Source organism: Monodelphis domestica, chromosome 7, assembly GCF_027887165.1.
Source record: "Monodelphis domestica isolate mMonDom1 chromosome 7, mMonDom1.pri, whole genome shotgun sequence".
Lineage (NCBI taxonomy): Eukaryota > Metazoa > Chordata > Mammalia > Didelphimorphia > Didelphidae > Monodelphis > Monodelphis domestica.
In genome coordinates this window covers 288,934,347-289,078,525 of record NC_077233.1, presented here as the reverse complement: position 1 = coordinate 289,078,525, position 144,179 = coordinate 288,934,347, and the positions used below count along the sequence as shown (strand labels likewise).

Below are 144,179 nucleotides of genomic sequence, written 5' to 3'. Positions count from 1 at the left end.
AGCTTTACAAGCAAAGAATCCCCCAGTCGAGGTGGCGATAGCTTTCCAGGACACTTGGCAGAGAATGTTTCCTTGTAGGGGTGACCTTAGGATTCTCCTGCCTTCTTCTCCAGAGCGTCACCATGGCCAGAGGTGATTTTTGTTCCTTGACGAGGCCTGGACAGCCAAGGCTGAGAAAAGTTTTTATCTTCTCCAGAGCCACAATGAGAGGACTGATCATCTACTCAAAAGAATCTTGTTCTCAGCATGAATGTGGAAAAGGCCCTTTTATTTCACCCTCGGAAGAATGGGCACTCACAAGCCCACTTGCAGCCAGCAAGCAAGTATGAAGAAAGGGAGCAAGCAGGATCCCTTGTATCGTAGTCCCTAACATGAGTTCAGTTCCTGCTCTTGTTCACCATTGGTGAGTTACAATCTATAGTCAGGAGAGCCAGCTGATCAGAACACGAAATCTATAATGCCTCATTAGCCCAATCATTCTCATGAGTTTTATCCAATCCAAGCGAAAGCAACTTCACCTGTTAACTTCTTCAAGCTCTAACCTGTCATGTGTTCCTCAGTGGATGTGGGGAAATGGAGCTTAAGCTAGGAACATGAAGCTTAACTCATTTTTTTACTCCATTATATAGGCTTATGAGAAGAGTCCCCCATCTTGTCAAGACCTGTTCCTCACGCATAATGCACCCCAAGGGAGAAATAGAAAGTAGCATGTGCCAGGATGCCAAACTATTTCCATCACCTTGACTACCATCTCTCTTCATACCCTTAGAGTCCAGATCCCTAACAGACTAGGGTCCAGGAGCCTTGGGAAGGCAGGGCCCTGCCCCTGAGCAAACAACCACTGTGGAGAAGAGGACAACCTTCTTTGACAACCAAGAATCACTGGCATATATGTCCAAAAGCCTAGGAATGGGGGCATTCACAAGGTCTAGACCCAGAACCTCCGGAAGTTACCTCTGTGAAGATGTAAGACCATGGAATTTAATTTTGTTGCTAAAATCTCAGTTGTGTTGTCACCTCCATTGGAATGTTAATTTCTTGCCTAGCAGGACCTGTATTATTTGTGCTTAATAAAAGCTTTCTCATTCATTGTTTGTTTGCTTCCTTCTTTCCCTATATCATGAGTTTCCAAAGTTTCTTGGTTGAAATCTGTTGACCCACCTTCTTGGATGCTTGAGTTTGGAATCGAATTTTGTACTATATGATTTGGTTTAAATGCTTTGCCATCCCTCCCTCCCCTACCCCTGAAAAATTTCCCAGATTGGCGTTGGAGTATTTCCTAATTATTGATGTCTAGGGTCTATGAAAATGTCTGGTTCATAGCTATATGATAAATGTTTTATTATTCATCATTATTCTATACTGTTTATGTTGCAATTCTATATTCAGAGTAAAAATTTATTTTCTTTTCTGGAATCAACTATTTGTCAAAGTTGAATAATAAGGGCTCACTGAAGTGTAATAATTAAAATGGGTTTGACAAATATAAGATTTTTAAAAATTGTTGTGGTTGCCATTATAAAAATTAAACTATGAGTATATTAGTAGCTTTATTACAGCAGGGTAGAGATAGTAGTCAAGGGGGTAATGTAGGAAGGAGATAAGGAAATATTGCCTAGCTAAACATCCCAAGTCCAGATCTGAGTGCCTCACCAAAGAGAGTATCCCACCAAAGACAGGTGAAGGGCCAAAAGGCCAGCATCTCCTCAACCAAGTGAGTCACCACGCAGAAGAATCCCTCTTCAGCAAGAGCCACCAATACACCAACACAGAAGTCCTCCCTCAGGAGCCACCAAGGCATGAATCAGGTTGGTTTTTATGAGCAGTTTTCTCCACCTCACTTCTTGTCTCTTCTTTTTTTCACTGTGGGCTGGTCTAAAACATCTCAGGAACCAATCACAGCCTTTCAGTTTGCCTGGCACTTCCCCCTTTTAGGGTGTGGACTTTCTTTGTTAGTGACTTACTAAGTGTTAAGTTGGAGTACTTTAAGTTCTTGATTGATTAACTTAAAATAGACAAAGGAAATAAAAATCCCTTTCACAGGTCAAGAAGGAAGTGATTCTTGACCAGCAGGTTGGGATTCAGAGCTGTTCTTTATTAGGCACGTATACAATCACACATAATACCTTTCCCATGAGTGCTGTTCTAGAGAGAGGAAGAACTGAAGGCAGAATGTTGCTGATTCTCTGAAAGTCAGAGTTGGTACAGCATTTACTATTTTTCAACTGGGCAAGCACAGAACTCCCCAGGGACACAGTCCTCAAAGCCATGGGTCCATATTTAATGATAAAAATGTTCAATCTCCCTTTAGAATATAAGTTCCTTAAAACCCAGAGCCCAAAACAATGCACATTCCCACGGTACTTAATACAAGTTTGAATTTTATTTTTTGAGCTATTGAACTCTCTTGAACCCTTTTAAGACAAGTCACCTAATACAATTTCATTATGTGCTTAGCACTGTGCAAAGTACTTTAGGGATATATAAATGAAGGGTGAGTCCCTGCTCTTAAAAGGCTTGTAAGCTTTGGGGAAAATAATATATGCCCATATAGGCTAATCAGAGAATAATATGAGAAAAAAAGAGGCAAGGGCTCTAGAGGGTTGGTCTTGGAATCAGGAAGATCTGGGTTCAAGTCTTACCTCTGATTCACGGTAATTTTGTAACATGAGCATATCATTTAAATTTTCATTTGCTCTAAGCAACGCCCTGAGACTATAAATTATAGAGAAGTTCCTGATCTCTTATCAGTGGGTAAAGTTTCCACACCCATAATTCTCTATGCTAAGGAAAACAAAACAAACCAACAAAAAAGCAAACAACCAAATATATCATATAATGAAGTACTGAATTATGTGCTACATATACTAAAATATAGTCGTTTAGGAAAGAGAGGTCAGGGCAAACTGGATTCACTATGGAGGGAATAAATATTAAATGGAGCCAGGAAAATGATCCACTAATTTCTAGTTCATTTGAAGCCGGGTTATCTATCAAACCCATTTTAAAGAAAGATGAGAGTATTAAAGATAACCATCTGGGTGGGTAGCAGAAAGATCTAATGAGTGCTTCCTGCAGATAAGCATCCCAGTTTATCTGCATAAGCTCTCCCTTTTCTGTCCTCTCTTTAACCTAATGGCCCACAGACCAGGCCTCCTTAAAGTCGCTGCCCATTTTTCACTGTCACGGTCTAAAACAGGTCAGAAAGGTCAGGAAAATGGTCCCAAAGAACGGCCCTCCGATTTTGCAATTCTTCTTTTAGGGGGCAAAAGCCCTTATGAGCCATCTCCCCTACTTGCTGTGGGGAAATTTCCTGGAGTATTTGCAGAGAATTGCAGAAAGGAAAGCAGACGTTATTCTGATTGTTTTGAAGTGTAGCCTGAGAGTAGGAGACACTTGAAGGAAAGCCCAGTACCTGGAGTTTAGCTGAAATATACGTTGGGGACAGTCCAGGCTGTAACTCTGAGACGCAGTGGATGAAGAAAGGAATACAAAGCAGCCTGTGGAGCACAACTGGAATCCGAGAGGCGGGTATCACGCATTGCTGAAAGTGTCCCCACATCCAAATGACCTTAACCGAATAGGGTGAGAACAGGAGTCCCCGCTTCATTCCACAAGGATTTCCGGAGCACTCCCTTGGACTGAGGAATTTCTGTAGAGAACAAGGGACGTATCTACGTAACACCGAACAGTCCTTTTGGTATATGCTGTTGGCCAACATCTTCCTCCCAACTGACTTCGTTACTGCTCTGCTCCTGTGACACCAGCTCGGAACAACTGGAAACGTTCCTAAGCACAATTTAAAAACTCCTCCTCATCGTCAAGTTTACCACTGCTAGCCTGGAAATAACACCCACCTATCAAGTGGTCGGTATTCGATTCTTTATGCAGCGCCACAACTTTTTCAGGGTATACACCCTGGACTCTGGGGGTGCTATCTCTGGGAGGACCGCTGCGCTAGATGAAGACTCTGAGGAGCCATTAAAGGTGGGGAGCTTAAATACCTTTCTAGGTGAACCCTGGGGGCTGAGGATGAGCGGGACAGTGGATGGACTTTTCAATGGTAAGAAAGGAAAACTAGGGGATCCAGACTGGAATAACAGAGGGGCGGATGCTTTGCAATGGACACAAAAGGCAAAGACCCAGCCCAGGGCTGGGCCACCTCCTAATGGATTTTTAGCCTAGGGGAAGAAACCATTGGGACAAAAGATACTTAATCTGATGGGATTAGCTATTCCCACCCAAACTACCAGGAGGTCCCTCTGAGACCTGTAACAAGGTCAAACCTGGGGGTTCTAGATCCCAGGAGGCCACAGACTTGGGGTTTCTGGATTCCATGCTGACACCACCAAGTAATGACATTCTTTGGGTGTGTTTGGCAGCTAATGACACCATCTCCATAGGCCTAGGGGATTGCAATGAGGACAAGCGCAGAGAGTGCTCCTCCTGACATAATTATAGCTTTGCCCAGGTGTTGTGATTGTAGCCTCTTTCATTTGGGCCACGTTTCAGTCACGTGGTGCTTAAGAGCCAGCCCTTTATCTCAGTCCACAGCTCCTGAATCTTCCCGATCACCACGAATGAAGCCTGACATCATAAGGAAGCAAAGATGTTTACTTAAAAGAGAAAAAAAGCAAATGGCAGCCCATGTCTCGTGTAGACAGAGCCGTGGGCAGATCAAGACCACAGCAGCCATCCAGCAAGTCCTGTCTGGTGTATCAGAGAACCCTTTTCTCAGCTGGGCCTCTGGGTGGGGACAAAGAGGGGGAGGCCGAGTTAGCCCAGACAGGAGAGCCTTTGAAACAGAAAGGGGTTGACATGGGACTGAGTGTCCCTTCTCTGAAAGGAGGGATCATCCACAACGCTGCTCTCTCTCCAGCTTCCCTTCCTACACGGTTCTTCCTTGAAGTTGTTCCTTGATACTGACGAAATGTTCCTTTTCAGAAAGCTACATGTGCTTATTTGGAATTGGAAGTGGGCCAAAGGAAGCGTTCGGAGCTATTTGCTGTCTACACTGAATGTAAGATAGACAAGGACACATGGAAAACCAATGGAATTGTGCATGGGCTGTGGGGAGGGGAAAGAAAGGACATGAATCATGTAACTATGGAAGAATATTCTGAATTAATTAATTTGATTAAATTTTTAAAAGCAACCCCTAAATGGGGTCATGAAGAGTTGGACACAACTGAAAATAACAAAACAATAAAACTGCATCATATTAGGGGCAGCTGGGTGGCTCAGTGGGTTGAGAGTCAGGCCTAGACATGGGAGGTCCTAGGTTCAAATCTGGCCTCAGACACTTCCTGGCTGTGTGACCCTGGGCAAGTCACTTAACCCCCATTGCCTAGCCCTGACCACTCTTGTCCTTTAGAACTAATAGACCGAACTGACTCCAAGACAGAAGGTAAGGGTTTAAAAACAAACACACTTCCACCTATTAAAAAAGAAGAATTTAAGATAGAGAGCCCAGTTTCCATCCGTTCGTTAGAGAGGGTCTTTATTTGGAGGCTTATGCTATTTAATATTCTGAATTAATAGTAATAACCATTTCTTGAGCTTTCTAAGCTGGCAAAGAAAAGGATCCATGTAGATCTGGGCCATCGCCCCCTGGATAACGTTGTAATTCTCTGAAGTCAGTAGAAGTGCCTAGAGTTAAGCAAGCACTCTTTTTTGCCCCAGAGAATGGAGGAGGCATAGGCAGAAATGGCAGAGATTTGAGGGAGGTCACTCCCGGGCAGCAGTGCAAAGCCAGGGAATAGAGAAAGCTTTGGGCATATGAAATACTCCTTTCAGAAGGAGCAAGTACTCGGCCCCCAGCTTTGCAATCCGTGACCGACTGTGTAGGTTCCAGTAGAGAACTGGAGTTTGGTAACGTGCCAACATTCACACCGCCCATTTCCTGGAACTGATCACTTCCTAAACCTCCAAAGCCCGATGCACTTTCGAGGTCGCCCATCTCTGCTTACCCAGCACCGACTGAGCTCCAGGAAACTGCGTTAGACTTGGGAGTCGGACCGGTGCTGAGGCTTCAAAGGGTTTCACTGTTGCTTCCTTTTAGGAAGTGGGAGAGAAAATGATGACTGTCATTCCTGGAGGCGTTAGCGCTGTCAGGAGCCAGATGAAGCCCAGCAGAGGGAAGTACTTCCCGTCACTAGCACAAGCTAAACACGACTCCTACTTCCTTCTCCTTTTACTGCTTGGGAACAAGCGCCCTGGTCTCCAGCCTACACCTCGCCCCCTGGAAGACTGCTGCCCTCGTGAATGCACACGATCCTAGGCCTCCAGAACCTACGCGTCCTATTGGGGGTGTGTAAACACCGTTTATGACCCTTGTCCGCCCCTCCCCCAATGCTGCCCTCGCTTCTGAATGCTATTTCACGCGGAAACATACCTTTCTTTTCCTACGTGATAGCGATGGTAGACTAGAGCTGCGGGTTTGATCTGTACTTCTTGCCGGCATTCCGGCTATAAGAGAAGGGGTTCTCTCTGATGAGCATTTAGAAGCATTCAGGAGGTTTAAAGGAAAACCCAAACAGCACTCACTTCAATTCAATTCATTTCAATAAAATGGTATATTATAAAATATTTTCTGATTTATCAAGAATGTTTTTAACGATTATGTTACTCAGGTAACATGAACAAGTCTTCAGCTCTCTTCTATTGAAGCTGCCTCCATGATTCCATCGGACCCAAGAATGGGGCTATTGCTTTGGCTGTCTTTGCAAGGCGCTCAGGAAATGTTTGGGTCACCATGTTGAAGCATGAGGCCAAACTGGACAAATTTCAAGCGAGGTCTTGGAAAAGCCCTTCCTCAACGCCCCAAACTCACGCTTTTGCTTATCCTTTTGAGATTAGCTGTCCCCTCAAATGACTTGGGTCTATAGGTCTGTCTTAAAGCTGAATTATCAAACACACAGCCAGTATGCAGCTTACAAACCTCATGGGTGCTCCCAGAGCCACTTGAAAATCTACTTGGGAAATAATTTTAAAATAAATAAAAATACACTAAAACACATTAAAAAACGAAGTCAATAGGAGGCCGGAGGGATCTTGATCTAAATTTAACATGACTCTTTTGAATCATTTCTTGAAATTGATTCATGTTCTTTTGAATTCAGATGAAGGACAGTAAATCTTTCTCTAGTCCTCACTGTAACAATATATGAATATTGGGGGCAGCTGGGTAGCTCAGTGGATTGAGAGCCAGGCCTAGGGATGGGAGGTCCTGGGTTCAAATGTGGCCTCAGACACTTCCCAGGTGTGTGACCCTGGGCAAGTCACTTGACCCCCATTGCCTAGCCCTCACCACTCTTCTGCCTTGGAGCCAATACACAGTATTGACTCCTAGATGGAAGGTATGGGTTTAAAAAAACAAACAAACAATATATGAATATCTTCAAGTCTTTTTAAATTCAGCAAGTTGGGTTTTATTTTGTAATCAGTTTCCCACTTTCTGTTTGATGGTTGATTCTATCCAATAACACCTTTAATCAATGCTAGAAATAGTAAAAATACTTTTCCCTTCATAAATCTTATCATATTATCCATTAAAATGTTCAAATGCAATATGTACTTGGGAGCGTGTTTTACTTAAAACAATCAGATCTGAGTTTTCTCTGTATTCCAGACATCCCTCTTTCCTCTTCAGACTAGACTCAAACCAGACTCTTTTTCTCAATTTCAGTCTGTCTCAACTTCTTTGGCTCTTTCTGCCCCCAACACAGAACCCTGGGGAGGATCACCTAGAACATATATTTGGCCTCCTCAAAGTAGCACAGCTATTTATATTCTTCTCGAAAAAAGAAATACTTAACTCACAAGATTTTTCACTTTGAATTGGCAAAGATTTAAAAATAAAGCAGTCATTTAGAACCACTTTACAAGTAGCAGTTCCAGTGTAAGAAGGATTTCATGGGATTACAGAAGAGGCATTTCCTCTTTCATCCTGGCTTTGCACTGTCTCCCTCAGTGTCTATGTCTTCTGGTAAACCACATCAGGAGTTGAACTCATCCCCGTTAGTGGTTTTCCTTTTCTAAAGGAGCCTAGTAGTAGCTGTAGGGAAACTTCCTATAGTAAGCCAGGACTGAGGCACAGAACTCCTAATCCTTTGAACTGATGAGATTGACTCCAAAGTTAGAAATATCCATCCCAGCATCGTCGTTTGGGTACATATTCACAGGGGGGAAATACAAAATGGATGCCTGCCCCAAACTTATTCCTACACTTTTACTAAGTGCTCATCCAATTTTTGCTTGAAGGCCTTGAGTGAAGGAGACCTCATCATCACCCCTTGATGCAACCATTCCATATTAGAATATTTCTAATTGTCAGTCAAGTCTTCATTATGGCTTCATCAAACTTTGCCTGTCTGTAATTTCAAGGTATTGTTCCTAGTTCTCTAATGTGGGACCAAGCCGAACGAATCTGATCCCTCTTTTAAGGGACATACTTAAGTGTTGCTATCTTCTGCCCCCCAAAAGTTTCATTAACACCCACAATTCCCTAAAGGTATCATCTCTGAGGCCCTTCATTAGTGTCTTCCTGGTGACATCGGAACTACCTAATCCAAGATGTTGGCAGACGACCTCCTAATAACCAATGGGGTGGGAGAAAGATCTCATCGCTGAGTTCCTTGGTAGGTAATTGCTGCCAAATATTACCACAATGCAGAAATTGTAGATAAAAGCCCAGGTTTTATGATTCTCTTAAGCATAAATTCAGGCTTTAGAGAAAATCTGCCCCTTCGTTAGGGAGGCTACCAAGTCCTCTGAAGACAAATGAAATCAGTGATAAAGAAATCGTCTCTTACGCATTCCAATCTTTTCCATTCCTCTTGGGCCAGAAAAGCTGAGGAGAAGCTAGATCCATAGTCCCAACTTCCTTTGATGTCATAAAAGTGGAGCCCACTTAAACAGTCATCTCTCTAAGGAAATAAGCCTCACCAAACCAACTCTAGACTCTAGCTAAGTCAGGTTAGAGACTAACCTGCATTCAGAGGATTCAAAGATAGACTGATGGAGAAGGAAGATGAAGTGTCACCAAGCAGGCGGGGAGAGTTGGAATTCTTCCTCTGGCTTCTTATCTCGGGGATATTTAAGGCTCTCAGTAAAAGTTCACATCTCCTATTTTGGCAGGGTTTTGGTGACATGAAATGAATATTGGCCAGAAAGGAGAGACTTTTAGTAGATCAGAATTTGCAGGAGAAAAGACCGAGTCCCAAATAATTGAATGAAATGAAAAAGTCCTCTAACAGTATCTTTCTAGTCCCCTCATATGACTCTTCAACAGGTAATCTCTCCTCCATCTTGACTGGACTAATTGCTAGGTCTATTTCTACCACCATTGCATCTGGTCAGGTGAGGTTCTGTTCATCTCGGGACAAAAAAATCAGGTAAAAATGAAAAATAAAGAATAAAACAGAATTCAGAATGCGCTTCTCAATCAAGTAAACATGACCTCATTTTTAGGGGATAGATTGCATGGGATATGCATCTGCATAAACTCAAATTAAGCTAGCCACTTGTCCTAGATTATGTGCTTCAACGGTGGATTGAGGACAGTACAAGATGGAATATAGTTCTGTGGGACAAGCTCCCTCTTCCAAGTTGAGGTGACTTGTTGATGTATCAGAACCTTCCTCATTCACAGGTGTTGTCACCACTACTCATGAGAGGTTGCAGGTTGCCTATGGAAATGTATTTCTACCTCATCTGACTGGCCTCCCCCATCTCCAGCTGCTATCAGCTCTGGAACTTGAGATGGGAGGGGGTGCAAGAGGTGAGAGGAAACCCTTGAATTGCCCCCCTGCATGTTTTTTTTTGACATGACAAGACTTAGGCCTCCATATGAAACCCCTTTTTGGCACAAAGTGAGGTGCCAAGACAAGGCACTGATCCTGGCTTTGGGACCATGCTCTGGAATGGCCAGGAGGTCAGCTGCATCAATATGATTTTTTTTAGCCCTCCCCAGAGACCTTCTTGCACTCTGGAGGTTGCCTTGGCTGTAGAACTGTCCCCTTACACAGGACTATAATAGTGTCCCTCTGGTGAGATTTACCAGTTCTTCTAGATCAGGGGTCCCCAAACTACGGTCCACAGGCCACACGGGGCCCCCTGAAGCCATTTATCTAGCCCCCACTGCACTTCTGGAAGGGGCCCCTTTTTCATTGGTGGTCAGTGAGAGGAGCACAGGCTGCAGAAGCATCACTCATGTACAGTAGTACTTCTGGTGACATAATTGTTTGTTTAGTGCCTTGTTCTAAGAGTAACTGAAGGAGAACAAGGTGTGGCTCAAAGGATTCTGTGGCTGCACAATGGACGATGGCAGCATGGTGAGTGGTGATCTGGGGGAGGGGATTCTGCACTGTGTATACTGCTGCCCAGTATAGTGGTGGTGGTGATGGACCTGTGCAAGGTGTGAGAGAATCCCTAAGCATTTGTTCATAGTTTTTTTTTTTTTATAGTCCGGCCCTCCGACGGTCTGAGGGACAGTGAACTGGCCCCCTGTGTAAAAAGTGTGGGGACCCCTGCTCTAAATAGTGGGGAAAAACAACTGGGCCAAAGACATCACAGATCACTCTCACAATAGAATTAGGTGGGTAGCCCATCAATGCCATATTTTTGCCCAAAGTGTTTCTTTCCTTTCTATGCCAAATAATATGGATAAGGTGACATCATCATCATCATCATCATCATCATCATCATCTAAAGTAATAGTAATAGGACTCGTACCTTGCTTTAAGGTTTGCAAAGCACTTTATATGTTTTCTCTTATTTAATCCTCACAATAGCCCTGGGAGATAGATATTATTGTCATCTCTATTTTATTGGTGAGGAAACAGGATGAGAAGGGTTGAAAGACGTGTCCAGGGTCACATAGTCAAATAAGTACTGAGGAAGGATTCTAGTCTTCCATATTCCACCACCTACAATAAAGAACTCAAACACTGTCTATAATGCTTTATTTTGTACATTTAATACAAAGTGATTATTATTTTAATATCGAGTAAGAGAGTGAATGTATCTAAGGTTTCAGAAAATGAGACACTATGAAATAGAAAGACAGTATCAGCATTCATTCTTTGGTTTATCTTTACTGCCAACACAACAAATAATATTAAACGATAACAATTTAAACTTTATTGCAAGATTCAACAAAAATTATCTTGCAAATTATCTATTTCATGAAAACAAGTCTGATTATCAGGGCCTTCGGTGAAGGGCCATTTTTCACACAAAACACGCCGAAAGAGTTCCAATCTATGATAAAGATTTTATTTGCTGTTTTATTCTTTGATACTCGCTGTTGCAAAAAAGGGCAACATTTTCAGTTTTTCTTAGATTGTGTATCATTGGGGAATGATGGTGGCCTATTCTATTTACTCAAACTTTTAGGTCTAAGTTAAAAAATGGTGAAAACACTTTGAAAATGAAACTGAATATTTGTGGCATTTTGAGGGACTTGAGACAACACTGGAGTGAGGTAAGCCTTCAAGGTATAAACTTTTTTTCTGAACATATTTAGAGATTTCCAATAACCTAGAGTCTGGGTGGGGGAATTCACTCTTTATCTGCCAATGATCTCAGATTGTAACTCCATTGGTCTTGTTTAGAGTCATTTCTAATCCTTCTTTTAGAAAGGTGAATAGTATAAGCTACTTATTCTGACTCGACTAATAAATCAATATCCTTTACAATGGTTTTTAGATTTTGCAAGGACTTTTTAATTAAATAGTTTACATAGGCAAAACCCCATTAATCAAAACACCCCCTTCCTATCTCCATCCCTTCCCTTGGCCCCACCTTTTTCCTCCTCTTACTCCAAACCCCACTCCCCATGCCTAGGGCAGCTCTGGCTGGGCCCCAACGTGACTTGTGATTCTTCACTTCCATACCTTTGTTCACACCATGACTAGAATTACTCCCCCTCTTCAGCTGCTGCTCGATTGCTTCAGATCCTTTCCAGGATATGTGTTTGTTGAATTAAATGGTCTCTGATTCCTCTGGAGTTGGCAATGATGGCTGTTTTCTTGACCCTTAGAGATCATTTTGGCTACAACATTCATGTTTTGGTTACTCTCTGCATGTGCAGTAAGGAGTAGGAGAAAGATATAAGCAAGGCTTGATGTCAGAACTTTGGCTCAAATTGTGCTTGGAATCTTCTAGTTTGGGGCCAGCAGACTCATCTCTTAGGCTCCCTGAGCTTCTTCAGCTTTTTGTTCCTCTTTAAAAAGAGGACGACAATCATTTGTATTTGTGTGGTTGTTGTGAGGATCAAAGTAGGTCCTTTACTGAAAGCCCTTTGAAACTTTCAAGCATGATCATATAAATATGATGGCGGTTATTTGTCTAGTAAACAAAAGTCCATTAGGGAAGAGAATCCGTCTAATCTCAAATGTCTCTCTCCATAGAAATTGTCCTGCACTCTGCTCTTAGAGTTTGCTTAATAAATGTTAATGGAACTGAAGCCAATAAACTCTACTTGCCATATGTCCAAACTGCTTGAGAGGGACTTTTTTTTTCCAAAAACTTACTATAGAGCTAATAAGCGAGATTATTCTAAGCCAGAATTTGTCAAAGATGTACATAGGGGTGATTAAACTCTAGAATCACTCCTGAAATTAAATGAGGGTTCTCAAAGTACCAAACATTATTGCGTCTGCAACTCTTATGATAATGACTTCAACACATTTTATATAATCATCCTTACCCTTAAAAGTATCATTTTTATGTTTAGAACAATAATTCAAAGTAAATGCCACACCTTTTTTTTTTCCAATTTAGAACCCCATGACAATCAATCTCTACTCTGTCCAGCCTGTGACAAAAAAAAAAACAACAACAAAAAACGGCCGTACTCCTGGCCAAGGCCAGTACCCCTACATGAGTACTTGACCATTTATTTAATTATTTTGTATTTATTTACTTTAAATGTGGAAATTGTTTCATTCGTTATATTTATATTCTCAGTATCTGGCATAAGACTTGTTCTTGACATATAGTAGGCACTTAATGTCTGCTCAATGATTGGTGGTCATTTCTGGATCAGATTTAGCCATAAGAAAAATTAAAATTAATCTTCTCCCTAACCTGCAACATATTCTATTCAGGTTAGGGGGAAATATCTATGTTCTATTTCCTAAACCCTGAAGATGCTGCCTATCTACATCTTATTTTAAACATTTTCAGTCATATCCTTGGAGAAAAATTGGATTCATTGATCATCTTTCTAAAGAAATTTGTTTTTGAAAGGAAAATCTAAGCCTCAATATTTTCAATATTCAATTCAATATTTTTTAATGTAACCCCCTATGCATATTTCCTTTGTCATTATGTTTTAGATAGTTTTCTCTTAATTTATCAATGGTCTTGTCAATAGATCAAGTACATACATGTACTTACAGGATATCAGAATATTAGCTTATATTTATAAAGAGCTTGTGATTTCATTGGGTGTTATTATAGCCTTTTTCTTGTTCTTCCCCTCCCCCCCCCTTACCTTCCATCATAGAATCAATACTGTGTATTGGTTCTAAGGCAGAAGAGTGGTAAAGTCTAGGCAATGGGGATCAAGTGACTTGCCCAGGGTCACACAGCTGGGACGTGTCTGAGGCCAGAGTTGAACTCAGGACCTCCTGTTTCTAGGCCTGACTCTCAATCCACTGAGCCACCCAGCTGCCCCTGAAATGCACTTTAAAGATATCTTTTGTTTTAGAGAATTCTTGTTTTTAAATACAATTTTCTTTCTTTTTTTTTAATGAACAAAATCAATTTTCTTTCCCTTTCACCTTGAAAAAAAAAAAGCAAAGGGGGCAGCTGGATTGCTCAGTGGATTGAGAGCCAGGCCTAGAGTGGAGAGAGTCTGGATTCAAATCTAGTCTTAGACACTTCCTGGCTGTGTGACCCTGGGCAAGTCACTTAACCCTCAATGCCTAGCCCTTAGCACGCCTCTGCCTTGGAACCAATACACAGAATTGATTCTAAGACGGAAGGTGAGGGTTTAAGAAAAATGCAAACATTTGTTAAAATATATGTGGTCAAAACAAGCAGATTCCCAAACTGGCCATGACAAAGAGAATAGATGGCATTCTGCACCCTGCATCTACCATGCTCTGTCAGGAGGCTGCTAACATGCTTCTCCAGTGCCACACTCACACTCCCTTTGCCCCCTGTGTGTAGATCATGGGCTCTGGCTGCCAAACAGGCTGAGGAAGATTTCTAATTGATCTGTGTCGGTAGGGAAAAGGGCAGGGCCTGAGGAGCGTCTCTCCTAGCGTGGGACTGCATCTGAAAGATGCTTCCTGCACCTGTGGCTGTTGCTGTACTGAAAATAAGCCCAAACCTTCAGTGTAGACACTCTCTGCCCTCTGCTGTATTCAGGCACTTTCCTGGTCTGACGGAGGACTTAGCTTGCATCATCTCTTTCCTAAAACAGTTTATTTAACTCATTTGATTTTTTTTTTTACTTATCTCATGATCCTGTTTGCCTTTGCACTTAGCACCACATGCTTAAATCATCTTAGGCTTGTTCCAGTACAATCTTCTGCCAGTATCAGTGAGAAAGAGGCAATGAATCAAAGGGCTCTTCTCCCGAGGCTGATAAGATTTATATTGCTCTGATCTAGATTGGTCCTCGGCCAGGGTAGAATTTCCCTGCAGAGAGAGACCAATTCCACTGGTTCCACTTTGGAGGACCTGCTTTTAATTCATTGATTGCACACTTAAAGACTCCAGAGCTTTTAATCTTGGGAGAGGGAGTCCCAGACAAATAGGACGACAGAGAGCGAATATCTTGGTTTTCAGCTGTGGATAATTTGGGGGGAAATGACCATGAAAAGTCTCTCAAAATGTAGGACTTCCTGACAAGAATATATGATTTCTGGATGACATTACTGGCTAGAGGACAATTTTCCCATTCACTAAAGCAGATCCAATATGAAGACCAATTGTCAATTTCAGTTGTTTGCGGGAAAACGATGACCCTTCCTATGGAGATGTTTCAGTAAGGTACCAAATGTAAAAGACGGAGATTATAAAGCATCCCTAAAGCTCGGATCCATCTATATGGAGAGAGATATATGTGTGTGTGTCTATGTACGTCTAACAGATTTCAAAGGGTTTGTAATCAATTACTTCTCATCCTGCCTCTTGAATTGTGCCTATATTTAATCTGATGATTTCCAACTGTAGGGCAATTCTCTAGAAGTTTGATATTTCCTCAATAGTTAATAAAATTTAACATATCTCTCAATTAACTAGGATGAAATATTAATTAATTAGGGAAACCTGCATTCCTAATATTGGGATTTTTTTTACTTAGTTCTCCAAATATACTACAGATACCGATAAAGAATGTTATAGAAAAGACATTTTTTTTGGTTGTCAATTAAAGTCTTTTGAAAATTATCTTCTTCCTATGGAATGAAAGGGTATTATTTTATTTTTGATGTATGAGGAATTTTGAGAATTCAATGGAGAAGACAGAGAGGAAGAAGGTGAGGATAAAGCTTTGTTAGAATTATAAATTTTGTGTAAAAAAGAAAAATTATAATGAAAAATTTATGAAGAATCTGTGAGAATCTGGCAAGTAGACTGTTCCTTATGAAGACTACAGAGAGGACAAAGGGGGAAAAAAACTAAATTTATTTCCAGACAGATTGAATTTAAGTTTTCATCTTGAGGAGAAATAAGATTCTTGAGAGATTCTGGAGAAGTCATCTACTCTTAGAGTAAGGGAATTATAGTCAGATAATGATTTTCTTTATAACCAAAATATTGTAAATAGGTATGCTTTTTGTTTTATTCTAATTTATTTGTAAATAAGATTGCATTTGAATACATTTTATTGGAAAAAGAGATTTCTGTCTTCAGATCATTAAATAAGTAATATTTAATGGCCTGGGAGTAAAGCTCTGGTTGATTAAGTAATTGAGAAAGAAATTCTAATTTCATTTATTAATTAGAAATAAAGTTTCTAAATATATTTCTGGATCACTCTAGGTCTCAGGATGATAAAATTAAGAAAGAAAAAAGGCAAGTAACAAGGTTAGCATGACCTCATCAGTCTTACTACAGTAGTTACCTATTTAGCAGTAGTGAAAAACACTCCTGCAAAATATCAGATTGAGAAATGGAGGAATAGTTGACACCTCTGTGTTGCTAGGTAATATGGGTTTGGGGGATCTGACTGTGGTCACATTTAAGTTAACCCGTCTCCTGTCTGCCATTTGATTCTTTGCTATGCATTTAATTTTATCTTCTTGCACCCAAAGTGATCTAGAAGTAAGGGTAATTTGTTTATCATTAATAAATCGGCAATCTGTTTCTCATTAGGTAATTGATTAGTTCAAATTATCACTCCAGTTTATTTAGAAAATTTAAGAATACTTCCAAGCATCAAGCAAATTTTCCCATTCCTGGTGCTTCTAGTATTTTATACTATTTTATACTAATGAACTAAAGAAGCCTCCTTTTCTAATAGTAATTACTTTTTTCCTATATTTACTAAAATATTAAATTTACTAAAAATATATAATTTGTTAACCAATGAAATAAAAAAATACACCTAAAATTAAATATTACACTATTTTGACTATGACCAGTGTGAGCCCTTCAGTCACTTCATAACCTCCAAATGAGATGTCCTTTTCTCTCTGCATGATGTTTTCCCCAATACCACAGTTAAATAGTACCATAAAGAATTTTCTATTCTTCTCCTTCCAATTGTGAAGATTATCTTTGGCTATCTCCTGATTGTAACAATGAAGGTACTCAGCTCTTCTTTTATTGGGAAGATTGAATTGCAATCCCCAGTCTATTTTTAGATTTTAATCCCCAAAAATGTTAACTCAGTATTTGAAGTAGATCGACCCATTTTAATCTACAAAAAAGTAACTAACTACTAAAGGTGTAATATAACCAAACAAGGTATAATCTAACCAAAGAAGGTGTGAACTAAAGAGTGGGCAGTCCTGGAGAGGAGCATCTGCTGTGATTGGTAGATGTGAAATTTAGGGGAGGTGACACAAGAGAACCACAAGATCACAAGGACCACAGAGGACAGAGATAGATAGCAGAACTCTGACTTGGAGTTGGACTGGAAGATCAGTCTTTTGAGCTTGGAGTAAATAAGAGTCACTCAGAGAATTGACTAGAAGACAGACACTCTGACTTAACTAGCTCCTGCAACAGACCTCAGACTGCTTTCCTTTTATTTATTTTAAATTTAAATTAATTTATTTGGACAATTTAGAACATTATTCCTTAGTTACAAGAATTATATTGTTTCCCTCCCTCCCCCCAACCTTCCCACAGCCAACATGCAATTTCATTGGGTATTACTTGTGTCCTTGATCAAAACCTATTGTTGATGTTTGCAGGAGGATGTTCATTTAGAGTCTACATCCCCAATGATATCCCCCTCAACCCATGTGATCAAGCAGTTGTTTTTCTTCAGTGTTTCGACTCCCACAGTGTTTCCTCTGGATGTGGATAGTGTTCTTTCTCATAGATCTCTTTGGGTTGTTCAGGATCATTGCATTGCTGCTAGTAGAGAAGTCCATTGCATTTGATTGTACCACAGTGTATCAGTCTCTGTGTACAATGTTTTCCTGGTTCTGCTCCTTTCGCTCTGCATCAATTCCTGGAGGTTGTTCCAGTCTCCATGGAATTCCTCCACTTTATTATTCCTTTGAGCACAATAGTATTCCATCACCAACATATACCACAATTTGTTCAGCCATTCTCCAATTGAAGGGCAGCCCCTCATTTTTCAATTTTTTGCCACCACAAAGAGTGCAGCTACGAATATTCTTATACAGGTCTTTTTCCTTATTATCTCTTTGGGGCTACAAACTCAGCAGTGCTATGGCTAGACCAAAGGGAAGACAGTCTTTTAATGTCCTTTGGGCACAGTTCCAAATTGCCCTCCAGAATGGTTGGATCAATCCACAACTCCACCAGCAATGCATTAATGTTCCAACTTTGCCATATCCCCTCCCGCATTCATTGCTTTCCTTTGCTATCATGTTAGCCAATCTGCTAGGTGTGAGGTGATACCTCAGAGTTGTTTTGATTTGCATCTCTCTGATTATAAGAGGTTTAGAGCATTTTTTCATGGGTTTATTGATAGTTTTAATTTCTTTATCTGAAAATTGTCTATTCATGTCCCTTGCCCATTTATCAATTGGAGAATGGCTTAATTTTTAGTACAATTGGTTTAGCTCTTTATAAATTTGAGTAATTAGACATTTTTCAGAGTTTTTTGTTATGAAGATTGTCTCCCAATTGGTTGCTTCCCTTCTAATTTTGGTTGTATTGGTTTTGTTTGTATAAAACCTTTTTAATTTGATGTCATCAATATTATTGATTTTACATTTTATGATTTTTTCTAGCTCTTGCTTGGTTTTAAAGTCCTTTCCCAAAGATCTGACATGTATACTATTCTGTGTTCACCTAATTTGCTTATAGTTTCCTTCTTTATATTCACGTCATTCACCCATTCTGAGTTTATCTTGGTGTAGGGTGTGAGATGTTGATCTAAACCTAATCTCTCTCATACTGTCTTCTAATTTTCCCAGTAGTTTTTTTCAAATAGTGGATTTTGGTCCCCAAAGCTGGGATCTTTGGGCTTATCGTAGACTGTCTTGCTGAGGTCATTTACCCCAAGTCTATTCCACTGGTCCTCCTTTCTGTCTCTTAGCCAGTACCAAATTGTTTTGATGACCACTGCTTTGTAATATAGTTTGAGATCTGGGACTGAAAGTCCTCCTTCCTTTGCATTTTTTTCATGATTTCCCTGGATTTCTTTGGTCTTTTGTTCTTCCAAATGAACTTTGTTATGGTTTTTTCTAATTCAGTAAAAAAGTTTTTTGGTAGTTCAATGGGTATGGCACTAAATAAGTAAATTAATTTGGGTAAGATTGTCATTTTTATTATGTTAGCTCATCCCACCCATGAGCAATCAATGTTTTTCCAATTGTTTAGATCTAGTTTTAATTGTGTGGAGAATGTTTTGTAGTTGTGTTCATATAGTTCCCATATTTGTCTTGGCAGATAGATTTATGAGTATTTTATATTGTCTCAGGCGATTTTAAATGGAATTTCTCTTTCTAATTCTTGCTGCTGAGCTGTGTTGGAGATATATATAGAAATGCTGATGACTTGTGTGGGTTTACTTTGTATCCTGCAACTTTGCTAAAGTTGTTGATTATTTTGACTAGCTTTTTGGTTGATTCGCTAGGATTCTTTAAGTAGACTCCTTTTAGGGTGGAAATGTCCTAACTTTGCCTACCTTCTGTGCTATGCCCTAATGTGGAACTCCTTCACTTGTTTGATTTTGGTTTTCTTGTTTTGAGGCACTCTGTCTTGATTGGTGGAGAGGAGAAGAAGAGCTCTGCTTCTATTTGGTAGCCATCTTGACCTGGAAATTGGGAAAAATAAAATCTAAAGAAATGAAAATCCATAAATATTTGGGGCTTATGTGGTACATCTGCTTGAGACCTAAGAAGAGAGAATAAGGGTCAGAATTTGTTAACATCATCCATAAAAGTTGTTCTAGAGCTCCTTTAATGAATTTAGTCAACCTATGCTCTTATTATAATATACATATTATATAACATATAATTAAGTGGTATTATATGTTTGTAAATACACTACTATGTATTCTATCTCTCTAGAAACAGCGGCCATTTATTTTATGCAAGGAAATTTGTCAGGAGTTGTGAATACAAAGACAAAAATGAAATTATCTCTTCCCCTCAAGAAACCTTCATCGTATGAAGGGGGATAATCCATATGCACAAATGTGTAAATTAATTGTAATTTGAAGAAAGAGAGCAGTAAGGAATGGAAGGATTTGGGAAGACTTTGCCGAGGAGGTGGAAACTAATCTGAACGTAGAAGATAAGGATTCTGAGGGGAAGGGAGGAGGCTGCTCATACTAGGCATGGGGAGTCATGGGAGGTGGGAGGGGACATCCTGAGAGAAGGAAAGGAATCAGGAAATAGAATGCTGACATTGAGAAAAAAGTTTGATATGTCTAGAATATAGAATAATGTTTAATAAATCTAGAAAAAATAGTTAAGGCTAGATTTAGGAGGGCATTAATGAATTTGTATTTTATTCTAAGAGAAAAAAACAGATGGCTTTCGAGCAGGTATCATAAGATAATAAATAATAAGTTTAGATCTGGAAAGGAGACTGGGGGCCATCCAAGGAAATGAGCTCTGCTTTAGGAAGGGTATTTTGACAGTGTTTTTGACAGTAGATGGGGAAATGAGAAAGAGGGAGAAGAGATAAAGAGTTCAGGTAAGACATGAATGTGCCATTTGTGGGGGGTTAACATTTGGGGAACAACAATGCAGTAATATCAAAGAGTAGTAGAAAGTCACTATAGCAACTTCTTCATTTTAATAAGCACAGTTTTCTGGCTTACTATAGTTGGAGACTGGAATTGGGTAAATCTTTGAGATAAAATTGTCTTTGAAGAGGAGAATGTTTAATATACTTTGTGTTCCAACGTTCTTCACACAACAATTCTATTTGATTCTCTAAGAATTCTTTGGGATCTCGAGTTCTGGCTGTTTAGCCACTTTTCTGGACAAATGTTACAGGCATGACGGAGTTCACAGTGAAGTTAAGCTGTTATCTTAGTTTTGTCTGGTCTTTCATTCATTCCCAAATAATCTCCATTTCAAGTATCAAATCAGGAAACAAAGCCAAGAGAAAGGCATTTTCCCCTCATCCATAACTCCAGAGGGTAGCCTTTTCTGTCTTATAAAGGCAAAGGGGACAAAATCAAACTACTTCCTGCTAAAAGTTTCTGAGGATGGCAACACCACTGAATCCAATGCATACCAAATCTAAAAACTCATGTCTTCGGATTTTTTGAAATAAATTGATTTATGTTGGTTGATACAATAAAAAGGAAAACTGTATTTTAAAAATATTTAATAGAATTTATTCACAAGTGTTTCAACCCCTCCCCATACATACCACAGAAGGGACTGTCCAGGAGACAGACATGTTCATGCAAATTAAGTCTTTCATATTTCCACCTTTCAGTTCACGCTTTGTAGGTAACATTCATAATTTATTCGATTGGTTAATTTTCCCTGAAACTGCTTTACTTTCAAGATGTTTAGATTGGGCATAATCCCTTTAGACTTGTCAATATTTGGTCTCTAATACGTAGTTAAACATAGTGTATAGACAGACTTAAACAAGAATTCGAGTACACTGAAAGACCTGTTGACTAAAAAGACCACCATAAAAATCTTTCCGGTGACATTTTGAGATTGCAGTTAGAATCAGGAAATGTAGATGAAGTGTGCAAAAGTAAATAAGGACTGAGTTAAAAAAATAGAGGAAGTCATATCTAAAAAATGCTTCCACATTCTTTTAGGGTGTGATTGCTTATTACCTTACTTGAACTGGTTTACACATCTTTCTGAATTTCAGAATAGAAACAAGACCATTTTGATCAACAAAATATACACTATAAAAGTTGCTTCTTTACAAATCAATTCTTAGCAATTTCTTGGAGTCAAAAAACATCACCATTAGTTAGCAGTGATGCTCTGCCTACTCTGCGGTGGCATAAGTGATGTTCCCAGAGACATGTCTATGCTCAAAAAGGAATTGAGTCAGTTTGCTAGTGATGAAGGAGTACTAAAGTGATGGCATGGGTGTCTGTGAAATGCTAAAAGACCAAGAGGAAGCCTTCAAATATTTGGGTAGATGCACTGCAGAAGATTTGTAGGACCGGAACGCAATTCCCACAGGATGGAAATGTGAGTGGATTACAGTTTGCACTGGTGGAGAGAAAATCGACATTCATAACATTCATCCATGTTTACTACTGAAGTCCCAAGTACCAGATTCCTTTGGGCCAGATGGCTGCCTGAATTGGGGCAGGTTACTCAGTTTCCTCACACTTACTACAGCATAGAAACCCCTGAAATTCACAGGAGATACAGCATCTTTGACAGCCCTGGGCAGTAGCCACTGCAGTGCAGCAGTGACTGAATGCCTTGCCGTAACTAGTCTGCGCATGGATGTGGCTTGGATCAAGACCCCCATCTAAGGGCTAAGTGGCTTGCCTGGTCTCACATGGCAAATATCAGAGCTGTGATTTACATTCAGATTGCCTGACTCCAAGCCAAGCATTCTCTCCACTGTTCCAAACCGTTTCTGATGTGGCCAATGGGATAACTGATGAAGGAAAGTACTAGAAGAGGCAGAAGGGGAGGGCATCAAGTGCACAGATGGAGGGCTTCCATTTGAAAGAAGGCACGAAGTCCCCTTCTCTGAGACAGGAGGGAAGTAAGACTAATAATGTGGAGAAGTTTTGAGATAGGAGAAGAGGCTCAGGTAAAAGAAATTATTCTGGCTGGTATCAGTCTCTTCAGTACTACGAAAAGCAAGTCCAGATCTCATGATCCGCTATGAGAAATTCCTTTTCTGTTGCTGTTTTTAATGACTCTCACCAGCCAGGCTTAGCATAGAGGCTAGAGAATAGAGTGACAGCAAAGAATAACCAAAGGCTGAGGATTGGCATGATAGATATATGTTGAAACACCAAGAGATACGGGATTCTAGTGAGCTGCAGAAGGCAACAAGGAGGACTCCAAGCCGGAATCACTGAATGACAGAAATTTGCAGATTGAAAGGGGTCATGCTGGCTATCCAGAGCACTCCATCTACAAAAGGAATTCCCGCATAACGTCCTGAGATCATCCCATGATCATCTAGCCGAACCTTCAAGGAGGACCTCTTTGAGCAGCCCATTCAGTTTTGGCAAAGTGTGAATTATTAGAAAAATTTTTCTGACATCAAGCCTAAATTTTTCTCTGTCACTTCTATCTGTTCTGGATTTGGCCCTCTGAGGCCAAGAAGTCTCTTCCCTTCCACTAACATGACAGTCTTTCAAGAGTTTAAAGATAGTTATCGGGGGCAGCTGGGTAGCTCAGTGGATTAAGAGCCAGTCCTAGAGACGGGAGGTCCTAGGTTCAAATCTGACCTCAGCCACTTCCTAGCTGTGTGACCCTGGGCAAGTCACTTGACCCCCATGGCCTAGCCCTGACCACTCTTCTGCCTTGGAGCCAATACACAGTATTGACTCCAAGACGGAAGGTCAGGGTTTAATAAAAAAAAAAAAAAGATAGTTATCGTGGCCTCCTGTGTCTTTTCTTCTCTAACCAAACATACCCAGTTCCCTCAATGAATCATTTACAAAAAGTATTATGATATTGACTCAAAAATTCCATTATTAGCTGACTGAACCAAGTAGAATCAGAGCAAGTGGCCCCATGTGGAGAGTTTCTCTGCATTTATACAATCTCAAATATTATTGCCCTTTAATAACTATAATGATTTATTATGCTTATGTTATACAGAGAAAATACGGGTCCTTGGTAAAAGCCCTTGACATTCTCATTTATCTTTTTGGCATTATATTACAATCTGGGTAGCCTCTGATTCAATAGGCAAACTGAACAACTGAGGTACAAAAGGCTAGATTCAATATTAGGAAATGTGCCTTTCTGTGAAAGATAGTGGCTACGTCTGTTTTCTTCTCATGGTGATTGTTCACTTTTTTCACTACTATCTGCCTCTTTGTGACTCCCGGTAGAGTAGAAAACTGGAGTAGTTTCCTTCTTTAGCTTACTTTATAGAGGAGGAACCTGAAGAAAGCAGGGTTCAGTGACAAGCCCAGAGTCATACTCCTGGTAAGTGTCTGAGGCCAGATTCGAATGGAGGAAGATGAGTCTTCATGACTTCAGGGCTGGCTCTATCCGCTGCTCCACCTCACTGGTGATATATGTGCATAAGTTCTCAAAAGGTGGCTTTCTGAGCAAAAAAAAAAAATATCTGTTCAAAAACACTCAAGTAAAGAAATATATAGGTTAGAAAAAAATTGTCAACAAAAGTGTGATATTTACTAAAATAGCCTATCAGAAGAGGACTAAGTAAAAGGGCCAAGTGTAACACTGTATAATTAAAGGTAATTCATTTCCCCAAGATTTCTAAACTGTGATTTGATCATTCTCAAGAGATGGGAAGCCAAGTGAGATCTAATTGTGTCTTATTTCACTTGTTTAAAAAAAATAGATAACTTTTTTTACCATGGCTTTTTCTGTAAATATTGCATCTTAGCCAATCTGACTTTTCAATCTGTTTTTCTTTTAATTGTGGAAAATATATATAAAATCGAGTCAATAGTAACTAATAAGGTTTCCATTTTCATATATCGAATAAACTATAGTACATACTAATCGTCCGTAAGAAAAAAGTATCTGTCATTATCTTATCCTAATTCACGTAGTATTTTCAGCAGGACACACCCTTCAAGAGACCTAGAAAAATAATGTAAGAAATATTGCTTTTATCAAAATTTGCTCAATATTCATGTATCTCAAAAAAAAATCAGCACATAATGATTATAACTGGATGGAGACAATTTTAAATGAATGTACCATATGGTTGGAAATATAGTCATCTTTAACTGATCAATGACAGTGTAAGGGAACAGTGTTATAAATAAAGCAAAAGACTTATCTTGGGCTGTAAATGTCTATTATGATGGCGGGGATTATGAATAATATTAACCAATAAAATAGGGAGACGTTGTGGAGGAGAAAAATGGGTTTACATAAAACTTTGCTAGGACATACCAAAGGCATTTATGATGACAACAAACTGAAAATGGAAACGATCTGTCAGAAGACATCAGTGGCAGTGGAGTCCTACAATCTGATTAACATTTAGTGACAAATGACACTAAAATTATGAAAACAGGAAGAGCAGTTGGAGTAGACCAGAGTTTCAGAGAGGGAATTATGCTTGCGTGACAAAGTTTTGAAGGCATTTAGAGATATGTTTTCTTTTTCTTTCTTTCTTTTTTTTTAAAGAAAAAACCCTTGCCTTCTCTCTTAGAATCAATAGTGTTTATTGGTTCCAAAATGGAAGAGTGATAAGGGTCAGGCAAAGGGGGTTAAGTGACTTGCCCAGGGACATAGAGCTATGGGTAATTAGAATCTGTTACCCTAAAAACTACAATCCCAGGAAAACTATGATTCCCAGCAAAACCACGACTCTCAGCACCCTACTCGCTTCCTGTTGTTACATGCTGAGGGAGACAGGCTATAAATTTGGTGTAGTTCCCTGTCTCACTCCTCTTTCCTTCCAGTTAGGGCTTTGGTGGAGCAGATTTTTGAGCAGTTAGAAAAACTTAGTCATGTGGTTCTGTTTTGTCAAATAATAAACTTGATAAAATTAACACGTGAAGTATTGCACATTAATTTAAATCTAACAGTGAGGACATGTCTGAGGCCAGATTTGAACCCAGGAGCTCCTTTCTCTCAGCCTTGCTCACCATCCACTGAATCACCCAGTTGCCCACAAGATCTGTTTTCAATATATTAGAAAAAAGCAAAGATATAAAAAAGCGGAAACCAATCATGAACATCATTGCTATCAAAATAAGGGCTATCGTGAGAGTAACAATAATCTCAAATGTCTAAGCCTGCTTTCTTACCTATAAAAAGTCTTTATAAGAATAATTGATCCCTGCTTTGACAGCAGCCTGGATGAAAACGTAAGGTAGCAACAGGGAGCCTTTTGTAAATTCTAGTCTAGAGTACAGTTGCCTGGAAATGACGAAGAAAATATTCCATTCTGTTTATTAAGTGACTTTAGAAAACCTGTTGATCAAGCAGGACACAAAGGCCACCCTAAAGGCTTTCCTATGCATAGGCTAAGAGAAAATCTGTGTGAGTAGTGAGATCTTCTAGACGGCCTTGTTTCATTTATATGAGAATTAATAGGAAAAATAAAGTAAATGATAAAAAGTCCAGACTATGACAGGTAGTTAGCTTGTAGAACTCAGCAGCAAACTACGTACAGCCGGTTTATAAGCTGTTCTCATAACTGAACAAGAGGAAGAATACTCCACATTGCGTATAATCCTTTTGAAGACTCTCAGGAGGATGTGGACAAGAATCACACAGTATGACAAGGCAGATGAGTGGAGATTTGCAATGCTGGAGGAAGTACCCACACTGATTTGATTAGAAATCAATTGAAGTACCCAAGTATTTATTATTCTGGTGATGCTCCGTGATTGCAAAACATGGAAAATGACAATTTCCGAGGAATGAAAATGATCACCCAAAGGGCGATGTAGAATGGTAGGTTGTAAATAGACTGCAGAATATTATCAACAACATTTTTGTTGCACAAAGATATCATCAGAGAGATATTTGATTAGAAAAGAGGGCCAGAAGGTCATGTAGTGTGAGCAACCTATAATAGGTGCATGATAACCTTGTGCTTCATCGCTACCCATGCAACCTTTGGACACTCTGAGGAAAGTCCCTAGCAGGTTGGGTGGACTCTTGATTTAGGTTTCCAAAAGAATATGAAAAAACAGAATAAGAAGGCAATGAATAGATGGCGATCTATATGGTTAGAGAGATTATCCACATCAAAGAGGTCCAGAAGTGCTGAGAACTTCACTGTTTTTTTCTTATTCTTTTTTTGTTTCTTTATATACCTTTGTTTAAAATAGCTTTGAAATTTTATATCACTTACATTTCCTCTTGTACTCCTCCCCTTTCTAGAGTCATCCTTTATAAAAAAAATTTTTTTAAGGAAGAATATAAAAATTTTAGCAAAACTAGTCAACATATCAAAAAAATTTATATTATATGTAATATTTTACAGTCATGGACCTGATTAGAGAGAAGTTGCTTCTTCTACCTCTTTGGGGTCAAGCTTGTTTGCAATATTCAGCTTTCTTTTTAATTGCTCTTTCCATTTATTTTGTTATTGTGGTCCTGCTTATTTTATTTTTTCTCAGATCACATTAAGTCTTTGCTAACTTCTCTGTATTCAATGTGTCCATTTTTTTATAGTATAGTAATATTCTAAATACCAAATTTATTTATCCATTCCCTAATTTATAAGCATCTAGTTTGTTACGATGAAAAGCTATTATATATGTGTGTGTATGCATGTGCATGTGTGTATAGATGTATGTTTACATGTATAAAGAGTTTTTCTTTTTTGTCATTAGCCTCCTTAGGGGCAACTGCATAGTAGTGGGAACTCTTAGTCAAAGTGTATGGACTTTTTTTCATAATTTCATATTTTAATATGGTTGCATCAATTTACAGCTCCATTAACAAAGCATTAGTATAATAATTAGAAAAATGCAAATTAAAATAACTCATGGTCATCAGATTGACTAACATAACAGAAAAGGAAAATAAACACTGGAGGAGATATGGAAAAATAGGTACACTAATGTACTATTGGTAAAGTTGTGAATTGGTCTAGCCATTCCATAGAACAAATTGGAACTATGTACCCAAAAGAAATCAAAGAAAAGAGGAAAGGGCCCATATGTAGGAAACGATTTTTAGCAACTCTTTTTGAGGTTTCAAAGAATTGAACATTGAGGAAAGGTCCATTGTTTGGGAAAGGCTGAACACATTGTGATATGTGATTTTGATGATGTGATCTAAAAATGATTAAGAGCATGGCTTCAGAAATTCTGGGAAGACATGAGCTAATCAAAGGGAAGTGAGCAATAACAGACCACTGTTCAGAGTAACGGTAATTTTGTAACAATAAATATCTCTGATCAAAACAATGATCCATGACAATTCCAAAGAACTCATGATAAAAAATGTGATCCATTTGGCAAGAGAGAACTGATGAAATCTGAGTGCAAATGGAGGCAAACATTTTTACATTTTTTTCCTCTTTATTTTGGAAACATGGCTTATGTGCAAGTAGGTTTTATATGACTTCTAGAACAGGAATTGCATTTCTTGACTTCTCAATGGATAGAGGAAGGAATAGAAGAAGGGAGAAAATTTGGAACTGAAAACAAAAACAAGAAAATGAATGACAGTCAAGAAAACCTGCAGTGCATTAGTGTGCCTGTCGTCTACTATCCCCTTCAGCATTGATTATTCCCAACTTGCATCCTTTTTTACAGTTTGCTGGATTGGAGGTAAAAGCTCTCCTTTGTTTTGATTTACCTTTTTCTTATCTTTCATGAGTAGTTAATAGTTTGTGATTCTCATTTTGATCATTGTTTTGGAGAATAGCTTTTGATCTTACATATGTAATACAGATATGTCCACATTGGTCGAAACGTGCGGATGTGACTAATGGGTGGCATGGATCACTATGAACTCGGGCTTGGCTCACCATTGTGAAGAGGAGAACAAAATGGCAGTATTTGTCCTGCTTAGCGCACTAACTGAGGGGGAAGAGGACATCGAGTCTGGGCACTTTATTTCAATGTCTGAGACAAGTAGCAACCTTCAATTAAATGAAATGTCTTCCATATCTCAAATTTCCAATGGGTAGAGAATCAAAGATAAAGGATAACTCTGATCACCTTTGAGATCCCCAAGTTAGCTCTTTCTTACCAGTTTCTGGGTATACAAAAGACACATAAAGAATATCAAGAAAACCCATTCATCTAATAAGCAGAACTTGGAGAAGTGATGCAGATTAGTGAAGGAATCCTTCAGCTAGGAGTGGGGTAATTCCAGCTTGAGCAGGGCAGAAAGAAAGCGTAATGTCCCATGGAAGAAGTTTATTACCCTGGAAGGAAATATCTTGGAATTGGAGGAATAAAACCTCTGCCTCTTTATTCTGCCTTGACCAGAGGCCAACTTTGTAAACTTTGGAATGTCAGAGAATTTGTACTTTATAATCCATGTCGTAACACGTTCCAGGGAAAACTATTCCTGGAAGCATCGCTAACATTGGGAGTCAAAGACAGACTATATGCACTTAGGAAGGGCAGCTTCAGTACTCTCTGTGAAGCCCAGAAAACAATTCTACATTGTGCTCATCAAGAAAATCCTGGGAACTCCAGGAAGGAGAGGAGTCGTGTGAGTCATCTGCTTTATTCCATGTGGAGGACACTTGCGGTACACCACTTGTGGCAAAGTGCAGCACCCCTTCAGCTTAACTCTAGAACCAGCCTGATTTTGACCTTTAAGGGGAGAAGTAGCAGCTGCTTTGGGGGAATTCAGTCTGCTACTGAGAGTGGAGCCAGGGAGAAGAGCTCCAGAACATGTACTACACATGCAATTCAACTCTCCATTTTATGTGTTGTAATTGGCTCTTCGTTTAAGAATTCATCACTTACCCATAGATGTCAGGTGAATGACTTGTTCCTCTCTGAATTTCTGATGACATAGTTCAGAGTTCAAGTCCTGAGTGCATTTGGAATTTCTTACAGAATTCCAGGGAACTGCTTCCCAGTTTTCCCATCAATTCTTATCAAACACAGAGTTCTTTCCAAGATCATTTGTGTTTAGGTTTGCAGAACACGGGGTTAGAAAGTTCAGTTTTTTCGTACCGTTTCATGTCTAATCTATTCCTTTCATTGACTTCTATAACCAAATGCCAAAATCGTTTTCATGATTGCTGCTTTATGATGTGACTTGAGATCTAGAAAGGTTCTTCTCCTTTCATTCTTACTATTTTTTCCACTATTTTCCTGGCATATTTTTGGTTTGCTTTGCTTCTCTGAATGAATTTGGCTATTATTTTATCTAGTTCTGTAGAAGAACCTTTTGGTAATCTTATTGATATAGCATTCCGTTTGTAAATTAGCTTGGTGATGTTGTCATTTTGTCATGTTGGGATGGATACTGACCTTCCTTTTGGATATTTATGTTGGCCTCTATTTCTTTTATGGGCATTTTGCAAGGTTGGCTCCTCCATACTGTGTGCATTTTAGAGTTACTTGGAACGAGATCTCCCTTCCTCCCATTTATTGCCTCCTGGATTCTGTCATCACTGTATGAAAATGCTATTGTTTTGGGGGGATTTGTTTTGAGAACATCTGCAACTTTACGGAAACTATTGCCTTAAGATGTTTACTAATTTCCTAAAGATTTCATCAGCAAAAATGGGTATAGCTTTGGTGGTTATTTGCCTGACTTTGTGCATTTCTTCTTTTCTTTTGCCTTATTGAGTTTGGTACTGTTTCTAGAATAATATCAAATAACAGGGAAGAAAAGGAGCATCCTTGATTTATGTCTGTAATTAATGGAAAATCTAGTGTATCACCATTACATTTCAGGAATGCTTTTGTTTTAGAGAATTTTTTATATCTAAAAGCAATCACTTTGAAGTGAGCATACTCTCCTCTTTGGAATCTACTGGCTCTTCTTGGTCTATTGCACTCATTCATGCAATGAAATACATTGACAACATGATGTTTAACCATGGAGTGAGGGAAGGGCAAACAACGTCTATTATATGATTTTTACAAACAGTTTGCTTATTTGATCCTCTCAGCAATTCTGAAAGATATTATCCCCATTTTACAGTTGAGAAAACTAAGGCAAACAGAGATTAAGCTGACTTATCCCGGCTTCTGTAGCTAGTGTTGGAGACTGAATTAAACTCGGGTCTCCCTGACTTCAGACCCAGAGGTCTATCTACTGTGCCACCAACTGCCCCTGTTTTTTCTCAAAAGCAGACTTCAAAGAAGAGACAGACAGGGACAGAGATGGAGTCAGAGCTAGACAAAGACAGAACTCCAGAGCCACAGAGACAGATAGAGAGGGAGCAGAGAGATTAGTTCTGGGAAGGTGGGTACACTCTTCCTTAGGAGAGGAAGGAGAAAGTGGAAGAAAGAAGTAAAGAATCACTGCTTTTATGCACTCAGAATCCTCAGAATTCCTTTGGGGGTTATTCAGTTATGCAGACCTAGTTTGGGACTTCAGATTTTTCAGTCTTCATGACTCTTGGTTTCCTTAGGCTGCAGCAAGACTGCTGGGTTCTCCCCCTTACCTGTATCCCCTTTGCTTCCTTGTACTTATTTAAAAAATGTTCCAATGTACTCTTCAGAGACTTTACTTAGGTTAATGTTTTAGTCAAAGCATCCTTTGCAGGCAGGGCTAAGACAGTGATATTCTTCAAAGAATAGTAGTAGTCTCTCGGTAACTGAGAATGACGATTGTCTTTGTGAGTTTTATTAGTGTGCACAAAGACACTTGTGCGTGAAGGAGATTTAAGTGGAAAAGTCAGTACCCAGAGACAGTCCCACTCTCTCGGCGTTGGAAGCCTGGGTCCAGTGGCATGAAGAGTCGTTACACCTGGAGACTTCCTCGGCTGCATTGGATGGCCGTGTTGTCTTTTGTGCTCCAACACGCCCTAAGCACTCCACAGTGCTTTTCTGCATCGCCCTCTCAGCCGTTGAACCTTCTTATTGGTTTCGTCCATCTGTTCCGCCAAAGCAGTCTTCACATGCTGGGTGAGCAAAGCCCTGGTTCACCAGGGGTCGACAACCCGATGGCTACCCTCACAAGGTTTGGCCGGCCTGTTGAAGCCATTGTCCAAGGTGTGGCCGCTGCCACATGCTAGCAGCTACTGGGAGCCACCAGTGAGAGCTGGGTGTCAGGTGGGGGTCAGAGGCTGGAGAGCTGCCCTAGGAGGGCACGACAAGCCCTCCATACCAGAGATACTACTCCTCCTTGAACACCCTGTACACCCCATTCCTCAAAGAATAAAACATAGTATATAGCTAAGGATATTTTGTTTGTTCTTCAAGGGAGTGATTTAGTTTCATCAAAGGCATAAGACTACGGCAAAACAGTGTTTCCTAGTGGGAAGGGGGACAAGATCTAAGAGCATTTAGTCTAATCCACACAATCTAGGGGCAACTAGGTGGAGCTGTGGCTAGAATGTCTAGCCTGAAGTCAGGAAAATATATCTTCCTGAGTTCAAATTTGGCCTCAGATGCTTAGCTGTGTGTCCCTGGTCAAGTCACTTAACTCTGCTTCCATTTTTCATCTGTAAAATAAACTGGAGAAGGAAATGGCAAAATTCTTTAATATCTCTGCCAGGAAGACACCAAATGGGATCATGAAGAGTCAGACATGACTGAAAAGTGACTGAACAACAACAAAACACAACCTATGAACTCCCAGAGGGAGACAGAGCTGGATATGTATAGAAGAATTGTGATCCTCTGGACTTCCTCACTACATATTTTATATCTATCTGCTCAGAAGGTAAAGTTCATAACCACTAGGATGAGCCTGGGATTTGCCCAGGATCTGATTATTCCTCTTGAATGGCATCTGGTTGATGGTTAGCAGCCCAATCTCTTGCTTAAACTTAGGACAATTTACGTGAATCTTGAATCCAGCTTCTGTTTCCAGAGGAGTGTCTGGGTAAGCTAATTGTGCATGGCCTTGGAACCTCTACTGTTCTTTGATGGTGGAGAATATGGAAAGGACCCAACCAATGTCTATTGGGAAGGGGAAGCTGTGCCTTGCCCATGGCTCCTTATTTGTTGAGGTGATTTTGTTTTTCTTCTTTTGTCTTCCCTGACCAAATAGGGCAATGGTATGTGGGATAGGGAAGATAAGAAAAAGAAATCTATATTCTTGCTGGCTGACTGGTTATGCGTATCAACTAGTTCCTTGTTCATGTGGTTTGTGATTATTTGAAAATATTGTAAATGTTTTAGAAAGCTATAAATGTCAGCTATAGACTAAACACAGAAATATTTCCTTCTGATATCTACATTTAGAAGAAACATTTTATCAGGAAAGTGTATATGTCCTCTTGCTCGTTTTTTTCCAACCTCCTCGCTGCTTGAAAAAAGTGATTAGCATTTAAGGTCTTATACTGTGTTTGTTATGGTTGGCGTCCGGACTCCGGCATGGTACCAAGGAGTCTGTATATCTTGTTTTTTCTCTAATCTACATTTCATATTTCTATCTGGCCAGAAGGGCTGTGGACAAAAAAGAAATGCTAAATAAATCCAGTGATAAAAAGTTTTACTGAACTTTATATCCCCATGAAGAAAAGAACTTTATTTTTGCCGGACTCCATCTTTTCTAACTTTTCAGAGGTAAATTATGAGGTAAATGCCTCCATTTTCTTATTAGAGACCCTCCTAAAAGAGGCCCAATCATTTTTCTAGCCAAGCTGGACATGTTCATGTTCCCTTCCTAGAAGTTTATTTTTCCTGAAGTTGTTCCCTGCTGAGAGTGAAGGTGTCAAGAACTTGACAATTTTCTGACAATCTTCCAGCCCTTTTTTATGTTCTAGTATAGGCAGCTCTTGTTGAGTGTGGTTGGTTTAGTGACTTTGGAGTGCAGAGTTGATTAGTGTTTCATTAGGTACAAGAAAAGCACTTGTAAGCGGGTTGCCCAACAGGTAGCTCTCGTTGGGATGCCCACATTTGAAACTAGAATCTCTGGTTAAGTCCGAGCACTCAGTACGTGATAGGAAGCACTTGATACAGAGGGTGACCAGAAGACATGAGGAGGTATCCATGGGAATGTCTGAAGGGTTAAATTCTGTGTGTCCCCAATTTGACCGGAGTTCCCCCAATGGCAGCAAACTATCTTAGTGGCTGAGTCTCTTTTGATAGGAACCTGGAGACCAGAAGCATGATAGGGAAGGGCAGGAAACTAGAGAAGTGTTCGGCAGCAGGCAAGAACCTATAGGAAGGCCAACAGTTATTCTCAGGAAATGCTAATTCAAGACTTTTGGCCTTGTGGAAGCTTAACAGAAAGCACTGAGGACATAGCTGTGGGAATCATTCAGGGGCAAGAGCCCAGTTCTTTCGGGGGCAGCCTTCCAGTTCTGAGAGAACGACTCACGGAGTGGAGCACTGGGTCCGTGTGGCTCCCACAAAAAAGTGTATGCCAGGTGCAGGGCACTCTGGACCCACATTCACCCAAAAACATAATTCATAAGATCTTGCATCCAGTGTTTATGGTTGCCAGTCAGAAGACAATTGGAAGCAAAACCTCTTAATAAGAGAGCATAGTATGAAAGATAACACAATGTTTTTCCTTCTCTCTGGGGCACATTTTCCCATTAATATACACAGTATTGCTGTGAAGAGTGGAACACATAAAGGTTATGTATGTCAAAAGGGGAATACACACAAGGAATATGTGCCCAAATCACCAATGTGGAGGGAAAACTCAGACCTCTACTGCCCTTTGGTGATGTTATGAGGACTCCTACTCCCCACTGATGCCGTATAATGAGCAATTACTTCTGGGAGTGCTCTCTGCTAGGTATATCGACTCAATTGGGCATCCCTTTGGGCAGGTCTCGACGTCTCAGTGTTATTATTTTGGACCTGTGGTTGCCACTGGTTGTCTACGAGGTACAACTCAGTGGATTGGGAGCTTCTCCCTACTTGTAGCTTTTGACTCAGCTGTAGTCCTCAGATGAGGTGTTATCTCTTTCTTATAGAAGGGAGAGTGGGCTTTGCTATTGCTTTTTTACCTTGCAGCCCAGAAGCTGCTTATTTTGTTTGTTACAGCTCTTTTTATAGCTTTAACTATATTTACATTCCTCATTTGGGGAATGGCTGAACAAATGATGGACTATGAATGTCATATAGTGCCACAAGAAGAGCATCGTTTCAAAGAAATCTGGGAAGACTTGTCTAAGCTGAAGCAGAGTGAAGTGAGCAGAACCAGAACCATGGATACAGCATTAGGAGGACAAGTAACTTTGAAAGACATAAAAGGATTTGTGCAACAATCAGCCACAATTCCAAGGGACCACTGATGAAGTCAGCTACCTTCTGATGGAGAAGTAATGGATTCAAGGTGCAGAATGAGGTATATATTGTTTGGATGTGGCCAATTTGAGGATTTGTTTCGCTTCACTATGCATAGTTGATACAAGGCTTTGTTTTTCTCTTTTTTCCTCCAGGGAAAAGATGAGGAGAAAATAGATTTTTGTTCATTGAAAATCCTTTTAAAAGGAAAGTTCTAAGACACCAAGTCTCTGTACTAAATAAAAAGCAAACCCTCAGTGGCCTTTCTCCTCTAAGTAGGGAGCTCTCTGTTTCTCTGAACCTGTTCTGGGACTGGATGTTTCCTACCTAAAAGAAGATCGCTCATTCTCAGCACCTGACTCTCCGGAACATCATCACAATGCTTTCGTGATCACTTAGATTTTCCACCTACATTTTCTGCTTACTAAGTCCAGGGTTTCTACTAGAGGGCAGACTCTGATTTAGGGGTGGAAATTCCTTGTGGCTCCTAGATTAGCTCCCACTTGCGGACCGGCTCACAGATTACAATTTGGAAGCTGCCTTTACAGCAAACAAAAGGTTCCCTGGGTTTGAGGATCCCACCCAAGTTTCTTAATCGTTAAACTCTTTTAATTTTCAATGCAAATAAATGAAGAAAGAAGTTCAGGAAACTGAATGAAGCTCAGCCAGAAAGTTCATTGTTTTCCTCTTGCCTGAATAATTCACATCTGTATTCTGTATAACTGTCCAGTGACTATTCCCATTCTTTGATCCAATCCTACGTCCTCAAAGACAAGAGCAGAGACTCAAGCATGAGCGGAATTACAAGAACTAGATGCAGCTACCCAACTTTAAGGGTACAAGTATAGGAAAGGACCAGCAAGCAGTAAACTTGACCTGATAGTGAGCAATTTGACAAAAGCTTTGGACAGAGGGGCGTCTTTGCCTCATCCCTCTCTCCCTCAAATGTATTGCTTCCAGATCCTGAGAGAATATATCTATGGGTAAAATTTAAATTTCCATACATGAGAATCCGAGACACAGAGGGGGAGATAGCACAATGAATACCAGTCCTGGAGTCAGAAAGACCTGGGTTTGAATCTTACTTCAGACACTTCCTAGCTGTGATCCTGGACAAGTCACTTGACCTTGATTGCTTAGCCTTTGTAGCTTTTCTGTAATAGAACCAATACTAAGACAAAAGGTAAGGGTTAATAAAAGACAGATTAGTGTTGTGGGGACGTGAGGTGACCCCCCTGGGTTCCGGAAGGGTACCCTTTGCAAGAATGCAAGACTGAAACTTAGTTTAAAAATAAAGAGAGAAATTTATTGATTTAGATGGTAATGTTGAATCTGGCCAGGAGGACAGACTAGATGGAAGTCTGTCTCCCAGGTGACATTAATTCTGGGGTCTTTATACAGTAAAGATGTGACTGTGGAGTGGCAGGCACTGAGTCATGGGGGGGAAGGGGGGAATTGTCATTTGACCAGGGTCTGCCTGAAGACATAAAGGGTGACCCTCACTGTTTAGGGACTTGACAAATAGATGTCTTAGATACAACCTGATGGTATCACAGCATCCCCTGAAGGTGTATCTCTCTGTCCATCTCAAATCTAAAGGACTATCCAAAGAGGAGAATCCTCTTAGGGTCTTATAGGAGTTATCAGATGTTATGGGTTAGGAGCCACAAGGATAGAAGGGAGCAAAGGAATTTCCCTGTTTGCCTGAAACACCTCTCTAATTTGGGGGGGGGGGGTACAATGCCCATACTGCTAGGAGAGGGAGCCGTGAAAATTATTATAAGACCTGTATATTAGAAAGAGAAACCTATTAAGAACAAAGATGCGGATTCTGACTCTTCTCTAGGCCTCAGTTTCTCCGTTCCAAACTAAGGATTCTAATTAAATGGCCCCCAAGGCTCCCTTTAGCTGGCTTTTACTTTAGCTTTTTGTGGCAGAAGGACTTGAGTGGCAGGAAAAAGGAATTGTAAAGGTGATTTAGGTGGCGTTTGGAATTTTATTAGGAAAAAACCAGAGAATGAAGTTGGGGGTGGCGTGGAAATTTGGGAGACTTGCTTGAGATGCTAAAAGAGGAAGACCAAACCTAACAAGGATTCAAGAAGTGGGGGAGATTCTTGAAACCAGGGATATGCTGGTAAGTATTTGTCAAGTAGCTTTCTAAAAAGGACATACGTACAACACACTTTCAGATGAATCTACATTATTAATGGTTCTCTTTTTCTGTTACTTCCTGAAGCCTAGTCAATCAACAAATCAAGCCCTGGCTTACAGCTTACATCTGTATCTGTGCCATAGATGCTCCTGCTGAAAATTAAAGCACCGGCTCTCTCAAGTCATTTTGATTTGTCTCAGCATGCTACTTCTTGAGAAACAGTATGGTATTGCGTACTGGACTTGGAGTCAGGAAAAGACGAGTTCAACTCCCACCTCTGCTGTGTCACCTAGGCTAGTTATTTAGCTTCAATGTGCTTCTGTTTCCTTATCTGAAAAATAAAGGTGGGATTCAATTGCCTCCAAGATCCCTTCCAACTCCAAATCTTTGATCTTGCAACCTAAGGAAGAGAAGTGGCAGGACAAAAGTCAGGACAACTGGCCATGCACGATCTTGGTATCTTCAATGTCGGACCAAGTTCTCAGTTGTCCACAACATGGGTCATGAGAACAACTGTTCTCGTCTACCCATTCTGCCAGGAAGTCTTCATGAGTTTAGGGCAGATAACCCTCTAACTCGCTGATGAGTTTGAGTCCCATCGATTATCCTCACTATTGTCTAGCTTGTCTGCTAAGATGATTTTACAGGGATCTAATGGCTGTGCACGCTAGAGCTTTTTGGAACCAGAGGTAAGAGTTGGTTGAAAGGTGGACTCTAAGAGTGGAGGAATAGCCCAGGAAAAGGCAAAAATGCTCTGCCTTCTAGAAAAGAGTGTCACTGTTCTTGAGGTTCTTAAGGAGAATGGAACATTCCTTTCTAAAAAGAAAGGCTTCCCTGTGAAAACAAAGATTTGAATCTATGAACTTTTAAAGTTGTTTTTTACAATGTATAGCTAATGTATAGAAAATCCACTCAGATTGCCATTTAAATTGTCTCACCTTTATCAAACCATTGTAAGAAACAACAACAAAAAAGGCATAAATGACTAGGAGGGAAAAAAATATCAAAACAACCCTTAGTAATTAACCTTGCTAGCTGTGGTCCCAGGTAGTTAAAAATGGAGTTGAATGGAGAGGAGAGTAAATTCACCATTATTCCAGCAGTTCTCCAAAAAAGCCAGAATTCTGTAATTCTCTATTGGATTCCTCGTAATAAACTAAGCAGTGGGCTGAGTTTGTACCCCAAAGAGATAATAAGGAAAAAGACCTGTACAAGAATATTCATAGCTGTGCTCTTTGTGGTAGCAAAAATTGGAAAATGAGGAGATGCCCTTCGATTGGGGAATGGCTGAACAAATTGTGGTATATGTTGGTGATGGAATACTATTGTGCTCAAAGGAATAATGAAGTGGAGGAATTCCATGGAGACTGGAACGACCTCCAGGAAGTGATTCAGAGTGAGAGGAGCAGAACCAGAAGAACATTGTACACAGAGACTGATACACTGTGGTACAACTGAATATAATGGACTTCTCCATTAGTGGCAATACAGTGAGACTGAACAACCCAGAAGGATCTACAAGAAAGAACACTATCCACATTCAGAGGAAAAACTGTGGGAGTAGAAACACAGAAGAAAAACAACCATATAAATGGGTCATGCAAACATTAACAACATGGAAATAGGTTCTGATCAAGGACACATGTAAAACCCAGTGGAATTGTGCATTGGCTACGGGAAGGGTGGGTGGAGGGGAGGGAGGAAAATAATATTATTGTAACCAAGAAATAATGTTCTAAATTGACTAAATTACATTTTCAACAAAAATAAAAAAAAAATAAACTAAGCAGTGGTCCAGACACTGCCACAAGGTATCTAAGTCTTCTGTGAAGTTATCCATCTGCCATTGCTGCCATAATTGTTGTTGTACTCTCTCTCCCATTCTCTTCCTCTTTCTTTTAAAGAGATCTTCCTTCCTTCCTTCCTTCCCTTTCTCTTTCTGTCTCTCTGTCTCCCTCCCTCCTTTCCTTACCATCTGTCCTAGAATCAATATATATTGGCTCTAAGGCAGAAGAGTGGTAAGGGCTAGGCAATGGGAATGTTAACTTGGAAAAACACAGAACTACTAAAGTAGTCAGCAAAATGTAATAATTAAAATAGTTGTCTGCCATAAACTGTGGCAGTTAAAAGAGTTAATGCCATAAACTGTAAGTGATTAAAATTGTGGAAGACTTAAATTGTAGTAGATATAAGAGTGGGTGAGTAAATTGTGACCGCAGAAAATATGTTTTCACTACAGTGTTTTGTTTTAAATCAAAACATAAGGTGGTTGCCAGGGAAATATTCCCAATTATGAATATACCCAAGTCAACTGGGTTTTATAGAGAATTTAATTAATAATACATTGAGGAATCAAAGAAAGAGAGAAAGAGAGAGAAAAGGAATTAATGAGAAAGGAATAGACCCACCCAGGGCAGTACTGGCCAACCCAGGCCTAAGCCCTAAAAGAAAAGATCAGTCAGTCCTAATCACTCACCACAAGATCTGTCCAAGTGAGGATTCAAGGGGACAGAGTTTCCCCAGAGGGAGTTCCAGCCAGAGTCAGTCCCAAGGGACTTCTTCTCAAGAGATCATCTTCAAGAGATTGACCTCAAGAGCTCTCTCCAAGAGATTGTCCTCAAAAGAGATTCTTTCTCAAGAGACCCTCCTTAGAGCCTGTCTCTCTAGGGCTTTTTTTCTCAAGAGATCTCTCTCAAGAGATTCCTTTTTCTTATATAGTGGGTTTTCTCCTATGTCACCTCCCCTAAGTTCTTCCATCTACCAATCACAGTAGACGTTTTCCAAAGTACAGCCCATTCTGAATTCACATTTTGTTATCACCTTCTTAATTCACATCTTGCTCTCACCTTTTCTGGGTAGACTAAAACTTCTGAGTAATTCACATCAGGAAAGCTCTGAGTAAGTTTTCACCTCTTTGCTCCTTGTAAGTTCACAAGTTGCCTGACCTTTATAGGTACTTAGCACCCCTTTGTATTAGTTCTAAAAATAGGCATGGCTTAAGAACTTTTTGCCTCATTATAAGTATGGGTTTAAGTACTTTCATTGTTCAGAAAAGAGTTCACAACTTTATCTTCCCCTAGGGCAGACCCAAGTAGGTGAAGTAGAGTTCTCACATTCCTGCTGTAAGTAGAGTTCACTGCCCAAATGGGGAATGGTGTTAATTCAATCTTATAAAGTAGGGTCTGGGAAATTTTAAGGTTTACAAAAACCAAATCTTTAATCAGGAAAGAGATAGTGTTCAAGCTCTGGGAATAGTATCTCTGTGAGAATCAACAGGAGATGATTCTTCGAAGAATAATAGAACTCAGGCATCTTATATACCTTTTGGGGAACTAAGGCCTGAGAAGAATGATTGATTGGCTTTACCATAGCTACAAGGAAATGGGAAACCTTAGACAGGATTATCAGGGACAGGCTGATGCTTTACAATGAATACAAAAGGAAAGGGTTCAGCTAATACAATGGGAGAAATTACAAAGACAAAAAATGGTACTTAACATTTGACTATATCCCCTAGTCTCACTTAAACTATACCTTAAGGTCTATTGTTCAGTCTGAAATGGGTCAGTCTGGGACTTTCTCAGGGGCCAGGAAAATTTGGGATTTTCCAAAATCCAGTTAACAAGGGTCAAGTGACTTGCCCAGGGTTACATAGCTAGGAAATGTCTGAGGTCAGATTTGAACCAAAGAAATTTTTTCAAGTTCCCACTGAAAGGAAATTCTGCCCTTCCTTCCTGATAAAAGTAGGCAAACCATAAGAGACAATGTTAAGTAGGCAAATAGTAAGAGTCTTCTTTTTGTTTAGAAGAAATACAACTCACAGTTTGGAGACTTAGACCTCTGGAGAAAATTATCTCAGCCTTTTCAGAAAGATTGTTGTACTAACATTTAACCCGATATTTTAGCTTTAATGTTAGGTATAGTGGTCTATATTTTCTTTCCCTGCCTTATTTCTCCTTAGTTTACATATATATTTCTTTCATAGAAGTTTGCATTCTTTCTCTATTTTTGCAAATGTTTCATTCAACATTGCAAATAATGGTTAATTGTTAATCCATCTGGACTTAGTGCTCTTTTTTTTTCATTTTGAGTTTATGGCTTCATCAATTTCTTTTTCTGAGAATTGTTTATTTAAGTTCATTTTTTCTGTTAAACTGAGTATTTTATTTTTGTAAATATTCATCTATTTAAATGATCAGTTTTGCTGGTATATAAACAAGATTTTAAAAATTTCCTTTTCTTCATCATCTATTGCTAATTTTCTTTTCATTTTTTTTGTTGCAATAGTCTGATACCTCTTTCTTTTCAAAATAGCTAATAGCTCTACTTAATTTTTTTTTCAGAAAGCAACTCCTGACTCTGTATATATATATATATATATATATATATATATATATATATATATATATATATATATATATATATTTTTTTTTTTTTTAAACCCTCACCTTCTGTCTTGGAGTCAATACTGTGCATTGGCTCCAAGACAGAAGAGTGGTAAGGGCTAGGCAATGGGGGTCAAGTGACTTGCCCAGAGTCACACAGCTAGGATGTGTCTAAGGCCAGATTTGAACCTAGGCCCTCCCATCTCTAGGCCTGACTCTCAATCCACTGAGCCACCCAGCTTCCCCCTTCTGTATATCATTTTAACTTTTTGTTTTCTTTAATTTTCTAAATTTCTTTAGATTTTAGTTGTATGATTTATTGCTTTTCTAACTTTTTAGCTATATGCCCAATTTATCAATTATTTTTATTTTCATTAATGAAAGTATTTAGGCATATAAAATTGCATTTTATTGTCCAAGCTGTGTTAACTTGGAAAAAACACAGAACTATTAAATAGTCAGAAAAGCCACTCTTTAAGGAAAGGGGTTCAGTGCTAAGTTCGACCTCCACACAGAGCCGTGCACTACACACCCTCAGAGTTCCAAGGCTTGAGACTCTGGTTGCTTTGGCCACTGACCCCTGGGAGAGCCAACTGTGCTAGATTAACAGCCTGGAAGAAGGACAGAACTTGGGGGGTCTTTTCTACCTTCTGGAGAGCTTGGAATGACAAGCCTGCACAGACAAACTGCAAACAGGCTGCAAAGAGGTCTACAACGAGCCTTAGGGGTATCAGGGAGTGGGCCACTCTAACAATTAAAAGGATGGAGTCAAACTAAGAGCAAGGCTTCCAGAGAGAGGACTTTAGTGCTTTGGGAGAAGCTTCTAAAACAAGTAAAGGCACTCAACATTTTGACTATGTCCACAGATCCCAACGGCACTATGTCCCCAAACAGTTTAAGGTCTATGGTTCAACCCCAAACAGGTGTGCCTGGCACTGGGGTCTCTCAAAGGGTAGGGGTAAAATTGAGGTGCCCAGAGTTCATGTTGATAGCTGCACTCCAAAAGGTTTGGTATTGCCAAAACTCATTGCCATTAAAAAAAAAATAAGATTGTTCTTCCTCCTACTATTTATTTCTTGATTCTTCAATTCTTCAGGAGCATATTTTAAAAGTGCAAATCCTTCCTTCAAATCATCTTTGCCGATTATAGTTTTATTACATTTTGCTAAGCAAAACATGTGTTTTATTGTTAATACTTTTCTTTATTCACTTTTATTTTTTGCCTTAGCCTCTGATGAGATTTTTGCAAAGCTGGAATGCATAGTTAAGAAATATTTACATATCTTTTAATTCCCATTCAGTAATTGCCAGAGCATCATCACACCTACTTTTTCTAAAATTCTGTTCAAGTCCTTAATTTTCTTCTTTTAATAAAACTGTCTAGTTCTGAAAGTGTCACATTGATGTTCTAGCTAATAAAAATGTTTGTTTAATCAGATTTTTTAGTATTTTATGCTAAAGTTTATCTATTAAGTATTATTATTCATTATCTCATTATTATTTTAAGCATAAGAGGAACTGCATTTCTCTGCTGTCTAACCTCACTGTTGCTTTTGCCTATGATCATGATTACTAGTCTTGCTTTTTTGAATTTGCCCCCAGCCTAATACATTTTACTACAGCCTCTTATTTTGTCTGTGAATATTTATATTTCAAGTGTGTTTCCTATGAACAATGCATTAGTTTTCCTTTGTCATCCATTTTATTATTGCAGGTCTAATGAATAAGTGGATTCCATTCACATTAAAGTTATAATTATCAATTGTGTTTTTAATTCTTTCCTGTCCTCTCATACTTTTTCTTATCTTTGCCTCTAGCTGCTTGAATTCACCTCATGTAATTTTGAATGAAATGACTGGCTCCTTGTTTTTCCCTGTTCTTTCTCTTCTCTCCCAACAGCCTTGGCCTGGGACAGGGAGCTATGGCTAGAGCTCTTGGACCTCTCTTTGCCCTTTCTAACATTCCTGGTTTCTGTGTCTATGTCCTGGTATTAATGGCATACATTGGTATTGTCCTTGACCTTGCCTTGATCTTGTTCTTCTTGTGCAATCACCAAGCAAGGATCAACTCTTTCCCATGTGGTATACTTGATCAGATATCAGAGATTGTGCTGAGTTCAGGGTTCCTAGAGGGCTCTTTAAAGCATGGGCTGTCTTGGTGCTTCTGCTGCATGTCAATGTCTTTTGTAATATTTATAGAGAAAGATGAGTGGATATGAAGAACAGGGGATACGGATGGTTTGTAGCAGGGAATGGAGGAGCTGAAGGGTGAGAGGGAATATGGCTGCTGGTGAGGCAAGGGAGAGAGATGCCCCCTGCCAAGAGGCTATTTTTTTTTTAACAAAATGGGGTGTCCAAGAAATGAGTCACTTATGATAGCCTGCGGGGATGTCTTCTCACTGGATTGATGCCAAAGATGCCCCAGAGCAGGTAAACACAGACCCTCCTGAGGGACAAGCTGTTCCCCAGACTTTGGTCTCCCAGCAGGGGTCCGATAGGGACTGTTTGTAATTGGATGACTGAACTGAGGTTCAGCTCCCTTTATGCCCCAGGAAAGATAGTCCACTTATCTGACTGCAATATCCAAATAAGATAAATTTTAATAACCAATTTGGATTGGAGAGGTATCAGGGAAGAGGGAAGAGGGATGTCCCTAAATAAGGTTGGAGTCTTTCTCAGCTTTGGAGCTGAGGCCAGGCCTCACAGGCTAGTGGAGGGTTTCTCTTATTCCTGTCTACGCTATATCTATGCTAGTTTTCTTAATTTCAAAATCTTAGCAATAGACATCAAGCAACAAGAAAAGTTCTGACTTTCAGAGCTGGTTGGGCCTGTCTCTTCAGGCTGAAGAAAAATAGAGGCACTTCTATCCAGAGCCTGGGAAGCCCAAAGCTCCTCCCATTTCCAACACCAAGAAGGAAGTGCTCATCAGAAGACCAACTGCCACTTCCAGTTGCCCCTTCCCCCACCAACTGTCAGTCTTGTCAATTTCTTCTCTCTAATATTTTCACCGTTGCTTGTTTCAACAAAGTGGCAGAAACTCCAGAACTTGTTTTAGTTTCCTTTCCACACTTTGGAAGGTGATCTAGTGAAATTTGTCTCTTGATACAGTCCTAACAGAAATTAGAGATCTTACTGTCTCTCTACCTATTGGATAGTTGCAGATGTATGAGCATTACCTGGATTTCTCTGGATCTATGTCTCTTCCTGGCAACTGGGTCTTTCCCCTCCTGGGATCTGAGAGGACACAGTTTGAAGTCTTATGGACTTCAGGCTCTTTTTTATTGTAAATGATAGATTTGGGTACATTTGAGCTTTCCTTGACCCCCGGGCTTCTGACCATCTTTCTGTATAGTCTTAGACTAGGTAGAGAGGTTTACTAGTGTTTCTTTTTGAAGGCTTAACTCTGCTCCCCACATCCCCTTACCCCCTTACCTTTTAATTCTCTGCTAGGCTTTTTATAGAAGAGCTAGGTTTAGGCATAGTAATTTGTTTGTCATCTTGACTACAACTCTTTTTTCATATGCAGGTTGAGCTAGATGACCTCTGAGATTGTGTCTTATACATTCAAAGTGTCTTACGTGTATTAAGTGCTAAATAAATGTTTCCTAATTGATATCACTGTTTCTCTTACCTTAAATAACAATTGAATTGCACGGGAAAAAGTAAATACATTTATAACTTCATGACCAAAGTATATAGTAATTTAATAGCCAGGACTTTTTTGCCCAGTTTTTTGTATTAAAGTTACATATTTGTCAGTAAAGGGTAGCAATACTAAATTTCACATGTGGGAAATAGGGATGTGTTGGTTGTATCCAAAGAATTCTATTTTTCTCTTTAAAAAGGGGGGGGGGGAGAAATAAAAGGCCATGTTGATGGATAATTTCATGAGGGATTTCTTCATTTTCATAATGCAAACATTCCATGAATTGAATTTATATTTTTGAAGCCAAGTAAAAACCTCATTTGATCCAAGTCAATAGTTCTTTGGTTTCTTTGGTGTTTTCATTTACTTGGTTGGACTCTCTTGCAATTTGTTTTTTGTTAGGAGGATACTGAGACAAATCATGGTTACTTCTGCTCACTTAATCCAGAAGGAGGTGGCCTAAACTTAGTTTTATAAAGCATGAAGACAAAAGGACACACAGACACAGAAAGAAGTCAAAACAATGGGTCACAAACACTCCTTTTCTGGGAAAAAAAAGGCATCAGAATGTTCAAAACTGACAAATAAAAGGTACACAAAGAAACTGTTTCTAGTTACCAATGTAAAGTTTTTTAGAACTTAAAATTTCCAGGCTTATATGAATTACAGCATGGTGACAGAGGTGGATGGAATGAGCCAAAGAGCCACTAAAGTTGCTATGTTCTGAAAGCTAATATGGGGCTGGTTGAACCCCAAGGGTTTGCTCTGGGGTTGGCCTTGTTGGAACTTTCCTGAATGTTTTGCTTCTGTTGGTTCTTATGAACCCCCCATTATTCTGAGGCTACAGAATTCATGTGAATTCTTCCAAAATAGCAGACTTGGCCCAGGAATTCGTATATCCTATAACCTAAGGGTAACATGACACTTACGTTTTTGGACAAACACTCATACAGTATTATTTTCTTTTCTCTAAGACCTTTAGCCTTAGCACATCAAAGCCTCTGGGAAACATTCATTTAGCAAACAGAACATTGTCTCTGAAAAGTAATTATTATATTAATTTAGTGTGTAGGAAAACATAAAGAGAGGGGCTCGGTTCATAGTGGCATCATTTCAGGAAAATGATTCAGTAAAAACGTTGGGAAATAGCCACTGGGCAAATGGAAAATTCTGTGAAATTCCTCGAGTCGCACATATTATAAAAAATCTCCAGCTTGTGTGTCTCTTAGTCATTTTTAATGTTCAACTTCTATAAATATCCTATTGACAGAGTGTCATTGTTTGACTGCATTTCACCCATGAATACATAATGCAATACACATTTCTTTTAACTAGGTGGGGAAACAAAGTGAAGTTTCACTTGAGTCCTCACATCCCTTTTCTCACTTAACATGTCTATTCCCTTGCAAGGTCAGAGGGTACTTCTAAAGTAAAAGGTTGTTGAGAGACTGAATGAACTTCCAAGGTGAAGCTCACTTTCTATGGCATGTTAGAGAAAGTCCTGTGGACATAAGCCATCAGTGTTGCCTGGAAAGGAATAAAGGGAATTCATAGAATCATTGATTTAGTGATATTATATGATATTTATAAGATCTGGAAGAGATCTTATAGAGGTGATCTAATCCAACACCCTTATTTTTCAGATGACTTAACTGAGAGTAAGTGGAGACAGTTAATGATTTGTCCAAGACCAATTAGAAATTAAATGGCTAAATTAGGATTTGAAGGCAGGACCTTTGACTAAAAATCCACCACTGGGTGTCCATCGATTGTGGAATGGCTGAATAAATTGTGACATCCGATGGTGATGCAATATCATTGTGCTGAAAGGAATGATGAACTGGAGGGATTCCATGTGAACTGGAAAGACCTCAAGGAAGTGATACAGAGCAAAAGGAGCGGAGCCAGGAGAACATTGTATACAGAAACGGATACATTGTGGCACAATTGAATGTAACTGACTTCTCTATTAGCAGCAATGCAATGACCCAGGATAATTCAGAGGAATTTAAGAGAAAGAAGTTCTCCACATCCAGAGAAAGAACTGTGGGAGCAGAAATGTAAAAGAAAAACATACGATTGATCACATAGTTCAATAGGGATATGATTAGGGTTTTGATGTTAAAAGTTCACTCTAGCAAATATGAATAACATGGAAGTAGGTTTTGAACAATGATACATGTATAACCCAGTGGAACTGCTTGTCAACTTTGGGAGGGGGGAGGAAAGAGCAGGGAAGGGAAATCATGAATCATATAACCATAGAAAACCATTCTACATAAAAAAAAGTAAAAATCCACCACTTTTCCTCTACACTAAATCCACTCAGTCCAACTTCAATAATAGTGTTCTATTATGCACTCACAGATGCAGTATTCTTGTATCTAAGAAAAGGCAGGCTGATGACTCCCTTCATAATTATAACTCTCTTTTGAAATTCAGAGTTTGGGATTTCAGAGGATGGCATAAAAAGAAATGAGGTTAATCTGTAGAATGAACATTTGACATGATTTTCAAGGAAGCATTTCTTGAGAATGATATGATAAACTAGAATTTCTTTTTTTTCCTTAAACCCTTACCTTTCACCTTAGAATCAATACTGTGCATTAGTTCTAAAGGAGAAGAGTGGTAAGGGATAGACAATGGGGGTTAAGTGACTTGCCCAGGGTCACACAGCTAAGAAGTGTCTGAGGCCAGTATTGAACCTAGGACCTAAGTCTCTCAGTCTGGCCACCTATATGCCCTCCTATTGTTGACTCTTGAACTAGGCATCATAATCCTAGAAAAAGATGAAAAATCATGAGATTTTTTTGTTACAGTTCTGGAATGAATGAATGAAAAAGCCATTATTGTTTACTGTTATGATAAAGATACAAATAGACAATAAAAGTAAGACAGTCCCTTATCACAAAGAGTTCACACTCTACTGGGAGAGACAACACATATATGAAAGTCTTCACCTACAAGTCAGATGGAAAGTCTCCATGGTCTGTAGGTTCCAGCAGCAAATAGTCAATAGAGTAAAGCTGCTTCTCTAAACATCCTTTCTGGAGATCAACACAATCATATCAGTTTGCTGTGCTGAACAATCTGACAGTGCTAGTTAGGATCTTTAGTGGAAAGAGTTTTCTCCCTCTCTCTGGGTTTTCAGTAGTTTAGTTGTAGTACTTGCAGAAGCTGTTCCCAGGCTGCTTCCTCCCAGGGGATGTGGCTTTCCAAGGTGACTCTTTGTTGAAGCGTCGTCATTCTCCAGGCTCTTGGAGTCCCGGGCTGTCTCCATCCGGTCCTAGAGATGTTAGTCAAGGAGTTGGGGAGAGAGTGACTTGCCCGGGACATCACGCCTTTTGGCTTTCTCCAAGGGATCCTTGTTTTTTCCATCTAGACTGGCTTGCCTGCCCTGTTTGTGGCAGGTGTTTGGCAATTTCTGGGAATGCCTGATCCTTCTCTAACAGAGTCACTTGCTGAGATGAAGCCTGGGAGAGCCAGACTGGAAGAGCAGGTGGCCTGAAGGGCAGCCTCTTGTAGGGCTCCTGTGCTTGTCTTCCTGTTGATGTCAGTCGGTCTGCAGCTGCTGCTGGTGGTTGGGAGCAACATGGGCTGCTTCTCCACAACGATTTCCCCCATAATGATGGGTTATATCAATGGCTCTCCCATGATGATGATAGGTGCTGCTCTAGAAAAAGTTCTGCTAGTCGAGCATCTTGGGTTGTCAACCTCAGGGACTGAGGAGAGTTAGCCATCAAGGCAATTCCCTTGCCTGACACAGGATCTCTCCTGCCTTTCCCTTAGCATGTCCCATTGCTTCAGCTAACCCAGCATACGTTTCCTGTGGGGGCAGAGCTTTGCTAACGTTAACACTCTGGCCTTTCTTTGCTCCTGACTTTTTTTCATCCTCTTTAACTGAGATGGACAGTCTCTGAGATGGGTGAGAAATTCTGGTTTCTATTTGGCCATCAGGTTTATGAATATATTTTTAATGGAAATATTTGCTATTTTGCTTCTCAGACTCCATTTTGCCAAGTAAATGGCGTGACTTTCCCTCCATCCCTAACTGCCTGGCATCCTAGTAGGAACAGCCTCTACACTGAAGAGCCATATGGGAGAGACAGGAGAGCTTTGTACAAATGCCGCATTCCTTGTGCAAACTCTCAGGAAGTGTACGCTTTCCTTACATTTATCCACAGTGACTACCACCCATTGGTGCACAAGTTCAGAGTGCAGACTGGCCTTGGCACTTACGGCCTCGGTTCTGTCAAAGCACATTCTCCGTGGAGGGGCGCAAACCTTTATTGCCCCTGACGCTAAATAGTCGCTGCTCCCCATCTGAGTTCAGGTGGTTACATAGACTGTGTTTACATGGTGTACCCTGAAACCAGGACCGGAGGAGGTGGGAACATGAGGACAGGCTGGGGGAAGGCGTGAAGTTACCCCGTGTTCTGGCATGCTGTGGAGAAAAGGGAAATGTCAGGGTGCACCAGGGTACAAGTGTAAACAAAGTGTCACCCGGCCTGCTGCTAAAGAGCAAGGTGGGTGCCCAGTAAGCCAGCGCTCATGTGCTTTGTGGCTTCCAAAACTATTCCAAGGTAGGCATTGCTACAAAGAAAACATGCTGCTGGCTGAGGAACAGCGAGAAGGATAACAAAAATATAAAGCTTGGAATGTGCTGGAGAAAGGTGAAAAGGATTCTGTGGACTCGACTTGGACCACCGGAAAGCTCCCAGGGTGCTCCGTGTCATGGATGCTCTTGAACCTCATTGGAGGAAGCCGGGGACACGACACGTTTCTTGTTCTGGTAGCAACCAAAGGTGGTGATGTTTGTGGAGAAGACAAGCCCATCTAATTCTGGTGATGGCACCCATGTTAGAAGCACAAAGGAACACTGGGGGCTTGTCACTAGACACCGGCATTTATTGGGAAAGAGAAAGCAAGCTAGAAATAAGCTCCTGGCTGGGCACAGTGCCCTCCATGCTGCCACTCGCCAGAGCCTGCAAGAAGAGGAAAGCACTCAAAGAGGGAGCGAGCCCAGAGACAGGCTCAGAAGCAGAGAGCCCTCAGCTTCCTGGGCTGGCTCCCCCCATCTCCTTGACCAACCAAGGCAGCCTGATTTCCTTGAGGCCCACTCACGGTCCTGCCAGCATGTCAGGCTCTCAGACTACTACATCACTGATTCCTGCGAGATGGACTGATTTTGAGGCCCCCCAGCAGCTTTCTGCACAGAGCTGTGAGGTCTTGGAGAATGAATGTAAGGGGGCAATTGTGTAAAGGGAACCCCCCCCCCCAGAAACCACATACTGGGGTCCTCTTACCTGTGTTCCCTGACAGCTTTACAGCACATGGTGGTGCCAGCATGGGCCAGGACAGTGGCCTAGGCACATTGGTCCTGGAAAGGACAGGGAATGGCTAAGAGGGGGTTGCAGGAAGTGGTCTCTCTCTGGTTTTGGACACCACAAAAGGCCAGTGATGGAGATAAGAGAGCCAAGCGGTAGAGAGACTAGACTCAAATAGCTCTATATCTATCTGGACTCTTTTATCCAAGTAAATATTAATAAACTCTATGGAAACGAAGATCCAGGGTGCTAATTTAATTTAGTTTTTATACAAGGTATCTCTTCTCTAACATTTACCATAGGTTATTTGTTAATGAGATTATCAGCACAATCATGAAAATATGACATCTATGAAAAGACACCTATTGTTGTGGGCTGAAGAGGTGCACCCCTGGGGTTCAGGAAGGACACCTTTTGCAAGAATGCAAGACTCCGAGGCTTCGCTTAAAAATAAACAGAGAAATTTGTAAATTTGGAAGGTAATGCTGAATCTGGCCTAGATGGAAGCCTGCCTCCGGGGTGGAGCAGCTTGGGTGGAAAGCTGCTCCTTGGGAGGACAGGAGGACAGCAGGAGTGGAACACCTGGGAGGGTTCCCAGAAGGCCTCAATTCTAGGGTTTTTATATTCTTTTACCTCAGTAAAGACCTGACTCTGGAGCAAGGGGTTGGGGAGGAGGTTTGCCTGAGGGCATGGAGGTGGTTCTCCTGATTTCATGGATGAATGAATGAATGAGGTGTGTCTCTTTGTCCATCTCAATTCCATGGGGTTATCCAAGGAGGGTAATCTTCTAGATCATGTGTTTTGGGTTGGGAGTCATGAGGTCCTAAGGGAGCAGAGGAATTTCCCTGATAATAGTATGCCTGAGTTTCTGGGAATGCAATGCCCATGCCACTATGAGAGAAGGATCTCAAATAACATCCCTAAAAATATAAGACAATTATTTCTGAAAGGAGAATGACAATGGTGATTTCTCCTGGATTATGAGGCTTGGGAAGGTGGGTGGGAGCTTGGGGTAGAAGGAGGAAGAGATGGAGGAGCAGAAAGAGGAGAGAGAGAGAGAGAGAGATATGAGAGACACAGACATTAAAATAGAGACAGAGAGAGACATAGAGACAGAGTCAGAAAGACAGAAATAGAGACAAAAGATACGGAGAGATAGAAAGAAAAAGAAACAGAAAAAGGACAAGAGAAATAAATGGAGCAGAGACAGAGAACTGCTGTTGTTCTATTAAGACCCACAGAAAGTGAAGAGTCACAATCCTCTCTACTACTTCGTCCTCTAGAAGATAAAAAAAAGGAATGAAAGAAGAGGAGTGCTGATTTGTTGGACAGGAAGAAAAAGATATGAAAAGTAGATAAGAGGAGACTGATGCCTTTGCACTCTACCTACTCATTCTACTTAGTTTGTCAGTTAGCATTTATTAAGTATTTACTCCAGGTCCCTCACTTTCAGTACACATAGTACCAATCGTGCTCCTTCTTGCTTTCTCCTCAGCCCTTCCCTCTTGATGGCTAGGGGTTATTTGATTTTCATTTTAATGTCTGACAAATGGTTTGAATAAAAATTTGGCCCTATTCAAGGCCAAATGTCCTCTCAAGCTTTTTATGACTCAATGAGTATAACATTTTTAAATAAGAGACTTACCATGGTCATACACAGAAAGCTGTCTCCTCAGTGAGGTTGGAGGAGTCCAGGCATATACTAATCTTCTTAATATTTTAAGGGTGCTCAAAAAACTAACTCTTTTTTTCATTAGTGTGGATTAATGTGGTGCAAAATCCTTCCACATTTATTTTTTTTTAATTTAAATTAATTTATTTAGTCAATTTAGAACATTATTCCTTGGTTACAAGAATCACATTATTTCCTTTCTTCACCTACTCCCACCCTTCCTGCAGCTGATGAGCAATTTCATTGGATATCACATGTGTCCTTGATCAGAACCTATTTCCATGTTGTTGGTGTTTACACTGGGATGTTCATTTAGAGTCTACATCCTGTGGCAGTTAAAAGAGTGGATGCCATAAACTGTAAGAGTTAAAATGGTTGAGGTCATAAATTGTAGTGAGTTAAAATAGTGGAAGACTTAAATTGTAGTAGATATAAGAGTGGGTGAGTAAATTGTGACCGCAGTAAATATGTTTTCACTACAGTGTCTTGGTTTTAAATCAAATATAAGGTGGTCACCAGGGAATATATTCCCAATTATGAATATACCCAAGTCAACTGGGTTTTATAGATAATTTAACTGATAATAAAACGAGGAATCAAAGAAAGAGAGAGAGAGAAAAAGGAAATAAATGAGAAAAGAATAGGCCGGCCCAGGCAGCCCTGGCCAACCCAGGCCTAAGCCCTAAAAGAAAAGATCAGTCAGTCCTAATCACTCACCATAAGATCTGTTCAAGTGAGGATTCACGGGGACAGAGTCTCCCCAAAGGGAGTTCCAGCCAGAGTCAGCCTCCCTTGAAAGACCTTCTTAGAGATTGTCTCTCAAGAGCCTGTATATCTCAAGAGATTTTTTTCAACAGTCTGTCCTTTTTCTTATATAGCGGGTTTTCTCCTATGTTACCTCCCCTAAGTTCTTCCATCTACCAATCACAGTAGACGTTTTCCAAAGGACAGCCCATTCTGAATTCACACCTGAGTAAATTAATCCTTTTAGTAATCCACACCTGAGTAGGTTAGAATCTCTATGTAAGTTTTTTCCTCTTTGCTCCTTTTAAGTTCACAAGTTGCCTGACCTTTATAGGTACTTAGCACCCCTTTGTAATTAATTCTAAAAATAGGCATGACTTAAGTATGGGTGTAAGTATTTTTCATTCTTCAGCAAGGAGTTTTCTCCCCCTAAAGCAGTCTTAAGTACGGGTGGAGTAGAGGTCTTCACATTTCTGATCTAAGTAGAGTTCTCACTGTCCAAATGGGGAGTGGTCCCAATAGGGAATTGTCCCAATGGAGAATTCCCCAATGGGGAATTTTTTAACATTCACATGTCTGAGAAATTTCAAGATTCACAATCCCCAGCCATTTCCCATTGACCCTTGTGATTAAGCAGTTGTTTTTTCTTCTGTTTCTGCTCCCATAGTTCTTCCTCTGGATGTGGATACATTCTTTCTCATAAGTCCCTCAGAAATGTCCTGGATCTTTGCATTGCTACTAATAGCAAAGTCAGTTACATTCAATTGTGCCACAGTGTATCAGTCTCTGTGTACAATGTTCTCCTGGTTCTGCTCCTTTCAATCTGCATCAATTCCTGAAGGTTGTTCCAGTCTCCATGGAATTCCTCCACTTTATTATTCCTTTCAGCACAATAGTATTCCATCACCAACATATACCACAATGTGTTCAGCCATTCCCCAATTGAAGGGCACCCCCTCATTTTCCAATTCATTGTCACCACAAAGAGCTCAGCTATGAATATTCTTGTACATGTCTTTTTCCTTATGATCTCTTTGGGGCACAAACCCAGCAGTGCTATGGCTGTGTCAAAGGGCAGACAGTAAAAAAGCTAACTTACATTATTTCTAGTGATTGGTTTCTGTAACCTTGAGTTAAGTTGAACCATAACCTTGTCAAATTCCTGGCCCTTCCCAGAGGCTACAAAGGCAGCCAGTTATCTCAGTCTTTGTTTTGCCAATAACAATCACTTAAATGGGTATCAAACACCCTTAGATGCCTTTGGCCATAGGAACTCCAGATTTGGGTGTTAGCTCTACCTATTGTCTTAGGATCTGGCAGTTTTTATCCTGTGAGGATGACCTCATAATGTTAATGTATCAGGCCTCTTGTCTAATTATAATTTTCCCTTCCCCCTATACTGTTTTAACCCCAATAAAAACACTAATATGTTGGTTAAGAGTATAGCTCTTCGGGGGCAGCTGGGTAGCTCAGTGGATTGAGAACCAGGCCTAGAGACGGGAGGTCCTAGGTTCAAATCCAGCCTCAGCCACTTCCTAGCTGTGTGACCCTCGGCAAGTCACTTGACCCCCATTGCCTAGCCCTTACCACTCTTCTGCCTTGGAGCCAATACACAGTATTGACTCCAAGACAGAAGGTAAGGGTTTAAAAAAAAAAGAGTGTAGCTCTTCACCAGCAGAGTTCTATGCCATGGAAGCTCTATTCCACCAGGGCTAACTTGCTGTCTGGCTACTTACTGTCAGAACTTTCTGTCTCTGTGTCTTTCTTCTCACCTTTGTTCTCTTCCCTTAGACTTTAACCTGTGTCAACTAGAAAAAACGCAGAACTATTAAATAGTCAAAATCACTCTTTCATCAAGGGAAAAGGGGTTAGCACTACTAATATGACAACAGAGCTGCTTTCCAAGACTTCATGGAGTCTGCACGCCCTGGTCACCAGCCCCTGGGAGTGCCACTGACTCAGGATGGACTCCGGGGAACAAAAGAACTTGGGGAACCTATATACCACTCTAGGTGACCTGGGGGCTTTAGGATTAGAGGGACAGTTGATTGACTTTACAATGGTAAGAAAGGAAAATGAGGAGTTCCCGACAGGAATAATAGTGAGGGGCTGGGGCCCTACAATGGACACAAAAGGGAAAGACTCAGCCCAGGGCTGGGTCACCTTGGTCATGGACCTTAGCCTAGGGGGAGAAACCATTGGGACAAAAGGGATGTTCAATATTGGATGGGATTAGCTGTTCCCACCCAAACTACCAGGAAGTTCACTGTCTGGTGAAGAGGGACCTTCCCTCAGGGGGAAACATCTCTTGTGATAAGGTCAAAATCTGGGGTTTCTATACTCAAACTAAATAAACTGGGGTGCTCTAGATTTCCATGTTGACACCTGTCACCCATTTTTCTCCCAGTTCCTGGTTTCCCTTTCTGAGTGTTCTACCCACTAGGAACTTTTGTGAAACTGCTGGACTGCTTAAGAGGTCAACCTAAAATCCATGTTTTACCCAGGAAGGTATTTAAGCTCCCCAACTTTAACAGCTCTTTGGAAGTGTCATTCTCTTACATTTGGCACTCCCAGGGGTCAGTGTACCCCCAGAAACTCAGGCGAACTATTATCAGGGAAACTCCCTGGCTCCCTTCCATCCTTGTGACTCTGAGCCTAAAAACACCCAATGACCCTCCAGGGTGCTGAGATGACTTTTGATGGTCCTCTGGATTTAAGATGCACAGAAAGACGCACCTTGAGGCCATACGTCATATCAGACATCTGTTTGTTCCCTAAAACTAAGGCATCTTTATGTCTCCAGGCAGATGATCACCCCACCTCCCCAAACTCCTGGGTGACTAACACTGTTGTAAAAAGTATAAAATCCCCAGAACTGATGTCCTCTGGGGAACGGCCTTTCCATCCATGCTGTCCTCCCAAGGGGCAGCCTTCCATCTTGCTGGTCCACCTGCCATCCTCCTGGCCATTCTCAACATTACTCCCTAAACTAATAAATTTCTCTTTTTGTTTTTAAGCTAAGTTTTGGAGTCTGCATTCTTGCAAAAGGGCTCCTTCCCGAACCCCAGGGGTGCCCATCTGAGCCCCATGACATCCAGAGCGGCCAGAGTTCAATCCTCGGACTCTGTGTTGTCGTATGTGTGTGTGTGTGTGTGTGTGTGTGTGTGTGTGTGTGTGTGTGTGTGTGTGTGTGTGTGTGTGACGCAGCTCTGTGTCGAGGCCTCCAAGCACTGAACCCCTTTTGCCCTTGCTTAAAGAGTGATTTTGACTATTTAATAGTTCTTTGTATTTTTCCCAGTCAGCACATGTTATCTCCACCATTAGACTGGGAACTCCTTGAGAAAAAGGACTGGTTTGCTTCGTTTTGTTTTTAGTTTTTAAATCCTCAGCATTTGCCTCATCCCTGGCACAAAGTAAGTGCTTAAAAATGTTAGTTGAATGACTGACTCCTTGGACAGTACAGAATCAAGGCAAAATCTAATGCTTATTTAGCATTTTACACACTACATCATGCCTCAGTGTTTTAAGTATTGTCAACATGGAATCTAGAAACCCCAAACTTGTAGCCTAATAAGATCTGACAAACCCCAAGTTTTAGGACTAGCTTGTAAGTTGGAGACCCCAAAGCTTGAACTTGTTTCCTGTTCCTGTGAGAATCCACCCTGAAGGGAATCTCAGGCTAGCAGTTTCAGACTGAATAATGGACCCTACGGGAAAAGACAATCCACTTGAGGTGGAGGCCAAGCCCAAGCAGGGTGACTCTTCCTTTAGTGCATTAGGCAGGTTGATCCTTCCTTTGATCCTCAGAAGGACAGTGTGATATACTGGGAAAGGCTTCTAGAGACAAGAAGAGTCCCAAGAAGGGGCAACAAATAGCTGTCCTATACTTGGCTCAAATATTAGATTGAGTACCTTCTAGATACTATTTTGATACTAAACATGAGTCAAATTTAAGTTTCCAGTATATAATTTTTCATCCCAAGCACCCAGAACAGTATCTAGAAGACCTTCAGGGTTCTTGAGGGAAGCAGTATAAAGATCCAGAATATGAAAAAAAGAACAACTTGTACCACCTAGGAAGATGATAAGCTGTGGCTCACGCTGAAACAGGAGAGGGGCTTTTATTGTAGAGATCAAGAGTTCCCTTAGTTCAGTTGATTTGGGGGTCAAAATGATGCACTAATAAGTCATTGAACTATTAACAAAAAAGAGGTCTACTTTACCTTAACACAGCAAGAATATGGAACAAGGATGTAGTGGCACTTATCTTCAGCTTTGGTGGACATGACTTCCTTCACCTCCTCACGGAAACAAATCTGGTCAGTAAGGAATTAGGATATCAGTATATCAACTCATATTGGTGGGATTAGGCACCATAAAGTCTGAGAGACATAAATTCCATGTGGTTAGGACTTCTTATACCCTTGTTAAATAGTTCATTTGTTTTGGTTGGGTCTGACTCTTTGTGACCCCATTTGGAGTTTTCTTTCCATTTTTAAAATTTAGAATATTTTTCCATGGTTATATGATTCATGATTCCCTCCCCCGCTTTCCTCTCTCCTCGCAAAGCTGACAGGCACTTCCACTGGGTTCTCCATGTATCATTGTTCAAAACCTATTTCCAAGTTATTCATATTTGCAGTAGAGCGCTCTTTTAACATCAAAACCCTAATCATATTCATATTAAACTACATGATTGGTCATATGGTGGTACCTCAGAGTTGTTTTGATTTGCATCTCTCTAATCAGGAGGGATTTTGGACACTTTTTCATGTGATTATTGATAGTTTTGATTTCTTCATCTGAAGAAAACTGCCTATTCATTTCCTGTGACCATTTGTCAATTGAGGAATGACTTGATTTCTTGTACATTTGACTTAGTTCCTTATAAATTTGAGAAATTAGACTGTTGTCAGAGATTTTTGTTATACAATTCCCCTCCCCCCCCCCATTTTATTGCTTCCCTTCTAGTTTTGGTTGCATTGGTTTTGTTTGTAGAAAACCTTTTTAATTTTACTTAACCAAAATTATTCATTTTACATCTTGTTTCTTATTTGGTCTTAAATTCCCTTTTTTCCCCACAGATCTGAGAGGTATACTATTCTATGTTCACCTAATTTACTTAAATTTTCCTCTTTATATTTAAGTTACTTAGCCATTTTGAATTTATCTTGCTGTAGGGTGTGAGATGTTGATCGAAAACTAATTTTTCCCATACTGTTTTCCAATTTCCCCAGCAGTTTTTGTCAAATAGTGGGTTCTTTTCCCAAAAGCTGGGATCTTTGGATTTATTGAACACTAGTTTGCTCAGGTCTTTTACCCCAAGTCTATTTCATTTATCCACCCTTCTATCTCTTAGCCAGTATCAGACTGCTTTGATGACTGCTGCTTTATAGTACATTTCCATCCTTCATATTCTTTTCATTATTTCCATTGTTATTCTTGATCTTTTGTTTTTCCAGATGAACTTTGTAACAATTTTTTCTAATTCTATAAAAAAAGTTTTTGGCAGTTTGATAGGTAATGGCATTGAATAAGTAAATTAATTTAGGTAGGATTGTCATTTTTATTATGTTAGCTCATTCTATGTATGAACAATTAACATTTTTCCAATTGTTTAGATCTAATTTTATTTGTGTGAAAAGTGTTTTGTAGTCATGTTCATATAATTCCTGGGTTCTTTTTGGCAGATAGATTCCTAATTATTTTATATTGTCTAGATTGATTTTAAATGCAGTTTCTTTTTCTAAGTCCTGCTGCTGAGTTTTGTTGGAAATATATAGAAATGCTGATGACTTATGTGGGTTTATTTTGTACCCTGAAACTTTGCTAAAGATATTATTTATTTCTACTAGTCTTTTAGTTGATTTTATGGGGTTCCTTAAGTAGACCATCATATCATCTGCAAAGAGTGATAGCTTGGTCTCCTCATTGCCTGTTTCAATACTTTCAATTTCTTTTTTTTTCTCTAATTGCTACTGCTAGTGTTTCTAGTACAATATTAAAAAGTAGTGGTGATAATGGGCATCCTTGCTTCATTCCTGATCTTATTGAGAAGGCTTCTAGTTTCTAGTCTAGAAATTAGTTTCTCTCTACAAGGAGTATTATATTTTTTAGAGGTTTATTAAAAGTTAAGGATTAAAGAAAATGCAGGATAAGAAAACACGTGTCCAGGTCACAGAGAGGCCTAGACACAACCTCACCTACATTATGAAAAGAGCCACATCTGCCCCAAAACGGAAGTCCAAAAAAGACCCAAAAACCTTTGCAATCAGGTTAAATACCTTCTCCATCTCGTCCCAGGTGAGATTACAAAGCATTCTGGGGAAGTGGAGCAAAGGATTGTGGGGATTGAAGTCCTGGATTCCAGTCTATTTTTATACCTTTCTCATTTCTTTCCTCAATTTTTCTTCTCCTTCTCTGATTTTTAAAATCTTTTTTGAGCTCCTCCATTAATTCTTTTTGGACTGGAGAACAATTAACTTTTTTCTTGGAGACTTTGGATGCAGCAGTATTGATTTTGTTTTCTTCTAAGATAATAGTCTTTCTTGAGACTTTGGGTTTTGTTTTTTCCTGTCACCAAAATATCTTTCTACTTTGAGTTTTTTTTTTAGTTGTTCACTCATTTTTCTTCCTTTTCCTTTCCTTTTAATTTAAAAAAACATTTAAAGTTGGGCTCTGTAGCTGTGGTGAAGGGAATACTGTTTCCAGCATCAGGTTTTTTGTGTAGCTGCCTTCAAAGATAGCTTTGGAGATCAATCTGCTTTCAGTTCTTCCAAGGTGGTAAGATATAAGGTGGTAGACGTGTGTAACCCCAAGGACTCTTTTCCACATTGAAATTGTACCCAGAGTCCTCTGCTTCTCTCTGGCTTCAAGCCACAAGAATGTGCCAGTGTTCTTCCTCGCCCTGAGACCACAACCCAGGACTAAGACCTAGATCTGTGTATGGGTAATGTGACAGGATTTTGTACCCAGAGCCAGCAAAAGGAGCCCTATATCCCAAGTAGTTGTCCAACCCTCCTTGCCATCCATGGCTAAGAGCTCTGGAAGTCTTTGCTGCTGATTTAGCCAACTCTGAAGTCTGTTGCTGTGGTGGGCCCTGACTTTCTACTTTGCTTGGTGCTCCACTTCTACCCCCATTGCAGTTGCACTTTTATGCTGGCTTTCTAAGTCATTTTGAGTTGAAAATTATCTCACCCTATTTTTCAGTAACTTATGTTGCTCCAGAATTTGTTTTGAGGCATTCTATCATAGTTTTTTAGAATAACTTGACAGAGACCAGGCGTATCTGAATATCTTCTCAGACATTGTGACTTTGCCCCCCACCCCCTTTTTCATATTTCTGAAAATCAGTTTTATTTAAATAAGAACTTTAAATACAGGCCATAACATTTAAACCCATTTAAAAAACAGACAAACCAAGCCAGTCTGTTACCTTCACATGGCATTGGGCAGCTGTTGCTATTAAGAGGCGAGCTCTAGTTTCTTTACTGACTGTTTCGATACAGTCGTTCAGAATTTGTTCCCTTGTCAAAAGTTTAACTCAGGTAAAATTGGCCTCACGGTATGGTGTTCTCTCTATTTGTGCATCCCCAGAGGCAGAGCACTACTACTTTGGTCCAACACTGTCCCTTGGTGTGATGTGATGTGAGAAAGAAAGTGTTCTGCCCTTGCCCCCAAATTCAACTCCTCCCTGGGTCAGGTGGTGCAGATCCTGCAGGGAATCCCAGTTCTGCCACCAAAGGTTCTCTTAATCTTGGTGGCACACCTGGGTATTGGTGCCCTTAATCTTCTGAACATCATTAAGTTAGCTCAGAGGACCATCGTTCTTTTAAATGTTCAGAGAGCTCTGCAGAGGGAGTAGCATCAGTTTTTTTTCTTATATCAGGGATATCCCAACATGATGGACATGGAAATATTTATTTCATGATTGCACATGTATAACTGAAGATGATAGGAGGGAGGGAAGGAGGAAGGGAGAGAACATGGACCACAAAATGTCAGAAAATGATTATTAAAAATTGTATCTACATGTAATTGGGAAAAATAGAATAATAAGAAAGGAAACTCCTGATGGAAGCAGAACCAATTTCTGAGTCATCAAGACTTCCAACCCTCCCACCAGTTATTATTCTTTTTGTTGTCACACAGTGCAAAAAATGTCAGCAGAAGCATCTTTCACTGTCCTCTTACTCTAACCCAGACCCCACACAGTAAATTGGAAGCAATGAAAGATTTCCTGGACACACTCTATACAACCCATCATGAAAGACAAATCTGAGTATGCTGCATGATCTTGTTACATTTGAATGATCTGAACTCAGATCTGGTCATTGCCTCGTTGGATGATCTCGTCTACAAAAATCTTGATTACATGTTTATGCCCAAAGCTGCCAACAAGATGTGCTAGATGTGACTGGATCTGACAAGGATAGATGACAGAGAGAATCACTTCTTTATTATTGAGTCCAAAATTGAGCTTTTTTGCAGCTACCAAATCAAAAAATGGAGTCCTATTAAATATGCAGTCCAGTAAGAGTTTGTTTTTTCATCCAAACTGTTATTTAGTCCTGCCTCTCCCATTCTGTCTTCATTCAAATAACTGATTAAGTGCTGTGTGGTCAAGCACAGATCCCTGGGGGACTTCACTGGAGATTTCCTGGGAAATTAATAATAGTGATGATGACTAGCATATCTAGAGTACTTTGAGTTTTGCAAAGCGTTTTTGTATGCTCTCTCATTCCATGATTGCGTCTAATGTGAGGCCGTTCAGTTGTATATCAGTTAGTTCACAGGTCTTCAAAGTGGGGTGCACATACCTCAATATAAGACTGGAGTACAGAAAGAAATGATAAACTTTTATTGTGGTCTGATATGTTCATATTATGAGGTTAAAAATACAATCATATCTTATAACACAGCAACCCAAGAACTTTGAAGATGAGCTTAGTTTATATCCACTAGGTATGTTTTTTTATATATTTTGACAAATTAATTTCCACCTTCAGCCCATCTTCTCTGGCCACCATGCCTGAAGGTCAAGTGTGCCATATTATAGTCTTCCTCCAGGTTCTAAGGATGCACTGAGGAGGCTGGAATAAGAAGCCTTTTTACCTCTGCCTTTGACCAAGAGACTCATAGATGGCGTTCTCCCAACTTTACCATCCCAATGCCCTGGGTGTACTTAATAGCAGATTAGCTTTTATAAAGGAATGTTGACATCAACATTTACTTGTAAGAGCAAGCATACAAGTTCTTCTCCTCCCTCTGATGCCACAACGTTCCAGGGACACAATCCCTGATATTCCGCACCCTATTCTGGGGAGGGGAAGTGAATTCAGCTCACAGTTTGACTTCATGGTGGCTTCTCAGGACTTCCCTGCTGGATTGGTTCTAATGCCTGACCTGGAATAATGTACTCTAAAATCCTCATGAAGAAGAAAGTGGCCCCAAAGTTCTTTCCCAAGTGCTACATGGTGTCCCTGCTATGAGTGCCCGAGTCTTTCAGCTTGGAACTTGGCAGGAAAGAGGGAGGAATTGTGCCTCATTTAGAAAGATTTACTCATGGAGGCATTTCAAGCTGTGTAGCCAAAGGAAAGAGACGCCTCCAAGTGGTAGGACAACACAGAATGTTCATGCCAAGTCTCCTGTCTCCTGGAAGCAAGACCCTGATGTCTCCCACATGGGTGCTTTCCATTTACGTCATCATGGCGTGTGATCAGGAATATTTACACTGGATCCCTGAAGTGGCTAAACCCTAATGAAATGTCTCATGTCTCCCATCTGGCTAGATAACTCCATTTTACCCTTTCATTGACTGGTCCATGTTCCCAGATAATAATCAGTATTACCACCATCACCACCATTATTGGAGGATTATGTTCTAACTCTCTCATTGTCCTAGAGATAAAGTTACTGTAGGTGAGACCAGCAATACCTTCTCTTCAACTCTAACCCTCAAGCCCCTACAGACACATTTCTGATTTATTCTCATCAGCTCTGAAATGACCAATAGTGGCAAAAGCAGTAATACTACCTCATCACAGCCTCAAAGGAAGGGACAATTTAAGAACAAAATGCCTGGACCCACCAGTGTCTGTTCACATGGTCCTAAGATACTAGGGGACTCCAAATTCTCTTTTGCAACTTTAATTTTCTATGGTATAACTTTAATTTTCTCCCAGAAAAATAGTTCCAGGAGCCACCGTTGCACACCACCACTAGTTAGTTTATTTTGGTCGGAAGTCTCTATGGCGACATGAGTTACATTAATTTTATGTCAATTTATGGAATTTGCTAGATTATGTTTCATAATGAAATACATGAAGAACTGCTTTTTGGAGGGATGAATGTTTAAAGGAAAGTTATAATGGGGAAGATTTATTCTGCACCAGTGAATGACGCCTTGAATAAAAAACAATTTTTATGGAAATCCTGTGGAGCAGCTGCTCCACAGATAGGGTTCTGGGGTAGGGTTACAGAGACAACATAAGTGAAGTTGATCCACAGCATCATTCACAGGCAAACCTTGCAGCCAAGAAACTGGAGCCAGAAATGGACAAAGTGTTACAATATGTTCTTGATGTGGTTCATTTGATTTGAAGAAGTTTAAATAGCAGAATTTGTATAATTGCAAATTAGGTAGTGACTATGAAATCTTGTACCCCACAGAGAGAGGTTCATTGGTTATTTTATTGCTTAAAAGTTGTTAAACTTTAAAAAATCATTGATATCTTTTGTTTTCACATTACCCAAATTATCTTCTCTGTTTCTCCCTCTGGAGGATCATTCCATATAACTATGATCATTAAAAAAAAAAAGCAATAAGAAGAGACAATTGGACACAGCACATATGCTCCACATCCAGCTTATCCCTGCTAAGCAGCGGATGGAGGCATCTTCTCATTTCTTTTCTTTGGAATCAAGCTTATTCTTTGTAATTCTGTCACAATCATATTCAGTTGGTTTTGTGATGATTGTAGTCAAGGTATACATTGTTTTCTTGGCTCGGTTTCTTTTCTCTTTGCATCTGTTTGTATACTACTTCTCTGTATTCATCATGTTCCTTATTTTTACAGTATACTAATATTCCATGACTTTCATGTACCACAACTTTTTAGCCTTTCCCCAAATGATAAGCTTCTTTTTTGTTTCCAGTCCTTTGCTACTACAAAAAAAAAATGCTGCTATTTGGGAGTTTATGAGGATTTCTTTCTTTCTTTCTTTTTTTTATTCAATGACCTCCTTTGGAATATGTACAGTCATGGAATGGGGGATCAAAGGTTATGGAAACTTTAGTTACTTTATTTCCATAGTTACAGATTGTTTTCCCAAAAGGCAGTCTTTTCAACATTGAGTACTCCGAAATTTTGTCAATTTTGCCAGTTTACTGGGTGTGAGATGAAACTTCAGGGTTGTTTTGACTTTCATTCCCCCTATTAGTGATTTGGAGCAGTTTTTCATATGATCGTTAATAGTTTGGCAGTTATTATTGTCCTGAGTTATACTATTATTATGCAGAAATGACTGCTTTCATCCTAAATCTTTTCCTTTCTCACTTCTTCAATCTTCTGACACTCACTTCCTGACTCCTTCCTAAAGAAATGGCACAGCTGGATACTCTTTCTAGAATGGGTTGCATTTTCATTCGTATTCCCTGAATCACTGGTCATAGTGGGGAAGTTGTAATGGTCCTTGCTACATATTGCCACTTCAAGATTTCCCCTCTCTAACCATTGTAACTCATTATCATTTCCATCTTTGCCCTAACCCCAACCCCTTTGAATTTGGCATTTGCTTTTGGTTTTAGATAGATGTTTTATGATATTAAAAAGTATCCCTCATTATTATAATTTTTAGGTTTTTTAGCATAAATGAGTATTATACTTTGTCAAAGTTTTTTCTTCTTCTTCTGCATCTATTAAAATAACCATGTGAATTTGGATTTTTGCATCCTCCCAAAAAAGTTGGTATAATACATCCAACTTGGTTATAATATATAGTTTCTTGAAGTCTGTTGGATGGTATTTTATTTTAAAATTTAGTTTTTTTATTTTATAATGATATTGGCTTATAGTTCCCCTTCTTTGTTTTATCCTTCCTTGACTTAGGTATTAGGACTATAATTGTCAAATAAAAATAATCTACTAGAAATTTAAAGTGATTTCGTTCTAAAATTTTGAGAATAGTTTTAAAGTATTAGTATTAATTACTTTTTAAAGTGTGATAGTGATAGAATTCTCCTGTGAATACATCAGGAAGAAGCCTTTTTTTTTTTCCAATTTGTTGGATCAAATTCTGTTTTTGTTTTTGTTTTTTCTTTTTTTCCTGAGACTATAGTTGAAGTTAGATGATTTTAAAGTATTTTCTGATAAGCAACAGACTGTGGTATTTCTTTTTCTTATCCAAACCATCATTTTCTTTCATTTTCTTAGATTGTTTGATATGTTTGCATTTTTATTTATGAGAGTTCAATTTATATTATTCTCTCCTTTTGTATGTAATATTTCTTTTTACAAATGGGGAGGGAGTTCCTTTTCCTCTTTCAAGCCAGCACTTTGTCATCTTTTTTTTATATTTTGGAATTGTACTTAATTCATTCCTTTTTTCTTTCTTCCTTCTAATTAGTAATGTTCTTTCTTCCCTTTTTTCCTCTCAATTAAATAATTAATTAAAATCTCCCCCCCATTTCCTTCCCTTAAACTGTTGATAGTTTTTTTTTCTGCACCTTCATCTAAATAAGATTGTTTTTTTCTTTTTTCTCTTCATAAATTCTTTTCACTTTTTGTTCTAAACTTTAATTCCTTGATTCTTTGTCTCTATATTTAATTGTTCTTTTAAAATTCATGATTCTCATTAACTAAAGCTCCTAAAGCACTACTTTTGATTACCTTCTACAAAACAATTTCTGTCGTAATTGTCATGTAGATCTTGCTAGATCTTCCCTTTTTCTGTTGTGCCTTAATCTTAGAAATATTAATATCTGTGAGGATAGATTCCTCATAGTGGGAATTTCATGATTATTCAGTCTACTTACAGTCTCTACCCTCCTCATAATCATTAATTTTCTATTGTTTCTTTCATTTATTTTTACTCTTCCCCTTTCTTTTGGATAATTTCTTACAGCCTACACACAAGGCTGTCTCCTCTCTCCTGATAAAATGATCATTTGATCCTTTCATCCCTGCTAACTATGTCTTGCTTCCCTTCAATCATTTGTACTTAAACTCCTCAAAAAGGCCTCCACTTTCATTCCTCTCATTCTCTTCTTTATTCCTTATGATCTGACTGCTGACATTTCATTTTGGCTATCAATTTAGTTATCAGTTTTGAATAGTGGTTGGAGAGCCCCAGCGATTCAGCAGTATACGAGGAAGAGTCAAAGAACTAGGGAAAGCTTCTAGCATGGTGGGTCTGTTCTCTATGAAAGATGCACGGTAAGACACAGGCAGAAAGTATCTTAGGACGAGGACTGGATGGGTTGCGATTTGCACGATTATAAATTTGTGCCTCTGCATAGATGAGATAATAACTGGGGAAAGTGTACTTCTGGTGGATTAATGGGCTGAAGGCCAGTCTTCACAGGCCACCTGGGATAGATAGCTTTATTGTAATTCATAAACACTTCAGTACTCCTGAGTTTATCAGATAAGCAAAAGGCAGATAAGTTGTGAAGCAATGGAAACAGTTAGAAGAGATCCAGAGTAGGGATTCCCAGTCTCACTTTGGGAGGCTGGAGACTAAAGGCATGAGAACATTGGTTTTAATGGAGATGATTAAAGTGTGTGTGTGTGGGGGGGTGGAGCTGGGAGGAGAGAAATGACATTGTAGAGGGATGGAGGAACCCCAAAGTTGAAATTCACCTTTACATTTTCCTCTCTATGAAGTCACAAAACTCCATCTGGATAGAAGTTGTTTCTGTCAATCATACCCTTACGCTTCCTGGCTCTAAAAAGAGTGTCCTTTGGAATTTTAGGCACTCCATCATAGGAGAAAACTCAGGTTCACCAGTTTGCTAATAACATCTCCACTGTATCAGGAAGCCTTTTTGGTATAGTTCTAGATTTTGCCAGTTCAATTTATTTAAAAGAATCATGTAAAGTTAAGCTGTCCAATATACACACATCGTAAGGTGTCCTCCTCCTCCTCCCCTTGCTCCCACCATCTGGTGGACATGGGATGATGGAGTTCCCTGGGGAAGGGGACCATGCTTCCTTCTTTATAACTCTGAACCCTTTGCACAGTGGTCAGCTTGCAAAAAATTCCGATGGACTCTGCTGGCCTGAAGACTAAGGGTTTGGTCCTGTTCTCTGTGTATCATGTGCCGAGTTACTGAAATAAATCCCAAGTGTTTGAAGAGTGTGCCATGGTGCTTTGTCACCCAGTCGTCTCATGGAAGCTTGGAACAGAAGAGTTAAGCCTGATGCTTAGTTATTTTTCAATATATACATTCAGAAAATAGTTTACGCATATTGTAGAATCAGATCCAGCCACTAAGATCTTTAATGAAAGCGTTGTTTAAAAGCACAGCTGACATTGGCTAAAAGTGGCTGAGTTTGTTTTTCAGTCCCATGATTCTACTTCTAGTTGCCAATTCTGTGCTTGGGCACTCGTGCCTCACTCCCATTAGTGCTCATTGCTCTCACGCTGCCTCCTGGCCTCCCAATGCGTCCACAGCGCTCATTCTGCCCAGGGTAAACGGGCCCTTCCAGGCAGCAAGACATGTTCACACCTCTGGTAGTCACCTCTATCATCCTTCTGTGTGATATTAATAGTGTTATTAGAGTCCTGCTAAATCCGAAATAAAGAAGTTGAAACTCAGCTAATCAAAGTTGATTCTTACCTTGAACAGACAATAGTTCTGAATTTTTAATGATTGCGTCCAGACTTACAGGCATGACTAATGTTGGAAATTTCAGGATGTAGGATGTCATCATTTTGCAGAAGGTTCTTCCATGCATAGTTTTCAAATCACATCACCTAAATGATGGCACCCAGGCTTTGTTCTTGTGTTCTATCATAAAGAAGAGAAATTTTCAGCCATAATAGTGAGTTTCGATCTTATAGCAGCAATCCAGAGCATTTGTCAATTCATGTTCTCAAATTTTATTGCATATTTCACTAACGTGAATCTTATTTGAAAGCTGCCACTAGTCCCACTAGAGGTCCCAATTGGATTCAGACAAAATGGGATATTATCTCTAGACTCATCTACATTGCTTATCTCTGGCCAGAATGGTCCTCACTCCTCTGATTTTATATTTATAAGTTTATATGCATAAACATATATATTTTTATACGATATATATTTGACATGTTTCTTAACTTCAATATCTTTTCTATTCTCAAAGAGATTGAGGGTCAGAAAATAAAGGATATATTTGGAACATACTAATTCATTCTTTTCTGATATTTGAAGAGATTGAAATATTTTGCTCTTTCCCAAAATGATAGGATCATGAGTTTAAGGCAATCATAGACTCTACAGAGTAAGGAACTAAAATTGGAGACATCTGTTTCTCCATAGGATTGAAAGGTGTCCCCAGTTGAGTTGGTGTTTAGAAATGGTTTTGGATGAATGAATAAATGATTATATGCCTTTCCCTGGGAATGGAGCTCATAAGAAAATAAAGGATTAGTGAAAAAAAATGCAACTTACTCTGGCCTTAATTTTCTAGAAATCAGTTTTAAGATTAATGTAAAATTTAAGCTTAAAAAAAAAACAACCCTCTCAGATTTTACTACACGGGGAGATTTATTTTCTTTTTAAATACAGTAGAGTCCAGAGAGTTCAGTTTTGTTTTAGTGTTCTTTTTTAAAACCGCATTATTGTGGTCAGTGTGTTCTCTTCATTTTGCTTATTTTGATCTGCTTAAATTCAAGTTTTCTCAAAATTTTCTGAATTATTCATACACAATTTTTAGAGTGTAATAATATTTCCTCACACATATTTACTATAGTTTGTTCATGGTTGGGCTTTTTTTCTGTCAAAAAGCACATCTGTGATATATATCAATATGACACATGCACAATATACAAACGTATTTATCTATATCCATATTTATATATTATGCATATATATGTATGTGGATATGTAAGTAGGTCTATATGCAGTTATGTTTATATCTACGTATCTTTGTATGTATGTATATTGTCTCTAACATATGTATTTCGATATATCCATGGGAATTCATGCTAAAGTAAAGAGAATATTGGCTCTAGAATCAGAGGAACTCACTGCAAATCCAAAATCTTATGCTACGACCCGTGTAACCTTAAGCAAGCCACCTAACTTGACTGTTTCTCCTTTTTTTCATCTACTAAAAAAAAAGTCAGAACAGATGACTTCTGAGGTCTCTTCTAGTTCCACATCTATTCTATGATTCTGTGACTTTTGCCTTCTTGAAGTTTATATGTGTACTCATATAGATTATAGATATAGATTAGATATGGAGATGTAGATACACTAGCACAACTTGTTTCATTTTTTAAAATGCCCTTTGATGTTTCAAGGAAGAAAAAAGGCAAGCCTACTCTTAGACTGACTGATTTTAAGAACAGCCACAGGTGCTGTCTGACACAGTCACACGTGGAGACCAGAGTTGCAAAGCGACCCTTTGGAAAGATGGAGACACCCACTCAGCCTCCCCTCTATGTAACTTCTCCCACCAACTTCCCTTACTAATGGAATTGCTATGATTATTGTCCTCTCCCTAGTTTCAGGAAAAATACTATAAGAGCAAAATATTTATAGGATTAATACATATATCCCATGTTTAATCCCCCCAGAATACCACCCTCAAGATCCACTCCAAAGATCATATTCACAGAATTTAAACCTAAAGAATTTTATGTACCCACTACCCCCCTCCTTTGTCTCTCTTAGCAGAATCACAGGTAGATTCCCTACACCCATTGCAAGCGAGGCATGTCAGGAACATTAATCACCTCTCAAGCCCACGCTGAAAGGACACACTTCACTGTTTTGTTGTTTACAATAATCAGAACAACATCACTAAGTGCTTGAATGAAACATAGAGAAATGAAAGTTGGAAACTGGAAAATACCAAAATATGGCCTATATTAAATTACCCTTTAACCCTGTACCTAGCAGCAAATGTTTTTGTTACTTATCTCCTAAGTAATTCTAATTGATTATGAAAGCTGATTAAAAACGATTCTCCTAGCTGGTCATCCCACAGGTCAGTGAGAACTGACACCCTGGTTACCCTGCCTGTGACATTTATCTCCAGCAAGCTTTGTTTTGTTGTAGCAACCTGGTATGCAAGATGACCGCAGAATGTTAATTAAACAATTTGTTAAAAGTTAATGTGTGACACATCCAATTACCTGTAAGAAATCATGTTTGTTGAAAAATAACTGTGTGCCAGAGAAATATGTAACCACTGAGGTATAAAATAAAGACAAACCCTGTGCCTTGTGCAGCAGCTTCTTGCCATGCCTGGGCAACAGGTCTGAAACATCCAAGCTGTCTCCCACTCCTCATTTTGCCTAAGCCACCCACACCTAGTTAGAAGCAACCCTTGACTTCTCAGTCTGCTGGGCAGCTTCTGGAATACAGGTAATCAGCAATCTTCAAGGCACTTTTTATGGACTGATAACACAGAAGTTCTTGTATTAATCAATTTTGAAATATATTGATGAAATTGTAATTCATAGTTTATATATACATATATACAGATAGTAATGGGATGTCTAGATCACATGAAATAAACTGCTTATATTTTATTCTTAAATAAATCCAAATTGTTTTCCAGAAATTTTGGACTAAATTCTAGCCCTAACGTTTATTATATTAGTGTGTTTCTCTTTCCTCAGTCATTTTAACATTGAATATTTTGGGGTTTTTGTCCTTTGTCCATTTTCTATATCTGAAGTGAAACCTTAGAATCATTGTAACTTGCATGTTTTCCTTTTAGTTATTGGAAGCAATCATTCATAGGTATTATTATATATTTAAAATATTTTAATATTTTGTAACTTTTTTGAAAACTTTGTTCACATCATATGACTACTTATTTATTAGAATATGTCTGTTAGTGTTATGTATGATTTAACTACTTAGTTCAGTGGCAAGTGTGCTAGAATTCAAAGTTTGAATCTTCTACTTCTTTGTTGCTTACCCCTGGACAGGCTATTTAAGTTTTCTAGGCTTCAGATTTCTCATTTGTAAAACAAAAAATTAAACTTGAAGATATTCAAGGGTTTGTTCTGCTTCAAATCTGATTCCAACCATGTGCATTGAATATGCTTCCAATTATTTAACTTTCTTTTTATTTGTATAAATATTATTTTATATGCATTTGTCTTATTAAATTGATTCACAGATATTTTATGCATTTTAGAGTTCTTTTAAATAATATTTCCCTTTCCACAATTTCCTCCTGGATTTACTATTTTTACTTTATAAAAATGCTAACAAATATTTTGTGGATTTAGTTCATATCCTACCTTTTTAGCTAATCATGATCTCAATTGTTGTTTTTTTACTAATTAGCTAAGGTTTTCTATGCAAATTATCATACAACTATAAAAAGGATATTTCTAAAGGTGCTTAACTGATGCTTATTGATTGACTGATTACTTTTTCTCCATTTACATCTACCTTTTGCATTGGCTCCCTGAATTAACTGAGATTTTTTTGTGTGTGTTAAGTTCTGTAAAGGATACATTTAGCTATAATCTTTTTAGACTTGGGCCCCAAATGTTTTTCATTCAAGATGGTATTTTCTCATATTATTCTTTCTACCAAATAGATTGTTTCCTCTCCCATCATAAATCTGAAATTCTATTTATTTTGAGCCTTTTAAAAATTAATTTAAAAGGTGATTTACAAGTAGCCAGGCCTTTAGATGGGGGCAAATTGTTTGTCAGAAGTAGAATTAGGTCTTTGTCTTGTTCATTTCTTTACTGATATATTTTGTTGTGTTTGTGTTAAAGATGCCAGAAACACAGGTAAACAAGTGTCTAGTTGACAGTTAATAAGTTGATAAGATCTTGGCTGTTTTCAGATGCACTTAGTAATCATAAGGTTTTATCTTCCTCCACAGGGAAAAGCTGCAAGGTATTGGTTGACTGACAGTGCTAAAAAATGTCTGATTTGTATTGCTCAAGCTTTATCTAAGCTCTTTATGTCTTATTTAATTTTTATTAGTACATACACATTATTTATACATTAACATGCACATATGTTTTAAAAGTTATGTGAGTTGATAACAATCTCGGTTTTGAAATCATTATTCCAGGTTTCTGCCTGAATGGGAGCCATTCCCAGTTCTCTTGTACGTCCTCCAGCAAAAGTTCACACTAGAGTGAATAATGATGAACAAATCCAATAGTGACATCTACTGAAGAACTACACAAAAAGCTAGCCTTCATCCCATGGTCAATAGGAAAGAGGGTTCTTGGAGCACAAGAAGCGCTAATGGAAGCAGACACAGGATCCGGGTAATCCATCAGGCTACTTAAGAGGTAGCAAGAGAAAGCTCTCCCGGCAAATTCTCAGACCAAGCCGACCCCAGGTACCAGGGAATTCCTGGGAAGCAACAACCAGCATCTTCAAAGCTGTTCCCAACAATACTCAGTGGGGTAGTCAGTCCGGAGAGTTGAGTTCTGTCTTAAAATGCTGAGGGAGATCCTGAAGATCCAGCACTTTTACAGGGATTCTAAGCTATGCATGAATCCAGGAGACCTAAGGAGGGCAGTAATGAAAACTGAAGAGACGAGTAAACCAAAACGAATACTAAGCAGTATGAAAAATTATTGCAAATCCGACAAGTAAAGACTTAAAGGGGAAAAAAGGATTTTCCACAAAGACAACAGGAATAATTAGAAGAAATGAAGCAAGAGATAAAAATGGAATAAAACTGCTGGAAAAAAAGAATTGAAAAATAGCTTCGGAAAGAAAGGAGCGAACTCGAACTCTCTCCAAGAAAGAATACTTTAACATTAGGCTAAACCCAACAGAAATCAATGGTTCTACAAGAAAGCAAGAAACATTAAGATAAACTAAAATGATCGAAAAAAATATAAGAAGTATAAACTATCTGCTGCCAAATAACTGACTTGAAAAACCAGCCAAGAAAAGATAGTTCATAATCGAGTAACTCCCTGAAAAGAAATGCTGTAGGCATTCAACAGAAAAAATGGATTCAAATGCTAATGATGTATAATCTTCAAGGCAGAAGACCTGACAATTTAGGGTTAGGGTCTGAGATGTCAGATGACTCTCCTGGTCTCCGGAAGCCTCTCCCAGTATCTCACACCTGCCTTCCTCCGGACCTTCAGCTGGCGGGACTGAGGCATCACCTACTGCACCACATCTTAAAGTCTGCTTTTAGTCTGAGCCCAGTGAAGTAGGACTTTCCCTCAGGGAGGAAACTCTCCTGTGACTAGGTCAAACCTGGGGTTGCTGCCTCCAAACTCAAACTGGAGATCACTGAATCCTCGGAGCTACAGTTTGGGGACTTCTAGATCGCACGTTGACAGCGGAAGTTTTGAAATGCTAGCAGAAGTTTACTGAGAGGAATCTAGGAAGGCCACTCATTTGAGCCATTAGAACGCTGAGAGGATGATTTGGTCCTGATAGTCCAAGGATGGAGATAACAAGGACTCCCTTCCGAACTCAGCTCAGCTCTTCGGAAAGCCCTTGGTCCGATGGAAATAAATCCTGAAAAATAATCAGTTCTGCCTGGAAGTTAGCGGAAGAGGAAAGGAACTGAAAGAGACGGGAGGACCCTGGCATGGAGAGGAGGAAGACTGGGGCGGAACTTGCCGTATCTTGTTCCTAGAAGGCATGAAGACACCTGCCGACTTCACAGAAAGTTCTTAGTGGGTGATACACGCAAAGGGGAGCCAGGGCCGAGGAGGAAAATGGGTGACGGGCTGAAGTCTAAGGGAAGGAGAGCCTAAGGCGAGAAGAAAGACACGGATGCAAAGAAAGTTCCAACATGAAATATTAGGACAGCGAGTTACTCTGGTGGACTAGAGCTTCCACGGTGAAGAGCTGAAGGCTTAGTCCGACATCCTAGCGCTTTTATTGGGGCTACAGCAGCCTAGGGGGAGGGACAGTGATCATTAGACAAAAGGCTGGATCCTTCTCAGATAATCCTCTGGCTCCCAGAGCTAAAGCCCAGATTAGGATTTCTCATGGCCTGAGGTATCCAAGTGTTAAGTGATTGTTATTAGCAAAGCAAAGGTGGAGATAACTGGCTGCCTTGGGGAGTGAAGCCTCAGGGAAGGGCCTGGAGTTTGGCCTGGTTAAGGCTCAACTTAACTCCACAGAAGCCACTCCCTAGAAATGATGTAAACTCGCGCCCCACCCACAGTAAACAGATTAGTATATGCCTGGGCTCCTGCAGTGCCGAAGAGGAGGTAAACCTGGAGCAAGAGAGGGGAAGAAGCAGCATCCTCCGAGCCTTATTCGTCCAAATGGCGCTCCAGAAAGTGGAACACATACATATGCAGTTCGATATAGAAATATACCAAAATCAAGGCAGGAAGCAAAGGCCAGAGGATTTGGAGGAAATTGAACAGTACTTGAACATTTCATTTGACTTTGATGGTTCCTGAAGACCTTTTGTTTATTTATGATTTTTTTTTACTTACTTCTTCACTGACCTTCCTTCTTAGAATCAAAACAATATTGGTTCCCAGGCAGAAGAGCTGTAACCCTAGGCCATGCCGGTAAATTGACTTGCCCAGGGTCCCACAGCTAGGAAGTGTCTGAGGCCAGATTGGAACCCGGACCTCTTGTCTCTAGCTGCCCCAGGATCATGTGTTAAGGAAGAAAATTCCTATGATCTGTATCAGTGGGGAAGTTCACTGATGAAAGAAATCTTGGATACTTGTGTTAATACGGCTCCTAAAATCTGATGTGTTCATTTTGCTTGACCAAAGTAAGAGATGACAACACTTGGATATACCCTCCCTCAAGTACTTTGAATTAGGCTACATAACTCTTTAATTTAGGGAAGCCATAGAGTAGAAGCAACACTAAGTCTAGAGTCAGGTCACCTGGGTTCAATTGGTGTCTGGGATGCTTACTACTTGGGTGACTTTGGGCAAGTCACCTAACCTTTCCAGATCTCTCTTATTTCCTCATCCATAAAATGCCTGAGTCAGACTATTGGGTCCCCTGAAGTCCCTTCCAGCTATAGAGCCTTTAACTTTAAATATGCCAGTAACAATAGACATTTATGTAGTGTTTTACAGTTTCTAGAACATTTGGATAGACACTATTTCATTTGATCTTGTCAATAATCCATGAGGTAGTAGTCTTAACGATCGCACCCATTTTATAGATGAGAAAACTGAGCTTCAGAGAAGTTGAGTGATTTGTCCAGGAGCCTAAACCCAGCCAATTGCAGAAATGGGATTCTGGCCTCTCGTGTATCTAGTTCCAATAATCTTTACAATTTACCATGAATTCCGTAATAAATGCTTTTTCATGTTACACATGATTACAATAGTCTCTTCTACTCTACCCCTAGAGAAAAAAACAACCCTTATAGGCAATGTAACTATTCTCAAAGGATTACTTTAAATTGTTTTTTGTTATGGTTACATTTATTTGGAGTGAGTATGGTGTTCTGTAGACGTTGATTTCTAGTGTTTAACATAGGATTTAGTATTGGAAGAGACTGTAGATATCATTAAGTCCAATTTCACCAATTTTATAATTGGGAAACTTCAGGCCTAAAGAGGTGACTTCATATAAGCAGAAAGCAGCAGAGCTGGGATTGGAATCTAGGCCTCTACAGCTAGTGTGCCTTCTAATACACCACCGTGCTTCATCTCTGTGGAAAGACTGATGTCTTGTCAACATGGAAATCTAGAGCTCCCCAGTTTATTTAGTTTGAGTGTAGACCCCCAGGTTTTGGCCTTGTCACAGGAGACGTTTCCCCCTGAGGGAAGGTCCCTCTTCACCAGACAGTGAACTTCCTGGTAGTTTGGGTGGGAACAGCTAATCCCATCCAATATTGAACATCCCTTTTGTCCCAATGGTTTCTCCCCCTAGGCTAAGGTCCATGACCAAGGTGACCCAGCCCTGGGCTGAGTCTTTCCCTTTTGTGTCCATTTTAGGGCCCCAGCTCCTCACTATTATTCCTGTCTGGAACTCCTCATTTTCCTTTCTTACCATTGTAAAGTCAATCAACTGTCCCTCTAATCCTAAAGCCCCCAGGTCATCTAGAGTGGTATATAGGTTCCCCAAATTCTTTTGTTCCCCAGAATCCATCCTGAGTTGGTGGCACTCCCAGGGGCTGGTGACCAGGGCGTGCAGACTCCGTCCAGTCTTGGGAAGCAGCTCTGTTGTCATATTAGTAGCTCGAACCCCTTTTCCCTTGATGAAAGAGTGATTTTTGACTATTTAATAGTTCTGCATTTTTTCTAGTTGACAGTCTGAATACTTCTCAGGAAGGAAGGAAGAAAATGAACATTTAACAAGCACCTACTAAGTGCCGGGCACTCTGCTTAGTGCTTTAAAATGATCTAATCTGATTCTCGCAACAATCCTGGGAGGTTGGTGGAGGCAGAGGTAAAATGACTTGTCTAGGGTCACAAAAATTATAAGTGCCTGAAGCTGGGTTTAAATCCAGGTCTTCCTGACTCCAAACCCAATGCTAAACTCTCTGTGCACCCATCAAAGGATGAGAATTAAGAGCATAGCTGTGGTCATTTTCTTTAACTTCTTTCTTGTTCTATCTGATGATTAACTATGTGATAACTGAACTTTGGCAATTTGTCTTTCCTGGGTCTGTGCGAAGTGTTTTCAGCATTCGTTTCTTTTTTTCATCACACATCTGGCTTTTTGGAAAGACTGAGATAATTCAGTGCTGTCCACAGCACATTATTGTGTGATGAGGTTTAATGGACTTCTGACATCCATCAAACCCTATAATCTATTGTCCCTTGAACTAATACTTCCAATTGAATTTGTGCTCTAGGCAGGACTTCCTATTCAACTTTCTAACCAGAATGGAAATAAATAAACAACTACAACTGATGACTCATGAAGTCCCCAAATATCTCTTCAAAGCCCACTTTCCCTCCGGCTGCTGATTCCCTTCTAATTTCTGGAAAAATAGTTCGGTAGGTCACTAAGGTTAATAGTATACTTATTGGAGGTTTAACATATGAAAGCCTGGAGGCCGTGCTGCCTCCAGAAGCAAACTACAGGAACAAAAGCATTTTAGCCGAGGCTTCTCACCTTAATATCTTTCCGCCATAGAACTCTTAAGGGATCGTTCAACCTAGAATTTTGGGAGTACCCAAGTCTCGTCGTTCTCTTTGAAAATCTTTTCAATACACGAGGAAAATCTACAACTGATGACCAACATTATGAGGCCCAGAAGCAGAGAAACTAAAGATGGAAAATACATGCCGGGTACACCCTCTAGAGGCCAGTGTGGTGTTATGGGGGTGGGTGCTATTTTTGGTGCTTTGTCTAGACTAATTTAAATATTTCAAGCTGTGCCAGTCCAATTTTTGCCCTTCGGAAATATACCAACTTTATTAGATTCTTCCATTAGGACATTTTTCTGGTGGTCTCATGACAATCTTTAAGGCGTGTTAGATTATTTCTTGATAGTCCCTGCTTTGGCATCCTTCAAACCGTGCCCCGCTCTACTGTTTTCAGTGGTGGATGTTGCCTAGTTAACTAGCAGTCCTTTCAATATGCTCTTTAAAAGAGAGGAATACAAGAAGCTGTCAGACTTAGCCTCTCTACTCTCCCTACTCCTTCTTCCACTCCTATTTTGCCCCCTTTCCAGACAGGAACCCGCTTCCCATACTAGACAGGTGAGAAGTTTTCCTGTTAAAGAACTGGAGAGGATTCTATGGCTTTTCTCTCTAACTCATTCCTTTCCCTAACAATTTTTACATCATTCAGGTTTCTCTTATTCTTAACCTTCCATCCTGTTGATCTCTAAATTAACTCTGTTCCTATTTTTTATTTCCTAGATTTTATGAACTTTCAATGACATATAAAATGATTTGACAAGGGGGCACCTGGGTAGCTCAGTGGATTGAGAGTCAGACCTAGAGACGGGAAGTCCTGGGTTCAAATCTAGCTTCAGACACTTCCCAGCTGTGTGACCCTGGGCAAGTCCCTTGACCCCCATTGCCTAGCCCTGACCACTCTTCTGCCTTGGAGCCATTACACAGTATTGACTCCAAGACAGAAGGTGAGGGTTTAAAAAAATGATATAACAAAATACATTTGGAAAACAAGTACCTTATTATTCCTTTGTAATTTCCCCCGATGTATATATCATAGGTATTCCAGAATGTTCCAATCTCACTGCAATTTCATTGTTTACCTTAATTTACCCTCAGATTGAGAATTGTATTGATACGTGTTCTCCTTTCACAGAGGCAGGTTGTAGAACTTCTGTGTATCACTAGAATCATTGACTCACAGATCCAGTGCAGGAAAGGAGCGTGGAAGCCTAATCCAAAGCCTTCATTTCACAGGTGAGGAAAGCGACTGGGTTTAAGTGATTTGTCAAGGCAACACAGAGAGTCTTGGCGAGTCGCGGTGACCAAAAGGTTTCACATTTTGATGCCACCCTGGTAGTGAACCTCCTATTTATTTTCTACCCACATTGCCTCTCGAGAACAAGCAAGTTGAAATATTACTTGAATGATTTGGTTGAAGGAACCAAAGTATCGTCTGTAAAGAGATTCTTTCCAGTGAGGTAACCTGCGGCTTCTCCTTAGGCGAGTGAATAATTATCTTGACTTTTTATGGTTGAAGAATTCTTCATCTGGTGGTCAATGCTGAAATAACGAAGCTGACCCTTATATAACGCTGCAGGTTCAAAGGTGGTGTTATAGGCCAGCAATCTGGTTTGGGAAGGCTAGACCAGCCCAGGGCAGGCAGAGCCAGACACTGAGCTAATAAACACAGACACTGTAATCACAGGACAGTTTGGTTTAATAACTGAGGGAAAGGTGAAAAGAGGTTTGGGATACCCAAACTACGGAGTATAAATAAATCCACCAAATCTAGTTGATAACCTCAGAAAGAGGGTATCTATACCGTCAGTTAGCTCTCTACCTCAAAGCCCCAGTTCCTATAAGACAATACACTTCTCTAACCCAAATCCCCCCTTAGATGGTGATGGAGGTAGTAGGCTGGAAGGTGAGCTGGAGCAGGGCTCAAAGGAAAGGTCTCACCAAGAGATGGCTTAGGTGGCTCCAGCAGCTCTGTGGGAATATCTCAGTCAATGACAGCATCCACAGGAACAGGTTGGATCACAGAAAGCCACAGGAGAGAGAATATCAAGCTCTCTAGGTCCACCCCAGAAGACTAGACCGAAACTCAACCTCCTGCCTGCTTAACTGTCTCTTGGAAGAAGCAACCCTCCTGCCCCTTCTCCAGAATTCTGGAACCCTCCTGCTTCTGCCTTGCAGGATCTCCCGCTCCTTCCTTTCCTTATAACAGTGTTTAGATGATGGCTTTTCAGAACTTTGACAAGCTGGGCATTGGCTAGAAGACTGCCAGGCCCATACTGGAGTTCTTTGCATCCTGTTAGGAACTTGTGCTTGTTGATGTAACCTTGGAGAACCTAGAATCATCTTTATATCTTCATAAGGCATCCTAAAAGGAGAGTAGCTTATAAGAAAGTGGAGGAGTTACATGCCAGAAGACAGAAACATGGCGGAGCTGAAAGGGGGAAAGACCTACGGATACTGCTATGTCTGACGGTGGCAGCAGTCATTCCATGGTTTTTAGTTGTAAGGGAGAAGAAATGAAAATATTTCGGTAGAAGAACCTGATGTAGTGAATAAGGTTTGGAACTTGGAATCGAGAAGACTTGATGTTGAATCTTGTCCCAAACACTTATTATCTGTGTGGCCTGTAGCAAGTCACTTGACTTTTCTCAGCCTTAAATTCCTTATCTGTAAAGTGGAGATAATCATAGCCTACCTTATAGGGCTATTTTAAAGAGCAAATGAGTTAATACATGTCAAACTTTTTGGAAACCTTAAAATAATATAATAAAGTAAAACTAAAGTAAAAAATAGAGTAATTAAAGTAATGCTAGTCATGATGACGATGATGATGATGTGAGTTTTTCAGGCTTCCAAAATATCACTACTATAAATCTAAGGCAGGAGGTAGTAAATAGATCTGCCCTGCTGAGGCATGGCGTGATTGATGTGGTATTGACATACTATAGGAGAGTGAGTGACCATGAAGGGTGATATTTGGCATGATCCTTTCAGAATTTCCCCATATCTCCCCACCAAACATGTACATGGCTTAATTTTTAGGAGGGATGCTTGGTTCTCCCCTTCTTGAATGTAAATGATGTCCTCTGTGAAGAGGTGTTTCAAGTTTTGATTGGGGTCATCTTTTATTTTTATTTTTTTAGAATTAATTTATTTAGTCAATTTAGACCATTATTCCTTGGTAACAAGAATCACATTTTTCCCTCCCTCTTCTCCCCCCACCCTTCTCATAGCCAACACACAATTTCATTGGGTGTTACATGTGTCCTTGATCAGAACCCATTTCCATGTTGTTGGTGTTTGTACTAGGGTGATCATTTAGAGTCTACATCCCCAACCACACCCCCCTCAACCCATGTGTTCAAGCAGTTGTTTTTCTTCGGTGTTTCTACACCAACAGTGTTTCCTCTGAATGTGAATGGTGCTCTTTCTCATAGATCCTTCTGGGTTGTTCAGGATCACTGCATTGCCACTAATGGAGAAATCCATTACATTCAATTGTACCACAATGTATCAGTCTCTGTGTATGATGTTCTCCTGGTTCTGCTCCTCTCTCTCTGCATCACTTCCTGGAGGTTGTTCCAGTCTCCATGGAATTCCTCCACTTTATTATTCCTTTTAGCGCAATAGTATTCCATCACCAACATATACCACGATTTGTTCAGCCATTCCCCAATTGATGGGCATCCCCTCATTTTCCAATTTTTTGCCACCACAAAGAGTGCAGCTATGAATGTTCTTGTATAAGTCTTTTTCCTTATGATCTCTGGGGTACAAACCCAGCAGTGCTATGCCTGGGTCAAAGAGCAGACAGTCTTTTAGCTCCCTTTGGGCATAGTTCCAAATTGCCCTCCAGAATGGTTGGATCAATTCACCACTCCACCAGCAATGAATTAATGTCCCAACTTTGCCACATCCCCAACAGCATTCATTACTTTCCTTTGCTGTCATGTTAGCCAATCTGCTAGGTGTGAGGTGATACCTCAGAGTTGTTTTGATTTGCATCTCTCTGATTATAAGAGGTTTAGAACACTTTTTCATGTGCTTATTAATAGTTTTGATTTCCTTAACTGAAAATTGCCTATTCATGTCCCTTGCCCATTTATCAATTGGAGAATGGCTTGATTCTTTGCACAACTGGTTTAGCTCTTTATAAATCTGAGTAATTAGATCTTTGTCAGAGGTTTTTGCTATGAAGATAATTTCCCAATTTGTTGCTTCCCTTCTAATTTTGGTTTCATTGGTTTTGTTTGTACAAAAACTTTTTTAATTTGATGTAATCAAAATTATTGATTTCACATTTTGTGATTTTTTTCTAGCTCTTGCTTGGTTTTAAAGTCTATCCTTTCCCAAAGATCTATTTCACATTTTGTGATTTTTTTCTAGCTCTTGCTTGGTTTTAAAGTCTATCCTTTCCCAAAGATCTATGTATACTATTCTGTGTTCACTTAATTTGCTTATAATTTCCTTCTTTATGTTCATGTCATTCACCCATTCTGAGTTTATCTTGGAGTAGGATGTGAGATGTTAATTCAAACCTAATCTTTTCCTACTGTCTTCCAATTTTCCCAGCAGTTTTTATCAAATAGTGGATTTTGGTCCCCAAAGGATCTTTGGGCTTATCATAGACTGTCATGCTGAGGTCCCTTACCCCAAGTCTGTTCCACTGATCCGTGCTGTTTCTTAGCTAGTACCATATTGCTTTGATGATGACTGCCTTACAATATAGTTTGAGATCGGGGACTGCAAGGCCTTCTTCCTTCGCATTTTTTTTTCATGATTTCCCTGGATATCCTTGATCTTTTGTTCTTCCAATAGAACTTTGTTATGGTTTTTTCTAATTCAGTAAAAATGTTTTTTGGTAGTTCAATGGCTATGGCACTAAATAAATTAATTAATTTGGGTAGGATTGTCATTTTTATTATGGTAGCTCATCCTACCCATGATCAGTTAATGTTTTTCCAGTTGCTCAGATATTGTTTTAATAGTTCCTATGTTTGTCTCAGCTGGGATCATCTTTTAGAGTATATGCCAGTGCAGAAGTAAGTGGTAGTGAAGATGCTCTGGTTTTAGATCCAGTTTAGATCTGCTTATCCAAATTATGTCAACCAAAGTTGTTACTGGTTCCTGTTCTTGAAGTTTCATGATAGTAATATGGCAATCCTATGGTAGGTCCTCAGTCCTGGCCCATCTGTGTTTTCTGTTGGCTGACCACTCCACATATACCATAATATTGGATTGTAATGTTGAACTATCCAATATACTTCCACTAGTTTAGATAATCTTATAGAGTATATCAATCCAGCCCCTCTCTCTCAATTCTTGGGCCAGTGATAATAGATTCTCTGACATATATGGATTGAATAGAAGTTTATGATATATTTAAATCTCTATATCTGTATCATCATCTATACCCATGTCCATCATATAACGTGGTAATTAATAGATTTGGACAATTCTTCTTCAATACAATTTTCAAACTATTTATCATTAAGTAAATGACAAGATGTTTAAAGTTTAGGAAGATGGCAAAAACAAAACAAAACAAAAACCAACAAAACCTGGATATGCAACTTTTTAAAGCATAAGAAGAGAAGCCAATAGACTAATCTTGGTCTTTCCTAATGGAATGCAAGTTTCTGGCTCCTTAAAAATGTTTGCAGTTATCTTCTTGCCTGCTTTTGAGTAGCAGTCACTGGGATTAGTGTTATTTTCTCCTTGAGATGAAAAATGAAGTTTTAAGGAATGTTCATTACCGTCTTTGGCATGTGTTGACCAAATGAATTCTTCATCTGCCAAACCATGTACACTGGCTTCTGTCTCATCAAGAGTCCTAAGGAATGAAAAGTAATCGATCATATTGGCTCTTCCGTAATCCCCCACAGGTTCCTCTGTGGCTTGTTGACTCTGAATAGGTTTATTTAACTATGGGATGACATTTTGAAAACCACCTCCACTTCATCAAAGCATGATGAAGAATATGAAAACAAACCAGATTTCAAACCACTGAGAGAGAGGCTTTCCCTGTCCTGCTTCTCTTCTGAACATTAAAGGATAAAATGTAAAACTTTTGCACTAGACCAATTGCTTCTCACTCCAACTGGCCCTCTCCCAAGGCAATGGGATTTGTTCCACTGAATTTAAATCAAAACAAACCAATGCAACCACAAAACCGAACCAGTCAGGATGGCACTTTGTCTGTTTCAGTAGGATAGATGATAGACCACTCCCCTTTGATTACTTGTTCTTTAGTGACCAAGTCTAGTTTATCTTACTCCAAAATGGTTTCCCATATTCTTGAGGGATTCTGATTTGCCAGGTTCTTATTGTATGACTACAGACTGACATACAATGTACAGGTTCTGGTGGTGAATTTCTAAACCATAGACCAAAAAGCAGTTAGGGGATAGGATAAGTATAGCATTGCAAAATCTTGAGATCATCCTTTTCATTGATTTCTATGTATTTACATCATTCTTCTAACTCTCTTCTCTATGATTGTGCAGCTAAAGTTCAGAACAGAAAAGTCTAACAGAAACAGTCTCTATCTCAGGGCATGGTTAAATTTGATGGTTTTGGAAAATGTGTTGGCATAAAATTTAATATAACACCATATTAAGCTCTTCTGAAGACAATTTTGTCTTTTTTTTTTAAAGCCCTTAACTTCCGTCTTAGAATCAATACTGTATATTGGTTTTAAGGCAGAAGAATGGTACGTTCTAGGCAGTGGGGGTTAAGTGATTTGCCCAGGGTCACACAGCTAGGAAGCATCTGAGACCAGATTTGACAATTTTGTTTTTTAACACTCTCAGGTCAAGATGCATCCGATTTTGGTGTTTTTACAAGGGCAAGCAATAAATTTGAAGTTTTAGGGTCAAGCCTTTACTTTAATGGTAGTACAAAAATGAGCTAATTCCAAAAAAATGGATTAAGTAAATAATTAAATAGATTATAATTGCTCAAAAATCAAAAGCTATCACACTTTCAAAATTTATGATACCATAATGCCCTCAATATCAAAAGCCAAACTGTGAACCAGCTACAGCACAGTGTACTGATATTATGATTTTTTACATTTGTATAAGCCACATTACTCTGCATATTATAGATGATAATGATTTATAGGTTAATTGATTAGTGTATGAAAATAATGAAATAAGTGTGGGATTCAAATATCTTTAAACATATTCTTTTTATTTCATGGTCACAAATTGAGTTTTAGTATTAGCTAATTATTTTGAAAATGGATGCCACTAGAAGCAAGGGAGATAGAGCAAGAATAAGCCGATGGATTACATTAAGGCCTGAAAAATGGCTCTTAAGTACAGTTTGTTTAACTTAATAGTAGGTAAGTAGAATCATCTTTATATATAAGATGAATTTAACAAATCAAATTTAGCACAAGTTTATGACCCTATACTGTGGAAAAGAAACTAGAACAAGGGAAACACTAAGTCTGGAAGATTTAAGAAAAACTGCAACTTACATATTCACAGGTCATAAAGAAATCCTAGAGGAAAAGAATGAAATAATAAAAGAGCTTAAAAACAAGCTCAAGGAGGCAAATAGCACAATTTAACATGAAGAAATTGAAGAAATAAAAAATCTAACCACTCTGCAATCATACAATCCCATAAGAAATTACACACAAAGCAATCAAAGGAGAAATATACCCAAATGTTTACTATGTGGAAAAATGGGTCACATGGTTTGAGACTGTTATTTAAAGGCCCAATTAGTCCAAGCTAACAACAAACAGAGGTCCTGGAAAAGCAAAATAAAACATAGCAGCAACAATACACGAGCAAATACAAAATGTTGTAATTGTAATTGCAAGAATTCATTGCAAGCACCAAATTTAGAAACCATGGAGAGATACATCCAACAAGGAGCGAAACCATGTTATTCGAAATAATCTCAGGTGCTGCCAAACAAAGTCAGTTATGAAGCCAGGTGCATGGGGTAACATCAAAAATGAAAGATGGGAAAGGAAATGGGGAAAATGCAAAGGAAGGAGACTGCATGCAAATAAAATTTGGGATTCCAAGCACAAAATAAAACTAAAGAACAGATAGAGGAAGAAATCCAATTAGATAATAATGTAACAGAGATTAAAGAGAAAATTTTTGGAATAGCTACAAACTATTGGAACAAGCTACAAAGAAAGAGGAAGGAACAGAACTGGCAACAGTCTGTAATACACAAACCTTAAACTTATTAGGACATTATCACTTAAAAAGCAAAGAACATGAAAGATTAGATCCAAGCAACAGTGATTTGCAACATGTCTCAGAACAAGACAAAAGTAACTTAGCAGAAAAGAAAGAATATATTTTAGAAACAGAAAGTATAAAACCCAAAACAGAACCATATGAGACCCAAATAGTAGAGGGCTATAAAGATTCTAAACAAACTGTAAATGAATTAATTGAAGCCCATGAACAAACAACAGAAGGATCCAATGGGGAGGAAAATGCAATAACAGAGAACATTCAAATTAGCATACCTCCTGGAGACAATGACACGGAAAGCAGGAATGATATTACAAAAGAAAAAAAAAAGGTGTAATGCTCAGCTAGGAGCTTGAACAGGGAGGAGGCCCACAGACAGCTTCCCTTCAGATCAGTCACGTGAGTCAAGGACTAATTCCTTTCTACCTTGGCCCTTTGGGCCTAATCTCCCTCTGGCTTGGCCAGAGGTTGAGTAACATCCTTTCCAGAGGTTTAGTAACCCCTTTCCCTTTTCTCCTCTCTCCTTCTCTCCCTCTCTCTTTTCTTACTCCTATTGTGATTAAACCACCATAAACTCCATTCTGACTTGACTGTTTCATTTTTAGGAATTTCATAAGTAAATTCCTTGGCAACCATAAATTAATATTATAACAGTCTTTAAAGGTGATATTTTCACCATAACAGAAGTTGATGCTGAAATTGTGTTGAATGGAAATATATACATATATATATATATATATATATATATGTATATATATATAAGATGTTCTGCAAATAATAATATATATAAAATAGGGAAACTTTGTTTTAGTTAACTTAGTAAGAGTAAGTAGTAATAGCACTAAGATTCAAATTTCTTGTAATGATTTTGTTCAAATATTGATTGTACTGAATTTATTGTAAAACCCTAAAACTACCTTTACCCAAACTTTCCTGCATAGAATTCCTTAGAATAGATTTAGTAAATTGGTAACTATAATAAAAATAAGTGACCTTGGAAAGGTCACAACAACAAAAAAAGGGGATGATTGTGGAAAGGAAACTAAAACAAGTTCTGGACTTTCTGCCACTGTGTTGGAACAAGCAACAGTGGGAATATTAGAGAGAGAGGAAATTGTCAAGACTGATAGTTGGTGGGGGAAGGGGCAACTGGGACTGGCAGTGGGTCTTGTGACTAGCACTTTTTTCCTGGCATGGGAAGTGGGAGGGGCTTTCCTTCCCAGTCTCTGGATAGAAATGCCTCTACTTTCTTCAGCCAGAAAAGATAGGCCCAACCAGCTCTGAAGGTCAGAACTTTTCTTGTTGCTTGCTGTCTACTGCTATGATTTTGAAATTAAGAAAACTAGCACAGATATAGTGTAGACAGGAATAAGAGAAACCCTCCACTAGCCTGTGAGGCCTGGCCTCAGCTCCAAAACTGAGAAAGACTCCAACCTTATTTAGGGACATCCCTCTTCCCTCTTCCCTGATACCTCTCCAATCCGAAATGGTTATTAAAATTTATCTTATTTGGATATTGCAGTCAGATAAGTGGACTATCTTTCCTGGGGCATAGAGGGAGCTGAACCTCAGCTCAGTCACTCAATTACAAATATTCTTTATTGGACCTCTGCTGGGCAAACAAATTCTGGGGAAAGTCTTGTCCCTCAGGAGGGTCTGTGTTTACTGCTTTGGGTATCAATCCATAGAGAAGATATCCCTGCAGACTATCATAAGTGGTTCATTTCTTGGACACCCCATTTTGTTCAAAATATAGCCTCTTGGCAGGGGGCATCTCTCTCCTTTTACCTCACTGGCAGCCATATTCCCTCTCTCCCTTCAGCTCCTTCATTCCCTGCTACAAACCTTCTATCCCATTTTTTCAATCCCCCCATCTTTCCCTATAAATATTACAGCACCTATATTAATAATTTCTTCTAGACTATATCAAAACAAATTGTATTTAAAATGATCAAGAATCCTCAGCAGTCTAGCTTAAAGGAATGAGAATGTTAGTTACATTAGGATCAATGCTTTGATGGGGTGGAAAAGTTCACTTTAATGGAACAAGCATTGGATTCTGAGTGAAAGGATCTAAGTTCAAATCCTAATTCTGACATGATATATATGACCTTTGGGATGTTCTTTGTTGGACTTCTGTTTTATCTTAAATAAAATGAAATGTAAGACTAGATGGCCTCTAGAAGTCTACTAGTCAGACTAGAAGTCCTTTCCAGCTCTAAATCATATGATTCTGATATATGCCAGATACTAATAGGAAACTACTTGGAAAAATTTCTCAGAGTAACCATTTTTTTTCAATGAATTGCAATGTTAGTGTTAATGATATTGCTATTCCAATTAATGAGTCACAAAAGGCCCAGAGAGTTCAACTGAATTAATCAATCAATCAAAAGTGTAATTTAGTTGAACACAACTTGAATCAATTAGAAAGAACATAAGTACTTTGATGATTGGATAAAGACAGATAAAATATCTTATAATTGGATCAGATCCAGATTTGGCCATATATACATATATTTGCATACTCACATAAACATTGCCATGCACACAGACATAACATATACATGTAGACACATACACATATTTGTATAGATGCATGTTTGCATGTTTAAAGCAGCAAGCTGTCTCAGAATCTGAGTGCAGAAAGTCACTTTACTGGTAGAGCTGCTCCAATGAAGTCTTTGAAAGGGATTTATTTTTGGGGGGTGGATATGGTAAGTTTGGAAGATCCAAAGATCCCATCAGAAGTCTTAACAAGAGATTCTACCACTAATCAGTTGTAGTGGTGTGAGAAAGAGCGATCAGATCAAATCAAGAGAACAGAGCCACAAAAACCCAGGTATAAAAGTCACAAAAGAGAGATTATACAGGGGAAGAAAGCGATCAGTACTGTCAAACGATGCAGAGAGGTGAAGATGGATGAAGATTAAGAAATGAGATTTAGATTAAGCACTTATGAGATCACCGGTTGCTTTGAGAGAGCACTTTTTGTTGAATAAGGAAATCAGAATTCAGATTGCATTGGGTTTAGAACAGAACAAGAGAAGGGGAAAGTGCCTAATAGTTTTTTATTTAAGGGATCCATCTGAAAATGGTAGAAGAAATCAGAGATGATACCTAGTGAGGATGGTAGAATCTAATGAAGGTTTTTTGTTTTGTTTTATGGGCGGGGAGATTTTGGCATATTTATAACCGCAAAGAAGGAAGCAGTAGATAGATAGAGATTAGAGACTGGAGGGAAGGAGGCGATGGCATAAAGAAAAGAAGCTGGATTTGTCAAGCAGAATGGCCAGTTCTGTGCCATACTGAAGGAAGAGATAAGTGGGGATAATATCAGAGGGATATAAGATGCAGAGAAAGGGAGGAGAGGGAACTTCAAGTGAATGGCCTCTTTTTGGGGGGAGGAATAAAATATGAGATGTTTGAGCATACAGTAATATAATATTATGTGGCCAAAAATGACATCACCATACTTTGGGTTTTGGCTTAGTAGGTATCAGTTAATTTAAGTATTTTTAAAATTATGTTTCAATATTATCTCCACCATATAGATAAGGAAATCAGAAACCACAGAATGGATATATTTGCATAGTTACAGATGAGTTAGTAACAAAGACCTGGCAACGAACTCCAATATATGTGACTCTTGAAGTATGCTCTAATTTCTTACTACTACAACGTGATTAAATGTTCCTGAAAAAATATTTGCAAAATAACCTCACAAAACCATATGCCATAGTTAATAAAACCCAGGATCCACTACCCTAAGGCTACTCCAGACAAAATTGTACTTCCTCAAAAAAGAACGATGACTGAGATATGCTCACAGAACACATGAAAAATCCGTAAAAAACAGGCCTTCAGAACTGCTCATAAATGATTCCCACCTTCATATCCTGAAACCTTTTCCCAAAGATATCAAAGTCTAATTTAGCATCAATCAGCTTAAATTTCCTAACATATGCCAGATTAAAGAGAGACCAAAGAGCTGAGAGTTAATTTTCAGGAGACAATGAACCAATAAATAAAGCTGATAACTGTTAAACATTTGATTTCTTCTAGGCAAGAGATATTAGACTCAACATCAGATGCTAGGGAAGAGTTTGTGGCTAGAGGTAAAAGCCTAAAGGGCATCCCGAAATGAACACCGAATGAGAATAACTTGTTGAAAACAATAAATACATATATAATTCCGCACTTCGGATTCCACTTTTGGAACTGTACCATTGAACATAATAGATTTGGAAGCTATCCTCCCCAAAACCAATATAACTTTTATGAAGTATAGGATTCTCCATTTTAAGGCAACTATAGAATGATTAAGATTTCTTTTCTCAAAAAGTGAGAGGAATGGTAGATATTCTTAGAATTCAACCATATAGATTTATCTCCTTTATGCACATCAAATGATTAGATATTTTGATTCAATTCCTTTTTTTAACATGGAAGACATGCTTAAGTCTATTGATTTAAAGTCAGGCAGAATCATAATGGGTTAATTTTCTTTAAAATATTGTTTTAAGTAAATTGTTTTTCATATTAAAAAGTGTTTTATGATGTGTTTGGCAATGTATTTTAAAGAGAGAACACTTTACCATGTGGACATCAAACACTTTCATGTTCTTGCTATATTTGAATCTATTTTATGTATTTATAGTACATGAACTAGTCATGAGTGTGAAATTGAATCAAATTCATTGAAGTTAAAGGCTTGAAGATAAAAGGTAGTGGAGCTGTTTTTTACATTGCTTTAAAGTAGCTTGTTTAATAATTATTTAGTAAGTTGCTTTATTTTTAAAAAAATAATTCTAAGACTTTTGGGCATATTTTTGTTCCTCAGTCAGCACACTGGTGTTTTTGTAGTTATTTATATTCATAATTTCTTTTGATATAATTTGTATGCAATTTGAAGGAATCGCTGTTGTTCTCATCTCTTGGTAGTAAAGATGCGATACTTTTGTAAGATGAAAGTGCTCTTATCTTTTAGTCCATTTTGTTCACACTCATAGGTTGCTTTCTTGAAAGTCAGACACTTTCAAATGAAGTAAAAGTGGTTGGGCTATTGGTCTTTTTGATTTATTCTTATTTACCTTGCATTTTTGTGGCTTTAGCACCCAAAGAACCCCCACTTACTCCACTATTTTTTGCGTCAAAGGAATCATCAGGATGGGTTGAAGTAAGACCAGCCTGCAACCTTATCCATCTTGTCCATTTCTTTGACTGAAGAGGAGCTGCTCTCTACTGGCTGAATATTTCCCAGTTAATGGTATGGCTTGAACTCAATTTACCAACATTTCTGAGTTCCTGTCAGACTTTCATGGCTGCTTTATGGTGTCAGGGTGCACAGAACACCTAATGTGTAGTCTTAGGGCTGGCATGATACTATTTTGCCATCGCCTCTCTCTTTGGGTTCTACTTTAAGGAGGATAATAACAACAACATAAATAGAATAATTCTTCCTACTGGATAGAATTTCCACGCCAGAAGTTTGCTAGATTCCATTAAGTAATTCTACCATCCCTCTATTAGAAAGATCTGCCTCCCAATATCCTCGATAATGCACAAGTAAATAGTACGGAACTGGAGAATTGTTGTGGGCAAAACTTTCCCACCATCCTTTAGATAAAGCATTTGTGATGGGGTCTTTGGAGCATACTTACATCTCTCAGTACAAAGATGCTCTGGGTGCCCTCAGTAGCCTATCTGTATTGTGGGCCTGGGAGGGTACAACCTCCTCTGAATGGCAGCATCAACTGTATCTTTAAGACCAAAGAAAGTGAGACAGGTGTTGGCACTTCAGAACCTCCAGGCTAGGCAGTCTAGGCATGCTCCAAGGGCCTCTTCACCATTAGGAGAGCTGAGCATGCTCACAAGGTTCTGTGACACACTGATTAATAAAAATTGAAGAGCAACATTTTAAATAGATGTCACCATCACACATACTTATAACTTCTATACTACATGGAAAAGAAAGCTTTCAAATTATAGAGACCTAGAAAAACACATCTAAACCTCCTCATTTCATCATTGAAGTTGTTTCCAAGATGAATTTAATGTCATATTTTTACTCAGCTATAAAAACCATTAAAAGAAACCCATTTGTGCAATAGCATCCAGGACATAGAATAGAAAAGGGATGATTGAGCAGCACTATTTTTATTTGAATTCCATTGAGAAAGAGAAGATGAATAATAATAGCTGATATTTACATAGCACTCCAAGTTACTTCTCTTAACACATATCTCATCTGCAAAAGGCTTTGTTCTCATCAAATCTATGTTTTCAAACTTTGACTACTTCCAATCAAATATTTTATATTAATAAGATTGTTACATATGAACTACTGTGATTAGTGTCCACTGGAATTAAAGGGAGACATAGGGACACACATTTGATTTCTTCAGAGCAAGTTAATCAAGGAAAATATTTACTTGAAATGAAAAAAAAAAAAACCTTTTCATTTTCTGTAACAGAATTATGAGGGGGCAGGCAATACTCTCTACTCAGCTGGGTCACTGTTTTATGCATCCTTACAGTTAATAACTTATTCTAGGTATTAAATCTGTCACATTCCTTTTACTCAGACCAGCATTGAAGAATTTACAGCAGGAGCCCCAGATCTGACCTAGCAATTTGAAAACATAACACAGATATGAATCCAATTATTCCCCATCTAAATGCTGACACATATCCTCTGTATCAATAGGTGACATCTGAACTAGTCCTATTTAATATCCGACTCATCCAAGCTGTAACCGAAATAAAAGCGTAAGTATTATTTAACACTGACATTAAGAGCAGAGTTCATGCCTAGGGGAAAAAGAACATGCCAACCTGCCTCATATAATTTAGATACTGAAGTAAAATGTATTTTTAAGAGTCTGGGTAGAGAACAGAAAATGTGCTCTCCCCTGGTGTGCAGGCTCCCCCCTCCCAAATCTGTACTCTGAAGAAGAAAGAGCTACTTGTACAAGTTAATAAAACAGAACCCAGCTTAGTCAAGGCAGAATGATGTCAGTGACTCACTGCGAAGGTCAAAGGCAACTTGCCAAGTACCCAGATTTTTCTGTTTTTGTTCTTTGTCAAATCAGCAGCAAGAGCCCCTCAAAAGTGTTTTTTTTTTCTTTCACATAAATATATGAGTGGTTCAAACAGCGGTCTTGTGAAAGGGAGGAGGCAAAGGAGGAAGCTCAGTTTTTTATTCTGCTGAAGGATTGCAGTGATGGCACAAATGACAATTTCTTGTAAATGATGTAAAATGAATGTTATTTGTGCGATTTCAATGCTAGAGAGGTCTAAGTGTCAAAGGAGATCCAAGAGGAGGATAAATAAAGTGGCGAGGTCTAGGGCTTCAAATAAATAAGGAGAGGACCATCAATGTAGCTGAAATGCTGCTTGGAGAGAAGATAGAAACGGACGATGTGCCTGTATGACATTCTATACACATATAGACTCACTCACACAAACAATAGAATAAAAATAGATGCTGTGGACATTAAAACAAAAATCTGAATGTGACTTAGCCACTCCTTCCTTGTGAAGAAATAACTTAGTATTTTCTCGTGATACAGGCTGGACTTTAAGTGCCTTGATAATAAAGGATACATAGATTAGCCAATTGGCTCTCAGAAAAATTCCCAGCATCCCACGAGAATCTAGCAGTTTAGTCACACACACAATTGTCCATGTGGCCAGTCACTACGATTATGCCTTTGGTGGCTCATCCTTGGGCTGTCAAAATTTAGGCTTTATAAGGAGTGTGGGGCAGGGCTTAAGACTAATTTCCAAGTTTGGGAGGAAAGGCTACCTGCCTCAGGAGGTGTGAAAACATGCTCGATCAACAAAGAAGACATGGGGCATGAAGAGAATGCTGGAAATTTGAAAATTGAAGGAATTTTGGAGCTACTGTTAAAGGAGCACTTTCTCATATTCTATCCTCTTTTTTCTTTTGTAGTAGATACCTTCATTTTAGAAATCTTTTGTTATAGCATGTCTCTGGTACAATTTGGTTTTTCAAATATTTATTTTTTTCTAAATATACAGATCAGAAAGTTCCACAAAGATTTTTATAAAGCAGTTTGGAATTTTCTTCAAGGATTTTATTGTTAAATAGGATAATATTGATTATATTCTGCTGGGATTTTGATAGGGGACAAGACCAACCCTGAATAATTTTGTTGGCTCTATTTTCTTTTATTCTTGCTTTGATCTTAGATGAAGATTACTTTCAGAATAGTCAATTCATGTACTATGTCATAGCATGCGAGGGAGGATAATAGTCTGACCAATGGTCATCTAGGTGGGAGGATGGAAAACAATGGGGTCTTTAGAGAAGTCCTGCAAATATCTCCATGAAATAATGTCACTAATCCTTCATAATGTCCTTATCTATCAGAGACTGATTCAGAATTAATGTCACCCAGAAAACTTAATTATAGCCTCAAAATGTCTTTGATGTTGCTGATATCCTCCTTTTGTTGGTGGGAGAAAGAGAGGAATTGCTGCTTTATCAGCATGTTTACCACATCAGTAATAGCTTCTAGCATCAGTATGGTCTTCTAATTTAGTGATCTTCCTAATATAGAATTATTGGACCTAATCAATGAAACAAAGTCAAACTAGGATGCCATGCAAATGATAATATACACTTGCATCATAGCAAGTAACCATTTTATACAAGTTCCTCCATGTAGCTTTATTTCATACTCTCTAAAACCATTCATGGAAGTTATTATGTAGTCAACTATGAAAACTCTACATTCTTATTAGTAATGTTCTATCAGTTTACAAGTATAGCATTTAGTAGCTAATCTAGTGTTTGTACCTGTTAAACTCTTGGTAATCTTTCAAAAGCTACTCACTTTTCTCTTCTCTCACTGTTTTCAGCTCTAGTTCTCATTCACATATGAGGATGACATAATTAAAAAGCAAACCAAATTTCAATGAGCTAAGTGAAAAATGCAAGTAAAACAATAGCATCATAGCATGTTCCAATATAAAGGAACTTAAAATTAAAATATTAATATATGAGATAAACAAGAAAACTCCTGCAACAGCTCATACCCATGCATCCACTGTCTCTATGTCCCCCAATATTTCACATATTGATAGTCTCTGAATTAAATTTTCTAGGAAACAAGAGCTAATTATATAGTCCACATCTCAGTACACAATAAGAGATTATTCTGAATAGCAAAATCATCAGAGGACAAGTAACGCCATAGTTCACCACCAATATTCTAAACACAGAAAATTTACATTCCCAATACCTTCTTGATATCTCATTTCTTGAGATCTGCATCGCCCCCAAGAAATGTCTCTGGTGGGAGTCCCTTGAGGGATCAATGAGATATATTTGACAATATCTCTAAGTCCTTTCCAGTTCTCGTCAGAATACTTGTGTAGGAATTGTAGCCTTTAACATGCAGAGGTAGAAGTCACCAAAATCAGTAGTCATTGAAACCATGGGAATGGATGTGATTGACAAATAGAGAGGAAAACAACCAGGGTATGGCACTCATGTGATGTTAGACACCCACCAAGTCACATTGCCTGGGAATTGTTATGTCTCTGTCTCTAGATATCTATAAAACACTAGCTCATGAACCCTCATCAGTGTACTCTTTTCAACGATCAAAGAGTAGACTCAGATCTTTGGCAAAGACATTTACTCAAATGGCACAGAACAGTCATTACACAAAGTTTTCCTCAATACCAAGGACAAACCTTCCCAGAAATACTCCTAGAGCCCAGGAAGGAAAAAGTGTAGAGGAGGGGCCAAAGTATAATGGTCGTGAGGCACAGCCTTTAGAAAACAGAAATGGCTGAAACCATTTCCAAGTCCACAAAATTATTTATTCATCAAATCTGCTGTTCATCTGGGTTGCCTCTTTGCTGGGGGCATGTGCATTGTGGCTGTGATGGACCATCACTCAGCTTAACTTGAGTCTTTTTCAGATGCAGTGCAACAGCAATGAGGCACATCTGCTAGCCAGAACTAGCCAAGCCACTCATTCCACTTCCAAGCTCTCCTCAGGATGCAACATCTCTGATGGGTAGATCATTCTGTTGTTTTCTGGGTTTATTCTTTGATGGTCAGCTGCAGTCTTTTTCCTTCTTCAGTTACTTCAGTCCTCTGGACCAAAGGACACAACCCTCCTTAAAGCCGGACTGTTATGATGCTCTTTTGAGCTTGAGTGGGACAAAAGGTCGTTTAGCTAGTACAATGACTCTTGTTAGGACTGCCAGCAACTTTTCCCCTTTGAGCCCCTCAGTACTTTAGTTGGCTTATTGTTAGTCAACTCTACCTGGATGTCTTGCCTTCCACAGTTTTTCTATTCTAAAGCCCCTTCTCTGTAAACAATTCCTTGTTCCCATTGGTTGCTTCCCGTACTCTGGAAAATCTTATGTAGGTTGGTGACTAGGGACAATCGTGCAAATACCTGGAAAGCAGCAAGCACTTAATAAATGTTTGTCGACTGACCAGCGAACTAAATGAGATCACTGAGTGGACAGACACCCCCTTATCACTGCAGCTTGTTCCTCTTAGAGATTTAAAATCTTTAGAGGGAGAGTACTGTCCCTATCATTCGCCTGTCCGGTCCATATTGTAAGTCCGCACGACAACACAAGCTCTATTTCTGCCTCTTTTTCATTTTTGGATCAAGTCACCTCAATGGATTTCCTACCTTTTACTAAGAAATAGAAGATACTTCCTAGAGCTGTAAATTCCTTAAATGGGCAGAGACTTTATTTTATTTATCCTCTGCCTTTATCAGTGCCTTACAGAGCAAGTTAGACACGGCGAGTACTTTAATCAAGGCGTGTTGAGTGAATATAACGCTACTATTCTTTCTCGTCTAGCCAATGTGTCCATTCATTGCCAGAATTCAGTAATGATTCTCATTCCATTTCAATAAGCCTTAATGGTACTTGTCTCTATTTTTCTCCTTGTGCTAACATTTCACGTTCACGTTTACACACTGCCCAGGTTATATGGATATCGGAAATAAAAAATGGAGGCCCTCTCCTGTTTAATGTGTTCCTGGGTGCACCTCTCTCTGCTACTGCTCTTTGTGGTGGCAGCGAGCAGTGCACCTCACTCACATCTAATCCATTCTCTGTTGCTAGGTTATTCAAGAAACACAGAAGTCCAAAAGCAAAATCAATTAGTGCTGACATGAAACAACACGCACGGAAGGGAATCAGGGAGTCAAAAAACTTCCTAAGCATCTGTACACAAATAATAACAGTGCATCTCTGCCCTGAGTAGGAGCCCCTTGAAGTGGTTGCTTATACTCAAAGGCTGTTTAAAATGATCATTGTGTAAAACATGGTATTTGATCCACCTTAATGAAACTATGCAGTGGAAATTAAAATGCTACTCCTACTTCCTTATTATTTGGACTAATCAGGACCTAGCAGTCTCTTGGGGTGGGGGGAGGAATGATCTAATTCCTCCTTAGTTTATATGATTCTCCAATATGGCCCCAGTGGTAAGCTCTTAGGGTATGCGGGGGAGGCTAGCATAATCATTTTCAAAGGGAATCTGTACAATAGGAAAAAAGCAATATTAAAAAAAAACCTGCTGTGAAGTATTTCATTTTTGTGATTCTTTCACAATTTACAGAAGAAATGGCACATGAGGGAAGTTTTCTTTTCTTTGGAGAATCATAAATAAAATCGTGGTGTAATCAAAGGACTGAAGAAAAAAGAGACTTCAGGTATTTAATTCTTATTTACCTCCTTCTCCATAATTTATGAGTCCCAGGCAAACTGGAAGGTTACTGAATACAATAACTCAGGCTCTTGTGCCTTCTCAGGCTGCACCCTGCCTGTTAGAGCCTTCCAAACCCTGAGTCTGCTGCTTTAATTTACTGCTTTCTGCCCAGTGATTAGAGAGGGGTTTGAAAAGGTCTTTGGAAAAAAAGTGGTGAGCTTTCAGCACGATTTGTTACTGGGGCTTGTTCATCTCTTTGATCAATAGTGTTCTGCAGTGTAGGTCTCCTCTGTGTCTCCAGAGAGCCTGCGCTTCTGCTGGGGAAACTTTCAAATGTTTCCTTTTGAAAGAGGAGGGTTATATTCAGCGACAGAGACAGTGTGTCAACTCATTTCCTGTCAACTCTGGAGGCATCAGGAGCATTTCTAAAAGCCTACCGGAGCCCAGAGCCCCTTTTTCTCCCATCCCATGGAGCCTGTTATTCCAGCCACAATCCCAGCAATCCCTTAATCACAGACCCTAGACCCCTGCCAATGAGAAGCATCGGTATTGTGCCGTAGCCCCGAATATGTGATTGTCGAGTAGGAAAGCACTGCCTGGGCGAAATGACAAGTTAGCCAGAGAATGACAGACTACCATGGCCTGGAAACACAGGTAAATCTGTTACTGCCAGAGGAACCATTGGGTTGGGGATGGTAGACATGGAAGAATCCTATCAAGTGATCAGATCCACCCAGCTGCTGCTAATATCAGTGTGTCGTCCCTGGAAGTCCAAGGCTTCAGTATGAAGTAGTCATCGCTTGTCTAAGCTTTACAGCTATAGTTAAAAATAATTCTGGAGCCTAATGAATGATTATTTGGCTCACCAGCTCCTTCCTGGCTCGGGGCGGTTAATGTAAATAAATCATTACTGGTAATTGTACCTCTGTCTGGGGATGATCCCTAAATGAGAAAGCATTACTTCTGCTTCAAAGGGAAGACTGTAAGATAAGTGGCCACTAGAGGTCCTTTCCAGCAATATGACATGGAACTCAGCCCATTAGAAAACAACGTTTTGATGAATACTGCTAAAAATAAAATGCATCGTTTTACAATGACATCTTGTGCTTCACATGTTTTGAAATAATTATTATTCACTTGAGGAAAATCAAGTTTGCAGTGGTCAAGTGACTTAGCTGAGGTTCCACCGTAACTGACTGAAGAATACCAGAAACCCGAGTTTTAAAATTACAGGTTAATATATTCCCTTAGAATCTGAAAAAGAACTTGTAAGACTATGAAGTTATATATCGTCATTTGTTGCCATTATAGTCAGTGTTCCTAGACACATGGGCTTTTTTAAGTAGGAAAAGAAAATCCACAGAAATCGGGGTGAATTTTGAATGACTAGTTTCCCAAGCCTTTGCCTTCTCCCTTTCGCCATGTCTCTTATTGCTCATAGCTCAATTTCAGTGCCATCTTTTTAGGAAGAAGTCTATGACTCCCAGAGCCAGGGAGATGGGGCCTCCCCCTTTTCTGACTGTCCACGCCATTTTCATACAGTCCCTTGTAATTTGTAAGGTATTTTGTACCCGTGGTTTCATTGGAGCTTTCCGATGATGCTCCTTAGTAGTAAAGTGAATATTTTCATGCTTTACAGATAGGAAAATGTATCCAAGGCACTGGGAACAAAAGATGCGAGGAATCAGGATTCAAAGTAAGCTTGAAATATTAGACGGAATATTTACTGGATACAAGTAGATGATCCCAGATAAAAGGTTGGAGAAAATACATCCTAGGAGCCCCCAATTCAAAATGACAGGTTTGCAATAGATTCCCAAAAGGACGTACCTGTGAAAATGGCTGCAGAAATCCAACTTTCTTCTATACGCTCCAACAGACGCTGATGAGGGTACCGAGTGAGTAATGATCAAGAAAGGTGAAGAGAAACAGATGTAAACTCCTCTCTCCAGTCCAGGAATGCTCGCAAGCTCGCCAGAGGCCTGTGGGCACTGGAAGAGTCGTGCTCAGGGAGTCCATGAGCGCTCCGGAGAATGGGCCTGAAGCCTGTGGAGGCTGCCAGGAAAGCCCGAGTGAGTTCTAATGAACTCGCCCAAAGCCTGTGAACATCATCAATGGCGGCTCGCCAACAGGATTAGAAGCCACCGTAAGCGCCAATCCTTGAGACCTAAAGCCAGCTAGAAGTTGGCCCCGGCGTGTTAGAACAGAGAGAGTGGACAGAGGCAGAACTCCCAGCAAAAGAGAATCTAGGGATGCTCTCAGGAGCCACAGAATGAGAGAGGACCAGCTCGGCAGCTGAGCACACTCGGGAGGGCTTGTGAGACGCCTGAGAGCGCTGTGCTGTCCACCATCTTTCTGGGTCTGCAGGGGATACAGCAAAGGATGCTCCCAATTCTTGATCGGGCAGATGGAGGCCAGTCTCCAAGGGAGACCACCAGCAAACTGAGAATGAAAGCAGCAGCTGAACTAGGTAGAGTGTCGGATCAATGAGCACCTCAACAGCACACCTGAGAAAATGGGAGAATGTAGATCTCCGGCTTGGCACCAAGGAACTGAGGCTAAAGACAAGAATAAAGGGAACAGCAAAACCAGGGAACTACTGTGGGTACAGAGAAGCCCAACAGGTAAACCAGAAGGAAAGAGTAGATCTACACAAAATTTAAACAGAGCCTCAGAGGAAAAAACTGTCTCGGTCACAAGGACTCTAAGATTATTTGGAAGATCCACCCCAAAACTGAAATAAGAATTCTGAAATATTTTTTAAAAAGGGAGAACAGAGAAGGAGGCAAAAAACAGGGCCCAAATCATGAACTCCCTGCCAAGCAGAATAATTTAAATTCAATGATTCCATAAAATAAGATATGCCAGAATAGTCAAAGGTTTGAAGATTTTTTAAATAAGGAAGTTATCTGCTGTCAAGAGCCATTTAACCTGGAATATCGGCTAAAGAGAGAGAAGTTAGGACTAATCAGACTCTTTGAAAATCATACCCAAAAGATACGTAGACGCCATATTTTAAGAAGTCAAAAGATAAATGAAATCAAAGGTCCAGTCCCTATTCCTATGAAAAAAGAAAACTGACAGAAATATTAGAACTAGAAGATGAAGTAAAAATAGAATGAATTCTTCGGTCATTTCTTGAAAGTTGCTGCCAATTGAAAACATGTAGGAATATTAAAGCCAAGATTCATAGTTTATAAGGCAAAGCAAATATTGCAAGTACTCAGAAGAAAGAGTTCAAGTACCAAGGAGCCACACAGTCAGGATAACATAAAACCATCACCAAATTGTTGAAAAAGTAGAAAAATTCTTGTAAAGGAATATTTTAAAAAGATTATTAGAACGTACTCTGAAAAACTAAATATAAGTCTAGAAAGGGAAAATGGAGCTATAAAAGAATAGAGTACTTTCAAGCATTCTGGAGAAAAAGACTTGTGTTAAGTAGAAATTGAAATTCAAAGACAGAAACCCAGACAAATTCAGAAAGGAAAAAAAATGTTAGAGCAATTGGAAGGAACTAAAAGATGACATGTGTAAATGGAAGGATAGTACAAAGCAGAATGTGATAAATGTCACTAAGATGTATAAAGAAAAGGGAAATGTCACATCTCTTTGGAAGAATCATGGAGGACTTCACAAAGAAGGTGGCATTCAGGTGAGTTTGAAGGAAAAACAGAAGGATATGGGGAAAGGCAGGTTTTTAAAATATTGTTATTCTATATTATCCTTAATTTCTGTTGACTCTTATTGGCTACTTGAAAATACACAGGATCATAGAGGCAAAGTTGGAAGAACCCTCAGGATCATCTTGAGGTCATCAACCTTCGTTCCCACTTTATAGATGAGTAAACTGAAGCCCAGGAGATGAAATAAGTTCTCTAAATTCATTTGGGTAGTAAGAGTCAGTCATGAAATGAATTGTTGTTCGTCTTACATTGTTTAAAACCACCAGTGACATCACATCATCTTTACTTGCTCATGAGTTGTGTTTAAGCAAGGCACAAAGTCATGCATTTTGTTTTCACTTCCAGAGTCCTCAAAGTCCAGTGGCAGGGCAAGAGGCAGAATGACTGGCCACGGCCTTCTCGTAGATACTGGTACAACTTGTCCTCCTCTGCCCATTCTGCCAGGGGAAATCTTCATGCTTGGGGTAGAGATCCCCTCTCACCTATCAGTGGTGTGGAAGCCTCTTGGTTACCTTCAGATTGCTGCAGCCCATCTGCCAAGATCATTGGATGCTGCCACTGGATGTGCTCCAGCTTCTTGGAGCAATAGATGAAGGCTGGCTGGAAGGTGGACACCCAAAGGGGATGAGAGCCCTACAAGCCCTCACCAGAGGTGTGAGTCCTTCCTGAGCATCCCATAGTCTCTCTGGGCCCCCATTGATGCGGTTTACCCTGATCTCAAGTTCAGCACTCTTCACTGTAATTCAGTAGAAACTAAACATTGCCGATGAAGTTACATGTTTCTTTATTCTTGCAAGAGAGTCAGTAAGAAAGAAACTCTCATGTTGATGTGATGGATCTGGAGTCAGAAGACTTGAGTTCACGTGCGAGCTGACCTGCGGATGTGACCTTGAACAAATCACTTCACCTCATTTTTCTGGTCTGTAAAATGGACAAGTCAGACAAGACAATCCTTCCATTTCTTTCCAGATTTCTACTGGCAACCCACTTGCTTTGCCACCTTCCTTTCAAAGGGCTTATTTTTACCAGCGTCTTCCCAAGGAGCATAAGGAGAAATGGATTGTATTCTCCAAATTTGCAGGAGTGGAACTCTATCTACTTAACCCTTTTTCTCTGCATTTCCCAACATGGTCCTTTAAACGAATAAGTTATTAATAAAGAGTTGCTAAAGGTCATCATTTCTTTTTTCCAAACCACTCCAGGCTGGATCTCAAATGGATCCTCTATCTATCTCTTTGGTCTCTTTGGTCTCTCATCACAAAGATCAAACAGTAAAGCACTGCAAGCCTTTAAGGTTCTTCTGAAGGTGAAGACCTGCTTCTTTATAGACAGCTGATTTTGCAAACCTCAATTGCACTTCCAGCTCTATGCCAGAGCAATATTGGCACTAATGACTAATATCCATAAATCCCCATTCATCAGCACAATTGGCACCACGAACCCCTCTGCGCAAAAGATGCAGCCCAGACTTACAACTGCAATCGCTGCATTTTCTCCTTCTTTTCCTAGTCATGAAAATCAAAGATCGACAACCTTTACGGTAGCTGGCAAAACGGCTTAGAACAAAAGTTTGTTCCATTTTAGCGTTGGTTGTGGCCCATTTAGATTAAGGACCTCCGTGGTATTCCCTTTATTAGGCAAAAACCCAGCAAATGTAAGTCTGAAAAATACTCAGCAACAACCTGGGGGTTTGCCATGATTAAATTCAATACACTTTTCAGGTTTTCCCTTTACCAAAGCAAACACAACCATGAATTCCTACGTAGGCAGAAAGTCTGAATCAATTTATAAATACCGCACCGACTTAGACACAAGCTTCTTCAATGTCAAGAGTTCAACAGAAGGTAAGAGAAATGTGCTGAGGGCAGCGATATTTCAGCTTTCCAAGAACATTTGCCATCTCACCTATGTAGACATATTTCTTTCAAGTCATCCAGCGGGAGCATCCTAGGGAGATACAGCTTTATTCCCTCATGGCAAACAGGAGGAGGATGCTGTGAAGAAGCTGATGTCACTTGGCAACAACCTGGGCACAGACTGCCTGAGACGCAGAAATTGGAACCCAAAGACTCATCAAACAGCAGCTGTGAGAGCTGTACATTTAAAAAGGGCGTTGGAAAATGAATGCGAGCGACTTCTAAAAAATAGCGCATCTTTGCTAGCTTTCTCAGCCAGTGCTCGAAATCAGGTGTTAAGGCGATTTTTTGGAAATTAAAAATGGATACATATTTATTTATCCAAAAGTAGAAACGAACCCACAACCTCTGCTCTAGCAGTGGGTCGAAATATCATTTTCATATTTAATAAACTACTGAAACGAAGAGGAGAGAAGAAGGGAGGAAATTTTCAATAGAGTCACTTGCTAAGAAGTGGCTAAATAAAAGCCAGGAACTTGGATCAATCTGCAAAATGTTTGAGTTCAAGAATCAAACTCCTTAGTGGCTGATTTTCAAGGGAAAAGGTGGTAGATAACAGTACAAAGCTTAAATTTATGCCTCTGACATATTCCCTTTTATTAGTAATGGCAAAAAGAATATATGTATATATGTGTATATAAACATATGTACATATAGCTCCAGAGAAGACTTTTTGAATGCCTCTTTGGAATGAAGGCATTGTTTGAGCTGTAGTTCAGTCGTGACTTTTCTTGCTCCAGCTGCTTGAATCCAGAAAAGCACCTATCCTTGACATGAGCATCTCTCATTGATTTTCGAAATCAGAGTGCTAAAATTTCAGATGGCCAAGTTTGCAATTCATCTAAAGGGCAATGGAAAGATGGGAGATGAGTATAAATAAGTCGTTACCATATCACCAAAGATGGTGTGGGTGGAAGAAGGGGCATAAAAGACACCACTAAAGATGGAGAAAAAGATAATTCACAGATGGATATCTCGAGTGTTCTTTTGGTAACTCCAGAATGCCAGATGAAGGTCCCTATTTGGTTCTTTCTGTGGAGGAGTTATATAGATGTCTGACCCTCTACCTGCTAGATTTTTCATTTGGTCTTCAACTGAGGAAGCCCATTTGACTGATCCTACAGGACAGAGATCTTAAAGTTGGAGGGAACCTTGAAAGGTCATTCAATAAGTTCTAGAGCCTTTGTGTAAACATTTTTGAAAGATGAATATCAATCTTAAGAAAACCTGGAGAAAAATAAGACCCAAACAATTCTATGGACTCCTTTAGGAACAGGGGTTTTCCCAGGTTTTCTACGAAATGTTTGTTCTCTGGCGAGCACATCAGTGTCTCAATGATGAATTCTCAGTTTGCCTATTTCCTTCACATATATCCTCCTGGCAACCATTTGGTGGCTACAGGTCCTCTTCTTTGTTGTTTAGGATTTTCCTTTCTCCTTATTCCCTCCCTTCCTCCCCTGATTGTTATCTTGTCGCAGGAGTGTCCTAGAGTGGGGTCTATAGTGATAAGACTGGCAGTATTGGCAATAAGGGGGGATAACGAGGAAAAGAAAAAGATGAGGATAATGCCACGAAGGTAGTTTTTTCCCCTACTAGTTTTCTCATCTCTTCCAAATTTCTGTTCAGTGCCTTGATAGGGGGAGTATGACTTTCCTCTGTTTTATAAATGAAGTGTATTTCATTTGCTTGTATAAAAGGACATGTGTGCCACACTAGAAAATATTAATGTGGGTTCATTGAAAAAAGATGTGGGAAGGTAGAAAGAATCTTTATAGGAAAACTCCTTAAAAAAACACCACCTCAAAAAAGCCTGCTATATGTGTTTGCCTTGGGGAGATTGAATGTAGGGTGTTCAGGGAGGAAGGGAAATCCTGTTTTCATATAACAGGTGGTAACAATGGAAAGACAGTTTGGTTAACTGATCTCAGAGACCCTAGGGGGAAGGGTAGAAAAAAATAGGGAGGATCTAGCAAGAGGAGATGAGTGCTACTGGAAATTTATAGTGGCCGAAGATCGTTCCCTTTTGCTTACAAATCTTTGCTATCTCTCTTTTCATTGACCTCACTAGCTTTCCCCTCCTGGAACCTCTTACAGAGGCTCTGGCACTCCAAACCAGTGTCTTGGAAGTCGCCTGGCCCACTTCAGGGGAAGATATACTCCTGACAGCTCAAGCTGACTCCATGAACACATTTGGAGAGTGAGTTGCTTGTGGAAATGTGATGGCTGGGATCCAGAGTACTATTCTTTCTTCTCCTCATTGTGGGTTAATTGGATATGCGCAATGTTGCTTCAGGTAACTGTCTCAAAAGTGAACCTTTGGAACAAAACTCAGCCTTCAGTCAGAACAGACTATCTTCGATTCCTAAGATCAGTGAGAGTAGAGTCATGGAGCTTAGGTCTCAGATAACTGGGACGCCCTTCCGAGGAATTCCAGGAAGACCGGACTCTTCAAGAAGGCTTAAAGTAGTTGATGAGGCGGGAGTAGCTGCCTCAGATATCACCTGGTCCTCCACTGTCTTCAGAAGATGCTCTGTTTCAAGGACTAGAAAGCTGAGACAGATGGTTCTGAGGGGGCCACTTGACCCACTTTTGTATCCGCCATATGACAATGTGTTTTGTCTTTTCCTAGTGTACCAACCATTTTGAAAGGGCACTTTCCACTTTTAGCTCGAGGTCTGTGAACTGAATTCGAAGCAGCTGCTTAAACTTGATCATTACGGGTCAACAGTGCATGTTTAATACACTCAAACAGCTACTGAAAAAAGCTACATCCTCCCACAAGGGCTACGGAGGGCACAGCCTCCCACAAGGGGATCCGGTTCCTTCTTGGTGATGAGAAGCCCTCTTTGGGAGCATGAAATATTCAGTCAGGGTTTAATCAATTCCAAGCTTCAGTGACTTCAACTGTCAGTTATCGTTGTCTTAATTTTAGAGCAATGAAAGTATTTTATAGAAATAGATGGTACTAATCATGTTCAATCCTGTTCCTCCCCTTCAGTCCTTGCCTCACTCCCAACCCCCTTTCTGGGTCTCTACCAACTTCTTCCTAGCATTTTATATATGAAACAGAAAGAGCTCTATTATTTACCAGCATTTACCTGAATCACTTGATGGCTCAGTGGAACTTGACAGGTCTGTGTTTTCAATTCCTTCTTCCATACTCTCTGCCCTTTTGCTGCCTCACAAGGGACCCTTTTACACAAATAACTCTCACTCTCCAAATCTCTCTCTCTCTCTCTCTCTCCCCCCTCGCAATAATCCCCCCCCCTCTCTCTTTCTTTCTCTCATCCTCATTGAATAAATATTTCTATGTAAAAATTTTTTTGTTTTTTTCTTATGAGGAGAAAAAAATTGGGGGGGGGGGAGATTTATACTATTTCTTCAACCTCCTACATTTCAAATTCCAACTTCTTTGGATGATGGTCAGATATAATTAGTAAATTCAAAATAGAATGGTCCTAGGTACAAGATATGAAAACTAAATTAATACAAAAATGTGATCACTACAACCTTTTAAAGAAATGCTCTTTTCATGCAGTGAAATGAGCTACTAAAAGAGAAAGCACTTAATTCCACAAAAAGATTCTTTCTTTTTAAAAAAATGTTCTCCTTACTTGGTAAAATCTAAGTGATTTTTTTGGGTCCTTAACTAGTGAGATGCCATAGGGTCAGACATTTTTCACTGAGTGTTCAATAAGTATTGCATCTATTCAATTAGACATAAAACTAGTTACTACCAATGTTAGAGTTTTTTTGCTTATTAAAAACTGAACCTGAAATACAACCAATTAAACTGGATTTACAACTATTTATGGTTTAAGTAACTTCAGTATACAAAGTACCATAACTTTTTATTCACTTTCTCTGTCTGCATCGGAATTCTTTATTTTAGTCTATTCATTTTTCCTTTTCTAAGATCATGGTTAGTATTTTCTACTGTTTCCCCTTTACATTGTTTCACTTCATAAAAAGCTTTCCAAATTTGTTTCAGTTCCTTATACCATATCTTAATTGTATTGTAATGTTCCATTGCATTAATATACCATAATTTGTTTAACCATTTCCTTATTGGAGATTTAGTTAATTCTAATTTTTACATTACATATAATACTGCTAAGACAATATATGAGTAAATAGTATAAAACTTTTTTCAGGGCCACTGGCTTTTAAATAAGATTTATTTCCTTCTTTAATCTTAAATTCAATTAGTATTTTGAAAATGATTTTCCTTCAAAGAGAAAATGAAAAATAAATAGATGATTATATTTCATAAGGGTTACCAAAATCAGTAAGTTCTGTCTAGAGACTGAAATGGACTAAGCCATCTAATTGCCAATGTTAACCACCACTGGACCACTAGAAGGGAAAGATCTTTCTTTTACTGGAGTAAATGACTGGGAATGAAGAACAGAAACACAGTCACAAAGACAACGCAATCTATCTGTAAAACAGAGGGTTTAGTTGAAGGCTAGTAACATTTAATGGGAGAAAGAATCAGGGTTGTGGGCAGGAGACGTGGAGAAGGGTCATTATTAATTCTACTTCCACAGAGACACGGCTTCCCCAAATGTAATATTTAATTCCTAAATACATGCTGGACGTTAGCAATCCAACATTACGAATGCCAACATCAATTGACTAATTCCGACATTAGTATCGATTTTGACTTACTGTCACACATCTAAGGGAACTAGAGATGCTTAGGTTCCATGTGTAATGCACAGGTGCCACTGTGGAGAACACAATGGTTTAGATGCTACCAACCCCCTCCTAATGCCTCCCCCCTTCTAGAGAGGACCAGGACTGAATATTCTCCAGAGATCTCTTCCTGTAGGGATAGTTCATGGTGTGATTTTCTCTTTGGTCAATGTCCTCTCCTTCACGTCCCCCTTCTTTCTCATCCACGAGGCTAGAGGACATAGAAGAGAGAATGCTTGACTTGGAGGCAAAAATTGACAGACATTTACTAGCTATGGGATCCTGGACAACTCACCTAACTGCTCAGTTTTATTCTGTACAAAACGAGGGTAATAAGAGCACCCATAATAAAGAGGTAAAATGAGGATCAAATGAAATGAGGCATTTTAAAGTTCCACCTAAATGTTAGCAATTATTAATTAGCTTCTTTTAGCCTAGCAATGAAGACTTCCTTCCCCTGGTGGACTGGGCAGGTGAGAACAATTTGTTACCCTAACCATGAAGGTGACTGAAGCAGAAGCAGAGCTCAGTGAGATACGGAAGATGACAAAGCCATCCACGACATCCTGGACCGTCAACAGTAGTCCTGACTTTTGTCTTGCCACTGGACATTGATGACTCTGAAAGAGAGAGTGAGGCTGACAATTCTGTGTAACTTTGCCTTCAATTCGATTCATGCACAAGTCAAAACATCATGATTTCATTAGTCCTCTTTGAAAAGGAAGGACAAACAACAGCCTCGCAATAATATGATGATGCTCACGGGCATGTGGCCACTTTCCTTGATATACATTTATTATTAAATATATATGTATATATTAAACTTATCTCCCATCTTAGAATCAATACTGTGTATAGGTTCCAAGGCAGAAGAGCAGTAAGGGGTAGGCAATGAAGGTTAAGCGACTTGTCCAGCGTCAAAGAGATAGGAAATGTTTGAAGCCAGATTTGAACCCACAACCTCTGATATTCAGGCCTGACTTTCATTACACTGAGCCACTTAGCTGCTCCCCTCCTTGCTATGTTGTTGAATTCATATCAGGCACAAATTTATTAATAAAATGATAACAGCTTAGACCCAGTAGGAAAATTCCTACCATTCAGAGAAAAATGGAACTTTCTGTTAGTATAATTGATTGTATATTTGATTGTTGTTGTATATTGATATTGTATAATTTTAAACTAAATCCTAGGCTTCTCCTTTCTTAGGATATACTAAATATGTAGATATAAAATATGAGTAATTGACCATTTTTAATAGCATGAAGCAGCATTAGGATAAAGACAAAATCTTAAAAGAAATAAGAAGACGATAATAACACTTATTGCCAGATATGCAAGAGGGAAAAATGGGGAAAGGGTACTTTTTGTAAATTCTTTTAGTCCTTGAAGAGGTGAATGCAACCTGAAGCCCCTGTTCAACTTCTTTGCTACAAGCTATTTGGCGAGACAGGGCAGCTAGGTGGCACAGTGGAAGAATGCCAAGCCTGAAGTCAGGAAGACTCATTATCACGGCCTCTAAGCTGTCCTCGAATGCTTACTGGCTTGGGACCCCCAGACAAATCACTTAACTTCCTGTTTGCCCCAGCTCCTCATCTGTAAAATTAACTGGAGAAGGAAATGGCAAGCCACTCCAGAATCGTTGCCAAGGAAGCCCAAAATGGAGTCACAAAGAATTGGACTTGACTGAACAACAACAACAACCTGCAGATATATGATAGATGATGACCCATTGTGATTTCTTAGCTCTTTTCTATATTTGAGCTCTCCTCTTTCTGACAAACCATTTACCCCCTTGGTTCCCAATTGGTTCTTCCACCTCAGTTTATTAAGACTAGGTCTAAGGGCTCAGGATGCTCCCTTCACTGGGGCTCTTGCTGTTCAACTCATATAAACCCAGCTTCTGAGGGTGACCTCCTTTGCTCTTTGTATCCCTTTAAGAGGAAACCAGGGGCTATGTGATTCCAGACTCTTTCCCAGCTCAAAGATCACACTAGTCCAAATATCTCAAGATGAGAAGGAATGCTTGTCCCCATGAGTCACAAATCCCAGAATGCCAGTCAGTTTTCAAATATCTTTTTCATATATTAAAAGGACTTTAACAAACACTTACTGACTACCCTATGCTAGGCACTGCGCTAAAGACTTCACAAATATTATCTCATTTCATTCTTACAACGGGAGGTGCTATCATTAGTCCCATCTATAGTTGAATAATCTGAACACAACAGAGTTTAAGTGATTCGCCCAATGTTTAAAACTGGATTCTTTAATTAAATTTAATTCTTCCTTATTACCAGCCCAAGACTTAGGTGTCTCCTAAGCTCATGAACTGAATGGTGCTTCTCTTAGAGTCGTCATTGACAGATAAAGAAATTGAAGCTCAGAGAGTTTAAAGTGACTCTAAGTGACCAGGGTCGAGGTCATCTATGGTGGAGATACAATTCAATATGGAGCTTCTGAATGAAGTCCATAACGTTCTTCTGCAGGGTACGGGACTTGGTCTTTGGCTTTGAATTGGAGAGTGTGTGCCATCAGATTGTCCAATGAAGCTCTAAGCTTCTTCATGGCAGATTGTGCACTTTTTCATTTTGCACGCCTAGTTCCTAGTTCAGTGACTTGCACACAGTAGTGCTTAATATATTTCAGTGGAAATTCACTGAATGGAATTTGCTAGGCAGAGAAAAGGATCCTGCTCTAGCTGTGCTTGTTAGTGAGACTTTATGTAAGTATGCCAATGTAGAAGGAGCTTGCTTTCGTTCCTTTCTCTACTCTGGCTAAGACACATGTGCTTAGACTGTGTTCAATAGGCCTTACATGGGACCAGGGGTCTGGGTGTCCTCCATAATAGTTCCAGCTGCAGGGAAGAAGGTGAGGTATAAGAGAGAATGACACTTCATGCTTGTGTTAACCTGAATTCATTTTCACATTTCTATGTATAGGGCAGAGATCAGAGGAGTGAATGGGAGTGTGTGTGTGTGTGTGTGTGTGTGTGTGTGTGTGTGTTGCAAAGAGGCTAAGAATGAAATGTGAATAATTTGTGGGTTATGAGAGAATAGATACGTTCCTTTTGTCTAGCAACTTCCTTTATCATTTATAGGTAAATAGAAGGACATATTAGAAAGGTGAAATCCATTCATTCATTCATTCATTTATTATTTCAGCAAGTATTTATTGAGTGTTAGCTTACTGTGTAAGGCACGGTACTTGCTAGACCCTATGGGGGAATATGAAAAAGAATAAAATATTATCTTCATTTTCATGGATGTTATGGCTAAAATGAATGGTAGTACGGAGACTGAGAAGGAGAAATATGGAAAAGGGTAGAAAATATCCCCCATGAGGACATTAGTTTTTGAAGTATATATTTCATTCAAATAAGCTTCTCCCCTGGTATTATTTATAATGCTTTCCAATCATGCAAGGTTTTATAACTACTTTCTAAATAAAGATTTGAAATAGTTATAAAGAATAGACAAAGCCCTATTTCAATTTTTATGCCTTTCTTCCCTCTCTTTCCCTCTCACCCTTCAGGTTTCTCCCAAGAAGCCCTTGGAAGTACAAAGTCAAACTAATTTAAACTTGAGTCTGACAACTGAGAGATTTCAAGTATAGTAGTATGGTGTCGGGGGATATGTAGGAATTAAAGGATTTAAAAAGCTTATTAAAGAGAATGCTAACCACTTATCAATTGGGGAATGGCTCCTATTCGTATATATTAGACAATGTTCTTTATCTAGTTTAGATATGAGACTTCTATCTGAGAAACTGTATATAGAAGTTTCCTGTAACTTACTGCTTCCCTTCTAATCTTGGCTACATTAGTTTTGTTTGTATAAAACCATTTCAATTTAATGTATTAAAAACAATTGATTTTGCATCTCACAATGTTTTCTATCTATAGTTTATTCATAAATTATTCTATCTATCTATCTATCTATCTATCTATCCATCTATCTATCTATCTATCTATCTATCATCTATCTATCTATCTATCTATCTATCTATCTATCTATCTATCTATCCATCTATCCATCCATCCATCCATCTATCTATCTATCTATCTATCTATCTATCTATCTATCTATCTATCTATCTATCTATCTATATTCTATCTATAAATCTGGTAGGTAATATGTTCCCTCTTCTGATTTGTTTATATCTCCCTTTATGCCTAGGTCGTGTATCCGGTTTGATCTGAGCTTGGAAAATGGCATAAAACCCTGGTGCAACTGTGTTATGCCAGGAATGTTTGATGGACAGGTCAAGCTACTCAGGAGGGGAAGGGAATGAACTTCCTTGACACAATATCTTTTTGTCACATGATGCCTTTTTTAATGGGGATGGAAGGAGGAGAGGGAGTTTACTTGGCAGTTTTTTTAACTTGGCATTTTAATGTAACAGACAAATAAAAACAGACAAATAAAAAAGAGAGAGAATGGTGTCGGACATTTGTCTTAGGCCGGAAGGTTCAAGGTTTAAAAAAAGACATCCAGGATTTCTAAAAATGAAGACGGCACTTATGTGCCATAAAACCCAATGAAAACTAGGCACTTTTTAACCTGAACATTAAAGTCATGCAAACCAAAAACAAAAGGGATATAAAATGCAACTACTTTTCCTCAGTTACCAGATCAGGAATTCAAAGAAGTGGCCTATAAGAAGTTGGAGTTCTGGAAAGAATCTCTGACCACCTTCATCTTTTAATCCTTCTTTAGTCCGTTAGTTAGCCGCCAAGTACACAGAGAGAACTAGAGGCGGGGATGACAAGTGGAGTGAATTAAGAGGTAGGACAGGTGGCATGATGCTCTCCAAAAGCAACACCATTAAATGGTCTTGGGAGCCTGTCCAGGCTCCTACTATACTAGAGATGACTTGAATGCATGGCATCACCAAGGAAACATATAGTTAGAGGAGGAAGCATGGCAACCATATAGCACGAGTGAGGTTAAAAAAAAGGTAGCCAAGTATTCTAGCAAAAACAGCAAAAGAGAAAAGCCTCCAGTTATGCCAGATAGATATTCTGGGGAAAATTAAAGATGAAACCTGGTTAAGAATCACACAGTATTGGGAGGACCATCTGATTCAATGAGAGGAGAAATAGGGTCCTTTTCAGATTTATGCAGATCCAACTGAAACTTGACAAGAAGTGAAAAACTCGAATAGAATTGAGAAAAGCTGTTGCAAAGCTTTCTTACATGTGTTTGTGGTGAAGTACGAGTTGAAGCCTTCTATTGAGATGCTGCGGAGAAGAGGGGGCTTTCAAAGCTCTTAAAGGGATAGAGCACTTTGGATTGACTGCTCTGGAGAGTTAGTTAGAGAGAGGCGAGGTGAAGGTCTAATTGCAATCAAGTCGCCTACGTTTCTGGTGAAGTCATTGGCATGGCTTCATGATTTTCTCCACGTTTGTTGAGCAATGTGTCTATTGAAACAAAGGAAGCAGACGAAGGGAATAATTCAGGCCTGGCATGGGACAAAGTGTAATGGGTCAAGGTGGAGGGGGAAGGCGCAAAAATGAGAGACTAGAACTGGTATAGAATTGAACCGGTTTACTCAGGAGTCAAGATTAAAAAGGGAGCTTAGTGTAAACCAGTGCCAGGTTGTTGATGTAGGACAAGATGTGAGCCGTAGAGGGAATGGAAGTCATAGAAGGAGAGAGAGCAAAGTAGGGACTGTAAGGCATAGAGCAAAATGAAATGTCAAAATATTACCATGTGATAAAGTTATTTTGGAGATAATGAACATACTTAAGGGTGATGGCAAGATCAACTGTATGACTTTTTGTGGAGGATTACATCATGAGAACTGAATAGCTCTTACATTATCCTAGCTGTTGTTGACTTGTGTTTTAGTCATGTCCAATTATTTATGACTGCCTATGGGGTTTTCTTGGCAAAGATAGTGGAGTGGTTTGCCATTTCCTTCTTCAGCTCATTTAACAATTGAGGAAACTGAGGCAAAAAGAGGGAAATGATTTGCCCAGGGTCATACAACAAGTGCCTCAAGTGAGCTTTGAACTCAGAAAGATGAGTCTTCCTGTCCCTAAGCCCAGCTCTTTCTCCACTGTTCCACCTAGCTACCTTGACATCATAATATCATCAATATGTATGGAAAGTCTCCTCAAAGTTGAAGTTGGGGTAAAGAGGAAGACTGAGCCAGGCGCATGCCGAGGAAGGACGCTCTCCTGGAAGTTGGTAGAGAGCCATCCAGATATGTGTCGGATAGTGGGAAAGTCTGAGTGAGGCAGTGGGGGCTCGGGAGCATTATGATCCCCCACCTTCTAACAAGATTTTAGTATATGCTGGAGTTCACTGGAAAAGGAATAATGAGTGTTTTGAGGTGTGTAAAAGTCTGGTGAAATAGGGAGCACCAGGGATCTGACGGTCATTCTAAAGATGAGGAAATTGAGTCTCTGATAGGTTCAATGACTTTCCCATAATTGCAGTCACTACGTGAAAGAAAATATTAAAAAAAAGATTTGAGTCTAATCCTCTTGTTTTTCCTCCCACAACACAAGGGGCAATGAGCTGCATTCCCCATTTAAAACATGGCATACTTCTTAAGAACATGTGACAGGGAGGAAAAACCACCTCTCCGTCCAATTATGTAAAGTCGAATTTCCTCCCAATAATGAGGTTCTTTTGTGTGTGTGTGTGTGGATAAGCTAGGCAGTGGCAGAGGGTGCACAGGGTGACAGCCAGTGACAGCAGGTTGTCATTACTATCCAGTGGTGGGACCACTTTCTTTGTCATTGGCGTTGTTATTGGCTCCTTGGAATGAGCCCCGCTGCCCTTGTTAATTTATATTTGTTCTCAGCTTGAAAGACAGCCCAGCAGCTAAAATAAAATGAGAGCTCCTCCAATCCGCTCTACATTTCCCCTTAAATGGAATTTCTTGTTTTATCAGGGAGCAATACTTGCTCTGATGTTAGACAGACAGCTAAAAGGTCAACAAGTTCCCTTGGTTGCCTTTTGTCAAGGGTTTTTGACTTGTCTGTGAATAAAGATCTCCCAGGAGGGAGGCAGACCTGAATTTCCTGTCATCTGGAAGACAGCCATGAATTTGAAAATGTTACAAAAAGCATGAGGGACCTTCGACACAACTTGAAATGCGCTGCCGATGCCAATCGCCTCCCATGTAAACACGGCCACAGAGTTGTTGTGGATTTGTTCTGTCAGCTTTGGGTTGTGAAACAAATTGTTATCCGGCGGCCCACCTTGAATGTGGAATGAAGCTGAAAGGTTTTCATTATGGCCGCTGGCTCATCAGAAGGGGCTGCTTTCTTTCTGGATGCACCATGCAGGAAGCATGCAGAGAAGCCCAGCGCACGGGAATGTCGGGAACCTCGGGAACATCAGCTTCCCCAGGACAATGGTGGTTTCGGCTCCACAGGCCCTTCTCTCCCATGTCGTCCCTTGTGTTACGCATTAAATGGGTTACATGTCATTAGTGTTAACTAGCCCACCATTCCTAGACAAAAAGAAAACCGCCCTCTCCATCCCAGAGACAGTGAAATCATTCCCAGAACACCCGAACGCGCCTTCTCCAAAACAGACTCCATAGAAATATGGTCAATGTCTCGGGAATGTCTCTCATTCTTGATGAAGGGAGAGGACCATTTCCCCAGCACTCTCTACTCAAGGAATCCGCACTGCCTTTCCCCCTCTTTTCCCCACAAAACACCTGGAAATATTCCGGAGGAGACGGCGAGGCAGAGAGGTGGGCTCCCTTTCCTTCTGAAAAGTTTCCGAGTTTACAATCAGGGTTTCCACTGGGAGCTTTCATTTCCATTTGACTTTCACGGAGCAGAAATGAATTTTAGGGTCATCGTCAGCCTACCACAAAACAAGCAACCCAACAATGTCTTCTGTGACTAGCAAGTTCCACTAACAAAGCGGAAGAGCATTGAGAATTAGTGAGCTAACTGCTTATGGAAGCTTTACTTTTTTAATTAAAATCTTTTATTTTGGAATCATGTTCATTTCCAAATGCATTCCTCCCCTTGCAGCAAGCCACCCCTTCTACCAAAGGATAAAAACAGGAAAAAACCTGCTTGTAGAAAGAAAAAACAGATCTAAAGAAACAAACAATAGATTAAAGAAAAAACCGATTCATTTCAACATGTAGTAATGTGACGAAGTATAGCTTTTACTATGCTCATTTTTGGGGAAAATTTTATTTAATGAGTCCATTTAGAACATTTTCCTTGGTTACAAGAATCATATTCTTTCCCTCCCCTCCCCCAGCCCTTCCCATAGCCAACGTGCAATTCCGCTGGGTTTTACACGACTACACTCATTTTCAATGAATATATGAGAATAATTGGTAATTAGCACATTGCATTTCTGCATTATTTTCTTAAGTGGTTTAAACCACTTAGCTTAATATCTAGTGCAAAGAAAAGACTTAATAGATGCTTGTTGACTGACTAAACATTCCCTTTTCCATTTTATTGCTTAGAAAACATTTTTTCTACCACTATAACTAGTAGGTGGTGCTGTCAAGCAAGGTTCCTTGTGAAAGACTATTCCCATTTTGGGATGACCCTCTACCTTTGGAATGTGGGCATGTTTACTTATTCCCAGTTCTTACTTTAGCCTGCCCTGGGGAGTGACCCTCTAAATCACTGCCTATTCTCAGCAACCACGTTTAAAAAGAAAAGGGACAATGATTAGAGGGAATTTTGTTGAGAAAGCTTTCCTTTTTAAAAATGTTTAAGCAGGTCACTTTACCTTAATATATTTACCCAGGAATCAATACCCAAGGGCAGTGATTCTCAACCTTTTTTTTGGTCTCAGGACTCCTTTACACTCTTAAAAATGATTAAGCCTCCTTCCCAAGTACTTTTGTTTGTGTGGGTTATATCGATGATAATTTACCATATTGGAAATTAAAACTGTTTTATTAGGACAAGTTTTACCTGATGGAGCCCCTTGAACCCTTCTGTCTTTAGGGGCAGGGAGCCATGCAATTTATCTTTTCTTCTATTGAGGAGAAATAGAAAACCAAACCCATTTCAACCTCTGTCATATGGACCAGGTCCTCAGTCGAAGGAGGAATGGGATACTTGGTTTTTTCTCTTTATTGCTTCAATAATCCAGAAAGAGCATTTTAACAATATTTTTTATTTCTCTCTGTGTCTCTCACCTCTTTTTGTCTATGTTTCTTTGTGTGTCTTTGCTTGTCTGTTTCTGTCTTTCTGCCGTCTCCCCTTCCCCACTCCCACACCAAGCCATTCACTGGCTCTTTAAGGCCTTATAACTCATTCAAACTAGTTCATTCTATATCAAGGAAAATGCAGAAATAAAATTACTACAAAAATCAGAAATTATGAACAACTTGAAGAACAGAAAAATCTTGGACCAAACGGTCCTCCACAGGCTGAATTTGCCTACCACCTGCTTTTAAGAGGATTACAGTTACCTTGGGGGTGGCAGAGGAGAGCTCTGTGTCATATGACACACCCAGAAGAGATTAAAGAGGGAAGGGGGTATAGGTTTTCTCCCACCTGGCCTGTGCCAGGGGGAGTTCAAGATCTCTGCCACTAGGTCTCTGAAGGAGATTAGAGGTTTCTAAGAGGATAAGTTTGGAAAGTAAAGGAGAAAAAACTTAGTCAGAAACTCACCACCAAACTGGACAATAGCTTGTAGCCACGTTAAGATGCTGAAAGGCCCAGCATTCTGCCACCAGCCAAATCTCCATCACCAAAAGGTCCCGGAGAGAGGAAGTGAGCCAAATATATAGACCTTTTACCCTTGTGTCCCCTCCTCTAAATGCCCACTCTTTAGTTCTCATCTTCTTTGATTAGATTATATCTTTTGAGTTACTTAACACTTCTTTGTTAAATTCACCTTTTGTTAGTTACTTGACCTTTTTGTGATTAATTTACCCTTTATATTTATTTAACACCTTTTTGTATTAAGATCTAAAAATAGACTTAGCTTAAAGTTCTAGCTTCACTATAAAGAACTAAGTACCTTCATTGTTCAATCAGGAGATTGCAATTTCATCTTCTCCATAAAGTAAGATCTAAGTAGGGTGGAGTAATCTAAATTTCACAATTGATCAGCTGCTATCCTGACACTGGTAAACAGTAAGTTGGAGAAGAGTTCTGACTCTCCTAATGAAACTTGCAAACTTTAGGGTTTAAGTTTTTTTAAAAAAGTCTGGATTGTTGAGTTATTAATGTCAAGTCAAGCTCACAGTGTCAGAGATTGTGGTGATACTGCAGATAGAATCCGCTCCCCTCCCCCCAGCTTGTCCCCCACCTCGCTGCATGACTGGACGTCACATGAACACTCCAAACAGAGGTCACAGGTCACAGCCCTAGGAATATGACCTAGAACTGAAGGTTACCAGTCCAGGTCAAGAGAAAGGATAAAGGTGAGGAGGCAGTGGAGAAGGACCATGGTTAAGTGAGGCAGCCATGTGGAGAAACACATGCTCAGAGTTAGGTTATACTGGGTTTAAATCTTATATAGCTCCTTTCTTTTTTTTCAAATGATTATTAATAAACTCTATGGAAAATAAGAACCTGGAGTTATTCATTTAAATCCAACAGCTGCCTGTTTGAGTGATCTCCTGCTTAAGAAGCCCAGGCCAACTGTTTTAACACACCTGTATATTGTTGCTGGCTCTGTGGATCATCTTCATATGAAAGAATCATTTGCACCTATACAGTCTACTAGCTTAATTCATCACCACCAGCATTCTTATGGCCTCAAAATTCCTTGAATCCCAGAGAAATAAGCTCTCTAAGGTCCTTGCAAGTTGTACATTTTATGATTCAATAAGACTAAGGAGAAAATAAAAAATAAATTATTCCAATAGTACCATGATATCTTTTCTACTAGCTGATAGCATAGACTGGTGATGGTGAACCTTTTAGAGGCTATGTGCCATGCCCCCCCCCCCAACCAAGTGCTGGTGCAACCTCCACCCCTTACCACACACAGGGCATGGAGGAAGCACTCCCATTGGGCTGCTGGGCAGAGGGGCAGGTGAAGTGAAACAATGTCCTCAGCACAGATGAAAGGGGGAAGGGGAGTGGTCCAAGTGCTCTATTCCCCTCTAACTTTGCCACCTGTGAGCCTCCCACCCTACTTCCAGAATGCTCCCATTGGGCTGCTAGGTAGAAGGGCAGGGGATGTGAAAAATATCCTCAGGCCAGTATGGAGAAGGGGAGGGAAGCAGCTCTGCCCACGCCCCTCTGCCTTTCTAGTAACAAACTGGGGAGGGAAGGGCAGTGCACATGCCCACAGAGAGCTCTCTACATGCCACTTTTGGCACCTGTGCCATAGATTCTCCATCATGGGTATAGACAATGCATAGAAACTTGACTTTTCTTAAATGTCTAAATCAATAACTTTGCAGTTTAAACTTAATTTGTGAGCATTTTAATGTAGTAATGATTTTACTTAGTATTTTTGTCACCTTGATCTTGAAATAAGGCTCATGAATCCATAACTTTGGGGCTGGAAGGGCTCTCTGAGGCCATTTACTCCAGTGCCCTCATTTTATAAGTGCAGAGTTCCTGGCTATTCAACATTAGAGCCTGGGGTCTGATCCCAGGATCCCAACCTCTTCTCCTCTTCTCAATCTAGAGCCAGTGCTTTTTTTTTTTTTTGGCAGTACTTCCTTGACTATATTTCTTCTAAAGTTGCTTTCCTACCTATCAGTTTTAACTAACTACCCTGGAAAGGCAGACAAACTAAGTTATTTTAAAAGGAAAAAGATTGATGCTATTTTAAGAAAAACATTCGTATATGTTTCCTTCAGAGCAGAGCAAAATTTCTCCCATCATTAAGGCATATATTTTGTAAGGCTCCAGTGAAAAAAGGAACAATAAAGAAATAAAGAAGTAAAGGAAAAATCTTTTAACTAATCCTGCCATTTTAGGAAATATTTTTTAAAGTTCTTGCTAGGATGCAATTTTATCTGCTCCAACATTTAGTCTGATTTATGACAATGATGTGTTCTGAGACTATAAAAATGATGATCTTTTGTAATCTAGCTAGATTTGATTTTATCATAATTCTACTAAAAGGCAAATAAAATATGGCTGAAAATGTAATCTTGTTTAGAGACTTACATAGAGAAGATATTATCAGGCTGACGAGATGGCTTAGCATTATTTGCGGTTTGTTAATTTGTTGATTTTTAGAATATATAAAGCAATGTTGAGCTGGACTTGTTTTATGTGAAGAATGGTACAGAATCCTGACACCCATGCTGCTTATAATCCTCTGGTATTTGCTTCTGTTTTCTTAAAGCATTGCACGATGTCGAAAACGTCGCCATGCCACGCTGCTGGCTTTTGTTTTTGCTCAGCACCCCAGTTTACATTTCTAGAGAGGATGCCATAATTTGGAACAAGCAGACACACTGAAGTGTGTGTTTTCAGGAATGGATTTCTTCCAGCTCTTTTTTTTCCCTTAAGAAAAGGTGGCAAGTTGAAGTTGAAAGATTGAGAAAAATATTTTTCGGAGAAATTCTTATAATCCAGCCTGAATGAAACCTAAGAAATGTCATTTGGTTTGATAGAGTAAATAACCAGGAAAAACCTGAATTAATCCCCACTCGTCCTCCACCAATAGAATTTTGAATTGATAACCACCCTTCCAAATTATGGGATGGATAAAAATGCAAGTAATTGGAGTACTCAGGTAGGAATTCCTAGCTGAGGTAAAAGCATCTCCAAAAGGGGCAAAGCCCTCCGAACTCCCAGTATGGCTATGACTTTATCCTCTAATAAATAGACAGTGGATGAATGAAATAATATTGAAGAAATCAGTCAAATTAGACATAGATTCCTCTGTGAAAGAATTAAGCTTTGCTCCTTTATTTCTTCACTCAGAAATGCTTCAGAATTCTAGGAGAAAGATGTATTATCTCGCCCTAATCTGAAGATTTTCTGTGTTTCTGTGTTCATAGATGAACTGCACATGCGTATTTCAGATATTTCTTATTTCAGGAAATTGTTTCCATTTGTTATCTCAAAAGATGCTCTTGGGTCTTCAAACGGCGACTCCTGTGTCCCATTCTAAAGCCTAAAGTGGAACACGAGACATTAAGAGTCAGATTCAATAGCTTGAAATTCTTCTTTGGGGCCAATGATTTTGGCGCTCCATAAATGTCCCTGAAAGAGAATTAAACAAGTCACTTATTTCTCTTTGACATTTGACTATTGGCTTGCATGGGATCAAATGTTCTTGTTAAGACTCTTGAAAAATTAATTGTGATGACTTTTCATGTCCATAACACTTGCTTCTTTAAGTAACACAATATTCTGCTCAGGATGGATTTTTGCTGAACTATAAGGCCCAGGGATGGGTTTCGCTTCCATCTGAAACAACATTCTGAGTGGGTTTGCTGTATGAAAATATTCCTGGGAAATTCAGCTTCATCTCGGGCCCAGAGTCCCCAGCTCTCTCCTGTTACAAATTCCTGGCCTTAACCTCGTTCAGGGGGCTCTTGAAACCAGATGCTCAATTCATTCATCACATTTGTAGCTAATTCGCCATCTGGTCTGGCTTTGGCCAGGATTCAGGCTTAAACTCTGGGCCATTTAGTGAAAACTCCTCAAGAACTATGACTATGATATGGTTAGAGGAAATCAGCCAAGGCTTTGGTCATTGGGAGGGTAGAAGGTAAGGAAGTAATCCTTGTTGGGCCTTTGAGACAGGGGAGTAGAAACAGGTATGAACAAAGATTGTTAGTTCATTGAAATAGATTGATAACCACTTCGGATTTGACTAAGGCTAGATTAGGACTGGGTCAGGGAGACAAACTCTACCTTTTGGGGAGGTGGAGGCCCTCTGAGCACTACAGGAAGCTGTTGGCTGTCTCCAAAGGCTTCCTGGAGCACCATCCCCAGGCTCAACTCTGCAGGCTCTTTCTTGGGGTTTCCAACCCTATACACACAGCTAGAATTGACTGCAGGGCTCTGTATTCAGGGAAGCCAGAGGACCAAACGGAGAGTGGGCAATAGCTGGAGAGCAGTGAAGAAGGTGAAGATGGCTACAAAGCTTTGGGATATTTCAGAAGGGGGCAGGAATGCTGTGAAGATAACCCAGCTGATGGCCCAGGAAGCCTAAAGGAATCGAGACAGGTAGGTGGAAGGGACCAGTAGCAGGAGCGGGAGAAGAGCAGACAGGGCAGAGGGAACTGGGGCAGCTTCCAGCTAAGCCAGTGGGCCACTTCCCTAGAGAAGCTCCAATGACCCCAGACGATGTTCTAATCATCTCTTTTAGATGTCCTAGAAATGTGAAATCAGGCTTCTCTTCAGAGCCACCAAGTGAAGCAATGAGGGGAGATGTTATTTCAAGGGTGAACTGGGAGAGCCTCCTCACCTCAGCATCTCTCACCTGTTTGTGGCAGCCAGAATTGGCTTTTAGGAGAGAACAGAGGTGTTACATCTTGGAATGAGAAGTGAAGAACTTCATTTTCAAATGCCTGGAAGATTCGTGCAGCCATTTAAGTGTCCACTAGAACCTAGTCTAGATGATTAAGGAGTCCCTTGGGAGTGGGAGGAACTGAAGAGCTAAGAGGATGCTGAGTACCTCCAGGCAGATGGAGGAGCGCACAGCAGTTTGAGGCTGGGGAGGACTATTTGACAATATTGGTTTCTTTCAGCAGTAAGAAGACTGGTTTTGTTTGAAGAAGCCTGAGCCATCCTCTCAGGCCTCGATGCCCCTTTTTTCCTTCAGTCATAATGCTTACAGAACACATTTCGCCGTTTGGATAAACTGCTAATCGGAGAATTATGAAGAACGTGCCCAATTCACATCTTGTTAGTGACAAAGGCGGGGCGTGGAAAAGCAGGAGGCCCGGCTGTCATCGCTTGCCCAGGGTGAATGTGCGATGGTGGACTGGAAGGTCTGGGCTAGACCTGGCGCTGCCCAGACGGGCTACGTGACTGTGGGCAAGTCTCTGCACTGGCCAAGGAGCCAAAGTTTCCTTTTGTGTTAAACCAGGTGGATGGTTAAGAAGAGCAGTAAGAAGATCTCATACTCCCGTAGCAGATAGAAAGCCATCTTCAGTCAAGAAGACCTCGTTCCTGTCCAGCCCAGGACAAGTGCTCGCTACGTGACGCGGGCAAGTTTGTTATCCATGGAAACCAGGAAACTCTTCAAGAGTAGGAAAGTGAACCTCCTCCTCAGCGCTTCGTTATCCCAACGAAATCCCAGGGGTCCGGGGGCTCCTTCCCTGCCAGGCTCACTTCCTTGCAGCCTGTACTCATCCTCCTGGCAGGCTGATTAACCACAGAGGCCAGCACTAGAACTAACCTCAGAGTCCTAGCGGGACTCAGTGGGGGAATGGCGACAATAATCCGAATTCCAGAACCCTCCATTCCCAACTGGCCTTCTCAGGAGTCAGGCCAACAAATATAAAACAACGTGGATGCACCCACAATCAAAACAGTGGCATCTCATTGACTACATCATTGTACGCCGGCGAGACATCCAGGATGTAAAGATCACCAGAGCCATGAGAGGAGCTGAATGCTGGACAGACCACCGATTGGTTAGAGCGACTCTTCAAATGTGCATTGTGCCTCGCCATCCAAATTGCGCCCAGACAGTTAGCGCATTTTACAAAGTGAGTCGTCTTAGAGATCCATCTTATTTGCAAATGTTCCAGTCCTGCCTGGACCACAAGCTGTCTGCCAAGGGACCACTCACTGGAAGCTCAACCAAGAAATGGAACCAGTTCAGAGTTGCAGTGAAGGAAACATCAAAGGCAGTCCTAGGCCCCAAACAACGCAACCATCAGGACTGGTTCGAGGAGAATAACACTGCTATTGAAGACCTATTGAGCGAGAAGAACAAAGCCTTTATGGAGTGGCAAAATAACCCAAACTCTGCTCCTAAAAAGGACAGATTCAGGTCTCTCCAAGCCATGGCGCAGCGTGAGATCAGGAAGATGCAAGACTGATGGTGGGAAAAAAAGGCAGAAGAAATCCAGCGGTTTGCTGATATGAAAAACTACAAACAATTTTTCAGTGCCCTCAAGACTGTCTATGGGCTATTAAAACCCACCACCACTCCCTTGCTATCTTCTGATGGTGACACTCTCATAAAAGATAAAAAAGGCATCAGCAACAGGTGGAAAGAACACTTCAGTCAGTTTCTCAACCGACCCTCTTCAGTCGACCAAAGCATCCTTGACCAGATCCCCCAAAACCGCACCATTGAACAACTAGACGTCCCTCCTTCAATAGAGGAAGTCCAAAAAGCCATTCAACAAATGAGTGCAGGCAAGGCAACCAGTAAAGATGGGATCCCAACCGAGGTGTACAAGGCCTTAAATGGAAAGGCGCTCCAGGCATTCCACATAGTGCTGACCAGAATATGGGAAGAGGAAGACATGCCCCCAGAACTCAGAGATGCCTCCATCGTAGCCCTATACAAGAACAAAGGCTCACGAGCAGCCTGTGACAACTACAGAGGCATCTCACTACTCTCCACTGCCGGAAAGATCCTCACCCGTGTTATACTCAACAGACTCCTGTCATCTGTTTCAGAGCAGAACCTGCCTGAATCACAGTGTGGCTTCCAACCAGACTGCAGCACCATCGACATGGTCTTCACGGTGAGGCAAATGCAGGAAAAATGCCTTGAGCAGAACCTGAGTCTCTACATTGTCTTCATAGACCTGACAAAGGCGTTGGACACAGTGAACAGGGATGCATTGTGGGTGATCCTCAGCAAGCTCGGTTGCCCAGCAAAATTCATCAAACTGATCCAGCTCTTTCATGTTGACATGACAGGGGAAGTCCTATCTGGTGGAGAGACTTCTGATCGCTTCAACATCTCCAATGGTGGGAAACAAGGCTGTGTCCTCGCTCTGGTACTATTCAACCTATTTTTCACCCAAGTATTACGACATGCTGTGATGGCTCTAGACCTGGGCGTCTACATCAAATACCGACTGGATGGCTCACTATTCGACCTTCGCCTCCTGACTGCAAAAACAAAGACAACAGAGAGACTCATCCTGGAAGCTCTCTTCGCAGATGACTGTGCTCTCATGGCCCACCAAGAAAATCATCTCCAAACCATTGTGGACAGGTTCTCCACCGCAACAAAACTGTTTGGCCTGACGATCAGCCTCAGCAAAACAGAGGTGCTGTTCCAACCTGTACCAGGGAGGCCAATGAACCAGCCGTGCATTACAATCGACGGCACGCAGCTTTCTAACGTCGACACCTTCAAGTACCTGGGCAGCACCATCGCCAACGACGGGTCCCTAGACCACGAGATCAATGCCAGGAACCAAAAGGCCAGCCAGGCACTCGGGCGGCTGCGCTGCAAAGTCCTCCAACACAGCGGTGTAAGCACTGCGACGAAGCTCAAAGTGTACAGCGCAGTGGTCCTCAGCTCGCTCCTGTACGGTGTGAGACATGGACACTGTGCCGGAAGCACATGAAGCAGCTGGAGCAATTCCACCAACGCTCTCTCCGGTCAGTCATGAGGATCCGATGGCAGGACCGAATCACCAACCAGGAAGTCCTTGACAGAGCCAACTCCACCAGCATCGAAGTCCTGGTCCTCAAAGCCCAGCTACGATGGTCTGGACACGTCCTCCGCATGGACCCACCGCGAATACCAAGACAGGTATTCTACGGTGAGCTGTCAGCTGGACTCAGGAAACAAGGCCGACCAAAGAGAAGATTCAAGGATCAGCTAAAGTGCAACTTGAAGTGGGCTGGCAGGACACCAAAGCAACTAGAACTCGCTGCCTCTGACAGAAGCAGCTGGTGAGCCCCCATTCACCAGGCCGCCATCTTTGAAGATGAGCGACGTCGACGTCTTGCCGCTGCGCGTGAATGCCGACACCAGGCCACACCCGCACCTCCCGTCACAACGGGCGTCCCAGGCCCCGTGTGCCACACACTGTGCGCCTCAGCCTGTGGACTCCAAAGGCACAGGAGGGTACACCGTAGATGAGACTGCACAAAGACCATCGTCATTCTCGGTCACTGACAGACGTCCACTATAGTGGAAAGTCAGCCTGATGCACCCCAGGGGGCTCTGTGCTAGGACCTGCCCTACAAGGAGGTCTGAGCAACCAGTTTTAGGCTGGGTTGGGAACTCTAACTGAGATCCGACTCTGCTCCCGCCTGCCCGTGGTCTGAGCTGCGCTGCTCCTGCTTGCTTCTGGCCATTCTTCTGTCTTCTGAAGGCCAATTGCAGATCTCCTTCTATGGCCTGGACCTGGGTGGAAGGCAACACTGCCCACTGACACTTATTTCCTATAATCTGCCTGAGGTCGCAGACCCCAAATATGGATTTGGGACCCTCGGGCTGTTGGCTCTCTCTGCTCTTTTCCCTAAGCAGTTGACTACGAGAATGTTTGGGTTTTTATAGGGAGGGTCCAGAAGGCTTCTCAGTCAATATCAATGTACCCCTGTGAAGTTTCCATTTGCTCCATCCAACCATCTTCACTTCTGAAGAGGACGGTACTGAGTTCGGAGTTTTTTACAAGGTGTTTTCATTTGTTTAAGGTTTTGTGGCTAGAATATCTTTCAAAAAAATCAGGTGGATGTGGAATGATTTATTAATTAACTGATGTGAACTTTAATGTTTAATCATATAATTCCTGTATGGATTTTGGGGTTGTGCTGCCATTTGTTTCATGCCTTCTGCAGTGATTTTGGATGGAAGTTATTCTTTCATTTTTATCTCATGTATTTTGTTGGCAATCTACAGAAAGGATAATGATTTTGTGGGGTTATTTTATATTCTGCTACTTTACATAATCTATCAATTATTTTAATTGCTTTTTAACTTGGGTCTCGAGGGTTCTCTGAGTAAAGCACTTCTGTTGCTGCAGAAAGTAATTTGTCTCTTTCCTGTCTCTGATTACTCCTTCAATTTCTTCTTCTTCTTTTATAGCTATAGCTCATATTTTAAGGAATATACAAAACAGTGAAGACAATGGCCATCCTTGTTGTACCCCTCATCTTTTTTTTTTTAAACCCTTACCTTCCGTCTTGGAGCCAATACTGTGTATTGTATCTCCACAGTCAGGTGAGGTAGATGAGCTCCAATAAGCCCACCTTTCCTCCACCAATACTGTGTATTGGCTCCAAGGCAGAAGAGTGGTCAGGGCTAGGCAATGGGGTCAAGTGACTTGCCCAGGGTCACACAGCTGGGAAGTGGCTGAAGCCAGATTTGAACCTAGGACCTCCCGTCTCCAGGACTGGTTCTCAATCCACTGAGCTACCCAGCTGCCCCCTGTACCCCACATTTTAAAGGAAATACTTTTAATATTTCTTCATTAAAGGTAATCCCACCTCTTGGCTTTATACAGATAATCTTTAATGTCCTGAAGAAAGGTCCATTTATTTCTGCGTTTCTTAAAGTTCGTAGAGTAAATTCATGAGATTTTGTCAGAATAGGTTTGCCTCAATAAATCATGTGACCATTGATTTGAGTTAGGCTTATCACATCATTTTAAGGTATATTATGTAGCATAAGTTTTTAGTTTTCCTAATATTGATCCAATACTACATTCCTAGTAAAACTCCAACCTGGTAACAGCATATACCATATTTAAACATTTTTATAAATAATCATCCACTTTATTTAAACTATCACTTGTGTCGTCATATAATTGAGCAAAATAGTGAGGCAAACAAAGTTTAAGTAACTGTCCATAATCACTGTCAGAGACTGGATTAAAAAAAAAAGAATATAAAGGGGCTACCCACAGGCGTGGATAGAGGTGGATCTACTCAGGGATCCCTCCCCAATACCTAGCTGGGCATTTGGGCACACGCCCTGGAGACTATTGATATAAAAAGCAGTATCTCTTTTGCTTTAAGAGGGAATGCAAACTGAGGGTCACAACAAGGGCTCCCTGATGCTAAGGGATCAGCTCATTTCCCACAATCCTCCACGTCCCTCACGAGAGGGAGCCTTCTGGTCTTCCAGCTAACTTAACAGCTCCCTGTTTCTATCTAGGTGTCCCCAACACGGACTAAGCTAACTATCTCTGATGCTCAGTAGCTGGTTAGATGTATTCCCCAAAAGCTGTCTTCACAAACCGTTAGGAATAAACCCAAAAAGTTAAGTCCACCCCAAGGGGTCTGACCCTTTAGGTAAAACTTCAAACCTGATCTGACAGGATTTTTTAGACAAAACCTTCTGAGAAGCACAACAGGTATCGTCAGATCCTTTTCTAGATACTTCCCAGTTAAATAGAGCACCTCCAAAGAGGAGTTAGGGGTTACTCCTTCTCCACAGTCAGGTGAGGTAGATGAGCTCCAATAAGCCCACCTTTCCTCCACCATTCCTGGACAGGATGCTCCTATCCTCCAACAGGAGGTCCCTACTCTCTAACAGTTGTCACTTCCAAACTGTTCCTCCTTTACTTCTGCCTGCTACAATCCTTTCCCTTGAGTTCCTAGCATGTGCCTTAAAGACAGCCTTCCACTTCTCTTAAATCTTACCCTATCTCCATCCTTTTCCCATTACGATTTGAATTCAGGTCTCCCTGCCTCCACACTAGGGCTTTATCCACTGGGTTACCTAGCTGTGTACAATAGAGTTTCTTTGTTTATCACTTTAAACTAATTAATATTATTTTTTTACTATTTTCTCTTTTAGAATGGAAACCTTTTGAGTTTACAAAAATCACGTTTTCCCTTTCTTTGTATCTCTGTGACTGAATTCAGTGTCCCCCCATATAGTACATAAATGTTTTTCTGATTATATACCATTTACACGTCTGAGATCATCATGATTGCCATCCCTAGTTTTCTGGAATTTGACCCAGGAATAATGAATTCTTTTTCAGCTCCTCATTTTTACTCTGGAAATTGCTTATATTTTAAATAATATAGAGTGGTAGAATGTTTCTAATCTATTCTAGCACCCTCATCCATCAATGGGCAATTGTGTATTTCCCTCCATTAATTGTCATGTGCCATTTCGTTTCTTTACACGCCATTCCCTTTTTATAATGTAATTGGGGTAATAAGTGGGCTATTTTAAGTGTACAGGCAATATGATAGTCCCTAAAGTCCAGATGGCTTCTTCCTCTTTAGCTTTACAAAGTTTATTTTAGATAAAAGCCTCTGAGTTTAATCACTATTGCTCTGAGCCCTGTTAAGATAATTCCAAACATTTAGGAAAAAGCTGGACTTCCATTCTAAATTGTTATTTATATGTATGGTGTGTATGTGTATATATGCACACGAATGGACATCTGTCTGTGCAGTCTTGGACTGAATGGAGAAGCTCAATGCTATTTCCATTAGTCTTCTTAGTGTTCCCATTTGTGTCCTCTTCCATCTTTGCTGGGTTGTCAACAGAAGAGCTGGGTTCCTCTTGGATTTTCCACATGAGAATTTTTCCCTTGGAATATTCTCATATTAGGGGAGTAAAGATATTTTATTTCCCATCTCAGGGCTCTTTACAACATAATTTAAGAATACCTTATATTTACGGTCACGAGCCCCATAGAAGGAGAAGGTGGCTTCCTTCCCTTAAGGGGTTCAACAAATTTCTTGCTAGAATAGGTACTCAATATTCAAAGTAGATATCTGATCTCGAACATTTTCTTTTACTGCAAAACAGATGCTTTAAAACACAAAAGACTCATAATTGCATAGTAACAAACACAGAGGACATGAAACAATAACCAGTCACTTACATTTTCCCAAGAAGGTAAATAGGAATTTTGGGGATTTCAGAACTTTTTACCCTGGACCTACATTATCAAAACAATTTATAAGTCTGGATCGATCTCTTGGCAAGGCAGTGTTGCTTGGGATTTCTTATCCTTTTACCTGCAGCATTCTCATGATAATTTCTTCTGACAGTGATGTGAAAATTGGAGTGATATGAAGCCCTAGTTAGGCCACCTGGAACTTTTAAATTTACAAGCTAGCCACCAAGACTGGAAACATCTTCTTAGTTTTAGGATTAAGAGAGATCTGGCTCAAGTACACACCCAATCCTTTTGCTAATATGGCGTCTCCTTTTGAGAGCACCAGGGAGCTGCTTCTTGAAGAACTGTGAAGATTGCAGAGTGTGTGGACATTTCGTCAGTAGTTCTGGTTGGTCTACCACATGGTAGGATAGAGCCATTTTCCATTAATTCAATTGAATTTTTAATTAAATAATTTTTACTTGGGGACACAAAATGGTTCCTTTACTTATTGTTTTCAGTGAGACTACATGGTAAGGGGAGAGACTTGAAGCCTCTTCCTTCTCACTTCCCATAACCAAATGACCCTCAAGAAATGGGATCTCCTTGACTTTTAAATTTATTTCTGTCCATTCCTGTCCAGCTTTTCAGGAACCCAGGCCTCATTTCCAGGAATCCAAGCTAAATGTTTCATCTAGTCCTTGAGGAGCCTGGAATGATCAATTGGAGTAGCCTTCAGGACTACAGCCCAACAGAAGTCAGCAGTGATGATAACTTTAGATGTGAACTTGGTGGGAATCAACCGAAATTGTGAGATTCTCCTTTTCCTACCATCCTAAATGGCATAGGAAGATTATGCCTCTGAGGTTTTTTTGGGGGGGAATATTTGTATTTTTTTTTTTGCTATATTGTTAAGTAAATATTCTTTGTAAAAGCTGCTTAGTAATAAGTAGTTAACTGGAACTGTATTACAGGAACATGGGCTTTAGCCATTTACAGAGAAAAGAGATATCTACAAACCCCACAGAATAACCTAGAACTCTGAGGGGGCACATCTAGCCTTCCTGATCTCAGGAGAGTGGGCCAGAGAACAAATTTTAGAGAAAGAAAGAAACACAAAGCCACAGTGGTAGTGATGGATTAGGCTTGCCTAGACAAGCACATGTTCTTTGTATCATGTACTTATAGCTACCATGGTCATCGGAGGGGCGGGGGGGTGGGAAGGGAGAGAAATGCCTTTTCCTCTTTGCTAGAAGTCCACAGGAGAGGATGCTTGTTTTTCAAGGAATGTGCTCAAAAGAGAAAGAGAGAAAGCTCAATTTTTTTTCTTGGATCCTCGTATTGCTAAATAGGCATCACTGGTTCAGTAACCAATCATCTTTGACATGGTCTAAGTCAAAAGGACCAAGGAATTAATGAAACATTTCTGGGCTTCTCCAAAAGACGTATCCCACAGAAAAAGGTCAATACTCTTGCTGGCCCACCTATACTAAGTATACCTTGTAGGGGTCTTTGGGGTCAGTTTGTCATCTTTCTGTACATCATGCCTGACTGCGTGGCACTGGTGACGAGCAAGATAAGCTGGGTTGTCATTTACTGGTTGGCAACAGAGCAAAACTGCCTTTTTAAAGAAAAGATGGAGGAAAATTTCTGACCAATGAAAAAAGTTGGAATTGGTCCAAAATGCTGAACTGAAGCAAAAAAGCTACCTACAGAAAATTCTTGCAACTATGTGCTTTTTCACCGGGAAGGTGTAGAAGTTAGTATTTGAACACCGTATTCCTAAAATGGTACCCTAAAATGCTCATACCATATGTAGAATTAAATTTCCATTTTAAAGGAAATAATACAGATGTTATGTGACTACCAAATCTGTTTCCAATTGTCCAAAATATCCTGGAAATCTTTAGTGTGTCGATGTATGCAGCCTTTTAGGTATCTTTCATTTACGTGTACAGGAAGTATGGACATGCCCATACATGTGTGTGGTTTTGTAGGAATACGTGTCCATGTTTAATGATGAAATGAATTTCGGTGGATTCGGGAAGCCTACCCTGCAGATTAAGCAGCCTCAAGTGTTTTTATTAGAGTCCCTGGTTTTCTGAGAAAAGTGGAAAATGCCGATTTTCCCCTGGGTTGCAATATAATAGCGTTTTTCTTTGTTATCCTTTTGGCTGGTTACTCCAGCACATCACAGCATTAAATAGCCTCCATAGAAAAGGTCACTTTTCCCCCTTATCAAAACATTTCTGTGCTGTTTTTGTTCCCAGGAGGACACACAGAAACAACAATCAATAAGAGAACATCACATAACACTTTGACTTACCTTTGAGGAATAACCATTAGGTCAACATGCTTTGCCAAGCAGACTTTTACAAGCAATCGTTTTCCTCATAATGGCATTTCCTAATCACTGGGTAGAAATACCTCCAATTGCAATAATAGAGCTCAGTCAGTATCTTTAATATCCTTCTCAGAACTATGACCTTAACATTTTCTTTTTCCTTGGAGATTTCTTGATTATGTAACTGAAATGGTTCCCCGTTACAATTCTCAGCGTTTCAGGCTAAAAGAAAGTTTTGCCGGCATCTCCCGCTGCATCAGCAGGAGAGCAGTCCATCCATCGATACTCCAGTTTCCCTTTGTCATTTTGCACATTTCCAGCTGTTTTAAGGCTACAGACCCAAGTGGGACATTTGTTTACAGTAGTTTCATTTGGCTGCGTCTCTCTTTTCCAAAAGTAGGCACACTAACCTTCACATCGCAGCGAAGACAGGCATGGGCTTTTATGCCCACTTTATAGTAAAGGGAAATGAAACAAAGAGGGTAGTGACGTACCTTAGTCTTGTGAATGAATAACAGTAAGAGGATGAATTTGATGAAGAGGGATGAGGGGGTCAAAAAGGGAAAGGATTGTAGAGTTTATTGGAGACTGATACTACTGTTGATGACCTAGTATCCAATGAGCCAAGATGTAAAACGACTTAGAAAAATGTTTGGTGAAGGGTTTATAGCTTAATAGGAATGGGTAAAGCCAATAATATAAGTAAAGTCACAACTGTCCTCATTATAATGCTCCCCAACAAGAAGACTGAAAACGTCATTGGATAATTTATGCAGGACTACTTTTGAGACTTCCTGGAAGCCTTATTAACTAAATGTTGCCCTTAATAGCCAATCATGAGCCAAGGCAGGGTGGAAAATGCCCATTAATAATACTGGAAAATGAAAAGTCTGACAACCAGAAAATATTTGAAATGTTCATAGATGAATATTGCACTTTCATCATCTTTCAGGAATAGATTTATAGAATTTGATGTGGTTTTTGGTCAGGAATAAATGGTATTTAGTTATAAGTAGCAATTTAATTGACTAAGTGTTCGGAGAGGGATTTCTCATCTCACTCCAAAATGTACATTGTCCAATAAATATTTTTTAATTCAATTAAAATGTAGTGTTGACTGTTTGCTAGGTAGTAGTAGTAGTAGTCTCTCGGTAACCGAGGATGACGATTGTCTTTGTGCGACACAAAGACACGTGTGCGTGAAGGAGATTTAAGTGGAAAAGTGGATGCACAGAGACAGTCCCACGCTCTCGGCGTTGGAAGCCTGTTTGCTAGGTACTGTGGTACTAAAGGTACAAAGACAAAAATGAAATTTCCTTTGCCCTCAAGAAGCTTACATTTTACTTGGGAGCATGGAACAACATATGTATGATAAATAAAAATAATGTGAGGACAAATGAATATCCTAACTGGTAGGATTAGAACATGCTTTCTGTAATATGTGGCACTTGATGTTTTTATTTACTTACACCACCTTCCATCTGCATGCGTTTTATACCTTTATAAGTGATTTTGCAGATGTTAATCTATAGAATCATAGAATTGTTTACCTCAGATGTCACAATTCTGTGAATATATGAAAAAGTCCGGGCTTAAATGCTCCAATATTGATCACTATCAAAAACAACTGAATCACAATTCAATTCAATTCAATCGACATTTATTAAATGCATACTATGTGCAAGGTCTTGGGCTCATTAGAGATACAAAGGCAAAAATGAGACTTTTTTCTTAAGGAACTTACAGGGTATTTAAGAGAGAAAAAGAGATTTTTTAAAAATGGGAAAGAACATTTGTACAAAAGTACGTCGAGCTGCTCCTTTTTATGGTGCAAAGAATTGGAAACAAAAGAATATTCCTCAATTGGGGAATGGCTGAAGAAATTGTGGCATATGATGGGGATGGAATACTAATGCGCTATAAGGAATGACGAACTGGATGATTTCAGAAATAGTTGGAAAGATCTGCATGAACTGATGCAGAGTGAAAGGAGCAGAGCCAGGAAAACATTGTACACAGTAACGATACTGTGGAATGTCTCTGTTCTTGGTGATGTCATCACCATTATGGATTGAAATGGCATTTCTTTGAAGATGATTCTCAGATCTACTTAGATCTATTCATCTTGACCAAATCTCTCTCCTGATCTCCATCTCCAACTGCCTATTAGACAGACTAGATGTTCCAGACATCTTAAACTCAACATTTTCAAAATGGAACTCATCTTTCTCCCCAAATCCTCTCCTCTATCTAATTTCCCCATTACTCTCAAGGTGACCATCACCCTCCCAGTCACCTAGGCTCATCACTTAGGTATCATTTTCAATTCCTCACTCTCTCACTGCCCATGTCCAGCAGTTGCTTCTACCTTTGCAGTGCCTCTTGTCTTCGTTCTTTTCTTTCTTCTGACCCTGCCACCATCCTGGTACGGGCTCTTATCACTTCACACCTGAATTATTATTTTTTTTAAATATATTTTATTTGATCATTTCCAAGCATTATTCGTTAAAGACATAGATCATTTTCTTTTCCTCCCCCCCACCCCCCATAGCCGACGCGTAAGTCCACTGGGCATTAGATGTTTTCTTGATTTGAACCCATTGCTTTGTTGATAGTATTTGCATTAGAGTGTTCATTTAGAGTCTATCCTCTGTCATGTCCCCTCAACCTCTGTATCACACCTGAATTATTGAAAGAACCTCAGGTCTCTCCACTCCAGTCCACCCTCTGCATACTTATGAAAGTAATCTTTCTAAAATACAGGCCTGTCCATGTTCCTTCCACCTCTTCCACCCCATCCTCATCCCCAATCAATAAATTACTGTGGCTTCATATTATCCCCAGAATCAAATGTACAATCCAACTTCAAAGTTTTTTATAACCTTCCCCTTTCCTACCTTTTCAATTCTCCTTCACTCTATTCTCCTCTACATACTCTGTTATCTAATGATCTTGGTCCTTGCTATTCCTCAAATAAGACACTCCCTTGCTATACTTCAGGCATCTTCACTGGCCTGGAACTTTCTCTTTCTTTAAGTACCTCAATGATGTAGAGTGTTCGATGTGGAGTCAGGAAAACCTGACGTAGGTCCTACTTCACACACCTGTGTGACCTTGTACAAGCCACTTAATCCGTCTGCTTCAGTTTCTGTAAGCTAGAGAGAATAATAATACCATCTCCAGCTAACATTAGCTCATCTTCACTTCTTGACTACCTTCAAATCTCAGCTAAAAGCTCACCCTTTACAAGAAGGGCTTTCCTGATCTCCCTTCATACTCCTAGTGCCTTCCCTATGAGATCACTTCCAAATTATCCTGTTTGTATCTTATATATACATAGTTGTTTGCACATTATCTCTCTCTCATTAGAATATGAGTTCTTTGAGGGTAGAGATATTTTTAACCTTTCTTTGTATCCCTAGAATTTAGCACAGTGCCTCACATATAGTAAATATTTAATTAATGCTTGTAAGCTAATTTGTTACCTACTAATAGTTACCAGAAATGAATATAAGTTGTGTTTGTCTCTTAATAACACAAACAAAATTCAAAGAGACTTCTTCATGTTATTTCATATGTGTAAAATGACTTTATTTGTGTGAGTGAACTTTTTAAATCTTTTATTCGCCAAGTTTTAAAAAGTATAATATCTATATGTCTATATTAATCCTGAACCATAGCAAAACTAAGTTATTTTACAGGATATACTCTAATGCTATAACATTCCTCTACCACAGAGCACCTCGAATAAAGTATCATGTCTAGTTCAGTGACCTAAGTAAATGTGTGCTGCCTTTTTTCAAAAATTCAAAAACATCCTGAAGTTCTACCTCTTTCATTAATCAATCAACAAAAAATTTTGGCACCTACCATGTACTAGACTGTAGACTGTAAAAGATGTTGGAGATAGATAAAAATAAAAAAATTAAACTCTGCTTTCTGGGAACTTATATCATATTAGGGGACATACTGTGTGTGTGTGTGTGTGTGTGTGTGTGTGTGTGTGTTTCACTGTATCATAGGGAATATAGATATTCTTACTATCTTTAAGAAGCAATAGCATTTTGGCGTGATAGTTTAATTATCATTCTAAAAGGAGTTTTTGTTTTTTTCTCTTTTCTCTTTTCTTTTTATTTAGAATATTTTCCCATGATTACTTGATTCGTGATCCCCACACTTGTTTTCTCCTCTCCCTCCCAAAGCTGACAAGCAGTTCCATTGGATTATACATGTATCATTGTTCAAAACCACTATGTGGTCGATCATATATTTTTCTAATGCTTTTCTGCTCCCACAGTTCTTTCTCTGAATGTGGATAGCATTCTTTCTCCTATGTTCCTCTGGATTGTCCTGGGTCATTGCATTGCTACTGGTAGAAAAGTAAATTACATTCGATTGTGCCACAATGTTTCTGTGTACAATGTTCTCCTGGTTCTGCTCCTCTCACTCTGCATCAATTCCTAGAGCTTGTTCCAGTTTGCCTGGAATTCCTCCATTTTATTACTCCTTTGAGCAAAATAGTATTTCATCACCAACATATACCACAGTTTGTTCAGCCATTTCCCAATTGATGGGCATCCCCTCGTTTCCCAATTTTTCACCACCAAAGAGTGAAGCTATGAATATTTTTCTATCAGTCATTTTTCCTTATTCTCCTAAGAGGAGTTTTCAAAGAGAAGGGTTTAGCTGTCATTCTGGAGAGTTACCTGTCTTAACTGGAGAGAGACTTGAGGTACAGAAAGAAGAAGATCAAGTAGAATTTCTTTTCCCCCCAAAAATGCTTTGTCCCGTATCTTTTGAAGAAGTATGAAGAGAATTGTTGAGAAAAGACTTTAATTGTAATTTTGAGAGAAATGAATGATAGGGTGGTATTTCCAGAACTGAGAAGTCAGTAATTGTAGTGATAGTTGAAGGTGACTTTGGCTATATCTTTCTGGTAGCTGGTAGACGCTTAATAACCATTTATATCTTTGTTTTATTGTTTGTTTCACTGTTAATAAATAGCATATCTAAGAAACTTGATGTTTATTTAAGCCTAAAAGTTTAGAAGTGTTGATATAAGGAGCTGAATAGGAAAGTTGATTTTTTCAGTTTATTTAATATAGGACAAAATATTTAATAAACTTGAGTTTATTAAACTATTGATAATTGATAAATTAGTGGGAAAGATGTCAGAATTATCTAGTAATTAATGTAGAAGCATCAGAATATGGTTATCTGAAAACCTGAGATGAGAAAATCAATGAGGAAAATAAGGCAGTAGAAATCTAAGAGAGGAATGATCATCTCATGTAGGCTAAACCTGAAAGTCAAACTCCTAAATCCAGAAATATAAGTACAATGGGTGCAAAATATGAAATGAAGACAAGATTGTTAAATTTAAGCAATGTAGAGTTCTAGTGATTCAGAAGATCTGAAAAGGCTTCATGTAGAAGGGGGTCCTTGAATTTTGTCTTAAAGAAAGAGAGGTGAGGAGGTATGACCAGAGCAAAGGCACAAATAAGGGCCGATGGATATCTGTGGGAGGAGGTCAAGTTGACCAGAGTAGTAGGGAAGCAGAGCTAATGTATAATGAGGCTAGAAAGCTAGATTGGGGCCAGGTTGTAAAGGGCTTTAGAAGTCAAAAAGAGGAGTTTATATTTATATAAAAGGGAGTCCCTGCCACTAATTTATCTGATCTGATCAGATCTTTGTAATACTCTATACAATTCCAAATACAAAATTGTTTTTGGAATTGGATAGAGTAGATTAGACTGTGGGAAGGCTATTATATGAGAACCATTAGGAATAGCAATTGTGGGAATAAAGAAGGATGAAATGCCCAAGATGCTGTGCAGGTAGATATGGCTATGAAGGCTTCCCAAGACTTCTCTCCATGGGACATTACGGAGCCAATGTTTCCATTCTTCTACTCACACCCGATTTTCCACAGCCTCCCACCATCCCCATTTCAAGAATTTAGCCCATGACTCATGGGTGATATCAGTGTTTTTCTCTGTTCTTCATTTCTTCTGTGGCCTGTATATATTTAGACTTGGATTAAGTAATCACACTGTCTGCTGCTAGGAAGGAGCTGCCCATTTCATTCTGTCTAGTAAAGCATCTCTAGAGATAGGAGCTTACTAGTCGATGTGAAAGAGTCACCCAGTTGGCCTTTGCAGCTGTAACAGCATCCTTAAGGTGTCCCACTCCTTTGGGCACAACATGACTTCTCCCAATCGTGCCCTGGATGAATAAGTCCCAAATCCGGAATTTTCCTGCCTGTGTCCAAACATAACTGCAGATCTAGAAAAGGGTCAAATGGCTGAGAATCGTACAGTAAAGCAAGTCCAGATTGGGTGCTCCAGAAGCCCTTTACAAGTGACAGAATCACTGGGAAGAGGTAAGGCAATTCATGAATGATTCAGTAGCGAGCGCTCCCCAGATTCGTCTTATTTTTCATAAAACAAATCCAGTGAAGCTTCGGTGCGTTTTTAGCCTTTGATAACAGAAGAGAATATGGGTTAAGAACCTGACGTGGCATCAGAGGGCTATAAAGTGTGCAATTAAACGTGGCATCTGGAGGAAGGATGGGGCCCAAGGCACGGCTCTTTGTTTGCCTTGAAGAACGTGAATGTGTCTTCTTTATTGAAAGCGGAGAGCATAACGGGAGAGCAAAGTGACAGCATCCCCCATCTGGAAATATTTGTGTGAGTGTCAGGCAAATAACGGATGAGGCCGCCACGGCTCGCTCTCGGCTTTTCGGAAGATGGACAGAGTTGTGTTTGGTGCATTGCACCTTGTGGAATTGGAGCCAACTTACAGAAAACTGCTCTGGCATCTGTCTTGTTTTAAGCTGATTGTCAACAGGAGCCGCTAGTAGCAGTAGAGAAGGGGGGTGGCGAGAAGCGGGCAGGGAAACATGGCGAGCCTGTTTTCAAGCCTCGCGATAAACTATGGCTTAGAACGTTGACAGCTCCAGAACTTGACAGTTGCCTCCCCTCCTAGGGGACTTCTCATGCCACACTCTACAGTCCGATCACGCTGCTGAGCTGCGACGCCCAGGCACTGCCTGACCTGACATAATGGGCCGCTATTTACTGCAAACAAGGTAGATGGAAGAACATAGACTGAAATGATGCTCTGGTGTAAGAAGGAATCCACTGGGGTCCCCAGCAAGCCAGTCAATCTTCAGGGCTTTTTTCTCCCCCTTCTTCTAGGCTGAGCCCGTGCCTTTCCCCCCTTAGGACTACAGCACGAAGGTCTGCCTCTCAGAAATGGCTTCTCTTCTGATCTTCCCCTCCCATCCCCGCCCAAGATCAATACCGCGGGTTAGAGAAGCAAATGCAGGACAATAAATAAAGAAGAAAACTCACGTTGTAGACCACGACCACTGAAAGGCTGCTTTCTGCGCTCGTTTTTTATCTATTACTGAGAAACACGAGTGGAAGTTCCGGGGGAGGGGGGGGGGGCTTTCTGACGTGGCTGTCATTTTCCCTTCTGGATGGACCCCACCCAGACTCGATCTGTGAATTGTAAGGGTCAAAAGCTACAGTGAATCATGTGAATGTTCTTACCTTGCAATGAAACTTCTGAAGTAGAAGGTTCCTATCTTGACTATTTAAGGCAGATTTGCGAGGCAGTATAAGATAGATTACTGGGCTTGGAATTAGGAAGACCTGAATTCAAATGTAGCCTCAGAATGGTGACCTGGGCCAGTCACCCCACCTCTGTTTGCTTTGGTTTCCAACAACTTTGTAGGCATTTTGTGACAGTATTTGTACAGTATTTAGCCAGTGCTCTATCAGTGTTTATCCCTTCCCTGAAATGAGGTGTTTCATTTTGGGTTTTCCCTCTATCTTTGCCCTTCTCTCCATTAAATAATAACTCCTATGCCATAACTCTCTCCCTATGTAGCAGGTAGACAGTATCTTGATCAAAGCAGGCTCTTCGTAAATGCTTATTTGTTTGAATTAAACCGAATGAAAGAGATGTTAAAGATCAGTGACTCTAGGCATGGGAGAAGGCAAATATGAATCTGAAAGAAAGTCAAATGAGGAGTCCATTGGGGAAAGGACAGGAAACTCATGAAAATCACTGGGAAAAGTGCAAATTGGAACCAAACTGCCCGTTGTTTATCCAGATTCTGATGCGGACAAAGGAAAGACATTTCCTAAAGTCAGGGTCACTATTTCGATTAGAGAGAGCGGGCATTCGGGCATCAGTTAGTAGGGACCAGGTTACAGGAATATTACACAGGGAATGCATCGCTGGGACCTGGAGTACCAGGAGTAACAGTCAGCACTGGAGGAGATCAGGGAATCCAGAAAAGAACCTATTCACTAGGACACGGGAAACTCAGGGACTGCAAGGAAGGGAACACGTTAGAACTAAGGCTGCTAAGAATGGTGGGACAGGACAAGGAATCTCTTCACCTTTGATTGTGGGGTTAGACTATAAAGGCCAGAGACGGAGAAGAAGCAAACCCTCCCTGAGAAGCAGGTTGAGAACTGTGCAGAGTAGAACTGATAGAGTAGATGGATGCTCGCACTGGCAGGAGGAGCATTGTTGGGCAGGACTAATGAACTGTTTTATCCTTGGCAAAGGGAATCTTCACCCACAACCCCAATATTGTGTCCTTGTCCAAGTGTCCAGATCAGGGCCAGACTCAGCATCTAACCTCTGTTGTTCTGAGAAGGATTTGATGTCTTTAAATGGAACTGACATGACCCACGATGTCAGCAAGACATTAGCAAAATGACTCCATTGGTTTTGGCCCTGCAAGGGAGAGTCCCTCATTGCACATTTATTCTTTCTAGGCCCAAAGCCAGCCTCCCAGGAGCCTTCCAGGAATCACTGTAGAACCCTCAGATCCACCGTTTACCAGATGGGTGGCTGCCAGAGTCTAGTTTTGCAGGTCTCTCTCCTCTTGAGTGGTGTGAACTAGACAAAGCATCCAGGAAGACCAGGTCCTCTTGGTCAGGTCCCATCAAGGTAATGGAAAAAGTTGGTGGTCAGACTGAGACCAGAAGTTTCAATTCAGGCAGAAAGACAATCCATTGATGAAGGGCAGGTACATGGGGGGCCCTGCTTAATCATGATCCTGAATATAGCATTTTCATTTAACAATAGAGGCCTCCTATATCCTGCTCATATTCTTAGGGGGATCATCTCGTATCACCCAACACATGAAAGTCAGCTCTGGAAGGCATGAGCTTGTGTGATCATGCTTGGAGCAGCTAGGACCCAGTAACAGAGGAGCAATTGCTTTTTTAAAAATGGGATCATGAGCAGCCTTGTAGCTACTGAACTCTGATGACCATTGGTTTGGCCACTCCTAACTGCCTGCCAAAGACTCCTCTTAGCCTGATTTTTATGGAAAGAGACTCCCCAAACATGGCACTGAGTGTGAGAATCCTTGATGGCTCTTTTCCTCATTCATTGCATCCCCCCAAACTTGACTGAGTGGGCTGGACCTAGGATTCTCCTAGGGTTGGTCTGTTATCCCCTGGCCCTGATATAGGACACCATCTGATTTAGTTCTTGTGTGGTCCAATATTAAATAATCAATTGTATCAGCCTTCCAGTCTGTGGCCCTCTGAGGGAGAATTCCAATAGTCCTGCAGGAGGGCAGTAAAAGTAAAATGTATATTCAACTTCTTCTTGAGTGAAAATGAAATATCCTTGACTAGTCTCAGTCCCAGGAATAGACAGTTCTTTTGATGTGTAATGATCATATCTTAGTAGATATTTTCAGCATTCTTTTATATGATGATTATATGATGGTGAATACTTTGACATTCTTCTTTGGAAATGTCTTTATTCATATGCTTTGGACACTTATCAATTGGGGAATGGTTTCAGCCATTTCTGTTAGTCACATATATTTTGGATATCAAATCTATATCAGAGATATCTGACAATTAAAAAAATTGATATCTTCCCTTCCAGCAGTGATGCAGAGGGGTTGGACCATGAATTTTCTTAGGGGAGATCTGCTCTCCAATCTCCTTGATATGAAACACTGTCCAATACATTAATTTTATAATTTGGAATGATCTATTTTATCTTTTGTAAATGCCTCCACCCTTTACTTGATTCAGAACTCATCCCCTAGTTATAGCTATGAAAAATTGCTGGCCAAGTTCTCTTCTAATGATTTTAGTGTATACCCTTTAATATTTAGGGTGTATATCTAATTACAGTTTATCATGTCAACTGATAATAAGTGCTGAAAATGTATTTCATCCTGTGCTCAGCACCTGATTAATGTGAAGTATGGTAAAAAAAACATCCTTTCTTGGGGCAGCTAGAGGACTCAGTGGACAGAAAGCCAGGCTTGGAGATGGGAGGTCCTGTGTTTGAATCTGGTCTCAGAGACTTCCTAGATGTGTGACCCTGGATAAGTCATTTAGCCTCAATCAAATAGACCTTCTGCCTTGGAACCAATACTTGCCATGGGCAAAGTCCACCCTTGCTCGTGACCCCAGGGTTTCCTGACAGTTGGCAAATGATCAGTCAAAAAAAAAAAAACAAACAGAAGACAGCTTAATCATTATGGTCATGGGACTGCTTTGCATCTGATAGCTGCTCCGCCATTCCCAGGCTTGGTGTTTATTTTAATACCCATTTTCTTGGTACACAGATACATTACCTAACACATATTCAAAGAGAGATAATTGGAAAAGCGATACATTAACTTTTAACAAATCACTTGATTAACATTCTATATTCTTGTACTGTGATTACAGACAGAATAAAAGGTTGCATACAAGATAAATGATTTTGTCACAGGTGGCTTAATTTTCTCATTACCCTGTGAGAAGTTTTGAGCTTACAAACAATCAAGGAAAACTACTTATTGCTTTTAATAAAATGGAATAATTAATCAACAGTTCTTAAAAGACAATTCAACAGTCATATCATTGAGTTTGAGGGGCACTGGGAACACTTCAAATTTAATATTAGACTGCTCATTTCTCAGGGTTTCGACTAGGGAGTTTCTGAGTTACTGATTTGTGTAAATGAGTCATTGAGGCATTTTGAAGTTTGATGTACTTGTACTTATTGTATGGGCCTCTATGATTGATATGTGTGCTGTTTTCATGAGAATAGGTTTCTGTGAGTGGGAAAGTTTTGGGGTTGGCTTGTAGCTGCAGTTTCACTGGGGATTATGTACCTAAGTAAAAGTTAACCCATGATAGTCTTTTAGGATAGGGTTTGAGGGTCTGATCTTTTGGTGATGTCTTAGAGAATTAGGGTATAGGTATTTTGCTCTTTCATTATTCCTTTTGAGACTAGGGGGAATAATAATCATGTCAATGGGCATTGGTGAGGGAGGTCATGTAAGGGGTACTGCGTGGGCAATCACATCTTGCTAAGGGCCACTCTGTGGCCTCCTTAGCTACCATGTGTGACTCTGTCAAGGTGTCGTGGCCTGATGGCTCCCAGCAAATACTTAGTATTGATTTTAAGATGGAAGGTAGGGGTTAAAAAAACAGTCCCATTCTTGAGGAGCTCACAATTTAATATTGTGCTAGATGTTGTTAATTTAAACTAAATTATGCCAGACTGCATTCCTAGATAATTTATGTTTTGGGGTTTTCCCATATACTGGATTACTGACTTCAGATGTTTTTTATCCTTTTTTCCCCTAGTCTTTCACTGATATACTTTGCTATTTTTTAACCAGTACCAAATTGTTTTGATTATTGCTTTATAATGATTGCTACTTTGAGCCATAAAGTATCATTACTCTTCCATTTCTACTTAAAAAAAAAAAAAACACTTTTTTAAACCCTCACCTTCCATCTTAGAATCAATACTGTGTATTGTCTCCAAGACAGAAGAGTGGTAAAGGCTAGGCAATGGGCATTAAGTGACTTGTCCAGGGTCATATAACTAGAAAGTGACTGAGGCCAGATTTGAACCTTGGAACTCCCATTGCTGGGCCTGGCTCTCCATCCACTGAGTCACCCAGATTCCTCCCATTTCTACTTTTAAACACTTATTTTCCTTGATATTCTAGATTTTCTGTTTCAAATATATTTTTTACTCTCTATGTAAGGCATCTTTTTGGTACTTTATTATATAGATCTAACCCTATAAAATTATTTTAAGTAATATAGTCATTTAGCAAGGCCAAACAATGAAAACTGAATATCCTTTTGGTTATTTAAGTTCTTTTTTAAATGAAATTCTTTGTAATTCTCTTTATAGTAGGTATTTAATATACCTATGTTACATACATATAATATATAATAATGCTTTAATAAGTTGACTTTAGTTCAACAAACCATTGAATATCTTTAAGCCTCAGTTCTTTTATCCAGAAGGCGGGAAAAATAGATGCTTTAACTACAGATCTAGAGGATAAGCATGATAGAAAGCTAGGAGGACCTGGGTTCAGTTTCTGCTTCTGGCATAAATCTAAGCTTTGTGAGCCTAGGCTTCCTCTCTCAGGGCTTACGTTGCCTAGGAAGTGCCACCCTGCATTGGTGAAGAGAAATTTCCTTTACTGGGTGAGATGAAAATTTCCTTTACTATTAGAGGGAAAGTAACTTGAAAGTTACTTTATAATAAGGTTGGACAACATGAATAGGAGTTATTACTAGCTACAAAATGCTATTCCATAGGTCTCTGCCACAACCCCCCCCAAAAATCCAAAGTAATCAGATTGGTATTCATTTGGACATTTTGACACTAATTGCCCATTATTAGTCCCTCTTAGAAGTCTGCTATAACTTTTTCAGGACCATATTGTCTAGTTCAGGCGCTACATTTATGCTATACATTTTCTGAAGGGAGTCAGACCCGAAGCCTGGGGAGTGGGTGTTGGATACTAACAAGCAGATTTGAAGCGGGACAAGCACTGCCTTTAACTCCCCTGTGACTTCCCACTGGATGGGTTTTGCTTTCATGTCATTGCCATTGTCATAGCCATGATGCTAGCAATCAATTATATCCAAGGCCAGTTCCTCTGGGCTTCAAGAAACCTGTGTGTCTGTCAAACCTTGCCTAGTAGCATCTTAATAGAAAGGCTTCCAGAAAAGGGTTCTAACTACTTAAATGACTTCCTAAGAGCAAGGAGTGCCCCCCCCAACCCCCATTGTTAGTTACAGAAAATGTATAGATCCCAAGATGGCTTCTTTGGCCTCCATTTTGTTGAGGTGTGG

At 39.8% G+C, this 144,179-nt stretch overlaps 3 long non-coding RNA genes across 4 annotated transcripts in view; 2 read left to right on the top strand and 1 right to left on the bottom strand.

Annotated features, from left to right (window-relative positions):
* Nucleotides 1-27,793: 27,793 nt before the first annotated feature.
* On the top strand, nt 27,794-111,424 carry LOC100617824 (uncharacterized). Its single transcript, XR_008913396.1, has 6 exons — nt 27,794-28,958; nt 77,904-78,004; nt 91,709-91,770; nt 94,960-96,725; nt 104,392-104,616; nt 111,200-111,424. It is a non-coding gene; the product is annotated as an uncharacterized LOC100617824 (long non-coding RNA).
* On the bottom strand, nt 56,713-78,218 carry LOC103092510 (uncharacterized). The gene is made up of 3 exons (XR_008913397.1): nt 77,766-78,218; nt 67,353-67,523; nt 56,713-56,826 (listed from the first exon to the last, which is right to left on the bottom strand). It is a non-coding gene; the product is annotated as an uncharacterized LOC103092510 (long non-coding RNA).
* Nucleotides 111,425-137,184: 25,760 nt separating the features above from the next.
* LOC130453568 (uncharacterized) overlaps nt 137,185-144,179 on the top strand; it is a 121,993-nt gene continuing 114,998 nt past the window's right edge. Inside the window, exons 1-2 of one of the 2 annotated variants that reach the window (XR_008913394.1) lie at nt 137,185-138,115; nt 138,225-138,394. This is a non-coding gene — a long non-coding RNA (uncharacterized LOC130453568). Of the gene's footprint in view, nt 138,116-138,224; nt 138,395-144,179 lie in introns of those variants that run through there. The other variant, XR_008913395.1, reaches the window with a different exon arrangement.